This window comes from Carassius gibelio, chromosome A21, assembly GCF_023724105.1.
Source record: "Carassius gibelio isolate Cgi1373 ecotype wild population from Czech Republic chromosome A21, carGib1.2-hapl.c, whole genome shotgun sequence".
NCBI lineage: Eukaryota > Metazoa > Chordata > Actinopteri > Cypriniformes > Cyprinidae > Carassius > Carassius gibelio.
The window spans coordinates 875,675-990,674 of NC_068391.1; the positions used below are offsets into that span (position 1 = coordinate 875,675).

At 39.4% G+C, this 115,000-nt stretch overlaps 4 protein-coding genes across 11 annotated transcripts in view; 1 reads left to right on the top strand and 3 right to left on the bottom strand.

Moving 5' to 3' along the window:
* The first annotated feature begins 28,819 nt into the window (after positions 1 to 28,819).
* Positions 28,820 to 32,032, top strand: klf4 (Kruppel-like factor 4). 2 transcript variants are annotated; one of them, XM_052537752.1, is made up of 5 exons: positions 28,820 to 29,045; positions 29,174 to 29,297; positions 29,683 to 30,451; positions 30,575 to 30,739; positions 31,094 to 32,032. In XM_052537752.1, exons 1-5 carry the CDS (start codon positions 29,041 to 29,043, stop codon positions 31,267 to 31,269), a joined length of 1,239 nt encoding a protein of 412 aa, XP_052393712.1. In that variant the 5' UTR covers positions 28,820 to 29,040; the 3' UTR covers positions 31,270 to 32,032. The 2 variants fall into 2 exon arrangements, with proteins under 2 accessions (XP_052393712.1, XP_052393713.1); XM_052537753.1 differs by having other exon boundaries at positions 28,820 to 29,297; positions 29,661 to 30,451.
* Positions 32,033 to 34,152: 2,120 nt separating this feature from the next.
* On the bottom strand, positions 34,153 to 39,128 carry LOC127942077 (UV excision repair protein RAD23 homolog B). The gene is made up of 10 exons (XM_052537629.1): positions 38,912 to 39,128; positions 38,230 to 38,311; positions 37,935 to 38,014; positions 37,337 to 37,530; positions 37,189 to 37,241; positions 36,970 to 37,097; positions 36,199 to 36,334; positions 35,994 to 36,121; positions 35,708 to 35,863; positions 34,153 to 34,975 (listed from the first exon to the last, which is right to left on the bottom strand). The coding sequence occupies exons 1-10, from the start codon at positions 38,975 to 38,977 to the stop codon at positions 34,862 to 34,864; spliced, it is 1,137 nt and encodes a 378-aa protein (XP_052393589.1). The 5' UTR covers positions 38,978 to 39,128; the 3' UTR covers positions 34,153 to 34,861.
* An 8,088-nt stretch (positions 39,129 to 47,216) lies between these two features.
* Positions 47,217 to 85,505, bottom strand: LOC127941495 (zinc finger protein 462). 7 transcript variants are annotated; one of them, XM_052536578.1, is made up of 13 exons: positions 85,353 to 85,505; positions 68,183 to 68,439; positions 62,715 to 68,080; positions 62,280 to 62,417; positions 60,588 to 60,940; positions 58,975 to 59,093; positions 58,047 to 58,238; positions 56,929 to 57,193; positions 55,753 to 55,889; positions 49,809 to 50,032; positions 49,511 to 49,736; positions 48,558 to 48,669; positions 47,217 to 48,463 (listed from the first exon to the last, which is right to left on the bottom strand). In XM_052536578.1, exons 2-13 carry the CDS (start codon positions 68,406 to 68,408, stop codon positions 48,274 to 48,276), a joined length of 7,548 nt encoding a protein of 2,515 aa, XP_052392538.1. In that variant the 5' UTR covers positions 68,409 to 68,439; positions 85,353 to 85,505; the 3' UTR covers positions 47,217 to 48,273. The 7 variants fall into 7 exon arrangements, with proteins under 7 accessions (XP_052392538.1, XP_052392532.1, XP_052392537.1 ...); XM_052536572.1 differs by having other exon boundaries at positions 60,588 to 60,943; XM_052536577.1 differs by having other exon boundaries at positions 60,588 to 60,943; positions 68,183 to 68,421; positions 85,353 to 85,489.
* A 27,893-nt stretch (positions 85,506 to 113,398) lies between these two features.
* Positions 113,399 to 115,000, bottom strand: part of LOC127942049 (trimeric intracellular cation channel type B) — an 11,692-nt gene continuing 10,090 nt past the window's right edge. Inside the window, exons 5-6 of the mRNA XM_052537580.1 lie at positions 114,818 to 114,935; positions 113,399 to 113,880 (exon numbers count right to left, since the gene is read on the bottom strand). Of these exons, the coding sequence (XP_052393540.1) occupies positions 113,644 to 113,880; positions 114,818 to 114,935 (355 nt within the window). The 3' untranslated portion in view covers positions 113,399 to 113,643. The remainder of the gene's footprint in view (positions 113,881 to 114,817; positions 114,936 to 115,000) is intronic.

Here is a 115,000-nt window from a genome sequence, read left to right on the forward strand (position 1 = left end):
TATACAGTCTGATAGAAAGATCTGAGCGCAGGAACCTGCAGACGCTTCATGTTTAGATGCACCTGATATATAACATCTCCAGGAGGTGCATCTACTGGAAACACGCAACACATATGATCTCAATTAATGTTTTGAGGAGGGATATTATACTTAAAGAACTAAATACAAATAAAAATGTTACTAAAAAATACAAAAAAATAAGTTAACTAAAATAAATATAAAATATAAAAACTACTCAGGGAACCATGGTTGCTTTCGTAATCTGAGACGTTCCCTTTCAAGAGAACTTCAAACTGCATCCTCTAGGGGTCGCTATGGTGAACAGTAAACCCACGCCGCCATGCTGAGGGGAGTGCAGGCCAGAATCATGGTGAACACTAAATACAAACTCTACCATTTCCACAGGAGTTGCCCCGGGGACGTTAGACGTCTGTCTGTGACAGTAGCCCTTACGGACAAAGGCCTAAGCTACATACCCAACTTACTTGTTAGGGCCTCGGCCCGGGGTAGAGCTGAAGGCTTGGCATCAGGAAAGATTCCTTTAAAGGGATACAGCTAAGAACTTAGCATTTTCTACCAAGTCTTGCCTGTCATGCAGGGGCTACCGCTAGCTTAAGCATTAGCTTGCTGAAGGAGCTGTCTCAACAGTTCTCTAGTAGCAACACCCTGTGTAGATGGGTATCAGAGTAGTGCCCTGCACGAGCCTCAAATCTAGGCCCGAGCCCGACCCGTGTCCGACAGCTCATCAGAATTATCAGCCCGAGTCCGACACGAGCCCGTGTTTTTATTTATTTATTTATTTTATTACACAGCAGAAGCCTGCCCTATTGCAGCAATTAAAATAGATCCGTTTTGTGTTAGATGGCTGCCTTTTTTCCTTTTTTTTTTTCTCGGAAAGAGAGATGAATGAGAGCGGAGCTTTTTCATAAAAAAAACGCTCACAATGCTCGCAGATTGCCTCCTCAAAGACATCGCGTGCTCTTCACCCAAACAAATTACGCGAAGATCGTGTGTGTCATCTGCTGTCAAATGACGCCACACGGATGCACACATTGTCTAAACGCTTGCTAGTAGTTGCATGAGAAAGATCGCTCTTACCGGTTCTTTCAGATGCACGCTTCAAACAGAACAGTCAGTGAATACGAAGAAGTGAATGACGTGTTCTCCCGGTGCCTGTTTATAGTCGCGCCGTCAGAGGCTGTAGCCCGCCAACAAGTTGGTGTTTTTTCAATGTACGCTTCAGACACGGGTCGCGAAGAGGTGTTCCCCATAGTTCGGATTTCCCTTGAAAGCAAACTTGCAAATGCAACATTTCTCATTTTTATTTAAATTATACTAAAATTAATACATGTTTAAAAATAATAAAACTAGAAAGACATTTAAAAAATATAGCAAATATAAAAAAATTTATATTAAATATATATATATACATTACTGGTCAAACGTTTGGGATCAAAATGATTTTTTTATGTTTTTACAGGAGTTTCTTCTGCTCATCAGGGCAACATTTGAACAAAAATACAGGAAAAAATTAATATTGTGAAATATGTTTATGATGTAAAATAAAGATTTTTTAAAACAAAATAAACTAATATATTTCTGTGATGCTCCGCTGTATTTTCAGCATCATTCCTCCAGTCTTCAGTGTCACATGATCTTCAGAAATCAGAATAATATGAGGATTTATGATCAGTGCCGAAACTGCTGTACTTTTTCCAGGTTTTTTTTAAGATGAAAAAAAAAAAAAGACAAGCATTTATTTAAAATAGAAATCTTTTCTAACAATATACACTACTGTTTGGGGTCAGTAATTTTTATTCTTTCTTTCTTTTTTCTTTTTATTCAGAAAGGATATGTTAAACTTAAGTGATAGCAAAGATTTATATTGTTAGAAAATATTTTTGTTTTGAAGAAATAATGTTTTTTTTTTTTTTTTTTTTTTTTACATTTTATTCATCAAAGAATTCTGAAAAAAGTTTTGGCAGCAAAAACATTGATGATTCTAATAATAAATCATCATATTAGAATGATTTCTGAAATAAATGATATTTTAAAGGATATTAAAATAAAAAGCCTTATTTTATATTGTAATAAAATTTTGCAAGATTACTGTTTTTTTTTTTTATGCAGCCTTGAGACTTCTTTAAAAAACATTAGAAGTCTCACTGATCCCAAACCTTGGAACAGTAGTTTGAACAATAGTTATCTCAATTATACCGAAATAACACGGTTACGAATAATGTAAAAAGTTGATTATTGAGTGTAAAAAACAAACATCTTAATTTCGTCATGATTTTAAGACACAGTTTTTCTAAATGAAACACAATTCAATCAAAACAGGGCAATTAAGATGATAACAGACAACAGATTACAGGATAATCTAGGTATTTTTACTGAAAAAACCCTGCTGAAGCAAATGATGCAGCACATATAAATATTCTCTGTAAATAAACTGGTTTTAGATGTGGCTCTGGCTCGTGATATTAAAGCAGAGCATTTAAAAACCACCATAAATATCTGAATTCATCATCAGCAAGTTCATATCAAAGTTAATGAAAAGCATATAGAGACAAATCATGGTGAATATTTAGCCCTTCAGTTTTATAATTTATGAAATCACATCTTTCCAAATGATTTCTACTGGATTTAAGGACATTAGAGTGTTTGTTGCTCATAATCATCTCTGTTCTGATCACAATCATGAACACCAAGATTAACCCTAGATTGCATGAAGGGGTCAAATTGACCTGGCATGCAAAACATTTAACAATAAAAGAAGAGAAAATGAGACTAACAGATCTCGTTCTTGTAGAGAATGTCCTGCACAAAAATGCTACTTTGGACCATTGACAACCTGCTGATTTCCAGTTTAACACGAGAGCAAGTAAAAAGCAGCAGATTTCAGCGATCGCAGCTGTGACAGACGCTCCTCGTTGGAATCAGCAAGGAATGACGCTCTCAGAGGAGTTCACCGTCTCTGGGAACGCAGCACGTGTTGGAGATGATGAAGATGTTAAACTGAGATTTACAGGGATTCATTATTTGATTGGATAAATCATCTCCCACTAAATGCTTTCCGCTGCACACGTGGGTTAAAATAAGCCATTAAATGAAAACATTCTCAAAAAATGTGACGATCCAAAAACAATAAACAAGATTCATCACTTGCAGAATTCACTTCATCTGACAAAACCAATGGAATTAAAGCAATAATTCATGCAAAAATGAGAATCCTGTCACCATTTATTCACCCAAATGTTGTTTCGAACGTGTGTTGAACATGAGAGCAGATGTTTAGCAGCTCAAAAACACCATCAATGTTTCATGTGAGGATTATAACAGTATCAGACGAATCCGAACACATCGAACCTGATTTCAGATTCTGCAAGTTATGTTGACATGAACCCAAACTTTTTAGATGTAAATAAAGATGTGCACGCTGGTAGGAAGATAGCTGCATTCAAGCGTGTACATGCTTATAGTTTTTTTCCCGTTGACCGGATTATTTCACATCTACACCATCATATGAAGGCTTTTCAGTCCGATCGAGATTATTTGGATGCATGTAAACATAGCTTCTGTGTTTATATCTGGATGATGAACTAACTCTATAACTTCATGTGTTTTGTGGTGCAACAGTCCAATGTGGAGGTGCATCGTGGTTCATTGTGATCACTTACTAATAAACACAGCCAAAGAAGGCCAGTATTTGGAACAGGACTACAGAATAACCCAGATGAGATTAGGAGGCGGGGCCTCGCATGTGCAGTATAGGGGCGGGGCCTAATAAATAAGTATGTGATTGGGGCGGAGTCTCTGTCATCAGTTTCATGTCCACTGATGCAGTTTCATAGAAGAGAAATGAACAGAGCATATTTTTCCTCATTTCTCAGTCAGCGTTTTGTCAATCTGTTTGCGTTTGAATTCCTCTCTCCGCATTCGCTCACTGTAACATGATGAATTACAGACGGCCTCTTCTAATGGAAAATAAACTTGTCAGCCGTGCGATTCTCATTTATCACACTGGTGTCATGCTTTCTTTCTCTCAGTGTCTCATTTCAGTTTAATGGTCTTTTCTCACTATCCACTCATCATATGCGCTCAGATTCTGTGTTTATAAAAGCAGCGAGCTGTTTGTTGCAAGTCCAAGTACTCTTCATATTTTTTGTATTTTCATCCTCATATTGAGTCATGTAGCTATGCCATCAAAACAAACACAAACAGGCTGTGTGTGTGATCAGAAGTGAGCGGTGACAGCGTCCATATGCACCCAAACGACACTCATAAAGTTTCTGTTTAGCTTTACGTCGTCTTCTATAAATGATAAAAGTTTTATTACAAATAAAGCCACAATTGCAGTCTCTTCCCGGGTAAATGAAAACAGACGAACAGTTTACCAACAGACATCCTTTCCCTGTCAAAGCCAGTGTTACAGTGTTACAATCTACAGTGCATGGAGAACTAATCATCTTGATCAATAATCAGACTTCAGTGGGTTCATCTGACTGAAGATTTATAATAATGCTCAAGAGTGTAGCACACAGTATTCCTGCTCATTCTGACCAGACGTCACCTGACATGTGAAAAGACCAGCCACAGTTCACGTCCTATGGATCAGGATGGACAAAACTCAAATAATCCTCATTAAATAACTGTGAAATAATGACCGCTTTAATCAGTCCACAGTCAAAAATGATCGTTGACAGTGCGGTCAGAATTTCCATCCACCCAAAATGAACTAATTCACTGACATAACTCTGAAAATAAAGTTAAATACACAGTTTGGCTTGTTGATATCGGAGTCAAACAAACGCTGAACATCTTTCATGATCTGATGTGTGAACAAGCTGCCGTTCTCTGGAGCTTCAGAACAGTTTATCTGAAGTTTGTGTTTATTAACGTAATTTTTGTCACAATTAAATCTAAGCAATACAAACTCACATCGTGAATCATGAGAATGCGTCTGCACATGTTAATGTTATATACAGTCTGCTTACCTACTGCTACTGTATGTGAAAACACATCGCTCTCAGCAGAATGAATGCAAACACTGCACATGAGACGCACACACACAGACACACACACACAGAGACACACACACACACACAGAGACACACACACACACACACACACACAGAGACACACACACACACACACACAGAGACACACGCACACACACACACACACACACACACACACACAGACACACACACACAGAGACACACACACACACACACACACACACACACACACGCACACACACACACACACAGACACACACACACAGAGACACACACACACACACACACACAGAGACACACACACACACACAGAGACACACACACACACACACACACAGAGACACACACCCACACACACACACACACACACACACACACGCACACACACACACACAGGTTTCTCTCTCAGGGGGCGCTGCGGCTCGTGTTCAGCAGCTAATCGACTGTGTTCTGTGTTTAGAGCTAAAGGCAAGTCTGAAGAACTGTAATTGTATAGTGTGTTTGCATATGCCCTGGCAACAACCAAAAAAACACTGGAAAGCGCTGAAATAATGTGCATGTCAGTACTGCAGTCATGGCAACAGCATTTGACGTGCACTTTTTTTCATCAGGTCTTTAGAGGATGAAGCGTTTTTCATTCCACCGCTGGAATCAAACCACTTTTGCATCAGTAGATTCTTTTAGAATTGTTTAAAAACTCTAAAAACACCTCTGTCTCTGTGAGGCTTCATCAGTGGATCAGTGTGTCCTCTACGGGTCAAAATGACCCGAACACAAGAAGCAATGCAGCGCTTGAGTTTGAGTTGAATAATCACAGCTCATCATTCAGACGTACCACACCAGCTCATAGAAACATGCTGAGTAGATCTTCACTGACGACACACCACCCCAATGACATCATCCTCATCATCATCATCATCATCATCCCCAATCTGAGCACTGCTTTAGTGTGTTCAGCATGTGCTGATTTCCTGAGGGGACATGGGAGGACAAAAGCGAAACGCACAACTCAGATATTCCATGTGCTTGTGCTTTATGATCCATGCATGCAGCGGCAATCAGAGCAAACGCCTCTCTCAGCATGTTCTTAAAAATCCATCACCCGGCGTCAAGCGCACACGCTGCCTAGAGACGCGACTCATATTTACATTCCAAGCCCAGAAAACGATCGCAAAAGAAAGAGAGTGACAGACGTGAGCGCTCTAGTTTGCTTTGACGTCAGATTGATTCAGGGACGCCATTAGATGTGACCGAGTTCATCTCGCTTGTTGAAAAGCTCATTAATTTAGATGCCAGAAATTCTTGGTTGTTTAAATCTGGTTACAGTGACATCACAGGGACATAATGAAGAACACTGTTAAACCACACGACTGAAATTAACGACTTTTGAATCGTCGACTTTGAGTTGATCCGTTGGGGTTTAAAAGACAATTCGTCCTCTGTAATATTATTGATTTAACTGCACTGACACGATCAGATGAGAACAGATTTGGAAATAACTTTGCAACATTAACACTACAGTGAAGCTGCTTTGAGATTGAGATGGACGCTTAAGTGTGCTGTCCTACATACCTCAACCCTTAGTGATAATTTAATTTAACCAGCACTAAATTAAATATATTTTACATTTTTGACACCATCTTTGATTGCAGTGCACAATGGAGTCATTTTGGGAATCGCTTCGAATATTCGTCCAACTCCGCTCTAGAGCTCAGCTAAAATAAGGCAGAATCTTATTTTAATAACCACAGCACTCTTCATGTGTAGGTAGGAGCTCCCCGAGCGCCAGTCTATTAAAACACTGGTGTCTGTATTTTCCTCTGGACTCACAGCTGGTTTGAATGGAGGCGGACCGCAGGGTCACGACTCTGTCAGAAAGAGAATAAACAATGTGATTCACGGCTGTTCTTCTATCAGCTCCAATTAGACAGCCACACAAACATCACACCTTTAGGTGGTAAAGCCCAGGTGGCGCTCATTGTTTGGACACGTGTCTTATATTTCAGCTGATGATATTTCCCAAGATTCCCCCAAGAGGGGAACAGAGGTATTTCAAGTGCTCAGGACCAAGTAACTGTTATGATTTATAACCCCGACGACCGACAGGTTTCCAATAAATCCAGATTTCACTTTCATTTTAAAATAGCAACTATAGGTCAGAATGAAAGCTTAAAGGGGGGGTGAAATGCTCGTTTTCACTCAATATCCTGTTAATCTTGAGTATCTATAGAGTAGTACTGCATCCTTTATAACTCCAAAAAGTCTTTATTTTTATTATATTTATAAGAGAAAGATAGTCTGTACCGATTTTTCCCGGAAAAACACGAGCGCCTAGAGGCGTGACGTGTGGGCGGAGCTAAAGAATCACGAGCGCCAGTAGGCTTTTGAGTTGAGAGCAAGTGGAAGCTGTGACACAGATCCAGAGGCTGAAATTTAACAAGAGCAGCATCAGCACAGGCGGTATGCTATGTGGTATGTACTGAAACTGTATATATTTGCTAAGTTCCACTTTATGTCGTCTTTTTTTTTTTTTTTTTAAGCTGTACATGTGGAAAGTGCAGTTTGATGACAACATCGCATGTTGTTTACTTGATGTGCTTACGCGCTGATAGCTAAGTTAACAACACAGAGATATTTGAAGCAGTTTTACTCACCGCATGCGGTTCCAACACACGATCGTGACCCTTTTCCGTTGGGACTGCATTATCCTTAAGAAATAAACGATGTGCAATCCGAAATGCAGGGGAACAAACACAAACACTTGCACAACTCCGTTGATGCTCTGTAAAAATAAACTCCATCCACTGGTCCCTTAATGCTGTTTCTCTTTTGGTAATCTGTGCAGGGTTGTCTTGCCCTGGCAACCAAAAACACACTTCTTTTGTGACATTTGAGCCCCTTTCACACTGCCATTCCGGCAAATACAGGGGTAAAGTGTTCCTGTAATTGTTCCCTGGTCGCTAGATTTGGCACTTTCACACTGCCAGTGATGACCCGGTATATGTGCGTGCTTTCATACACAACCCCTGAAGATCCCGTAACGACACGTGACATCAGCGCGTGACGTGTAATGTACGAGTCGACAACGCTTGGCACGTTATACTTTAACTGAAGCAAGCAAACGATCTCTGCGTCAGCGCAGAAAGTGAGGAACTAACTGATCTCTGCTTCATTACAGTTTGCACATATGTTTTCGTCGCGAATGTTGATCTTCCATCAAAACAGCCGGTAAAAGAGTCGCGCGATAACGCGCGTCATCACTTCGATACCGAATTAGATCTGGCTTTTGTTCACACAGCGCTCGTTCCGGATCGATTACCGCAATGTTACTATGTCCCCGACCCGGGTTCGATTCGGTAATCAATTCCGGGACGTGGTTGCTTTCACACAGAAGGCGACCAGGCAATGTTACGGGAATATTGCGGGTCCGACGTGCAGTGTGAAAGGGGCTTATGTGACGCTCTCGCTCTGATCAGTGAAGTCTGTTGTGCTGCTCAGTGCTCTGCTATACGGGAGCGCGCGCTCTTCCGGCAGAAGTGCCTCAGGACCCATATAAGGAAATTCCGCTCCATCTAACGTCACACAGAGCCATACTCGAAAAAAACTTTCCGAAACTTGTGACAAACCGGAAGAGGTTTTTTTGGAACAAAAATACTCCTTCAAACGTACAACTTAATTTTTGAAACTTTGTCCATGTTTAGCATGGGAATCCAACGCTTTAACAGTGTAAAAAACTCAGTATGCATGAAATAGCATTTCACCCCCCCTTTAAACCTAACAGCAAAAATGTTTTGCACATTCAGCCAGGTAGAAAACTAAATTAAAGCAACATATCATCCAATTATCATTTCTCTCACCGCTCACTCAATATCAATATGAGTTTCTTTCTTCTGTAGAAAATAAAAGATGTTTAATAGTGAAAAAAGTTGACCAAATGAAACATTATAAATGCTATATCAGGAACAATATCTAAAATGCTAAGTATATTAGCGTGCACGCCAACGGATAATAATGTTCTGTTGATTATAAACACGTATGCAGTTTTGCCGTTTGTCGCTTTAATGCTCGGTGGATTCTGATTGGCTGTCATTGATTTCTAATCGATTGATAATGATTTAATGATATTGTTTCTCCATTATCATTACATGTGTGATGTAGACGTTGCCATTGTTATAGTTGTGAATGCAAAGGTTATTATCGTAACCCAAGACGCAAAGTTCGAAAAATTGTTATAAAAAGATTTTTATGAATTGATATGAAAATTTAAATTAAATCCAACATTATTTGAAAAACAACACTCTGTCCAAGATTGACTGTCAATGTATTTATTGTGCATCACGTGAAAAAAAGAGTTTCTGTCATTATCGGTATTTGCGCTGATTTCGCTGTTCTCATAGAATTAGAACGACTGTTATTACAGTAATTATTATTTAGTTTCCTCAGTGAAGTAAGCATCAAATAAGTCTTCTGGGGTCAAAACAATTATTGTTATTCAACGAAAATATATCTTCTGCTTTCAAATCTCATCGCAACGCCAAGGTCATGGGTTCGATTCCCAGTGAATGCATGAACGGATGAAAAATCTAAATGTGTATCTCGAATGCAATGTGAGTGTTTTTGGATAGTGACCCTGCGACATTACGAGTGATTCTCCTCTCAGCTTCCACGGCTCCTGACGTCAGCGCTGAGGCCTGGAACTCTGTGATGCATTTGGTAAACATTTCTTTAGAAACCACAGCGATCAGAATGTGGCCACAGAAACTGCCAAAATTAATACAAGGTTAATGACTCGGTTTGGCAGCATCCTGCGAGCGATTGATTGAAAGTGGAGTCCTCTGGTGTGCTTTAACATTTAATGCAAACCATTCCTGTTTACTGAGAGAAACAGAATGAGATCTGAAATCACTCTGGAAATCAGTTTGATGTGAACTGATCTTCTGTCCCGTTTTCACACGTCATCGTTTTGTTCAGCGTGCATCATAAAGCAGGCTGAACCGAGTCAAACATTCTCTCGTATCGGCTTTTAGGAAGGAAAAGTGACGTCTAGAGCGAGAGTTGTTCATCAACATCAGGACGGCCCCACCTCAAACATCTGGAGCTGATCTACAGGGAGCACTTACATTATGTTATAACTTTGCCTGAACAGAGTCAAGAAAGAGATTTCAGCCCCTAAACACACAAAAACAGGATTATTCACAAAGAGTTATCACACAAATCCTTCAAATCACACTCATTAGTGGAGTTCGTCAAACAGCTCCAGTCCAGCTTCACTATCACTGTTACTGATAGTTAGTGTTAGTGATATTAGTGATATATATGGTTGCATTTGACTAAAGCTTAATGAATTTGCACATACAGGGTATAACTTCCCCAAAAAACTTTGATAACTTTTGTAATGTTGGGGGATTGTTTTCCCCATCTTGTAACACTTGTGGTGCTCCCGGTAAAAACTTCTGGCCTGCAACTTGTTTTCTTTTAATTAGCACAGGTTTTGTTTTTGGAACTCGCTGATCAGAAGTGATGTGTTTTTGAGTGAACATTTCACAAATGATGCTTTGTCTCCCAAAAACTGAGATGCACAAGCTCTGATCGGTAAAACTCATGATCAATCATTTCCTAAAGAAACACAAAACCTGTGCTAACTGAATTAAAAAAGACAAAACCAAAAAAGACAATTAAAAATATGGTGATAATATCACATAATGAGAGATCTAAACGATTGGTCGTTTTGATCAGAAAACCCCAAATTCAGCACGGTTAAATCTGGAGAACATAACTGTTTTTCTCTCTAATGCGTCACATATAATTCGATGGTAAACTGGCACAGGGTGATATCAGAGAGCATGATGGGTTATTTGTGTAATGACACATTGCATGTTATTTTGAAGACGAGGTGTCACACAGCGCATATTACGCCTCATTTTTACAGCTCTCATGTTTGTGGTTCTGTCTCAGAGCGGGCAGGACTTTGAGGTTACACATTCTGGCATCTTTCTCTCTCGCTGCACTCAATCTCTCGTGTTTTTCTATTCCTCCACCCCAGTCCCTTTCTCTCTGGGCCCTTTTCCAAATGTTAACACTTTGTAGGTTTCCAGCGCTACAGCTTAAACCCCAAAACTCTCACTCTCTCTTAGCGCCGGTGATATGCAATCTCTTTACAGCAACGCTGCCGGAAAAGTTGGTTTGGATGAAGCCAATTTCGTGTCCTCTTTGAGTCCAGTGAGGGCCACAGACGCCGTGAACGCGGGACCCTGAATACGCTTCTCCAAACCGCATGAGATGAGGAGGGAAAATACCAAACATGTCAATGTATTCATCTGAAGCTTAAGTCTCGCATTAAATTCCCAACTCTCTGAAATCACGAGTTCCTGTAAATCAGTCAGATTACATGGTTCTGCTCTGAAATCTGACATATTTGGGACCTGTCCATTTGTCTTGCCTCATCTGGACAACAGAACGTCTTAGGGAATATTTGGTCCGGTTTGATGCCAGATCTCCACAGTTGCACATTTAACTGCTAACCTAATAATTATTTTCTTTACATCCAATTGATTCATTAAAATTTGGTGGACTAAGCCTCTTTAAGTAAGTTGACTGGTATGAACGCAATGCATTGGATAAAGGTTATGCCCAAAAAATTGGTGTGACAAATTGTAAATAGATATTTTATGATAACCTTGCTTCAGATCTCTTTAGGATCATCCGCTACAGACAAACACAAGTTCTGTGTGTGTACAGTTAAGGCATCAAATCCAAAGGGACAAGCATGAAAACTCGTTCTTTCCAAGTCGTTATCTGGCGAGAGTTGCTGTAGAACTCGTGTTGATGATGCAAACATATCGCGTTTCAGAGCCAAATCATACTATAATAAATAATACAATGTGAAAAGACCTGTGAGGAAAAGCTGAGCCAAAGATTCTTACAGAGGGAGAACAGCTCGTCCTAAACGAACAGCGCGAGCGTGTGTGTGGTTAGTTTCTGGCTGGCTTCAGTGTCGCTGGCGAACGTTAGTGTAATCTCTGCTTCACTCCTGGGAAACTCATCGCTGATGCTGCTGATGGCGAAGAGAAGAGGGAAATTCCATCCCTTTCTCTCTCTCTCTGACCTTTCGCTTGCATTCCTCACAAATATCACTTCAGCCATGTTTCATCACTGACTGCAGGGCCCGAATCCCAGCACATGAATCTGTCCAGGGAGCCCTTTACAAACAGAGCACGGGGCCAAAAACAGCGCCGCTCGTCGTGGCTCAGATTGTTTGAATTAGTGTGTTTGCGTCCGCTTTCGCTCGCCGAGCCCCGAGGATGCAGCTCGGCCGAGACCTGGGCCAAAGTGATGTCACACCAGCATGCCTGCAGTGGTCTCCTGATGACATCACAGGGTGACATCATCAGCGCAGACGGGCGTGGTCTGCTGGAAGAGGTGTGGGCGGCTCGTGACACTTGCAACACTGCAAGCAACTCTTAAAGAGAGGAATTGAGTTAAGAGACATGAAAGGACATGTTTAATAAAGCAAGCCGAGGATTTTATACCAATAACAAAATTTAGTCAAGGTTTCTCAGAATTGTTTTTGACGTCACCGTTCCGGATAGTTGCCACCGAAGAATTTGGCCAATCAGCATTTTTGTGACATCTTCTTCTCATCCTCAGTGATTAGACTTTTACAGAGCGATCGGTCACATATAATCTATCACAGAACATCTGGTTTCCCATGAGATGACATACTTATATATACTGTAAATTTAATGTCAGTTTCACAATATTTATGATACATTAAAGGCCTGTTAACTCCCTGTAAAGTTCCCTTACTCTACACACTGAAAAACTGTAATGATATCTTTACGTACAATTTTGGGATTTTAAAACGCATCTGACCTTCCTTTAGCACAAACAGTAAATCATGGCAAAGGTCATGGGTTCGATTCCTAGGGAAAGCAAGAACTGATCAAATTTAAATGTGTACATTAAAGGCAATGCAAGTCCCTTTGAATAAAAGCGTCTGCCAAATGCATAAATGTAAAATGACATTCCCAGAATTCCCTGTGTGACACTTTGGATGGGTTTTCGCTGGAATAATGGTTTCTTCTTAGATTTTTTTGATCAGTTATGTGCACAAACGTTTTATGCTACATCTTCTGTTGTTAGAATAATGTTTACTGCATTAGGATGGGTTTACTCTCGCAGTTTGCTTTTCTAAATGTAAATGTATGCTACATTCAGTCCTGGTGCACTACATCAGCTTGTGGAAAAGCTATTTGTGATGAACTCTGATTCATCTTGTGTTGATAAGATGGCTGTCAGTATATTACAAAGCCAAAATACAGATTTACAACAAGTATATGAACATTATTTCAGTTTCCTGCACATTTAATTTCAAGCTGTGAAATTACAGTATTTTTAAGGTAAAGACATGCAGTAAAGTCACAGCACACATCATGTTTCCTTCAGTTTTAGGATGTGGGTGTGTGACGGCCGGTTTGGGGATGGACCCCAGAACGCCACACTGGAACACGACAGCAGATCTGATCGAATGCTTCAAACTGCAGGTATGTCAGAGGCCAGGCGACTTCCTGTGCTGAGATTTATTGTTTTTGGACTTTGTTCATGGTGTGGCTCCAGACTCCCACACAACAGATGGACAGGTTTTACACGGGTCATACAGGTGTATTGATGTGTTGCTTTCCCGTCACCACGGCAACCACACGGCACACAATGACGGCACTTCAGTTAATCCACTGCTCAAAGCCCAAATACACAACGATTAACAGTCAAGACTCGCCGTCGGTAGCTGCCATTTAAAAAGTTCCTGTATGTTCCCAGATGAATATGCAGAGCTTAATTAACCATTTGTTAACTCATGTTTTTAAATCATTACTCAATCAAAGCCCAACCTCAGATTTGGAGTCTATTAAACCTGAAGGTGTGCTTCAAACGGACGGCGGAAGTGATTCATGAGTGAACACTGAATGGGGCAGAGAGGCTGATTTCATCACACACTCAACAGAACAATGCCACTGCTGATGGAGCTTCACAAAAACCAAGGCATGAATTCTGATTTGTAATTCTCATTGCATCATTCGATTGCACTCCCACACGGGACGACTGGAAACGAGACGAGAAACACTGATCGAATCAACTCCGTTTAGTTCAGAGACTTAACCATCAGACTGAGGAATGAATTCAAGCACACAGGTGTTATAGAAGTCATACGATGCAGCATTTTCACTGACAAATGACCATTTAAATGTTTAGGTGAACTATCCTTTTAAAACTAATTTGAATCATAATGGAAACTTAAGCAATGAATGACAATAACTGTACGTGTTGACCTCGATTTCCACCTGAATCATCATGTGACCATAAAAACTCTCAGTCAGGACGGAGAAACTGCTGACACACACACACACACACACACACACACACACACACACGCGTGCAGCTGGGAATATTCATGAATGATCTATCTTGTGTAAGGCGTCACACAGACTCTTAACGACTAATTTTTCAGGTACTGCCTACAATAAGAAATAAGTTTAATCTTTTTCTAATCTTGACACATGGAATAGTAAAGAAGACCAGGAACTAATTCCTCTGATGAAGGTTCATTAAAAGACACCGGGGCCCAATGAGAGCCGCTCGGAGCCTGGTGCGTGTGTTAAAATAAGAGCCGAGGCTGTTTTATAAATGCTGGGGGATTCAGATGGAGGCACACAACCCTACAAACCCCTCAGCTTCTTTTATAGGGCTGTAATTTACATTTATGGAGCTGATTTGGTAGTTTTGCAGTCAGAGAAAGAAAGATGAAAAACCAGGATTGAACTGAGAAACACGCTGCTGGAACAAAGCATTGAGAGAAAAACAAAGCGTGTGAGAACCATGATCTACAGAAACATACACTGAAACCGTCCGTTTGGCATCAATATGCAGTAAACTGGTTCCTACATTAACGACTTATTGAGGATGTTGCAACGAGATGTTATTGCACAATTTGTTCGACATACAAAGTACAAGTTGCATCCCAAATAACAGAAACCTGCTTGAAATCAGATTGAGATGTCCTAAAAATTCAAGGTTAAAAATTCTCACGTTCAAACAAACTGCCATAACTAGATCTTTCAGCGAAGATGAGAGTCACTATCACAGTTTAATTGCAACTTCATCCACGACAGATTCTGCTGTCTGATCTTAGATAGATAGATTTTTATTTTATGCCCAAAATCATTAGGATATTAAGTAAAGATCATGTTCACTGAAGATATTTTGTAAATGTCCTACCATAAATAAATCAAAACTTCATTTTGATTAGTAATATGCATTGCTAAGAACTTCATTTGAACAACTTTAAAGATGATTTTCTCAATATTTAGATTTTTTTGCTCCCTCAGATTCAAGATTTTCTAATAGTTGTATCACACACAAATATTGTCCTCCAAACAAACCACACATCAATGAGAGATGATTTATTCAGCTTTCATATTAGCTCCACTTCACAGAAAAAGTCATCTTCATCAGAGATTAAATGCACACGGCCAAGTGATTTCATTTTCACGAGACACAGAAGAAACAGTTTGCAAACTCATGCTTCCCTGTTCCACAAAAAGAAGAACATTTCCTAGAAAACATCAATAAAAACAGCCAAACAATGGCTGAGGAAGGCAGACACACCAGCTGTGTTTCTCTCAGGATGTGAAGAGCATGCAGCATTTATTAAACTGAATTCATAGAAGTGTTTCACACAAAGTGAAAACTGTAAACTTTATTCTCTGTAACATTGAGACTGCATGATTGGAAGAATGACAGAATGACCCATATAACACAAGGTGTATCTGGGGCGTTCAGGAAGATCAGCTGTTACAGGCGTCGTCGACCACACACACACACACACACACACACACACACACTCGCACTGTTCTTCAAGCACAGCTTCCTAAAGAGGGTGGAGGAGAAGTCCTTTACAGGGTTACTGGTTAGGATGCTGTGTTGGTAGGGTTTGGAGCAGACATATCGCTCTCGTGCAGCACAAGGGCAGGTCTGTATGTTGACAGCTCTTTCCTGTCTCGCTCACATGCTGCATTTAGTCCTGGAGAAAAACGTCTTGCACTCACTCTATATCTGACTCAATCTTTGGCTTCTTCTGGAATTCATTTCAGTGATAAAGTAAAAGGAAACCAAATATATGCTGATAACGAGAGTGAAATGTGAGTTACGCAACTTCTTGATTGTTTACACTACATACCAGTCAAGTTTGGAATGATTTAGATCTTTTAATGTTTTCTAAAAAAAGTATCTTCTGCTCATCAAGGCTGCATTTATTTGATAAAAAATTATTTTTAAGTAAAACAGCAGTTTACTGTAATTTATTTCTGTGATGTGCAGATCATAACTCCGGTCTTCAGAAATCATTCTTCATAAACTACCATTCAAAAGTTTGATGCAATATAAAAATAAAAAATAAATAATGCTTTTATTAATCAAGGACGCATTGAATTGATCAAAAGTGACAGGAAAGACATTTATAATTAACAAACAATTCTACTTCTGAACTTTCTATTAATCTGTGAATCCTGGAAAATAAAATGCATCACGGTTTATACAAAAATATTATTGGTTTCAATACTGATAATAATCAGAAATGTTTCTTGAGCAGTAAATCATCATATTATTCTGATTTCTGAAGATCATGTGACACTGAAGACTGGAGGAATGATGCTGAAAATACAGAAATAAATTACACTTTAACACAGATTCACACAGAAAATAGAATAATTTTTTAAAATAAAAATTATGATCATTTCACAATGGAAAACATATTATTCCTGTATTTCCATTATGTTCTATGGCTTAGCATAGAGCTCCACCTCAGCATGTCTTCAGAGTAAAGGCCAGGAGTTCTAGAGAAACTGTGTTCAGGGCTCATATCTACGGTTCGTGTTCGGAGCCAGTTTCCTTCCTCCTGAAATCAGATCAGAGCCGCTGTCTCCACACCCAGCCTCCGGAGACCAGAGCGCTCTGTCCTGTTGGCCTGTGACGGCTCTTACATAAGCGCTGAGAAACGCTCCGGATGGACTCACCCATGCCAGCGCGTCCGGAGAGACATCATCCGTCTGAGCTGTGCTCAATTCAGTCCGCTATAAAACTGTTCTCTCACACAGAGGAATATCTGCAGGAATACGGAGTCTGCTTCTAAACACTTTCTGTTGCCCAGCTCACATACTGCATTTGTAATGTTTTACTGCATTATAAATCTGTTCATTCCTACAGATTGTAATAGAGAACACACACTTTTAAAGTGGCATTTAAAGACTTTAGGTAAAGACCAAGTGAGGAAAAGTTAAGGAATAAATTGCTTAATATAGTATGAACATGTCAAGTCAAGTCACCTTTATTTATATAGCGCTTCAAACAAGATACATTGCGTCAAAGCAACTGAACAACATTCATTAGGAAAACAGTGTGTCAATAATGCAGAATGATAGTTAAAGGCAGTTCATCATTGAATTCAGTCATGTCATCTCTGTTCAGTTTAAATAGTGTCTGTGCATTTATTTACAGAGCAACCATCAAGTCTTAGACAGTGTTCTAGGTTATTACAAGCAGAGTTTTTAGGTCCTATAATTAACACCTCTGTTTTTTCAGAATTTAGCAGTAAGAAATTACTCGTCATCCAATTTTTTATATCGACTATGCATTCTATTAGTTTTTCAAATTGGTGTGTTTCACCGGGCCGCGAAGAAATATAGAGCTGAGTATCATCAGCATAACAGTGAAAGCTAACACCATGTTTCCTGATGATATCTCCCAAGGGTAACATATAAAGCGTGAAGAGTAGCGGCCCTAGAACTGAGCCTTGAGGTACTCCATACTGCACTTGTGATCGATATGATACATCTTCATTCACTGCTACGAACTGATGGCGGTCATATAAGTACGATTTAAACCATGCTAATGCACTTCCACTGATGCCAACAAAGTGTTCAAGTCTATGCAAAAGAATGCTGTGGTCAATTGTGTCAAACGCAGCACTAAGATCCAATAAAACTAATAGAGAGATACACCCACGATCAGATGATAAGAGCAGATCATTTGTAACTCTAAGGAGAGCAGTCTCAGTACTATGATACGGTCTAAATCCTGACTGGAAATCCTCACAGATACCATTTTTCTCTAAGAAGGAATATAATTGTGAGGATACCACCTTTTCTAGCATCTTGGACAGAAAATGGAGATATGAGATTGGTCTATAATTAACAAGTTCTCTGGGGTCAAGTTGTGGTTTTTTGAAGAGAGGCTTAATAACATGTAACTGTCTATGAGTTGTTGAGCAACATCTTGAATATTTTTTATTCAATTTTCAAAAAAACAACAACATATGGCCTGAATCTCTCTAACACTAGGATATGGAAATAACTTTTACAAAAGTGATGTTATTCCTTTTTCTCACTTTAGGGTAGGCTATAAATGTCTAAAGATTCTAAAATCAAGATACATTTACTCGAGAAGCTAAGATAAATAGTCTTGTTTTTGGAGAAATTGATCAAAATGAAGTTCATGATTAAAACTAGAACAAATATCTGCCTAGAATTCAACTTAATTAAAAAATATTTGTTGTTGTTGTTTTAAGCATAAACTCATTTAACTGTGTTCAGTTTCTCAGAAAACAAGACTTGTAAAATATAATATTATCTTGATTTAAGGATATTAATATTGCAAACTATGAATCAAAGTGAAAAAAGCATTTGAAAAATAACAAGTGGTACAATCCTGAAACGGTTCATTCCACGATGGACTGCGATTGATGTCATCACCTACACCACAATATTAGTGTCAATGTTTTTTTAAATTGAGATTTCTTCATCATCTGAAGCTGAATAAATGATCTCTCCGTTGCTGTGTGGACACAACTATTAGAAAATCTGGAATCTGAGGGAGCAAAAAAAATCTAAATATTGAGAAAATCATCTTTAAAGTTGTTCAAATGAATTCTTGGCAATGCATATTACTAATCAAAAATTAAGTTTTGATATAGTTACAGTAGAAAAAAATACAAAATATCTTCATAGTACATGATCTTTACTTAATATCATAATAATTTTGGCATAAAAGAAAGATTGATCATTTTGACCCATACAATATATTGCTGTCTATTTCTACAAATATACATCTGTGCTACTGATGACATCATCACTTACCAAACTCAGAGCTCTTGGTAGATCTGTACTGAATGATTTACACAATATAGAAACATATGGAGCAAATCAACCCTTATGCTGTGCTTGATTATTATATATTTTTAATCAGATGATTTCAAACCAGCACAACTTGACCTTCAGAGTTTGGTTCCACAGAGATGTTTCAGACAAATAACAAAACTCAAAGGATTATTTTTGCTTTTCGTTTAGACTGAGTGCATTTTGTGCCTGAAATATGTGTGGAAATGAGGTTTTAATTGTGATCTAATTAGCTGCCAATAAACACACACGCTCGGCTGTCCTGCGTAAACCGTCCTGAACGACAAACAGCAGTGATGGAGGAAGATTGTGGAGCGGCACAGAGCGAGTCTTTGACTGCGACAGCACAGGTAGACTGTTCCTCTGTCACCCTACTGTGCTCATTAACCCTCGCTTATCTGATCGGGCCTGAACCGCTCTCCATTTCCTATTATGAAGACATTATACACGAGTCCGGCTGGCGGGCAGAGAAATTCAGATAAGAATCAAAATTACATTTGGTGACAAAACGTCTGTGTGCATTCGTGATGGCCTACACGCAGCTACAGGAAAAACCACACGGAGGCCATGAATCAAAGACACGTGAGTACAGAACAAGGTCAACAAGCCTCATTTCTATACCAATGAGGCTTGTTAGAGAACGAGGCACATTTACAAAAGTCATTTGCAAGCGTCAACTGACCGGTGAATCTAAAGTCTCCCAAGGTTTTCCTCTCTATTTCTATCTCCTGATGGAGCCACTGTTAGCTTGAGGTTTGTTTAGCTGGGATCTGAAAGACACCAATCTTTCAAAAAATCTGTCAGAAAAGAACAAAACTTCATAAAGACTCTACTGTCTTCCGTAGCAGTTTCCATAACTGATTCTGCTATTTTCCTCTTTATCTCTGTGAAGCTGTTTTGACTCAATCGCTATCGTATAAAACACTGTAAAAATACAGGTGACATGGACACTGGTTTTACCTGTAGTTCAACAACTTCCAAATATATTTGAAATTACGCAAAGTGAGAAGAGTGCATCACGTTTGAAACAAATCATAAGCAAATCTGGTAAAGGGAGAGATTAATGCTTTCATTTTGAGCCTGCATCCTCTTTAGCTGCTCACTGAGAGACTGAGAGTCAAATCAAGTTCCATTTAATTCAACACAGCTTTATACAAAACAGATCATTTTAAAACAGCTTCACGGGGATAAACAGGAAAATAGCAGAATCAAACTCAAGTATGAAGACAATTGTAAGCAGCTCTAAAATAGTCAACATCATTTAAGTCAGTTTAATAACATTTTAAAGTTAATCTGTTTTATGAGTTCAGTTCATGTCAATTCAATGTTGATTCAGTTTAGTTCAATAACACTGTTGATGTTGCAAGATTACAATAATGTGTTACTCCATGAAAAAGTAACTAATTGAGATACTTTTATGGAATGTAATGCATTATGTTACTTCCGTGTTACTTTATTTCACCCAGGCGGGGCTTGCCTATATTTGTCGTTTAAAAGGGAAAATAAAGTATCGAACATTAGTTATTTAAAAAAGTAACTCAAATGTTTCTTTGCAAATTTTAAAGTAATGTGTTACTTTACTAAATACTTGGAATAAAGAGACTACGTAACTTGTAATGCGTTACTAACCCCAACACTAAGAAAATAAAATAGTGTCATTATTTAGATCAATTCAATCTGATGTTGTCAACTCGGTTAAATCAATATTGCTGAAGTGTTTCGTAGGCCCAAATCGTTCATCAGGTGAACGTAATGCAGAAAGAGAATCCAGTGCAGTGCAACAAAGTTTCTAGAAAAAGTAAAAACTGCTGAATGTGCACAGCGCATTACGTACATAAGGTAAACATTGACCTGCCAACGAGTCGTCCGGTAACAATGATCCTTCATGCATTTGTCTTTGTGCGTCTCTTGTTGTCACTCTGTGCGTACACATGTGTGTTTGGACACATACCTGCGAGTGTTTGCATACCTGCAGCCTTTGAGAGGGAATCCGAGTGTGTACATACCTGTGTGTGTGTGTTTATCCTGTGGGTGTGTCGGTGTGTGTAATGACCTGAGCGCTTTGGTTTAGTGTGTCACTAGCAGAACAGCTGACGCAGTTAAAAGCCACAGACCTGAACTGCTATTTTAAGAATGAATGAATGAATGATGCATTTATATAGAGCAACCCAAAATATCTGCATTCATTCCCATGCACAGAACATTAATGACAAAGACTTATAAGAAATGAGAGATGCTTTTGTGCAACCTTTGATATGTTTAGAGTCACCAGTGCTAGTCATTTTATAGACAGCAATCTTTTTTTAAATGTTAGTTCACAGTGCATTAACATGTAAACATACAACTTTTGGTTTTAAAAATGTTGAACTTAACATGAACTTTGATTTATAAATGCTGTATAAGTATCGTTTAAATAGTAAACCAATGTGAACTTTATTGTAAAGTGTATTAAGATTCATTAAGAGATATTTGGACTTAAAAACTCACTAAATTCTGATCAGGAAACTAGATTTCCCAAGTCATTTTCCATCTCAAGTACATGGAATGTTTAGATATTTGCAATAGAAATCAATACAAAAACTACTAAGAACGTCCTTTTCTGTTACACTAGAGAGAATAAGCCTCCAGGGAAGCTCCTGAAATGGTCATCTCTCGGTTCGGTCATTGGCTGGATTCGCGTCATCTCTGTGACTTTTGGACTGAAGTCATAAAGATACGCTGCTTGAACGAGTCGAGAGTCTCAGGTAAAGGCATTCCGTGATTGTTGCTCAGGTCATTCCCCGCATGACAAAAACAAGGCTATAAAAAGTCTGATATTTTGGAGTCACTTCACTCTGACAGCCATTAAATCACTTGCGATCACTTACAAATACATAGTTTCCTATTTGCCCTGGGCTTCTCTCTCACTTCATATTATTACTAACAATGAAGTCCTGTTCTAGTATGAACACATCTATGGAACACTGACTCCATCGTACCACAACAGACACGGAAAGAGAAGTCAAAACCCAAGATCGCTCATTTAATGAGGATGACATTCAGCAATATCTCCTTACACATGTACAAGTCAAACGTTTGGACACTTGGCTGAATTAATTTCCCATCATCATAAAAATGTTTTGATCTAAAGGCTTCTGCTTAAATGTGTGTTATTAGGTGTTAGGGTTCATTCTCAAGGAGATGATATGGATTCTGATGGAAAGCATCATCACTGTGTAGAGCTGGAATCTAGACAAAGAAGAAGCTCAGACAGTTTATTTTATGCCACTGCACAATTATCCCACACTTCCATTTGTGTTAATTCATAATTTGGATGTTTATGATAAAATCACTCTAAAATGTGGAAAATCGTGATAAAAATGTCATAACCATGAATAAAAGGTTTACGGGCGCTGTATATCCTCCATAAATCTTGTAATGGAATCACTAATACTATAAAAGACTGAAAACAAACAAGTCGCATATTTCTGATTAATACCAAATGCTTAAATATCATCATTGGGTTTTTCAGTGGTGTGTGCTCATTATTGTCCAATTTAGTTCTACAGGAGAACAAACCAATGACCAAAAAACTGATGATGAACTTGGAGACCTCGAACCCAAGACTATAAACTCAATCAGGAGTCTTCTCCAAGGGATCTGTGACCCACAGTAGGTCCGTCTGCTATCTCGAAACATGTTCAATTAAAATTTCTTGGTTAGAGATGAAGCCCAATCCAAAGACAAAAAAAGAAGGATATGACAAATTTGTTCTGTGCGACAGCGCAACATGCTCTTTATTTCTTGAACAGAGCAGTTCTTTCAGAAGTATTTTTCCCACATCTTTTCTCCTGGTTCCTGCCAAACTCTCTTTCCATTCAGAGTTTCGTTTAAACTCTTTGGACTGTAATGCGAATGGTGAAGCCAAACCGTAGTCAAGCCTTGCCTCACATTACTGTCCGGGGTCTAGAGGTGATTCTTCACCGAGATCAGGGCAAATATTCTGTATAAGCATAGAGTTCCCATAGTAGAGTTGGGATACGGACACTTAAAAACCAGTTCCCAAACCTTAAAATGAATGACTAGAAAAAGACAAAGTTTCAACAGTTTTCCCTGAGCGAGTCGGAGGGAACCCACACCTACCAGGCTCCAGAATCTGACAGTAATTATAGCCTGGATTCCAGAGCATTAGAATGACAAACTCCATCTACATAAATGCATTTCTCCAGTTTTGTTCTGGGGTCCATCACTGAAATATGAAGAGAAATGGTAAACGCTTCTTTTGTAGCTTGTGAACACTCAAATGCTAACATCGTTCATAACCCATTGCACATTGGACGAGGATTCAATTCGAACTCCAAGCGTGGAATATGAATATATGGCATTGGTCACAAATGCATATTGTGTAGAACTTTCCTTTATTGTTGCATACTAAATAAAAAGTTTAGTGAACTGATGTGTGAGTATGCACATCGTAAGATGTTTGAGAAACTCTTGAGACTCTTGTGTGAAAACCAAACTTGAACTAAAGTTGAACTAAACTAGTGTATTCATACAGAGGCCCTGAAGTGTGACATAATTTCCTGTTGTCCATATTCATTACGGTGTCAGATTTTGCATGGCTAAAATGTAGTGGAAAATCACGTCTAAAATACACAAGACACTACGTCAAAACACTGACTGATGAAAAGGACAGTATAAAAGCAAGAGCAGTACACAGAAAAGTGTCAGAAACGTCTTAGTCACATCATGAACATCGGAAAGATTGAAACACCCTTAAAAAGACAGCGTCTACGGCTGGCCTAGCCTCATCATCATCAAACATTAGCAGCAGTTTACCATGCATTACATCATTGAAGTGCAAATCACAGACGATGTGTGGACGCAACGCTCTACATCACGTTAAATTCAAGCAGGGTAGAGCTGGGGGAATCCCAGTGAAAGAGCACGTCTGTCTGGAGGACCGGGAGAGGTTTACATTAAGAGCTTACGTCTCAAATTCATTCCAAGAGACCCAGCGGTCCTTCAATTCTCTGAAAGTTGCACTCGTTTGCACATTATTTCATCACTTTGCTTCTCAGCCATCTGGAGTGAATCCAGAATCTGCCTGCGCTCAGCCATTAGACCCTAATCAAGCAGACCCTCGTCACATGTGAAAATATACACGCACAAATCTTTGTGACTTCAATCATTGAGCAATAGTGTCGTTTTATGTTGAGAAATATTTACTAGCAAGTATGCACTTGGATTTTTCAATAAAGTTCCTGTTTTATGCTGATAAGACGACTAATACAGACAAACATAAGGTCTAGTGGTTTGTCAGCTTTACGAGTTAAGCTTCACGGCAGTCTGGGCCCCCAGCGACAGGAAACTAGGTCCCTCTCACCCAAAACCACAGAAATATTACATGCACAAAACAAACTTCTCTCCGTCTGATTCACATTCCCTCCCTCTGCCCTGGTCACTCTGACCAAAGCCATGACGTCTGCTCATGAGTACGTGTAATGTTTGCTAAAAGCAGAGAAGGGGCAATTTGGAGACTCTTGGGACGCGGTGATGTCTCTGTGTGTGTTACATTTTCTTTGTCCATGCAAAAAAAAAGAAAGAAACCAAAATAACCAAAATGTTTTTTCGGCCCACACAAAGGGGGATTTGTTTAACATAAACTAAATTAAATCACCTCTTTGACTGCTCATCAAGAAGAGCTGAAACCTCCAACATCTGTTCTCTACTGTAAACAAAGAGGCCCAAAAACCTCCAAATGCTTTAGAACCATTTTATCTCCGCTGCGTCTCTAACATCACAAGTATCCTTTGAAAATACACTTTTTTTTAGGTCTATAGATACTCAAATAGTTTGGTTATCTAGATAAACCTGCCATTGTATACAGTGCTGGGGGTAAGAGTTATATAATCAGATTACTTTTTCAAGTTACTAGAAAAGTAACACATTACTTTTAAACTTAGAGTTACTTTATCAAATAAGTAACGCAGGTTCGCAATTTTCCTTTTGTAGTGTGAAAGGGTACCACCTTAGTGACAGCTTTGTATCTTTTTCCCTGAGAGTGTGTGAAGTGTATCTAATAGAAATCTATGTCACACACACTCCCAAGTGCTCAGGCTTATGGATCGTATGTGAATGTGTGCTGCAGTTCTGTTTTCCCAGCTTTTTAGAGGTTTCTAATCCTGGAGAAGCCCAGTGACATCACCCCGGTCCAGAGTCTGCCCATATGCCCCGCACACGCACTTCCTCTCTCGCCCTCCAGTTTCTGACTGCGACGCACCCTAACCGTGCTGAAGGGGTTAAATCTACTCACAGAGACCTGGGCTTCGAGCCTGGATCTCCCCCGCTCTCTTTCCCTCTGTCGTATTCCTGTGACTGGGCCACCGCATCATGTGACCAGGAAGTGTGGCTCCTGTCCATTTCCCCTGCTGGCTGAAGGGGGAACATTGTTACAGAGTGGGCGGCGCTGGGTCGCTCTTACACGCTGGGTTAAAAATAACCAGCATATTTAAGGCCGAGGAGGAATCCCTTCAAGCTCAGAGGCGGCGCAGACTGCCTCGCGACAGGAGCTCGCGCCTGCTCCTTCCTACTTCTTTTCCCTTTTATTTGGCAGATCGGACGGGTTGATGCAACGGTCTAAACTCAGTGTAAACACACTGCAAACCCACCCTTCCTTCATGATGAGAACAGGCAGAAATTCTGGACATACAATTATAAAAAATGTCTTTTATCAAGAAAAAGCCGCTTGTTTACTTTCTCAAAAAAAAAAACTAAATAAAACCGCTCTACACACACAGATTCCATTGTGCCCAAGCACTTACGGAAACTTGTCTAATGGCCCTGACGCCTACTTCTGTTTCTCCTTAAACACTGTTTATCTTGGCGGCTTTCTTTTAATCTACCATTAAATTGCACCATTCCCAGCCCTCAAAGTATTCACCCGTTTGAGTCTTTGACTGTACAGTTCAATGGCTTCAATGGAATTACACCTGACCTACGGCTACAAAGATATATATATTCCCAAACCTCAAACTGAATGAAGCGTTAACAATCCCATCAGAAGCAGAGAAACTGCCTAGTTAGCACCGAACAAAACCTACCACAAGCATGAGTGTGTAGAATCAACATTAAAGAATAGGACAGATGACACCACAAAGAACAAATACAGAGCTGATGCATGATGAACGAAGAGTTCAGACGTAATGTTCCTAAAGAGTTTCTAAAATCGACCTCATCTGGAGCAGAGCTGATCCAGAACGAACTTATTTTTGTCTGGTAGCAACTGTTCATTCATTGATGATAATTCAACCTACTCTCTACCAATGGCACTATCGTGGAAATTAATCTTTACACTCCGGCATATGGAAATTTTCTGAGAGCGTCAAAAGAGGGGAGATCACCGGTTTATTTAAATATATATTTGCATTCTGATTCCTGGACATAGAGAGTCTGTCAAGATTTTCCCACAGGTACAGAGCAGTGAGACAATCATTTTTATTTAATCAGAAATCATGAAAGAAAGAGAACACACTACGCCAAGGAATACACCTCTTGGAGCCCTACCAATCAGTTTTGGACCTGAAATGCAAACATATAGTGATGATGTTCCAAACCAATCCTGCTGCTATTTACAGGCCCCGGAAAGTGCACCATTTGCGTTAAAAGCTTTAAAAGTCCTAATACAACCATCAATGCCATCCGCTAATTTCTATTTCCTTCTTTGCAGAGTGCTTCAGGCGCTATTTCATCACCTTCGTATGTCGAAAAATCAACATATTTTCACATACCGAATCCAAGAGCGAAATCATATCATACCTTTGCAAGGAAGGTTAAATAAACAAACAAACAGATGACATCAACACTGCATCTGATGGCACTAGATAAAACACACACCCTTTAAACATCTCACCCGTGCAATCTGAATGCATTTCAAGATCAAGTGCACTAAAACAGTAGGAAATCAACAGATTCATCAATCCGACCTACATTAATTATGAAATGTAATATAGGAACAAGTATCGTGGGACAGTTTGAGCGTGAGAATGTGTGTGTGCGTGCATGTGTGTGTTAAAGGGGCTACATTCAGTGTATTCTGTGGCTAAACGAAGACCTGCTGTTGACAGAGCCAAACGAACAAGATCCTGATGAAACAGGATGGTCTCAGAGCTCGTGTTTGCTCACCATACAAAGATGATTGTAGACACTGCAGAGCCAAATCCTCAGATACAGAAACAAGTTTAGAAGTGTAGAAGCTGCCTCTCGAAACACAGCACTAACCTAATGGCTCATCACAGCACAAACAAATGTTTTTACACTCAAAAGAAATGTTCCTGGGTGTTTCTTGATTCAGAATGAAGGGCCATGAAATACTATCCTACTTTGACTGCTAATATAGCTTAACAGTAAAATCAAAAAACAAACACATTGGGAATACACACACACAGGAGAGTTAGTAGAGCGACAGAAACACAACTGAAAGATCTGAATGGCATTGGGTCAGCTGTTTTACAAAAGAAAGGCCCGTTTCTGCAACGGAATAAAAAACTGTAAATAGGTAATTGTGACAATTCTGGTTTTTTTCCTTGCAATTCTGAGAAGAAGAGAAAAGTCAGAATTGTCATGTTAGAATTTGCAATGAACTTTTTAACTTTTTATTCTGTGGCAGAAACAAATGCAAGATGTTAGCTATGAATTTTGAGAAAAGAATCAGAAAGTCATAATTGAGTCTATATCTAACAATTTTGTGTTTATATCTCACATTTATGACTTTTTTATCAGAACTGCAAGAAACAATGTATGAATTCTGAGATACATATTGACAATTACCTTATTTTACACACACACACACACACACACACACACACACACACACACACACACATCTTCCATAGTTAGAATTTTCTTTGCGATCTGATACAGACTCTTCTCAGAATATATTTTTGCGCATATATACATTTCTATAAATCAAAAATTGCAAACTGAGAATGCAAAGTTCTTAAATTAAGTGAAGTGAGAATGCTGACATCTGAAAAGACTGCAGTGACATGACGGATCAACAGGAGATTCTTCTCATGATCAGGTGATGAACATTTACTGAATGAATGAATGAAAGGCAAGGCTTTTCATCACAAATAAATCCTACACATTTCTGGCTGCCGTTGTCCTGTGCGTAACAGTATAAAAAATGATTAGCGTTAATTACAGACACGCCTCGGGACTGTGGGAGCAGTTTGCGGTGTGTGAACACAGTGTTCAAACTCCTCACGCACACACACACACACACACACACACACACACGCACACACACGCCAGGAACAGGTGTCACGCAATAACTCTAGTGCACCTTGTGTTTGAAAAAAGGAGAAAATCATATAATCGTGACTTTTCAACAATGATTTTCTTACTGGCGTCTGTTGATCCCGGTTGCTAACACGCACATGTTTGTGTGGATACAAAATATCGGCCCGCTGCCAGATTTCTTCCTTTTTTTTTCTTTTCACCCTCCCTCCTTGATGACGTCACGCAGTGTTTTTTTCAGCGGTTGCCGCGCAACGAGAGGCGTGTCCGGGGTTTAAGAACTAGGCGAGGAAAGCCCTGCGCGCATCTGACGAATCACTCGAGTCCAGACACCGGAGAGCTCGCGCGTCCCGAATGGCAGCAGCGGCGGCGGTGAGAGGGAGATAGGGAATCCCGGAGTGAAGCTGGTTTTAATGGCCGGTTCTGTCAGCATGGCACGGGGACGCGTCTAATGCGCTCTTTGGACCGGAGAAAAGCAAGGATTTGGTTTTTTTTTTTTTTTTTTGACTGGACTCATGAGGTGCGTTCTGCACTTGGAGATCTCCATCACTTTTTCTTTTGGCCTTGATCTGTCATGTTTAGGAGCGACAGTTTCCCGAGACACGCGTGACTAGGATTATTTTATGTTCTACGCTTTTTCGGTTTCAGGCAGCCCCCGAGCGAGTTTGACAGCATGGCACTGAGCGGCACGCTTCTGCCCTCTATTTCCACCTTCGCGAGCGACGCAGATGTGAAGCACAAGGCCATGACGGGACCTGGAACAGCCAGTTTAGTGAGTATCAAACAGCTGATGGTCACCGATCCGTTTCCTAGCGAGACTCCGCCGCTCGTGAGATTGTGTCATCGTTATTAGGGGCGTGAACCGCGAGCCGTTCACGATCAAATATCTAACCAGCACTGATCTTAAAATGCATGAAGGAGTGTGAATTCTCTTTCAGACATCATAGTTGGAAACAAAAACAATGCTGCATGAAAGTGTCATTTAATAATTCACAACATCAGAGGCCAAGCTCTATCTAGAGAACATTTTTATAAAATATAGATGATTGTTTTAAGAAATCAGTATGATAGATAAAGATCTTTTGACGAATATGTCTTTGAGAGACTTACCTTGTCTTGTTCCCTCTTTCTGCATGTCTCTGTTTGTTGGGAATAAGAGATGGAAGGAGGAGATGTCTGTGAAACGCCCTTGCATGTCTTCAGGTGGGACCTGCTCTGACCAGGACGTCCCCTCTCTAATGACCAGGAGGGATCAAGAAGAGCTAGACCTGTTGGACTATGATTTTATTCTGTCGAACAGCATGCTGCAACAACAACAGCAGCAACAGCAGCAGGCCTCAATGGCCAGAACTCTTCCACCGTCCCCTACGTCCTACACCTATCCGATGCCCTCTCCTCAGGGACAGGACTCCAGCATGTTGTACAACATCCCAGACATCAGCGACGTACCTCCCTCGGGAGGTTTTGTCGCTGAACTGATGAGGCCGGAGCTGGATCCTGCGTATCTTCAGCCCACGAGCCTCCACGGTAAATTTGTGGTGAAGACCACCATGGACATGACCGATTACAGCCAAGGGCTCAGCGTCAGTAAGGACGGGTCAGTGGCGGACTCTTCCTCCCTGCAGCATCCTAGGATCAAGCAGGAATATCCTAGCACCTGCACCATCAGCCGACCGATGGATCTCCATCTGGGGGTGAACTCACGGCCGGGAGTCGGTCAGAGACCGCTGATGGACCCTCGCGGATTCAGCACGGCCCGAGGGTCCATGGGTCCCAGCCGCTCGTCCACGTCCTCTCTCTCCCCGGATGAACATCCTCAAGCTCAGGTTCTAGGGCCTCCTCCGATCCCTCTGGCCCCGGGATATCACCCCTCGTCGGGTTATTCAGGCTTTCCACAGCCTCCCGCTCAATCAATGCAGTATCAAGGTCAGTCACAACTCAAACTCTTCATTCACCTCACCTAACCTTTAAAAATGATTGTAGCGTTTGTAGCTAACTGTAAAACACTGATTTCCACACTAACACTCTGGGATCCTTTCTCTTCCCCAGAGCTGATCTCTCCAGCCGAGTGTTTGCCGGAAGAGTCCAAGCCCAAGCGTGGCCGGCGCTCCTGGCCGAGGAAGCGGATAGCGACGCACACGTGTGACTACGCCGGCTGTGGCAAAACATACACCAAGAGCTCGCATCTCAAAGCCCACCACAGGACTCACACAGGTCAGTGTTTCAAAACATGCCTACTTCTGTAATGTGCTTTAATCTAACACGCCCTGACGCAGCGCTGCAACTGCCGAGCGCATTGTCTGCGAGGGACTGGAGACGTGTACAGTACAGTTGGCAGGTGGTTTGATCTGCTATTCAAACAGCAGGTTGATACTGATCCCTGTTGGAAATAAAACCACAAGCCTGTCCGACTTCCCCTTCTATTCAATCAACGCTGGGATGAGCAACATTTGAATAGTCGTCTCTAACGGCTGTCTCTAATGTTACCAAAGTGTGCTTGATTGTTCTCGTTAGGACCTCAGGGTGAAACGCTAATCTGTGTGTGTGTGTGTGTGTGTGTGTGTTCAGGAGAGAAGCCGTATCACTGTGACTGGGAGGGATGTGGCTGGAAGTTTGCCCGTTCGGACGAGCTCACCAGACACTACCGGAAGCACACGGGCCATCGGCCGTTTCAGTGCCAGAAGTGTGACCGAGCCTTCTCCCGGTCCGACCACCTCGCGCTGCACATGAAACGACATCTATAACAAGACTGGAAGACCCCGAACAGTGAAGACCCCAGTGGACTAGTGAAGCACGTGTTGCCTTTGAACAAGAGTCCGTGAACTAGAGCTGATATCCTTCGCAGCATCAGGATCGGGACTTTTCCTGTTCTCTAGTTTATTTTATTCCCCTTTTTTGTCGTTGTCTTCCAAACATGCTGGCGATTCCCTGTCCGTTTCCTGCACACTGGGACAATACTGGAACGTGCGTCTACTTACCGACAAAACTTGGAGATGCCAAGATGCCAAACACAAGACTGGAAATATATGAATATCAGGGATAATAAATGGACACATTACAATGTATTAAAGAAGCCTTTAATTGACCTACATTCCATCAATCGATCACTGATCATTTTATTGCTCTCTCTAAAGCCATTAATTTCAGGTACAGAATAATTTATAAGTGTGTTATACGACGGTGCTGAGTATAGCCAGGTGTATTCAGTAAGGTACCAAAGATAAAGTGATTTTAATCGAAGTCTTGGGGTGAACGCATGACCTCTCTTTGGTGATGGCAATCTAAACTGCACTGTGGTTGTGAGGTGCAATAATTTTGATAATAAGACACTTGTATTTTTATATAAGAAACAAAACATTAACTCTGAACAATTTTCCTTTGTTTATAGTCAGATCCGTGTAATATAATCTTAAGTTTTGTACATACTTGTAAATACTTTTTTCATTAAGGTTTTTGTATTTTATGTATGAATGCAATCCAGTAATAAACAGAGAAATATCAAATGAATGTGAATCGACTGATTTCTTTTTTGTATTCGGTGAACAATTCATGAATAATGTGTGATTTCATCAATTGTTCTATTATGGTGTGTGAACATTTGCATGGATTAAGCTGCATTCAGACATGAGCAGGTTTTTCTGCCAGTTTTACGCTCCTAATTGTCATCTGTTTAGCAGCAGGTGTGATTAAAGACTGGACACTCGCTTATTCATTCCTCTATAAATTAGTTTCAGTCTGATTTGTACTTTGCTACATGCATTCAGCGACCTGCCTTAATATTTGTCATTGTGCATCATAAATATACTCAATTAAAAAGTGGGATTCATTGGTATAATCATGGTATGAGACTTAAATGTTCCAACAATTTAATGAAATAATTTGACTTAGCATGTCTAGATCACATTTTTGCATAAATGTCCTACCATTTTTAAAACTAAACTGATTTTTCAAAAATCTCAATGAAATTATAGAATGAACTCATTTTAACTACTTAACATCCATACTGTACATTTACAGCTGCCTCACACCATATCAAAACAAATCAGAAAATATTCTTCCAGAAGTTACTCTTCTTTACCTAAATGAACAGACTGAACCCCTCTGTCTCTCTCTTCACCTGTAACACAGTATTATCAGCTGAGGAACAAAGAGAACTGAAGTGTGTCCAAGCGCAGTGGATATCATTCAAAATGATCTTTAGTGGCATGCTTTCAGATTATTAGACAAGACAAATGTTCTTGTTCACAGTCCCTAACTTGCTGATGTGGTTTTAATGAGTTAATTAAAGCCGCTTTATTGTTCTGTTCTCATTAACATGTTGGAGAAAAGTAAAGTATAGCCTTATGATTTGATTAATCATAGCCAGCTCTAGTTTATGATAATGATCACGTGTGGACAGGTGTCAAAATACTTTTACAAAATAGGTTTACAAATTTTAAACACTTTGTACATTCGTGTGCCAAGCTGTGCATATGTTTGTTGACCTCTGAATGTTATATAAAATGAGCGCGTTGTACAGTGAATAAATTGATAAATGGGTCTCAACATGCGGTCACCAGCGCCCTCTGGAGGACACAACGGGTAAGCTTCACAACACACACCGATGTCAAATCACGACACACACATTTTGTTCAACAAAAGCTTAACCGAGCTACTCCGATGTTTAACCAAAATACAATAACCGAAATGTAAAACCTACCATTCTGTGAAAAAAGGGGCTATCTTTTGTAAAGCCCACTTCGAGAAGAAGCCGAAGACAAAAATCATGGTTTTGAATTTTAAGTAACTTACATAGTATGTTTTCAGTTTCAAGTGAGAAAAAATGTACTGGAGAAATGAATGGAAGGACTAGAGATCTAAACAACCGAATATTTCTGAAGATCGAACTAGCTCGCTAGCTTTTTTCCAGTTAATCAGTAGCTCTCGGCGTATTTTCTTTTTTCAAATAATATTTTTCAATAATACATAGTATTTTGACTTACCTTTATGTAAAGCAAATCTTAATGCTGTTTTCGTTTCACTTTATTCACTGTACTTTTGTAAAAAGTGCTTATATAATTAATTTGACGTGAAAGCTCCGTTCCTGTCAGACAAAAGCGCGCGATTATTTTGTTCATGCGATTTTTGAATTAGACGTTAGCGACGAAATTTACATACGATTAAATTAACTCTCTGATGTATTAATTTTATTATTTAAGAATGGAAAGGAACGAAAATCGACTAATATTAAGGTAGTAGCTACCCAAATAAAATAAAATAAATTATGCGTTGTTCGCGGTCAAAAACCAGTGTCTTTGGAAATAAATGGTAAATACGCAAAAATACAGCTCATTTCTTGTGTACACAATCAACAAATAATTCACTATGCATAAAAACAACTCACAGCAACTAAAGGGTGACGCTTTAAAATATAAAAAAGCCGCCTATATTCTCTCAAAATACTAAATAAAAAAATATATATACATACCTAACAAAAATATATTACACATATATTTACTGGAGGAAAAAATTCAGGTATTCTCTCTTTTGACCACGAACAACACAAGTGACTCCCAAATTAACAATACCAAAGGATTAAATATATATTTTTTACCTGATAGTAAAACAAAAGAACAGGTAACCTGTAATTACGTTGAAAACGTTTATTTCCCTGTAAAAACGACAGTATAGTGATATTAATGTCAAGCTATGGAAGTCACATACATGCTGTAATGGTTCTGTGTGTGTATGAAGGGCTGCACGTGTCAGTAAGAGCCCATCCTTTACAGATACACTCATTATGAGAGAAACTGAGCTAACATCACTCCATTTGCTTCTTTAAAACCTTTACTGTTGTTTAAAACAGCAGTATTTGGGATCTCTATTAATAGTCATCATGAATGAAAGATGAGAAAAGAAACAGAAGAGAAACACTGCCCTGAACAGGGACACGGATCGTGATTAAACCAAACATCCCAATCAATCCAGATTCCCTAATTTCACGAGCCCTTTGGACCTGCTAACATGTCCTAACGATGGAGGAAACAATGCTTTTATTGGTCATAAAAAAAGAACAACTGAAAAACAAACAGGTCTCACACAGACGAGTGTTAGAAGAAGCAGAGGCTTTTACTGATTTCTGCCCCGGAGACGAACAATGATGTGCTCATCTCCAGACGGACGTGCTCATGTCATCCAGTGTGTAGAATTTAGACTATGAAAATGACAGCCTGTGTGTGTGTGAGAGATAGTGTGTATGTGTGTGTGTGTGTGTGTATTTGTATAGATTTTCTTCAAAATTATCATTCAAAAAAAAAAAAAAACCATAAGAGGGGGAAATGATGGGGGGCCACTCCTCTAATCATCATCAAAGTTCTGTTGTAAAAGGAAGTTTGCAGCCAAATTTTCATTCTTCTCACAAGCAAAGTAGGCCTGTATAACGAGTCCTTCTGGGAATCCAAGGGCTTTTAGCTGAGGAGGAAACACAGAGAGGTTAGATGAGACACAGAAACACTCCTGCTGTCCGTTTGGGGAATAGACGCGCACACCTTTGATCGTTCGCCAGACAGATCCTCCATCTGTAGCTCTCTCTAATTAAAGAGGCCTCAGTGTAATTAGCCGAACTTGAAATTCAGACTTTTCGGCTTTAAAAAGTGTATCTTAAGCCTCAGAGTAAGAACAAAGAAAAACTCCAGACGAGGATGCGCTGATACAGACTTACAGGACTCATAACAGCGTGTTGTGGACAATAATCCAAACTCCTGTGAACATATGCACGTGTATATTGGAGTCCGACAGACGAGTTTTCATGCATATCTTGTGAACCCATTACAGTTTCCCAGTGAGTACTTAGTTTGATCAAATTTATACAGTCATACAAACTACTAAATATCTTAAAAATATACAACATCATAAGTTCTCATGACCATTTTAAGAGGTCTTAAACGCAATAGAGCATGCAATGTTAGTATTTAAATAAAAGTAAACATTCTACAGGCTCATGGTTCAGAGAAGCTTGTAATAAATGCCTGACAAATGCTTGCTTTCGATCTACCACTGATGACAGTGTTTACGGTTTATATGTGTATCTAGATGGTTGCGTGCACACAATGTTTTTCAGTTGCATGTGTGTGTTAGTCCACGTAAGTCTAATATTTGAGTTGGCACTTCTAAGCAGTGTGTCTAAACGTTTAAGTGTTTTACCCTCTCAATAGCTTCTTTCTCTTGGGGTGTGACCTGGATGTAGTTCATGGCCCCGCCTCCTGCCTCGGCCACGCCCCCACCGCTGCCTCCTTGCCCCGCCTCCTGCACCGGCTCATTAAGCATCTGGATGAACTGCTCCTGATGACTGCTGATTTGCTGAGAAACAGGAAATGTAGTGTAGTACAGTAGCACGCTATTGCAAACATACTCCATATATCAGCAGTTACTCATGCAGGTCCGTTCTGGTACTAAATACATAAGATAGAAGCAGCGTAATCATGCATACCTGCAGGAGCTGAGGGTTCTCTCTGCCGATCTGCTGTAGGAGAGCTGGAAGGAGAGATGGGTTCTGCTGGATGATCTGTCTCATCTGCAGGAACTGGGGCTGGTTCCTCAGGAACTCCAGAGGATTCGCTGCACACACACAGGACAGAGTCAGAGAAACCTGCTGGTAGATGCACACAGTAAAGCATGTGTTACGTGTCTCTCACCTCCCGAAGCTGTGCTGGGCTGCGACGGGGCGGTGCTGGACGGTGAAGAGAGGCCTGTGGACACAACAGGAGCGCCTCCTGCAGGAACCACGGGGTCAGCACCTCCTACACTGCCCTCGCTCTCCGCAGGAATACCCTACAACACACACACACACACCCTTATACACATCTGCAGCAAAATAAGATGTAAATATAATAAAGCTAGTAGGAGTGGTCACTTTCTGTTGTTGTTATGCAAAGACACTACATGCAAACCCCTTGTTCTCTAATGCACTGCTCAGTTTTGGGTCTATTGTGCTTGCATAACGTGTCTTCTTTAAGACTAGTGGAAAGGAAGCATGCAAAATAGACATTTATTATATTACGCTTTATCTACTTGAGTCTGTAGATGTCAATCTCAATCCATATCTTTAGTTTTTAAGGTTTGTTTATATTTCAGTTACACGGATTTATGCAAAATAAAACAAGGTGGAAACTTCTGACTTATAGAGTGATGAACAATATAATTACTTTTGAACCTGGTTTTATCATCTAATGTTTAGATTTGTGGGGATGCATGCAAATAAGTGCATGTTTAGTTAGACAATGCCTCATTTGCATGCTTAAACAGCATGTTTTCAGAAAACTTGTAATACAAAACAATTGTTTGTGATTAATCAAATGGTGACTCCTAAAAGTTAACCCTGTACCCTACTAACCTGCGGGGTGTTTTTGGGTTAAATCACTGTAATCCGCTGATTTGTGGTGTTATATTCAGACTATGGGTCTCACCGTGAGCAGGTACTCGACGGCGCGGTCAGGATTGTTGAAACTGGCTCTCAGTGCGGCCACCACTCGGTCTCGCTCGTATCCCATCAGCATGATCTCCGTCACCAGGTTCTCGTAGGACTGACCCGTCACTGCACACGCAAAACACACGCAGACATTATTCAGAGTTAACCACCTGACATGAACGAGAATGTGTGACTATGCCCATGCGTGTGGATTTACCCAGCGCGGATGTCGCCTCTTCAAATATGTTTGCATTTGGTGAAGAACCAGAACTGCAGAACAGGAGGAAAACAAACAAAACAAATAACTTTAATATGAAATGCTGTTCAAATATGCATGGTATATAGCCCAGGTCACTCGTGTTTACCTGACGGGTGTAGAGGAGGGCGCAGCACCGCCGGAGGGTTTCTCCTCGCTGGGTTTGTCCTCTTTGGCCGCGCTCTCGGACGGGGTTTCTGTGGCCGGGTCAGCGGACGAGGCGGAGCTTGCTGTAGTGCTGGAGGCGGAGCTTGTCGCCGTGGCAGCAGATGATGAGGAAGCTGATGCTGGAGCAGATTTAGGCTGCAGGAGAAACATCGCATTACTCACAACTTTTACATCAACTACATGTACATCATATCTTTCGGTGTTCAGCACCTACACCAGGAGGCTGAGGTTAGCCAATCATAACAGAGCTCATTTAAATAAAGACAAAGGGCCCTAAAACTATACTTGAACTTTAAAGAAACTAATATTAAAATGCACAAGTTTCATGATTTCACTTGATAAAATTTAAGAACCATAAAAAAACTGGGAGGAAAATTAATTTCATAGGGCCCTAAATCAGCAACAGCCCATGATGTTTGGTTTAAATAAATAAAAAAAGCCTAAATCTCAAATCTCTTGTCTGTTTTCAGAATAATTCTTTATAATGCCAGAATGCGTTCAGATGTGAAGCAGTAATGATAAACCTGATAATGCCTCACCTTTGCTACCATCACCACCACAAAGTTCTTCTCATCGATCTTGTACTCCTTGAGAGCCGTGTCATCGCTCAGGATTTTACCTGCAGGGGACAAAATAATTAAATCAAACAAGCCGTTATTCATCAGTCTGAATCTGACAGGCGTCAGTCATTCATCAAAACTGACATGATGCTCTGGATAAACCAACATCATCACTGCATTTCACACAACAGCACAGAATAACCCGAGAAGACTGGACACACACACTCCTTATCAGCTGGACACACACACTCCTTATCAAACACTGAGGACGTACCTGCATATATCAACTTCTGTCCCGCCACAGGGAAGTTATCTTTTCCCTTTTCATTCTCTATTTTTTCCTTTAAGGCTTTTACCTGTGAAAGACAGTTAAAGAAATAGTTCACCCAAAAACCACAACCGCTTTATCTTCTACTCTCCTAGGAGTTACAAAACAACATCACTCATTTATAAAAGTCTATAGAGACTCTGATCACCAGCATTCTTCAAAATACCTTCTTTTGTATTCAACAGAAACGATGGAACAACTTCTAATGAGTAGATTATGAAAACACACACGACACAAGCTGTATAAGGCCATAGCATGACTCGCTAAAACACACAAATTACCCTTTAACTCTCTATCTGACACGACTAAATAGTCACAACGAGGGTTAAAGGATGATTACATTGATTTTGGAGGGATTACGTCACTTTTCTGCCTTATTTAGAGAACTTTTATGCTGTTCTGGTTAAAGTAAAAACTCATTTTATGAGCAGCTAACGTGCTAATGCTAAACCGTTCACAGAACACCGTTAACAACGTCAGGCCCAAACCGTAACGAGTCTAAAAAGTTCGTTTTAAGCTACATAGTAATCACAATGTGTTTGTGAGGAGTTTTCGTGGGTTTTATTGACGTTGCTGACAGGAATCTGTTAGCTGTTAGCCGCTAGCGGCGCGCGCTCGATCCTCTCACCGTCTCCTCTGCGTCGATGTCGATTTTAAACGTCTGCTGCTGGAGGGTTTTCAGCGTGATCTGCATTTTTTCGCGTTCTTCCGTGTCGCCGGTGTGAAAACTGACCGAGGGCTGGATCGCTGGCTGTGCTTTTTTCGCCGTGGCTCATCACAACCTGTCCGCCGCCATTACGCGCATAAACACTCGACGTGCCGTGCCCCCCTTACGCCACACTGCGCATGTGCCGCGATCCGACGCGTTTGCGTCACTGCAAGCGTGAGCGAGAGTGCTGATGGGAAATAGTGTTTTTGTTGCGTTTCCTTGAAAACGAAATCTGCAGACGCTTTTATGCTAACATATTCACACACACACAAATGAAAATTATAAAAGGTCTAAGGTGGGAAAATGATATGATGAAATAATTTGAAATAAATTAAATGTTACCGAATCCCAGAAATTACACAAAAGTTACGCTCTGAAAGGTTACTTTTTTCCATTAATGGTTCTATAAAGAACTTTTAACATCCATGGAATCTTTCCTTTGGCAAAAAGATTTTTTTTGTAGTGGAAAAAGGTTCTACTTAAAATGTTCTTGTAATAATAATAATAATAAAATAATAATAAAAATAAAATGTATTTTTAGAAACTGATCATTGAAAGGTTCTTTTGGGAACCAAAAACGGGGGCCTCACTGCGATGAAACATCATTTGGAAGCTTTATTTTTAAAAGTAGTTGGTATCATTGGCATGAACTGGTTAGTTGGAACAAACATTAACCTGACATCCCAACTCTTCTGTGTTTTGGCTTCAAGCGCTGGTCTAATATTAACCTTAAACAAACCAGGAATGATCTGTGGGTTTGTCACGGATTGGCTTTAGCTTGTTCTCTTGCTCTGAGTGGAAACACAACAGATGCTCAAACACTGGGAGCCGCGTCATCAGAACCCAACCTGAGACACCAGCTGCCAGCAGAACACACAAACCATCACGCCTTATAAAGCTTCAGTATATACGCTGATCTCAGATATACATACAAATGATGCTAAACTTACAATTCACAGTGTCACCAATACAAAATACATGTTATGTGTAAACAGTGAAGCTCAAGGAAATAAGGTTTTGAAATAAAAAATATATTTAGTTTTAACCTACATAAATATATACAGTGGCGGCTCTAGACACATTTTACTAGGGGGGCCAAGGAGGGGCCAGTGTTTAACCAGAGGGGCACATTAAAAATGGCAACATATTTTATTTTAATGTAATGCAAATAAATAGAAAAAGTAATTCTTGTAAAAATCTAAACAGTAATTTTACACAATCTAAACATGTTAATAAAAAAAAAATTACTATTAGTACTCTTATAAAATTCAGTCAGGCAATCATACATTTCACAGTTTAATATTTATAAGTGTATATATTTATAATGCTTACACTACACAGAAATAATATACAATTAAATTATACTTATTTTAAATGTATTGGGCAGGCTAAAAATTTAATAAGCTTTTAATAATCTTTCAGTGCGCAAAACCATGATAATATGAAATGCTTCAAAACTGAGCTCACAAAGTGATTTTAAGCATTCATAGTCAAATCCATGTTGAAGTGTTCAATGGATTTTTGTTGCAGTGTGTCTTTTACCAGTAAAGCAAAAAAGATGCAAAAACAAAGTCAAAAGAGAATATAATTTTACATAATTAATTTATGTTTCCTTTTAGCAAATTTTCACATTTATAAACAAAAGTTTACTGGCTATAAACCTCTTTTTTCTTTATTCAAATTGGACTTAGACAAGTATGTGGAAACTATAACACATCCCAACTTAAGAGTTGGTTCGCGATTCATTTGAGTCAGATCGCGACTTCAGAGCGGGTTCGCGATTCATTTGAGTCAGATCGCGACTTCAGAGCGGGTTCGCGAATCATTTGAGTCGTCTGAATCATTTGCGTCATTTGAGTCAGATCGCGACTTCAGAGCGGGTTCGCGAATCAATTGAGTCAGATCGCGACTTCATAGCGGGTTCGCGAATCATTTGCGTCATTTGAGTCAGATCGCGACTTCAGAGCGGGTTCACGAATCATTTGAATCATTTGAGTCATATCGCGACTTCAGAGCGGGTTCGCGATTCATGTGAGTCATTTGAGTCAGATCGCGACTTCAGAGCGGGTTCGCGAATCATTTGAGTCATCTGAATCATTTGCGTCATTTGAGTCAGATCGCGACTTCAGAGCGGGTTCGCGAATCATTTGAGTCGGATCGCGACTTCAGAGCGGGTTCACGAATCATTTGAGTCGGATCGCGACTTCAGAGCGGGTTCGCGAATCATTTGAGTCGGATCGCAACTTAAGAGCGGGTTCGCGAATCATTTGAGTCATTTGAGTCGGATCGCGATTTAAGAGCGGGTTCAGAGTCATATACCTCATATATTTCAGGGGCAATGCAATGCATTTCCATTCTTACAGAAGCCTATATATGTATAAATGCAAAAGTGGATTGAATAGCCTTGTAGACATCAAAACAAGATTATAACGATTTAATGCTTAATTTATTTTATGTATATTGTAACGTTTTTGTAAGACTGTAAAGAATATTGTTTGCTGATTTTTATTCTAATGCGTTATATGTTCAAATATGAATGCATTTTCTTGGAAAATTTTAATTGCTATATTTACAAAAATATACAGAAAAAATCTATAGGAAAATATCTATTTTTATTGTATAGGTTGTAGTTTAGATTAATAATCTCTCTGCGTTGCATAAATCAGAACTGGCTTGACAATGTCACTACTGTTTTTTAGAGCAGCAGAATTTGCATTTGTCCCATATCTGATGACTTGTTGTATTTGCTGTGAAGCTGCTCTGAAACCATCTATATGTGCTATTTTAAAAATAGCTGCTTTAAATATTTTCCCCGTATCACTTTCAGCAGACAGTGGACTGATAAAAATGCACAGGATGCACATTTCCAGAAACTCCACAGAGTCTGAGAACGATTAATTATACAACAGGGAGATCGGTCACACGGTTTAATTAAATATGAAAGGTTTTGGCCCGGAGGACGTTACCCTGACGGTCCAGGTCACACCAGACGGGACGGTCCTTGACCTTCAGGAGACCCAGAGGAACAGAGATTCTGCTCTTCTCATGGCTTCACTGTGAGCTTCATTCGCTTGATTTCATCTGTGAAACACAACAGATGTTCACTTTCCTTCACGTTCTGTGAAGATCATAGTCCATGTGCATGTGAAGCATCTACCTTTGTGTTTGACAGAAGAAAGAAAGAAATAAAGAAGGTCCTGGAGGTTTGAAAGGAGGTGAAGGAGAGTAAATGAAGTCACAATGGTCTGTATGTTGTTGGTGATTATTAATCAGGTTTCTGTCGATTCCTCTGCTCTTTACATGACAGTCCTGCGGTGAGGAGATGTGATCGGATCATCAGAAGTGTCTCCATCTCTCATCCTCGACTGAAAGATTAAACATACTCATGTAGAATGGCATCTACGCTAATATTAGTCTGTTTCTTTCTTATTCTGTCTGTCTGTCTGTCTCTCATCAGACGTTTCTTTGCTGTTTAAAGCTGAACTCTTTTAGTCTCTTGTGGGTTTCTCCTCCTGAAGAAACACTCGTGTGAAGTCCTGATCCGCTGATCCCTCATGTCTCACAGATATTTTTAAAAGATGATGTTATAGCTGTGAAATCAAGCACTTATAAAAGCAGCTCCGAAACACATCAACTCTTCTGTTGGGTTTCAGACGTGACCTCTTTACACACACACACACACACACACACACACACACACACACACATATAATCCACTAATTAAATGTAACACTGCCAATGATGTAAGAAAATGAAATGTTCTATGTGCTCTGACAGAAGTTTGATTTGATTACATAAATAAGTCAAAACACACAGTTATTATTATAAGTAAATTATAATATCAATAATAACATTCTTTAATCGATGCAGTTTTACCTTCACAATCTTCATGACTCATGAAGGGTCTGAGAAATGCTAAGAAATACTGAAGCATTTCATGACGTTTTCATGCGTCCATGAGATGGAAGATCCATTAACCACAGCTCCTGACACGCTGAAGGTCAGACGCATTTCTGAGTGATGTGTGGGACTTTATCATCTGAAAGCTTGTCATCCTCTTCAGACTGATGGACTGCAGGGAAATGAAGTCTCTGTCCACAGCAGCTGCTAGATTTGTCCTCCACGACCCTGAAGTGCATCTCTGAAGAAACATTGATTCAGAACCACATCAAGAACCAGCGGCCTGAGATTTCTGTGGTTTCTGGCGGTCTGGTCTCTGAAGAGCTCGTCCTCTCCAGGATTATCAGGGTTTATTCCTCTGACCTCATCCAGACGCTGCTCGTGGAAATGCATTTGTTCAAACTCTCTGGTATTTCCACACTATTTTCAGCTCATCACACTCTGTCCTGGAACACAAGCGTTTATTTTCTCCCTGGAGCTTCACTCACCCAACAGCTCATGGCTTTACTGTCGTGAAACGCATTATAAAAACAGTAAGAAAACCCCTCAGGGCTTTCGAGATAAACCTCCATAAAATGAATGTCAAGAACAAAATGAAAATATGACTTAAATCTTTGGGTTTTGAACTGTGGAAAAATGTTTTCAAAAATCTAGTTTAAAAAGGTATGCACCAAGATCTAGGCCATGCAAATCTAATCTAATCTATCGCTCCTGAATTTCCTTGAGTTGTACAAAATCTGTCTGACTGTGGATTTGTGGAGTCCCAACTCTATAGAGATAGGTTTGAAACCTTTTATAGTCCAATTAGTATGTTACTAGCATATCGTTAACATGATTAACAAGTGACTAGCATGTTGCTAGCATGATAAGCAAGTTGCTACTATGTCGATAACATCTTTCTAGCATGATTAAAATGCTACTAGCATGTTGTTAGCATGGTTAGCAAGTGACTAGCATGTTGTTTGCATGATTATCAAGTTGCTAATGACTAGCCTGTTTGAAGCATCATTAGCATGTTACTAGCACATTGCTAGGATTTTGTAAGCATTATAAGATGGCGCACATGTTTCTAGCATGATAAACATGTAACTAGCACATTCCTAGCATAAGCAAGTTACAAGCATGTCGCTAGCAAGTTTCTAACATGAGCAAGTAACTAACATGTTGTTGACATGATTATCAAGTAACTAGCATGTTGCTAGCAAGATTATCTATGTACAAACATGTCTCTAGCATGTTTCTAACATCATAAGCATGTTACTAGAACATTGTTAACATTGGTAGAATGATTAACAATAACTATCATGTTGTTATCAAGATTAGCAAATTACTAGCATGTCGCTAACATGTTTCTAGCATGAATAACAAGTTACTAGCATGATAAGCAAGCAACTAGCATGTTGCTAGCAAGATTAACAAGTTACTAGGACATTGGTAATGTTGGTAGCATGATTAACAAGTTACTAGCATGTTGCTTACAAGATTAGCAAGTTACTAGCATGTTTTTAGCATGATTAACAAGTTACTAGGACATTGGTAACATTGGTAGCATGATTAACAAGTAACTACCATGTTGCTAGCAAAATATTAGCAAGTTATTAGCATGTCGCTAGCATCTTTCTAGCATGAATAACAAGTTACTAGCATGATAAGCAAGCAACTAGCATGTTGCTAGCAAGATTATCAAGTTAATAGCATGTTTCTAGCATGAATAACAGGTTACTAGCATGATAAGCAAGCAACTAGCATGTTGCTAGCAGAATTATCAAGGTACTAGCATGTTTCTAGCATGATTAGCCAGTTAATAGGACATTGGTAATGTTGGTAGCATGATTAACAAGTTACTAGCTTGTTGCTTACAAGATTATCAAGTGACTAGCATGTTGCTAACATGTCACTAGCATAATAAGCAAGTAACAACTGTTTCTGAGTTCCTCAAATATCTCCTTTGATTCACTTTCACAAATACAATCAAACTATGATAGATCCCTGATCTCCAGATAAAACGGGGTGGACTCTGAGACCATTTCCCAAAATAACTAAATGACATAGTAAACATTTGTCTCCTTTGTTTCATTACATTTCTACTTCCAGGACTTGTGTTGTCATATTTACACAGAAATATTAAGCATTCTGAAGGGTTCACAAACTTTCAAGCATCACGTTATGTATGCACACAGCTTCAAATGCATAAATGTACAGGTGAAATGCAAAAAAAAAGTTGTTGTTTTTTCCTCAAGAACTGGAATTATTGGAATTTTATATTTACATTTTTATTTTAAATTAAATGGTTCTATGGTTTTCTTGTCATATGGCACACAGACTTTGATTAGATGAACATTTCCCCAAATAATAGTATTTAACAAACCTGCTTCACTACTATAATTGTTAAATAAATACTTAAAATTATTATTATTATTTTTAAAATAAGGATTTCAGGACAGTGACACAATCTTAATATTCTTGATAACAAAGCAATGTTATCAATTCAGAAATGTGAAATATTTATGTGAATTCGACCCCTGAACAGAAAACCACGGAAGCACACACGCTTAGGTTATCTGATAACTTTATTACCAAGTTAAAAAAAGACAATGAATTACAATATTTACAGAATACAGAGAAATCAAAGGAATAAAACTGTAAACAACCATCACAAGCCACCGTCAGAAATCATCAGGAGTTTCACAGAAGAAAGGCCAAACGCAGGAGATCTAGTCAAGCTCTTCAACAGGAGGAGAGAATTAAAGGGCAACGATAGAAACTAAAGCGCATCTATGTACAGATATCCAGTGTGTTACGATACGGACGCCGTCGACTCTTCAAGACGCATTTCTGATGCTTCTCTGCTCGCTTCTTCAGAAAGGCTGCCCTACTCCTTATGAAGGACATGGAGGGGTACAAAAGAGCTTTTTATTGTGTTTTTATTCTTAACCAGACAATTTACAACAGCTTTGAACAGTGGAGAGCTAAAAAACAAAAAAAACATCTTCTATTGATTTGTATTTTTCTGTCTTTCTATTCTCTTTTTTTTTTTAGTTAAATATCAGAACAACACTTAAAGGAACACCCCTTTCTGAAAGAGAAACCACAGTTTCAAACACTCAAGCTTCGAGTTTATACATGGCTGCAAATGGCATGCAGGTTTCCCAGAATGCATCTGGGTCGGCCCTCAGCAACGTCCAGTCATTGCTCGGGAAAGACAATCATATCTCAGGAAAACTTTGGGATGCTACACAGAGGTTTGTTTTCTGTTTTCGTGTGTTAATTAAAATGATGTTTTTTACTTGAGAGCTTCTGCTCGGTGGATCCAGAAGGGAGGCGTAAAACATCCACGTCTATAAGGCTTTGGGGTTTTCGAGCAGCAGCTTCCATCACGTACAATCTCAGTCTTACGCTACGATGGCGTTTCTCCAGAAACACGGCGGTCGAACGAGCGTCCAGAAACGACAGAAGCCTCGGAGTCTCGTTCTGCTGAAACTTCCCGTTTAAAGGAACAGTCAGAGTTCAAGAACCAGAATCGCTGATATTTTCGCTCATCTTGCAGCGAAATCATATTTAGAGTAAAACACTTCTTAGAATCGAGTATCTAAGTTCCAGTGCAAAATAGACGCTGTGTTTTAGCTTTTTATTTTTAAGAACTCTGGGGAACGTCGCAGCTGCGTGCACTCAAAAAATATTAAGGGCTAAATGTAATATTTAAGCATTTGAATTAAATATACATTTTGCACAGTTTTAATATAAACTAATAAATTTAATGTGATGCATATTTGTCAGTCATACGCCATGAAACGGGCCAGAATTCTGTAATTGTAATAATAAACGAATAAATTAATAATAATGAATAATCAACCCGTTTTAAATACTCAACCACGTTTATATATTCTTATATATTCATCAAAATATTGCTTGTTCAACCACTAGTCATATTTAACCACGTTCATACTTTTTAACATTGTAAATTTAATATTTATTCTGCTGCCAACAACAGATTTACGCCGTTTCTAAAGGATTTGAATGTACGAGTTTTGAAAATATGATTATTTAAATGAAATCAAATAGTTGCAAATAGTTATTAATTAACAATGCGGCATTTCTGTTTCATATATACATATGATTTTTTTTTCATATTAATTTAGTTTAACCTGACTAAAACAAAAAATATATAGCATATATAGACAAACAATAACTAATAAAAATGACAAAACAGAAAATCACAATGTTAAAATTAAATTTAAAATGAAATAAACATACAAAAAATTATATATATATATAATATATATATATATATATATATATATATATATATATATATATATATATATATATATATATATGTGTGTATATATATATATTAATGAACTATAAATTATACTAAAAGAGCAGTGATGCAGAATTCTGGTCACTGATGTATGAGAGACAAACATGCATCACATTAAGTTTATTAGTTTATGTTAAAACTGCAATTCAAAAACATCAATCTTAAATGTAGGCCTAAATATTATGGTGAGTGTGTTCTGAACCCAGAATATTCCTTTAAACAGACTGTCAGAATCGTCCAATCAGCAGCAGATCTACCCGAGACCGGCAGAAACACGTGATTGCGATCCAGCGATGTCCAACACGTCTCTGGACCAACAGACGGCCATCGTTATTAAAGTGAAGCGGAAGTGCAAGACGAGCCGGAAGTGGCCGAAATCTTCAAAAGTAGCAATTTGCTACTAGTTTTTGGGGCAAGTGTTGATACTCTAAAATCATGTCTAAAAGAATCAAACGATCTAGATAAATAAGATGACAACTATTCCTCAAGGAATTCAGCTACAGGAAGATTAACACAAGGCTAAAATGTAAAAAACAGAAACCGTCAGGCGACGTTCCGAGCGACTCCGAGTCCCTCCTGCCGGCCGAGAAGCTTCCGGATGGATCGTCTCTCGTTTGAAACGGACGTGAATCACGACACGCCGTCTTCAAGACTATCAGCGTGTACGACGGAAGACATTCGATTCTCACGTATCCTTATTTTTAATACATGAATGTAACGAAAAGTGCAGAGGAAGTTAAAATCTCTGAATGGAGGGACTCGCGATTCGACCGGAATATCGACTCACGGTTTCATTCACTATTGGTTACCAATATATCAACATCTGTCCTGAGGGACCAAGTCACACTTTGTAAAATTCAGTATAAGATTCAGCAACTGAACAAACGTGACACATCAACATCTAGCGATACTCCAAACCGGGATCATCACATTCCACAAATCTAGCTTTTTAAACCAAATACTCAAGAAGCAGCCGATGTTGTTCTGCAACAAAAGAAACGATGAACAGACAGACGAAACAACGGAACGCATTACATTCTCTACAGCTTTCGTTTTGCTCCTAAGGGTCGTTTTTGGTCTCCAGCGTCTTTTCGTCTTCCTCGGTCTGAATCGGACACTTGGATTGGTCAGACTGATCCACAGTGTTACTGGATAGGTCCAGCCCTCTGTCAATCACAGCCGCTGGACCAATCAGAGGCAGCGCTGACGAGGGCACAGGACTGCTGTCTTTCTTGTTGCCGTTAACAGTCCTGAAATCATGAAACATGCCTCAGATTTAACTCATACACTACTATGGTCAGATTCTGTAAGGGTTAAGTTATTCTCAGTGATCTGGAGACTCACATGCCGTGTCGAAGGACGTGTCGCTCCCATTCGGAGCGGAGCGTGAAGGTGCGGCCGCAGAACTCACACGGAAAGCGTTTGACGCCGCTGCCACTGGGAGACTCCACGACACCTGCATCACCAGGAAATACAACAAAACAGCTTTGACTTTCTGAAAGTTCAACAAGCAAATGTGCAAAAGATTGATAAAAAAAACCATTATTATACTGAAAAATATAGATATATAGATAAATGGAAAACTATTGTGAATTTAAATTCTGTTCAGTCTATAACACTTTTGTTGCAATATACTAATATTTATGCATATTTAATAAGAAACTGTTAAATTTTGTGATTTTGGTGTCTTCTTTCAGACTAGTGAAAAGAAAACTTCCAAAATCCACATTTAAGTGTTTATTTGTCTGTAGATTTCAATTCCAATCCATGTGTTTAAAATGTTTATTTCCCCTCTTAGATACACCAAACTTAGCAGTGTTATTCCCATCAATATTCTAAAGGATTTTGCTGAGCCGTTTGTTCATATTTCATTCACACTGATTTACACTACATTGTATTCCATAAAAACGTGAAAACGTGTTTGTTGACTATTTTCTGATTTATGGAGTGACAAAAAGAGAAATCTAAAACCCCTTTGGAATAACATTTAATATATCAAGAAAAACAGGTTATCCAATGTTCAGATTTATTTTCTGGAAATTTATGCAAAACTGCATTTGCATTTCGGAAAACTTGTAATACAAATCAGCTTAATGTACTCTGACTGATCAATTGATGAAAGTATTGTGATATCACCTGTGGCGTCTTGCCTTAATATAAAAAAACTACAAAAAAAAGGTAGTATAACCTACTGAAATTAAAAGCGTTGAAGAGACATTCCTGCTATTTATAAAAATGTTATGTAGAAAGCTTATAATAAAGGCTTGTGTTTTGCGTCTGTACATGAAGACTGTTACCTGTCACCTCCGTCTGATCGCTCGTCTCCTCCTGTCTGTACTCCAGAAGCTTCTCCTCCTCATCTTCCTCCTCCATCAGCTCTTCCTCCACCTCCTCCTCCTCTACAGTCTGGTCTTCTCCTCTCTCCTCCTCCTCCTCGCTGCTGCTCGTGTCCGTCATCTTGTCCTTCATCAGCTCCAGCTGGTCCAGGTTCACCCGTCCCACCAGCTCAAAGTTTCGGATCACCTGCAGACGACGGGTTAGACTGAGTAACAGCTCATTAAGTGAAATCATGATGATCCAGGGCTGAGGACAGACCTTGTGCTCCTGCTGCAGGTGCATCTCCAGCTCGTTCAGGAGTCTGCTGTCGTAGTAGCAGAGCTGACACTGGTAGGGCTTCAGCTCCTGGTGTTTCTGGATGTGCTGCTCGAGGTTCTGCTCGCTGGCGCAGGTGAAGGTGCATTTGTGACAGCGGAACACCAGACCCTCCAGATGACGGGACAGCTTCGATCGAGACACCTCCAGCGGGACCACACGCTCCTCTGAGAACCATCAGACAACACAATCACACTCTGATGCATGTCACGTTAATGCGCTTTTGAAGTGAAGTGTGGTCTTAAATGTCCAACTGAACTTTATATATTTATGCATATTTAACAATATGTTGCTAATTTGTATATTTGGAGAAAGGTGAGACCCTACAGGAAACACCATTGTTTTTTCAAGAACTGGTCCATATTGAGATATCTCTACTTTGAGATGGAGCATTGTCTTCTTTCAGACTACTGGAAAGAAAACATCTAAAATACACATTTAAGTCTTTGTTTTTGGCACTTTATCTATTTGCATTTGTCAATTTTTCCATTTACATTTTCCATTTTATTCCCGTCTATAATCTGAAGGTTTATAATCTGAAGGGGTTTGTTCATATATCATTCACACTGATTTTTACAACAGTTTATTCTCAAAAACATGACGAAATTGCATATTTTTAAACGCCCTGAGTTTTTTTTTCTATTTCAGAAGCATTTACGTAAACAACACTTTACAGTTTTATTTCTATCTATATTCTATGGATTTTTACTCAGGGGTTTGTTCTAGGGATGCACCGAATCCAGATTTTTGGGGTTCGGCCGAATAACGAATCCACTGTTTAAGATTCCGAATCGGAAACCGAATACTGAATCCTACTCGCATCCTTATTCCATTAACACAGTAAAACACATTAATGAAGTAAACAACGTCCACAGCAATGTATTTTTCATTTTATTTTATTTTAACTGTAAAAAAAAAAGAAAAAGAAAAAAAAGAATAGGCATTATTCCAAGATGACGAGTGAGAAAAACTTTTTTGACAATTACCAAGCTTATGCTTACCCAAGTAAACAACCAAAACCTTTCAATAAAAGTTAAGCAATGCAAAGAAAAGTGCTTTTTCTTTTCTTTTTAAAAATCAGAATATGTTTGGTGACTAAACTGAAATGAATGTAATTGAACATTAACTCAATAAACATGGATAGTAGGCTGTTTAGTTTTCGTTTATAACAGTAGGATAGGCTACGATTAGAACAGTAGCCAAATATTACGAAAAATATTACGGAAGATCACACACATCTCCTGCATACAGGGGCGGATCTACTGGGGTGGAAAGAAGAAGGCTAAAAGAAAGCCTTGCCACCCCTGCTGCCACCCCAGTTGGCAGCAACAAATTAAAGGTTATGGCCAATTTGAAAATTTACTAGCGCGAATCTTTCGTGATTCGTGATCCCACTCCGAACTCCCGAACTGATTCAAATTATTTGCGATCCCCAAACTGACTCAAATGATTCGCGAACCCACTTTGAACTCTCGAACTGATACAAATGATTCGCGATCCCCCTCCGAACTCCCAAACTGACTCAAATGATTCGCGATCCCGCTACGAACTCCCGAACTGATTCAAATGATTCGCGATCCCGCTACGAACTCCCGAACTGACTCAAATGATTCGCGATCCCCATAACTGACTCAAATGATTCGCGATCCCCATAACTGACTCAAATGATTCGCGATCCCGCTACGAACTCCCGAACTGATTCAAATGATTCGCGATCCTCAAACTGACTCAAATGATTCGCGAACCCGCTTTGAACTCCCAAACTGACTCAAATGATTCGCGATCCCCATAATTGACTCAAATGATTCGCGATCCCGCTACGAACTCCCGAACTGACTCAAATGATTCGCGATCCCCATAACTGACTCAAATGATTCGCGATCCCCATAATTGACTCAAATGATTCGCGATCCCGCTACGAACTCCCGAACTGATTCAAATGATTCGCGATCCCCAAACTGACTCAAATGATTCGCGAACCCGCTTTGAACTCCCAAACTGACTCAAATGATTCGCAATCCACAAACTGACTCAAATGATTCGCGATTCCGCTTTGAACTCCCGAACTGATTCAAATGATTTGCGATCCCCAAACTCTAATAATTTACAAAGTATTAATATACTGTAATATTTTTGTTGTTGTTGCTATAAAAACAGACTTAAGCGATCAATAGCCTTTAAAATGGCTTAAAATGCATTATATAAAAAAATAATGAGGCAATAATGATTGGTTAATAATAACACTGTTAAAATACATAATGTAGGCAAATACAAAATAAACAATTTATGTACATGTTATTACAAATGTCATGTGATTGCTGCTGTTACACTTACAGGACGATCAAATCCTTGTTTAGGATACTGACCAAACATTTCATTCAAATATTCACTTAATCTTTCATTTTTGGACACCTTTTTGCTATAGATGACTGAATGCTTGAGACTATAAAATAAATTAGAGTCATAATAAAGTTATAGCCACAGGTAAATGTCGAGAGCTACAATTGTGATTCGTAAATAATACAATTTATTCATTTAGTTTTTTATTTGATTAAAGTTATTTTTTCACCCCTATAGTATTTTTTTTTCCATCATCATATTTGAGGAAGGGGAGTACAACAATAAATCCTGCTTAGGGCACACATTTGGCCAGCAGTGGCCCTGAAGGTGTTGTTATACACATCTCTGGGAATGTGTGCTCTACCACACACACACACACACACACACACACACACACACTGTAGCATGCGTGGTGTTTTCAGCTCTTCACTATATTGATGTGCACTCCAGCGCGCTATGAGAGGATTTCACCATTTCATTTGATAAAACTATCATCATTCATTCGTATCGTATATACAGACTGACAGAAACGGCAATGTCTTTATGACAACCTGTCAAAATGAAATTTCTGTATAACTTGAAGAATTCAAACAGAAATATAGTACTATTGCACAGTAGAGTATGTTATACTTCAAGTACGCCTATAGCTAATAATAATAGTTCATTAAAAAAAACACAGAAACTCTGTCTACAACTCACCAAAGTAAAAGTTTGGTCTAACTCAAAGAAATTATGTAAGAAATTGCACAGTAAAATATACTTAAAAAAAGATATACTATAACATTATTTTAAAGGAATATCACACAAGTTTTTATAGAAGTTTTAATTTAAGCTTGCCAAAACAATAACACCATATTTTTCAGAAACAATTTCTAAAAGTACATTTGTATTTGTGCCTATAGTGTTTATTTATTAATTATTATTGTCAGCTAATAAAAGCTATGCTTCAGGGTCTAAATCTATCTCTTGACTGGTTGAGTTAGATAATGATTAACACTAAACAGAGTCTCTCCAGCTGGAAATGTCATTGGCTGTTAAAATCTTGTGTTTCTTATAATAAATTGACATATTGATAACACTGAATCTTTTATAATGCTCTTAATGACATGTCGATGCATACTGTATGCATTAGTGAGTGTGTGGTGCTTATGGGGTATGATCACTTATTCCTTACATGAACTGTTTCAAATGCAATACATTGATTGCATGAGATTAAGTTTGTAAATGATAGCCTGTGTCTTTTTGTAGTGTGCACATATATTTATCATCAAACTGTGATAACTGTGACTAAATTCAGTATATATACGTCTGCCATATGTTGCCATCCCTCAAAAATTCCTGCCCCCTTCTCACCACCCCATCAATATTTTTCTAGATCTGCTCCTGCCTGCATTATAATTAAATTAACGTAAAACCTGTAATATTTCACATGAAATGAGTTTAATTAAAAAACAAAACAAAAACTAAGACGCTCTGCATTAACAGGTGACAGCCGGTTGCGAGTGTGGGAACTAATGTCCCCAGCAGTACTGAAAAGTCTTTCACTGGGCACAGAGGTAGATTTTTGCCAGCATTGGAAATCACCACCACTGAAGAGGATCCTCTCTAAGAGGAATCAAAGGCTCACACGTCAGCACCGAAGTTTTTTTTTCTACTTCAGAAGCATTTACGTAAACCACACTTTACAGTTTTATTTCTATCTATATTCTATGGATTTTTACTGAGGGGTTTGTTCATATATCATTCACACTGATTTTACAACATTTTATTCTTAAAAACATGACGAAAATGCTTTTTTTTTTTAACGCCCTGAGTTTTTTTTCTACTTCAGAAGCATTTACGTAAACCACGCTTTACAGTTTTGTTTCTATCAATATTCTATTGATTTTTATTGAGGTATTTGTTCATACATCATTCACGCTGATTTATAGGACATTTTGTTTCTAAAAACATGGGGAAAATGCTATTTTTCATGGCCTTGAGTTTGTTTCTCCACTTCAGCAGCACTTTCTATACACCGAACTTTACAGTTTTATTTCTATCTATATTCTGAAGGTTTTTAACTGAGGGGTTTGTTCATATATCATTCACACTGATTTTACAACATTTTATTCTCAAAAACATGATGAAAATGCATATTTTTAAACGCCCTGAGTTTTTTTTTCTACTTCAGAAGCATTTACACAAACCACATTTTACAGATTTATTTCTATCTATATTCTATGGATTTTTACTGAGGGGTTTGTTCATATATCATTCACACTGATTTTTACAACATTTTATTCATAAAAACATGACGAAAATGCATATTTTTAAACGCCCTGAGGTTTTTTTTTTCTACTTCAGAAGCATTTACGTAAACCAAACTTTACAGTTTTATTTCTATCTATATTCTGAAGTTTTTTACTGAGGGCTTTGTTCATATATTATTCACACTGATTTTTACAACATTTTATTCATAAAAACATGACGAAAATGCATATTTTTAAACGCCCTGAGGTTTTTTTTTCTACTTCAGAAGCATTTACACAAACCACATTTTACAGATTTATTTCTATCTATATTCTATGGATTTTTACTGAGGGGTTTGTTCATATATCATTCACACTGATTTTTTCAACATTTTATTCATAAAAACATGACGAAAATGCATATTTTTAAACGCCCTGAGGTTTTTTTTTCTACTTCAGAAGCATTTACGTAAACCAAACTTTACAGTTTTATTTCTATCTATATTCTGAAGTTTTTTACTGAGGGGTTTGTTCATATATCATTCACACTGATTTTTACAACATTTTATTCATAAAAACATGACGAAAATGCATATTTTTAAACGCCCTGAGGTTTTTTTTTCTACTTCAGAAGCATTTACGTAAACCACGCTTTACAGTTTTATTTCTATCTATATTCTGAAGTTTTTTACTGAGGGCTTTGTTCATATATTATTCACACTGATTTTTACAACATTTTATTCTTAAAAACATGCCGAAAATGCATATTTTTAAACGCCCTGAGGTTTTTTTTTCTACTTCAGAAACATTTACGTAAACCACGCTTTACAGTTTTATTTCTATCTATATTCTGAAGTTTTTTACTGAGGGCTTTGTTCATATATTATTCACACTGATTTTACAACATTTTATTCTCAAAAACATGATGAAAATGCATATTTTTAAACGCCCTGAGTTTTTTTTTCTACTTCAGAAGCATTTACACAAACCAAGCTTTACAGATTTATTTCTACTATATTCTATGGATTTTCATTGAGGGATTTGTTCATACATCATTCACGCTGATTCATAGGACATTTTCTTTCTAAAAACATGGCGAAAATTGATATTTTTAATGGCCTTGAGTTTGTTTCTCCACTTCAGCAGCACTTAAATACACCGAACATTACAGACTTATTTCTTTCTATATTCTGAAGTTTTTTACTGATTCTTTTACTTATTATCAGACCAATTCTCATTAATGAGTTATGGAGTATAGCCTCCAACTGACCGAACATCTTCTGAAGTCTAAAAGTCAGTTTTTCTCAGTAACTGACCTCTGTGCAGGACGATGTGGTCGATCATGCTGCTCTTGTGTTTGGTGTGGTACAGACAGAAAGGACAGCGCAGATCTTTGGGTGTCTCCTCCGAGCCGCTGGTGTGACCGGCCTCCACATGCAGCGTGAACGTGGACCTGACAACACACAACAAACACATTATTCACTTTTTCTTTTGCTGAGGCTGATAGCAGATATAATTTCTAATATAACAAATCTTTTTTGTTTTGCTGGTTAAGTGTCCAATCTAGAACTACCAAACTCTAGCCTAATGTTTCCGAAACTGGGGTTCATGGGTTGACGAAAAGCTAATATTTAATTAAATTTTTAAATTTAAAAAATGTAAATAATTTCAAAAATATAAAAAAGAGCAGATGAAAGCTAACAATTATATATAAAAAAGGTAAATTAAAATTAATGTGAAAATTAAAAATTAAAATGAGTTAAGATAAATTATAGATGTCAAATTCAACAGATTTTCTAATTTAATCAAAATGAGTTGATTAAAAGCGAATAATCAAATCATAACGTAAATAAATATTTTAGCAGAATAAAACACAATTAAAATTATTTAAAAACTTTTTTTCAAAATGAGCTGATGAAAATCTAATCAAATAATAAATACAAATATTTTATAGTGTTAAATACATAATACATAATACACAAAAAAAAAACACTTGATGAAACTGATGAAATATTTGATTAGTTTTTCTGTGTCATGTGACTATTAAACAACATCAGAGAACCGTGAAAATGTGTTGTTAAAGTAATATGATCTTAACACGTAAACATCTCAGTTCAAAGGGGTTTGCCTGATGAAAAACTTTGGCAATCATTGATCTAGATCTCTAGAATTTGACATACTGTATTTAAAACATGATAAGTTGCAGCAGAAAGTGTATGACTCCTTAGTATTTATTAAACCGGTCGCTGGAGTAAATACACCTTGATATGACTCTTTTAACAGCCCAAACAGTAGTGCACCAGAGCTCACACCGATGGGGTCATAGGTTCAACTCCCAGGAACAGCATGAACTAATCATATGTATAGCTTAAATGCAATGCAAGTCGCTCTGAATAAAAGTGTCTGCCAAATGCCTGAATGTAAATAAATAAAGATGATCCTGGCTGATATAGTCTGGTAAGTGATTCTCCGGAGGCTCACGCTGTTCTTACTTGTAGCAGGTGAAGAAGGAGCAGTCCTTGCACTTGAAGAGCTTCTTTCCTCCGTGCCGGTCTCGGTAATGTCTGCGCAGACTCTGCATGTAGCCGGAGCTGAACTCGCAGAACTCACAGGTGAGGATGGAGTCGGGCCGGGCCGGAGGAACAGGACTCTCGAGCGGCGGAGGACTGGAGGAAACATCGGCCTGGACGCGAGACGCCAGCTGGAAGTGACTCAACTGCTGCTGAACATCTGCTGGCTCCAGATACCCCACAGACTCTGAGACGACACGGAGACAGAGACATCAGCGCCGCTACAGCATCTGGACACCGCTTTCACCTGCTGTTCACATCTGTCTCGGCTCACACCGGCACATGTGCATGTGACAAAAACATAAAAAGCCTTTTTGGCTACAGTTACAGTTATGTTTATTAATGTGCATCGTCCCTGTTAACAAATAAACTAAACTAAAAAATATATTTTTTTAAAGCTTAATGTTTTTTCACAAACATATTCATACATTTTATCATATATATTTTTATATGAATACAGAAAAACTGTAAAACTGTGTAATATTATTCTAATGTAAATCAGCTGTTTTCTGTGTGAATCTGTGTTAAAGTGTAATGTATTTCTGTATTTTCAGCATCATTCCTCCAGTCTTCAGTGTCACATGATCTTCAGAAATCAGAATAATATGATGATTTACTGCTCAAGTTGAAAACATTAATATTCTTGTGGAAACTGTGATGCACTTCATCTTTCAGGATTCACAGAAGAATAGAAAGTTCAAAAGAACAGAGTTTATTTGAAATAGAACTCATCTCAGACTTTTGATCAATATAATTTCTTTGTTAAATAAAAACACTAATTAATAATAATTACAAAAAAACCTTACTGTCTTTAAAGGTTCAAACAATAGTTTATATAAACTAAATGTTTCATCCTCATTCCTATATAGGGAATATTTCTCTAAATACATGTATAATTGTTCCCAGTTATTTTCTAAATGTTTACTGCAAGAAGTCAAACACTAAAGAACCATGTGTTTCCACTACATGAAGAATCATTTCACATGCATCTCATTTTTCAGCATCAGGAAGTTTCTGCATTGACAGTGTTGGGGTCTCACCGGTGCATTGTGGGTCGAGGGCCGTGTTCTGCTGGTCGTGTTCGGCGCTGGGTCGTGTGGAGCGCAGCGCGGCTCCAGCTTTGAGTTTGGGCAGCGTGAGCGTCTCTCCGTGCTCCTTCAGCGAGTGCTCCTTCAGCTGGATGATGGTCATGGTGGAGAACGCACACGAGGTGCACTTATACGCGTGTTCACCTGCAACACACACACACACCAGCTCTGTGCAGACATTACAACAGCATTCTGGGATGTTTTACAGTTTTCCTCAATCGATTTGGCTCCATTCTCGAATAAGAGGTTTTTTTTTTCTTCTTAAATACACATTAATATCTCTGACAAGAAATGTTTGTGAAGCTCTGCGTGTCCTTCTGAATGATGTCACTCTCTCAGCCCTCGCCCTTCTCTTACGTCTCATCTCAGAGAGAGAGAGAGGGAGAGAGAGAGAGAGAGAGAGAGACAGAGAGAGAGACACAGAGAGCGAGAGAGAGAGAGAGAGAGAGAGAGAGAGAGAGAGAGAGGGGGCTGATGGGTAACGGAGAGTAGAAGGACGACACTCGATTTCTGTCACTCTGCCCTTCAGTGACTTTCACAGTCCAGCGAAAGAAACATGATTACCATCAGTATTCCTGCAGCACAACACACACACATGCTTACACACGCTTACACACACACACACACACACACACACACACACACACACACACACATATGCTAACACACACACACACACACATATGCTCACACACTCTCCAGCAATGAAAGCGTCACTCATCTCATCCTGTCAGTAATATTGTGTGAGTTTCTCAAGCTATAAATCCAGACTGAGGCACATTTAATATGGAGATTCAAGTGTGTGTGTGTGTGTGTGTGTGTGTGTGTGTGTGTGTGTGTGTGTGTGTGTGTGTGTGTGTGTGTGTGTGTAGCGTCTCACCTGCGTGTGCTTTGTGCAGGTGGCTCTTGAGGCGGCTCAGGTAGGAGGATTTAAAGGGACAGAGCTTACAGCGGAAGGGCTTCTGATGTCCGTGGTGTGACTGGACGTGACGGTCCAGACTGGAGACAAAACACAGCGGTCAGACACACACACACACACACACACACACACACACAGAGGACAAACAAGCATCTGATTAAAACCAAAAGTATTTTGTTTTTATAAAATAAAATCCCTATTTTACTCTTGCAAAAACAAAACGTTCAATTACATACAACAAAGAAAGCAAAGAATATCCTGACAGTAAAGAAAATAACAGCACTGTAGCGCACACGATCTGATCTGGAGCTCTGAAGCTCATGTGGGCGATACATGTTGATTTCCCAGTCTCTATCACGTCCTGTCCTCTATTCTCATATAAAGCCCAAATGAAGCATGCACTGACGCCCAGCAGGTGTCACAGGTGTGCTGTCAGCGGACGCTGGTGTTTGCAGTCACCGTCAACACAACGCTGAATGATTCCACACGGACAGGAAGAAAGAGCAAATCTGCAGAGACGTGTCTAATGATAACCCTAAAGATCTGTGAAGAAGGATTCCTGCTTTAGCGCTGAGACTCTGACAAAACAGCCGTCTCCGACAGGGATCTGGGGAATCAGTGTGTTTTATCCGCGGTTCCTGTGTGGCACATGAATGCAGCAGCTTTCTGGGTCACAGAACATCCAGTGAAGCAGGATTTACTCCAGGGAACCAAACAAAGGTCCTGCGCTTCAGACGAGACTAACAGCTCTGCCGAAATATCTGCCATTCTCACAGGAAGTAGACGAGGAGACGTGACACTCCAGAGCGTGCACAATCTCTCTAGTTATTTATCTATCTGCTCCTCTCTTTATTTGATGTAAGAGACAAAGAATCCACAAACTTTAAGCATAGACACTACAAGACAAAAACATGCATTGGTCAAATTAGAAATTTGGGGGGTTTTGCCTTTTGATAACATCTAGAGGAAATGTAAGTGTTTATTGCATTGCTCTTTATCTATTTGCACAAGTAGATTTGAATTCCAACGTGTAAAACAGATTTATTCCGATCTATATTCCTATCTTTTTACTGAGGGATTTGTTCATATATCATTCTGATTTAAAATACATTTTAACCCGAAAATGAGCTTTTTTTTTAGCTTTTCCTCCATTTCAGCTTACATACACAGATTTGATGCCGTTTTCTCAAATTACGATTATTATTATTATTTTTTTCAGCAGCACTTTCGAACACCAAACTTTACAGTGGTATTCCTAATACTATTCCTAACAGTTTTACTGAGGGGTTTGTACATACGTCATTAGCCTGTTTTTTAACACTTTATCTATTTAAGTCTCTAGTTTTTAGGGCAATTTCTCAAAATGTGTTTCTTTCTAATGGAACCATACCAGAACAATGATACTAGGCTGTTAAACAGCTTTTCCCAACAGATTTCTTAATCTGCATTTACGAGACTGAAAAAAAATCTTTTTTAGTTTATTTTTTGGTTTTCTTATTAGCCATTTTATACTTTGCACTGAATTACTGACACGTGTGCTTGTGCTTTGAGTGAAGCATGGCAGTCTCACTCACTTGTGTCTGAAGGGCGAGCTGAACTGACAGTACTGGCAGCTGTATCTGTGGTTTCTGTTTACGAGAGCTCCAGCGGAGTGGCTCCTCTCGTGTGAGCGCAGGCCCTGCATGGACATGAACATGCGGCTGCACATGCTGCACGGATGCCCAGGAACCACTCGCTCCTGCTCCTGCTCCAGCGGCCCGACCATCATCTCCGTTTCCACAGCCACCGGCTCCTCCGTCTCCATGGTGACGTCAGGCGGTGATGCACCAGTAGTCTCCAGTGGATCGGTGTCCATGGCAACCACATCCTCCTCGTCACCATCGGTGATTCCGTCTATGGGAACAGCAACAGGCATCTCTGCTGCTTCCTGCTGTCAGAGGAAACCACTGATATTACGTATACAGGATATATATATTACAGCCAATCAGAGACACCAAAAACAACCAGTGAAATAGATTTGGACAATTTCTGAAAGTTTTTGTTTAATTGCACAAATGTTACCTGTTTTGGTCATTGGGTGCATTTTTTCTTCTTTATGGAAAAATAAATAAATCACACTGAACACTTAATGACGACATGTATATTAACCAGCGTGCATGCAAATAGGTTTTTACATTTTAAATAGATTATTGTAGTAATAAAGGACTTTGGGAATCCCTGCCTATGTGTCTCTGTGAGTGCTGCCCCCTAGTGTCCATTGTGACCTGTCCTGTCTGCTGATCCTCACTGGGCTTCTGTTCAAATCCTCGGGCCTGGGCTTCCCTGCCAGCACTGGCGCTCTCAGAGGAATACTAACACTAAGGCGCTTACACGCCTCTCTACACGCCACACCGTCAAGATGATGCTACTAGCTTTCTCTTCAGAGAGACGGAAGCGCTGCAAGGAGACTCTCAGGATTCTGCTGTGATGAACAAACTGGACTCTCCATGACTAAATGCAGCTCTGTGCAGAAGCAGACCACCTTAAACAATACTGTCAATCATCATGAAAACCATCCCACGGTACAAAATGGCACACATTACTTCTATAACACAGATATTGCAACCATGCATTAACTAACTGAAACCATAGACGTCCATAGTCCATAAACACATTTTTTTTCAACTACCACAGACGCACTCCAAATTTAGTCCACATTCTAAGGCAGCATTACATTTAAAAAATAGCTTTAGAAATAAGAGGAAAATCTTTCATTCTCTGTATGCAAAACATGTAGCCTAGCACAAGGCCACTAGATTTAATTACATGACCAACTTTGACATGCTCAAGGCTTTCTTCATGAATGCCCACAAGGAAATAAAATGCTTGACTTTAGGTAAATGTCACAACACTCGTCCATTTACCTTGTTTCTTCTGCAACACTCAAGGATTTGCTCTATTTGTCCATTTCATTGAATGTGCAGCTGAATTATAGTGGTTTAACAATCCAAACAAGTGAACAAGACACAGAGGAAAGAAAAACGTGTCCAAACGGCCTGTGAATGCAGTTGCTATTAGAATAGCGCAAAAGAAGAGAGGCCACCTCAGGAAAATAAAGGTCTGAATATAATGTGCACAAATCTGAAAAGATGCCTAAAACTGAAAATGTTAATAGATGAGAAAACAAAAGCAACTGTATAAATTTGATCAAAGGCGAAGACTTATCAAGCACTCACGCTTTTTAAAAGCCCTTGATGAAGCATTAAGTAACGTTTGGATGTTCGTACCTTCACGTGTCCCTCCCTGGCCTCCCCGTACTGCACATGCTTTCTCAGGTGATTGCAGATGGCCCTGAGGGTGGAGTGGACCTCAACGCAGAAATTGCACCTGTAGCCAATGGGAGTCTTATCGGATGTGCCGTCCACCTATAGGAAGAGACAATGACAACAGAAGATCATCGTCGTTTCGCTCGCAACTAGAATCAATGATGCTGAAGCTTATGTCACTATGGTGTTTAAACCCAAACGAAAATTCACACAAACATCTTCCGCTATTATTCTACTTCCTATATTATTAAAGCAATCAGATCATTGCTAGAGAATAGCACATAAAACACAGTTTTGGAAGTTAGTTAAGGTTACCAGCCCAAACTTTAAATCATTTTGACAATCAAATCAACTAATATTACCACTTTTAACCCATTAAATGGCGTTTAAGCTCACCTTATTTTCTGGTTTGGCTTCTGGTGGCTCCGTCGTCCTCTGCTTGTTTTGAAGCTGTTTTCGTCTTTCTAGCCTCATGGCTCTTTTCTGGAAATCCTCATTGTGGTTTATCAGATGGACGCTGAGTTCTGGAAAAGTCAAGAACTTGATTTCACAGTGGGTGCACTGGTAGAGCTCTGTCCCATCTTCTGCGGGGCTCGGAATGTTGACGAAATCCCGCTTGAGTTCCTTGTCGTGGCAGTCGTTGTAATGCATCACCAGCAGCTCCGCCGCGCTGAACGACAGCTTGAAGCATTTCAGGCATTTAAAGGGGAGCCAGTCCACCTCACCTTCAGGTTCCACCTCATCCTTAACTTCAACGACTTCCACCTCTTCCGTAGATGGAGGTTTCTCTGCCTCCTTGGAATAGATCACAGTGAAGTAACGGCCCAGTTTGCTGGAGGGCTGCTTCTTGGGAAAGACTCCTGGGTGGCGCTTTATGTAATGGGAAACGATACTCTTCCTGCTGAACGCCTGGAAGGAGCAGAGTGAACATTTCCTTCGGTCCACTGCAAGCCTTAGCTCTTCGCTCATCGCTGGAGACTCTGCCTCTGATGCCAAGGGCAGCGTCACCTTGTTCGGTTTCTCCGCCACAGTCTTGGATGCTGCCAAGCAATGGGTGTAGTAGGCATCAATGTCATGCCGTTTCTGGTAGTGTGCTGCGAGGCCTTTGCGGATGGGGTTGGTGTAGGAGCAGAGGGCACATTTAAAGACATTGTTCTTCCCTTCGGGCTGTGCTCTGACATTGTTATGCTTGATACGGTAGTGACGAGCGATACCTTTCCGGGTGGAGCAGAAGTATTTGCACAGCTGGCATTTAAACACCGCATTCTTGTCACTTTTTGCGACTTCGGGAAGCGTGAGGTCAAAGTCACAGGCCTCTGAGACTTCGGTCACACTGCTGCTGCTGCATTCAGCAACCGAATCCTCTCTTCTGGTCGGTGAATGCGTGGCAGTTGTTCTGAACATGTCTGTGGCCGACTGGTTATGATATTTCTCATAGTGTATCTTGAGTTTCTCTAAAGTGCCATGTGTGTAAGTGCACATCTTGCAGCGGTAAGCACCGTAGCCCTGTCTCTGGGTTTTGGATCGCTCATCCCCCTCATTAACCAGCTCGTTTACATGCTCAACATCATCGGCAAAGTCTTCAGCCGTGACTTTGATGGAAGGATGCCGTTTCTGGTAGTGTGTGAGAACTCCATGGATGCGAGAGTTCACGTACGGACATTGTCTGCACTTGTAAACAGAGCTAGGGTTGATATCTGCCTCCTGAGCAAAGTCAGCAGCTTTCACTTTCATGCCCGGGTGTTTCTTGCCATAGTGGGTCAGAAGCCCATGAAGACTGTTGTACTCAGACAAGCATACGGTGCACTGGTAAGGGCTGTTTGAGATAGACGTCGTGGCAGACAGAGAGAGATTAGCCTGACGCTCATGTGTTGGGTGGCTGACTTCAACTGCAGCCTCTTCCTGCTGGTTGCTGTTGAACGGACTGTACATCGAAACGTGTACTTTGGGCGGTTGTGGGAGCAGCTTATCAGGTGTTTGGTTCCCCTTGATAATGTCGAGCAGGACAGACTCGTCACCTTTGACGGCCCAAGGGTGCACCGCTTGGTAATGGTTGGTAATGTCCCAGATGGAGCACGCCTCAAAGGCACAATCTCTGCATTGGTAATGCTTCGTTTCAGAGTTCCCAGCTTGTCTGCTGGTGGAAGTATCAGGACCAGCCCACAGTTTGCTAGCCATGTAGGTGTAGTCGACATTGTGCTCAGGGTGGCGTCTTTGGTAATGCATGAGCAGCCCGCTTGGTTCAACATGGGAGTATATGCACCACTCACAGTGATAACCAGCCTCCAACACGCCGTCCTGATAAGCCCAGTGTAAGATCGTCATGGCCGTGGCCTTCACAGTAGGATGATCCTTCTTCAAATGCTTCTTCAAGGCATACACATAAGGAGATGTGTACACACAGTGTCTACACTTCAAAGATCGCAACGACCTGGATTTCTCTGCTTCAGTAACTACAGTTGCAGTGGACGTAGAACTTCCTGCTTGGATCATCTGCGCTCGTTCTCTCTGACTCCTGACCACAGCTGTGTGTCTACGGACGAGGTCGGCATTGGCTTTCACATCCCTGTGCTTCTTCTGGTAGTGAATCAAGACCCCCTTCACAGTCCGGTTCCCGTAGTCGCAGTGCTGGCAGAAGAACAACATTTCAGGTTCCCCTTTGTCGGATGCTCCTTTAGTATTGGAATTACTTGACCCTTCAATCCCATTGTTGTTGAATTGCTTCAGAAATTGTTTAGGAAGTGCAATCTGTAACTCATCCATGAGTTTCAGCAGTCCCGGAGTTGGGGGTGCCTGCTTTATGTACTTTGCCGTCACCTTAATCTCCGGATGTCGCTTTTGATAGTGGACCAGAACACCCACTACAGAGCGGTTGTTGTAGACACAGTGTTTGCAGTAATAAACATCTTCATCCAGAGCTGCAGGTGAGATGACGTTTGAAGACTTGGGGGTGCTCGTCAGGCTGTATGTTGAATTATTTGACAACTGTGCTCGGTCAACAGATATGACCCGCATGGTCTTCTGTATGCGGAAGTATGAGGCCTTTTGCTCCGGGTGCTTTTTCTGATAATGGACCAATACTGAGTGCATGTTGGGACTTGAGAAAGAACAGACGTCACAGTCGTAAACCACCACATTACCACCCAGACTTTCTCGAAGACCTTCAGTCTCAGCGTTTGCTTCTGGCGTTTTGCAGATGCTTTTGAGAGCAGGACTGGATGATGACCTGGACCCAGATGAGGTGGGGCTGAAACTCTTGGGCCCAGAATTCAAGATTTCTCTCAGTGTTTGGGATTCAGCAGCACCTTTATGAGGCTGATCGACCATGTAGCTGGAGAAGATCATGGCATTGTTGATCTTCACTGAAGGGTGCATTCTTTGATAATGGGGCATCAGGCTCCGCACATTTGGACTTGTGTAGGAACAGAAACGGCACATATACACCAGATCTGGCTGGTTAAAGTTCAAAACGTTACTTGCTTCTGGATGGTGTGTCATATAGTGCTGGTGCAGATCATTAAAGTTGTTATATTCGATGAAGCACTCGAGACAACGGAAGACTGCGCTCTGATCCTCTGGGTCCAGGATGTATCTGAAGCTAAACTTGATATAAGGGTGCATCCTCTGGTAGTGTGTGCTGACACTGCGAGCGGACTTGTTTTGGTACTCACAATGTTTACAGTAGAACAGGTTTCCAGGTTCTTCAGTATTGAATTCAGTGTTGTCTTGATATGTCTCTCTGCTATCTTGGCTGCTTTGATCTGGGACATCTTTAGATTCTAAAGAGGCACTGTAATTGTCTTCATCATCAGAAATGGTGACTTGAACAGGAATGTTTCTTGAGCCTAGTTTGGACTGCAGATTGCGTTTTCTTTTCCCAACACCACGCTCTGTCTGAATAGAATTTCTAACAGGAAGGTGCTGAGTGTTGAAGGTGTAGTGCTGACTTCGAGCATCAGAGGATTCTCTCTCTTTGCTTGTTTCCAAATCGATGTGATTCCCATTCTCCTCCACGTCATCATCCATCTCCTCAAGGTTAATCACATCTTCGTGCTGCTGGCTTTGACTAATCTTGCTCTGGAGATTGTTTGCAATTTCATCAATCCTTGTCCGTTTTTTGACAGGAGAGAGATCCAAGGGCAAATCGTTGATGGATTTTCGTGCCGTCTTCCCAATAAGATGCTTCTTGGTTGAAAATCCAAGGATTGAGGTCTGAGTTTTCTGAACGAAGCTCAAGGAGCTGTAGGACTCAGACTCAGAATCTTGCTGCTCATTGGACGAGCCCTCTTGACCAGTGACTTGCGTTCCATCACAATATGAGTGTTTGTGTTGCTGGTGGACACGTAGACCTTTTAGTGTGATGGTGGAAAAGTTACACAGTGAGCACCGATGAGGACCCTGCTGTTCATCGACTGCACTAGACTTTTTCCCGTTGATTTTAGAGCTGCCATTTCCTCCATTTACTGGCACAGAGTGGTCAGACGGACCATCTACACTTTCACTGGTTAAGTCCATAGTGTCCCATTCAGAAGACCCACTGTGACATTGTTTGTGCGCGTCAAGTTTTATTGGGTTGGTGCAAAGAAAGGGGCACTCGTCACATTTATACACCGTAGCTTTGCCAGATAAGTGAATGTTCTCTATGTGACGAGAAATACTACGTCGGTGCATGGTCAAGAAGGAGCAGAAAGGGCACTGGAACCTGTTCATGTGTCTTTTGAATGGAACTCCTTTAGTTTCCAGAAGGTCATTATCCTCTTCTGACAGAAGCAGCTTAGTAGAATCCTCAGCTGACTCTGTGTAATTGGGATCATCCAAGTCACAGAGTTCATCATCTGAACTGCTTTTGGAATCATTAAGCATGCTGGCATCTAGATCCATGCCAGACCTAGACATATCTGCCATGGTGAAAGTCGATCTCTCTGACAGTATGGAAGATCCTGTGCTGTTGGGTATTTTTGCTGTGAGCTGTGAGTACTGAAAACTTGATATCCCTGAAGTGGCCTTGAGTGATGCATTGCAAGAGGATCCTTTGATTGACGAGGGATTTGCGGAGGAACCTTCATTGCTCGCTAAATCATTCAGGTTTAAATTAGAGGTTGGAGTGCTTCTCCTGGATGAAGCAGAATCAGACTTGCTGGACCCTGCACTTCCATCCTGCGTTTTGGGCTGTTGCAAGGATACCATGATCTTCACCATGTTACGGTGTTTCTTCATCATGTGATCGGTTAACTGCTGCCTTTGCGAAGTCTGAAACCCACACCACTCACAGTTAAAGCTTCCTCTTGACTGGGGCTTGATCATAGATTCCAGGACATTACGTTCTACTTCCCCTGGCGACTCACAATGTTCTTCAACGGAGGAGGCATCAGAGTCCAAATCTGGAACCTCTGCTTCGACAGCATGAGCCGAGTGGCTCGATAGACCTTCCTTGTGATGCATTTTTTGGTGTTTCAGAATCTGTGCTCTCTGTGGGGATTTATAAGTGCAATACTGGCAGGAAAAGACCATTCCTACACCATCGTAAGTCGTAGCGCTACAGCTGGCCTTCTTGGAAGTTTTGAGGGATCGCTCATCGCTTGCTTCTCCATGGACCTTCCTGGTGTGTTCACTGAGAAGAGAGCTGGATCTGAAGTACCGCACACAGAACTTGCACTGGAAAAATGGAGTTGACGTTTTGTTCGAAGGTTTTACTGACTGGTTGCGTTTCGCTTGCTTTGAACCAGAGAAGTGCCCAATGTCTTTGTTAAAGGATTTAATACCTGAAACATGAACAGGGAAAGAAAAACATTTTGAATGGCAAAACAACTCTAATGGTGTAGTTTCTTTCACTCTAGAGGTCTAAGACTAATGTGTCATTATACCTGCTCCCTTTTTTAATGAGTCGTAATTGTGGTTGCTCAAGTCTTCCTCGTCCTCTGTTTGACTGAGGGAGTGTAACGAGTTTGACCTGGACCGTCTGGGTGTCTCGTCACCTTCTCCCACTTCCGTGGGCTGCAGGAAGGCTGTGTGGACGTCTTGTATGTGCGCCTTGAGCTCATCGTTCGACTCTGCACGGAAATCACAGCCATCACACTGCAGCACTTCCATCTCTTAGGACTCCCTGGAAAATCAGGGAAACCTGGTTAGGGACAGAAAGAAAGAAAGGGGTAAGAGAATAGAAACTCTTGGAACACTTGGAAAGGAAATTTTACAGCATTGTATTTCACAGCAAGACGAAAGCATTCTGAAATTCTGACACGGCAGAATGCAACAGAAGAATCATTCTTTTTTTGGCGAGGGGTCAGTCTGCTCCAAGAACAATAGCTGAGGAGGGATTATGGGCTGATTTGTTCCATTTTTTTATTACCCAGGGATAAGCCTCAGCTGGAGCACACCAGTGGGCCTTGGTATTTATTTACATCAGCATGTTCCATCAGATTGCATCAAGCCTTTCTGAAATAAGATGAGTGAATCCGCAGAGGGATGAGGAACGCTCAGAGTTTCAGAGATGCAGTACAACACAAAGGATTATTGGGCGGGCCGTCAATTGGAGGTGGCAATATTATGTCCCGTGACCTAAGAGCACCCGGCGACCGTGCCAATCAATGAGCTGAAACAAAGTATGATTCCGTCCCCGATCAATACTTTTTCATTAATACTCACACAGCTGCCAAATTCAGCACATACACATGCTCAAATCCCTGCTGTATTTGGAAGTATTGCAATATTTCATTAGACTGCACATAAACCCAAAAAATTTTAAATCTACAAAGCGGGCCAGAAATTACAGAGAGTATGTTAGGAACATGTGATTTGAATAAAACTAATTCAGTACTAACCTCATGTAAACCTTATATCCAAAAATACATATAAAACCACAACTGCCGCTTTTCTCTATAATACCAAACAGTTTCTCCGGTAAAAGACCATGCACAGAGACAGCAAACATGTTTTTCTTTCATCATGGGTCATACTCAATGTGATATGTGTGGCAAGGACATGAATATTAGCATGACCTCAACAACAGAAATGCATTTAGCAGTCGTACAGCACGGTCCCAGCACTGCAGATCTGAAAGCCATCAATACAAACCAGAGTAAATCTTCAGCCTTGGCTGGCTCACGCACCAGGACACATTCTGAGGCTGATTTCTGCAAGAAAAGACCTCAATGTCAAGGCTAGTGTTAGACGCGTTTAGTGCAATGCTACACATTAGCGGAGGCCTTGAATGCTGTAAACACTAAAAAATTAATTCCACTTGGATCTTCGTCAGTCATTCTAAAGGCACAATAAACCATGTGTACCAGTTGTGAGGACAAACTGAGAACAACGTGAAAAGTGAAAAGACACCAACAACAGGTACCAAAATTCTATCAAGGTCATGCAATTGTTATTAAAACAAGAGACACAAATGCATGAGCTACAGTTATCATGTGCAATCAGATGATGTGCAATCAAAATACACACGTTCCTTTTCATTGCATTGCATGCAATTCTAAAGCAACAAAAACAGTTAATTTTCATCAAAAGCTAATAAAAACCTTTCTGCTGATGTAACTAAGACAATGCGGTGGGGAAATAATAATAATGATTGATATCATCTTTACATGGTGCAATCAAATCCTATTAGATAAAATTAAGAGTTACACTTTATTTTGATAGTCCACTTAAGTAACTTACTGTAGTGATTACAGTATTAGCAGACTGTTAGCTTAGGGTCAGTAGCAGACAGTCTACTTATATTCTAATGACTGTTAGTTGACAAGTAGTTGCACAGTTACTCATAGTCAACCAAAACAATGTTAAAAAAATTACTGACATTACTGTTGCTTCACCCACCTGAAGAAAATACTAAAATGACAGCAATATCAAGTATGCATCAATGCTTAAGGGTTTAATACCTAATGGATAAAACCCATCAAATTAGTACACGCAGTAGTTATACAGACACTAGACTGAAAACTGGTTTCATGGCTGAATGGTTGGAATTCCTGCTAGATGAGAAGATCTCTGTTTTCGAGAATAAAGATATTTGAGCTCTCCCACCTGTGACTGATCACCTGTGGCCTCAAACCGTAAAAGCAGACGCTGGTTTCAACCTTCATTCTCAGTGTGTCCCAGGGCAGGTTCGCCCATTGTCTCTCGAGGTTGGGTTTCAGCTCCGCCCTGATGTGTTCCAGCACTCGAGAGGAACTCGAAACAAACTTACACTCATATCTGGACAAACCATAAAGTCTGGTAGAGGAGGAAAACACAAAGGAAAGAGCAGGAGACATTAAACAACACAAAATTGCACCGAGCCTGTCCGGCGGAGCGTCAGATACCTCCAGGATAATGGGGTGAAATCTGTAAAGCTTTCATGTGCTTGGTGCGTCTCTGACAGCCACTGAGCACCAGATCCTTTGAGCTTCAAGGGCAGCCATTTTAAGAGCAGCAATGTGTGCTGAGGTGTTGAGACAGAGCGTAACATGGACTCCCAGATCTGATCCTCTCGCTGCCACTGGAGAGCAGCTGACAGAGATCTATCTAGCAGATGTAACGCACCCAAAACCTTCCGCCTGCACAGCTCAGCAGAAGCACAGGGAAAAAACCTTCTGGCGTGCCAGCCTGAGCTCAGCCTGTCATAGTTTCAACATCTTGGGATTTAAAAAAACATATCACATTTTACATTCTGCAGAAGCTTTCGCTCAAAGCGAATCACAGAGCAAGGTGTGCAAGAGAATGTACAGTGCTGTGCTAAAGACTTAGACGCTTCAGAAAATCAGTCGTTTTGGAATCTTCTCCAAGACGTTAAAGCAAAACACCTGCAAACTCTCTTGTAAATGGTGCACAGGAGTACATGGAACAAAGCAACGTGTGGACGCACCAAATATCACCGTGACAGATAATAAACATCACAAGCAGTGGATAAATATTCTCACAGTAGTGCACCTCGAAGGTTGGCTGTTCCAAACATCCTGGAGAAGATTCCTACAGCCGTTTTAAACGAAAGACATAAAGAACTGTCTTAAAACCAATGTTTTTGACCAGCATCCAATGTGTGCCAATTAGACCAATTCTAACTTAATTTTCTAAGTTATACAAGATTCAACTAGACAAGATGAGCTGAAATGACTCATACAGCCAAATAAAAACTTGAGTTCAGTTGCTGCTTTAAACATTTAAGTTAAATTTTCTTTAGTATTCCACTTCCCTCATCTAAGGCCGTTACAATAATGTCTTCATTACATTAACCCTAATTCAAAGACTTGACCTTAAACCAGCCTAACATGACTAAGCTTAGCTGGTTGTCCGCTGACTAGTTGATTTTGAACATGCACTTTGATAGAACAGAGTCAAGAAAACAAGCTTAGAGGAACTAAAGCTTCACGAGGGGGTCTAAAATGCAAAGCATGCCTGAACTTCCCTGTTTCAGAGCTCACAAAACATCTGCAGCCCTGGGATAAGAATGAGGAAGACAAGCGAGCGATGGGAAAAGACTGGAAGCAGCGAACTTCGGTTCGACCCGGACACCAGCGAGAGAGCTTTCTATCCCAACGCAAAGAGTCCAAAGTCTACTGATGTTTGTTAATCACCAACCGGCAACAACAGCCTCCTCTAGACCGTCTCAAAGACACTCTCTGAATATGCCGACATTAAGCTGATTAGAAGAACAGGGGTTTTGTCCTGAACCGCTGGTCCACCGTCTCACACAACAGAGAGAGAGAGAGATGTGATTGAAGATTACTCTCTCCGGCTAAACCTCCACATCCAGAAACATCTCATCAGCTCTCATGAACAAATAATGACGCACTGATTAATTACATTTTCACCCAATTATCTGAGAGCTGACAGCTGAAGAACAATTGCACACGGTAAAACCAAACTGCTAGAAACTAGTATTAATATTTATAATTTGTGATCATTACAAACAGAGTCTGTGTTCGGAGATTTTAATGATGAGTTTTTAATCGCTCAGAGCTCATGCGAATCTCAGTTTCCTCTGGATAAATAAAAACATCCAGTCGATCACATGATCATTTAGAAATCATTCTAATATTCTGATTTATTATGAGTGTTGGAAACAGTTCTGCTGTCTAAAATATATGATGAATAAAAGGTTAAAAAGAACTGCATTTATTAAAAAAAAAAAAATTATAATAATATATATTCTAATAATAGATTTTCTTTATTATCAGTTTATCAATTCAACACATCCTTGCTGAATAAAAGTATTGATTTTATTAAAAATAATAATAATAATAATTACTGACCCTAAATTACTGACCAGTAGTGTATATTTTTATTACAAAATATTTATATTTTAAAAACATAGCTTCTTTTTTTCTTTTTTTTTTTTCTTTTTATTCATCAAAGCATCCTAAAAAAGTATCACATGTTCTGAAAAATATGAAGCAGCAGAACTGTTTCCAACTTTGATAATGAATCATCATATTAGAATGATTTCTAAAGGATCGTGTGATAATGATCCTAAAAATTCAGCTTTGCATCACAGAAATAAACGATCATTTAAAGTATAATACATTTAAAAACAATTATTTTAAATTGTAATAATATATCACAATATTACAGTTTTTTCTGTATTTTTGATCAAATAAATGCAGGCTTGATGAGCAGAAGAAACTTTTTTCAAAAACATAAAAAATAGTAATGTTTCCAAACTTTTGGTCTGTACTGTATATATATATATATATATATGCAAAAAGGGAACAAAACTTTGCAAATGCTTGAAGACCCTCAACATACATCTAATTTTTTTTACTATTATTTTTTAAGAGATATAACCATATATATATAAAAATAAGTTATATTGTTCCAGAAACTTTTGTTAAAAAAGAATTTCTCTTTAAAATGCAGTAATAACAACTTTTTTTCACATTCACTCATTAATCAGAAGTTGCTGATCTGATACACCAAGGTTTCAACAGGTTTCTGTCTGGAGATACAGGAACTGAAGATCAGCTTCTTTCACTTCAGCCTGCGGTTTGAGCATGTGTGCGATCTCACCAGACGACTGTCTGTTATATAAGATCATGAAACACATTATGTAAAACACACGACAGGGTCGATCTACCGATCTGGAGCAGGACCAGAGCTGCTTCAATACCAATACACTGAAGAAGAGCACAAAGGCAGCAATTTGATTTAATTTGGCTTTATTTTTATTAATACAATACGTGTTAATTTGGTATCATTGAGGTGCCATCCATTTCAATTCATATTTTGGATGTTTTCTATTTTCTATAGCAGTTTACACAATACAGAAGTTTGTTTTTGGGTCACATTATTATTAATACACTTAGATTATCCTGGAGTGTGATTTACACTTGATCTTCTGTGGAACATTAAAGATGGTATTTCGAAGAACCAAAGAAAACCTTTGACTTTCATTTTTTTGGATGATTTATTTTATTTTTTTGTCCATAAAATGAAAGTCAAAGGTGTTCTTTGGTTCTTCGAAATACCATCTTTAATGTTCCACAGAAGATAAAAAGATGTTCGGGTAAATAAATGACAGAATGGTGATTTTTGGATGAACTGTTCCTTTAAATTCAACTTGTGTGAAATATAATCTAAAGGCCATTTCCTGAAGAACACTTCCTGAAGTGTGCTCAGAGAGTTATTTTGGGTTGAACTGGCAATGGTGCCCTGGAGACCTTCAGTTTCAGAGTCACGCTGAGCAGAGCTAGCCAAAACTTCTCCTGTTCTCCGTTACAGCAGGAGAAACTGCTCTGCAAACCTCCAGTTCCTCAAAGCCCTCGGTCATGTGAGGTCCCTCGAATGAGGAAGTCTCAGATGATTGTCATGATAAAGCTCGGCCTGCGCCAAAGATCTGCCAGATGAGATCAGACACAGTTCCTGTTCTCACTGGACTTTCCTGATAAACAGGATTGAAAACATGCTACGAGTAACACAGACGACGACGAGTCCAACCGTGTGCAACATCACGTCTGGAAAAGAGCCTCGCAGAGACTGTAGGAATCTGTGAATTAAAAGAGTTTGGATTCAGAGGCTCTTAAAGTAACCTTGCTCAGATCTAAAATACATTTATAATGCACGCACGACTAATCGAAAATACAGTAAAATCTGTCAAATTAGTAAAATGTCTGTTTTAGAAAAAAACCTGTGTCCAAACATGAATCAACTCATCGACGTTCACATCAACAGATGTGAGATCTTCTCTGATGTGCTCATAATCTTCTTCCTTCGTCCAAATCATTGGCTTTTATGTTTCAAAGCAAATCCCTTCCAGGAAGCATATGGCAGCAGAAATAGGTCAGCCATGAACAAACCAACATGAAGCTTCTGAGACGCATCCGACACAAGCCCTTCCCAAGGGTCCAGTCAAGACCCGCTAACCCCTTCTGCAAAAACACTATCCTTTATAAAACACTGATATATCAGCAATATCACACAAGAAACAGAAAACAGCACAATTATGATTCTGCTTTTATACAACAACTCTGGAGTAACTTACACTTTAGACACATCACTATGAATCATCGTTGCTGAATCATATGAATGATTCACTCACTAGTAACTCATTTTATTTTCTGAATGAACCAGTGTTTTGGAATAAATTGATTAAATAAATGATTCAGCAACTCAAAGAATGACACTTGTTTCCTCTTTGAAAGAATTTCAACAATTCATTATACTTTTCTATGAATGAATCTGTGTTTTGAATAAATCGATTTATTGGATGATTCAATGACTAATTTATAAAACTAAACAAACTTCTTTTCTGAAAGAATCCCAGTGAATGTATTGTTTGAATAAATTTATTCAATGACTCACTCATAAAAAAGCCACTTGTTTAGTTTCAGAATTAAAGTGTTTATGAGTAAATTGTTTGAACGATTCAATGACTCACTCGTAAAGAGTGAACGAATTTTTGAAAGAATCAGTGAAGTTGAGCAAATCATTTGAATGAATGACTCAATGACTCACTCAGAAGAGTCTAACTTGTTTATGGCTGAATGACTCAGTGTTTTGAAATAATCGATTCATTGGATGATTCAATGACTCATTTATAAAACTAGCCAATTTTTTATTTTCTGAAAGAATCCCAGTGAACAAATCATTTGAATAAATGATTCAAATGACTCACTCGTAAAAAAAGCTACTTGTTTCTTTTTTTGAAAGAATCAGTGAAGTTGAACAAATCATTTTAATGAATGATTCAATGACTCACTCAGAAGAGTCTCCCTTGTTTATTGCTGAATGAATCAGTGTTTTGAACAAATCGATTAATTGGATGATTCAATGACTCACTCAGCAGAGTCTCCCTTGTTTATTGCTGAATGAATCAGTGTTTTGAACAAATCGATTCATTGGATGATTCAATGACTCACTCAGAAGAGTCTCCCTTGTTTATGGCTGAATGAATCAGTGTTTTAAACAAATCGATTCATTGGATGATTCAATGACTCACTCAGAAGAGTCTCCCTTGTTCATTGCTGAATGAATCAGTGTTTTGAATGACTGAAACATTTAAAGAGTCACTGACATCATGTGACCTGAACAAAGACTTCATGAACCATTTTTTGGACATTTCTGTATATGATATAATTTCACAAAACAACCAGTTGTTTCATAAACTTGACTAACATAAAAGTATTGTTTTTTTGGAAATGATCTGAGCAGAATAAGTTTGATTTATGAGAACTATTGTGACATTTTATCATCCAGGGCTGCGTTTCCCAAATCCACTGCCATCAATGGTCTCTACGATCATCTTCGCTGATGATGATTTTGAGAAATGCAGCACAGAATTTGCTAAACGTGAACTAACACAACAACATGAAGTGTTAACTTTTGATCTTAAAAAGGTTCTAGTTCTAAGAAGCAACTCTACCACTGAATATGTCTTGAGAGCTGCTAAACTTCGGTTCATCTTTCACACCATTACTGAGTTCTTCTGCGTGAGATCCGCTGCAATCTGGTGAAGATCACTCACGTCTGTACGGTAGGTGCAACAAAAACCACCTGACAACTCTTAACTCTTGCTCAACTCATAAGAAGAGCAAACATCATCAAATCCACATGCTATTCTTTTCACAATACAGACTATAAATCTTAGGAAACATCTCTACAGAACAGCATTACAAGGAGTCTAAAAAAGCACCTCAAGAACTTGTGAATTTTAAAAGTTTGGTAGGAAAATACTGATTTTATTTCTTATAAAACATCCAGCATAAGGTTCAAATGTTATTTTTTATGAATAATAATAAAAAAGAGATAATATATATTTTTTATGTTTTTGTCTTTTTAGTTGTTGTGTTCCACATATTACTATAATTCATAATTATGATGTTTGCAGGTAAAACGGACTGGTTTTAATGCAATAATAAAAAATAAAAATCTCACAATTAAAAATAGTAAATGGTAACCAAACAGCAAACAGATCAAAACAATATAATAAAATGTCTTTACAATTTCTTTTTAAAGATTTAAACAATTTACACTGAGAAACTGCTAGTAAATTTCACAAAGAAAATCCGTTCAGTCAGATTTGCACACTTGACCGACACGCTTCACGTAAAACCACACGGTGTGTCTGATATCTACGCAATAAATGTCTTGCAATTAAAAATGCTACTTTACACTCATAACCAAAGTCTAGCACACAATCTCAGCTCTGCATTATTGAAGAAGACATATTTCATCCTCACTGAGCTTCAGTAATTGCCGGCCTCAGGCGAGGGAATGTTTTATCTAATGATGATGGATGAAACTCTCGGACTCAAAAAGGTCACGCTTTCCACAAGCACTTTCTTTAAAACCCATCGTCAAAAACGTAAAGATGTCCCATTTGTGCAACGTATATTCTGCACCCAAAACACTGTCATCATTTACTCAGCTCCATGTCAAAGCAGAGGACTCCAATCTTAAATCTCGTGATCGGTTACGAGAAACACGTCCTCCAGTGGCACACTGCATCATTAGACATCGAGCACAATGTGTCTTTCTCATCAAAAATACATGAAAACACACGAGACTGGAGAGCCGTCATGGAGGAGACTTTCAGACCTTTATGAGTTTCTTTCTTCAGTGGAGCACAAAAGAAGATATTTTAAAGAATATTTCAATTGTTTCTGATCATGCAATCAAAGTCAATGGGGTCCAAAACAACTCCAACTTTGAAAAAAAAGAAGAAAAAGAAAGAAAAACACTTTTGAAAATATCTTCTGTTCCACTGGAGAAAAACTACAACTAAATGGAAAATAAATGAAGACAGAATGATCTTATTTGGATGAACGAGCACCAGGGTTAAAATATACTGTTCTGTATTGTACTATACTATATTACAAAATACTGTACTATTCTATACTATACTAAAATATACTGTACTGCACTATACTAAAATATACTGTTCTGTATTGTACTATACACTTTATTACAAAATACTGTACTATTCTATACTATACTAAAATATACTGTATTACAATATACTGTACTATACTATACTACAATATACTGTACTATACTATAATATACTGTATTTTATTGTACTATACTACAATATACTGTACTGTACTATACTACAATATAATATACTTTATAACAATATACTGTACTGTACTATACTACAATACACTGTATTACAATATACTGTACTATTCTACAATTTACTGTATTACAATATAGTGTACTGTACTATACTATACTAAAATATACTGTACTGTACTATACTATACTAAAATATACTGTACTGTACAATATACTGTTTTACAATATAGTGTACTGTACTGTACTATACTACAATATACTGTATTACAATATATTGTACAGTACTATACTACAATATACTGTATTACAATAAAGTGTACTGTACTATACTACAATATACTGTACTGTACTATACTATACTACAATATAGTGTACTGTACTATACTACAATATACTGTACTACAATATAGTGTACTGTACTATACTACAATATACTGTACTGTACTACAATATACTGTATTACAATATAGTGTACTGTACTATACTACAATATAGTGTACTGTACTATACTACAATATACTGTATTACAATAAAGTGTACTGTACTATACTACAATATACTGTACTATAATATAGTGTACTGTACTATACCACAATATACTGTATTACAATATAGTGTACTGTACTGTACTATACTACAATATAGTGTACTGTACTATACTACAATATACTGTATTGCAATATAGTGTACTGTACTATACTACAATATAGTGTACTGTACTATACTACAATATACTGTATTACAATAAAGTGTACTGTACTATACTACAATATACTGTACTATAATATAGTGTACTGTACTATACCACAATATACTGTATTACAATATAGTGTACTGTACTGTACTATACTACAATATAGTGTACTGTACTATACTACAATATACTGTATTACAATATAGTGTACTGTACTATACTACAATATACTGTACTGTACTATACTACAATATACTGTATTACAGTATAGTTTACTGTACTATACTACAATATACTGTACTGTACTATACTACAATATACTGTATTACAATATACTGTACTATTCTATACTATAATATATTGTATTGCAATATACTTTACTGTACTATACTACAATATACTGTGCTCTACTATACTATACTATAACATACTGTATTATAGTACACTAAACTATACTACACTATACTGCACTACTCTGCATTGTACTAAACTTCACTGAACAACACTACACTACTGTATACTACTGTGCTACACAAACTCAGATGATCAAGTGAGCAAGAGAATACAAATAGTGTCGTTAAACAAAGTTAATGTAGAAATGTTCACGCTTCAGCATCCAATGAGGCCATCAGAGCTTTGGGAGCGACTGTAAGAGGAAAAGAATGAAACGCTCAGGACCAAAACACTGGAAAATAACCAGGAAGTATTCTCCCTCAGGAAACCTTCAGTTCCAATTCTGCTGCTCTCTTTCTGTCTTTGGCCTGATTCGAGCCGTTTTCTCAAGCCAATGAGAGTTACCATCAAACCGCATAGAACATCAAAGTGTGAAGACATGCTTGACCAAAGACAAGAGCTGTTCCTCTGTTAGGATCTCCTAATGAAGGACTATTCCCCGCTGGAGAACGACAAGGGCTGGGGAGGTTTCAGAGCAAATACTGCTTTGACTGAAAATCATGCGTTTACTGAAGAAACAGGCTTGTCTGAAATGTTCACTTCCATCTGTTCTTGAGCTTTGAGTCATCTTCAGCACAGCATCATCTGAACCAGACGTACTGCATGATGGCAGAAGACCTGAATGTGTCACCACTATCATCTCCACAAAGACAAGAACACTTCTTGAAACTCATGTTTAAAGCAAATAAACATCATTCATATATCATGACACGTTAACAGCCATAATTATGTGCTACAAGACTTTGACACAAATCTTGGTGTAAATTTGCACCAGTTTGTTTACATCATGTGTCAGTGTGCTGCTCCGATCTAAAGTCCTTCGTTATCAATATTTTTTGCTGGAAAAAAAAAACACTTTAACAGAGATTCACACAGAAAAACAGCTGTTTACATCAGAATAATATTTCAAAAGTTTTCTGTATTTTTTAAAAATAAATGTGTTACATGTCTAATGCTGGGATCGGCCACCACAGGCTTTCAAGCAGATCATCTTGTCTTCTGTTTGTGTTGGAAATGCAGTTCAGAAAGTACAGGAAGAACCAGTTACTAACCTGAAGGCGTACCGATGACATTAACAATATCCAAAGAGCAAATTAAACCGGTACTGAGATGTAGAAGACATTTCTGAGGCTGCACTAAAAATACTTGATCAGATGAAGCCAATCATTGGTCAATATCTCTAGTTTCTTAGGAACAAGGATCATGATCTGCACAGAATTCTCTAAAACATGGAGAAAGAGAAGGCTTCATAACACTGTGAACGTTCGTGCAAAGAGAAACAGAATCAGAACTTGAACCATGACCGGTGGATCTCAAACAGACACACATCTATAAATAGCAACACAACATGCCAATGTCCTGCGTCCACATTCACTCCGTCTCAGTTTGAGACCAAACCAAGCTCTCTCAGAAAGACGAGCGATCCATTAATATTAACTCACCGACCAGAGCTTTCTTCCTTCCAACGTCTTTCAATATTTAATCAGACTTGGACACCGGCAGCTTCCAGTGACAACACCGCCGCTGTTCGCTCTCAAAGGACGCCTTGTCCTGCCTCTGCGCTCGGCCTGGACAGGAACACAGCCTTCTACAGATCGCTGAACGTTTGCAGACACATCTGCAGAAGCACAGAGCCACAGACACTGCAGGATCACCAGACACACACAGAGAACACAACTCACTGCAAACACATACATCATGATCCCAAACACAGACTCTCAACCTTTTTAACTTCAAGACATATTATACTTTAACGTCATCTGAACAGAAATCATTCTAATATGCAGATCTGAAACATTTCTGAGTATTATCAATGTTGAAAACTGCTTAATTTCTCTGAGGAAACGGTGATACATTTTATAGACAGTTCAAAAGAATCTTTATTTGAACTTTTGTAACATTAGAAATGTCTTTATTGTTACTTTTGATCAATTTAATGCATCCTACATGAATAAAATAATAATTTCACCAAAACATTTGTATCATAGTTTCCAACCATCCTTCTCAAGGATCAAGACTTCCACACAAACACACATCGAGGATGAAAACACTCGTGCGATGAAATACTGGACCTACAGTGAGATCAGATCTCAACCACAAAAAGAGGATCCAATTAAAAACATGACGAGTATTTTACAGACTTTGGGGACAAAAAATAAAATATCATTAATCATTATAAATAATTTTACACTTAACCCTAATCCAAAATAAAACAATTATTAATATTGTACGATTTTGTTTAAATACATATTTTTTTAAATATGTTTTATTTGGTAATAACCACTTAAATGGTTTAACATTTGAAAAAAAAAAAATCATAAAAATGATTAGAATTGTAATTTTACACTTCACAATTTACTATTATTAATATTGTTTTCTTTTATAAAATACTTGAATTATTAATTTTTTTTCTTGGTATAACCAGTAATAATAATAATAATATTAATAATAATAATGTTATAAATTGCATTGACAATTTTATCTGAAAAAATATAAATAAATCACAAATAAAACCCAAAGAGTGACTGTATCATTTAATTAACATAGAATTCAGTGAATTCATAATGAAGATTAGTGCAGTTGGACCAAGAATCTGTATTAACGTTTATTTGTAAAGTTTCCAAGGTTTTTCATGTTTTTTCCCATGATTGCGCCTCTATATGAATCAGAATGCATGAAAGTTCTGCAAAACCACTGCATTTTAATCACGATGACTCTAATAAACCTCCTGCATGCAGCGTGAGCAGCTCTTGATGTGAACTGGATCGTATAAATTCAACATTTCAAGCAAAAACAGAATGGTCTGAACATAGCGTTGTGAAATTATGCCACACGAAACTTTCTCTCTGACAGCAGGTGGCGCTCATGGAACGGCAGATTTCCTCGGTTCCCTTAAAATACTATTAATATGCATTACTTTCTTTTCATCTTCCATCTAAACTTTTCTGAAGATGCATTCATATAAACTCCACCAATGAAGCGTTCGACACGGTCTACATTTATAAAAGATTAATACAGTGTGTGTAACTCATACATTATATCACACAGCACTAATGAACACAAAGATAATCAGACAAGTGTTTGTTTGAAATACTGTGCTTTACACTGTCCGAACGGATCATGAGCCAAACCATATTCCACAAACAAACGCAGCACACAAGCGTCGTCTCTACTGTCCACCAGAAGGTTATATAACTTATGACTTCTTTAGATACGAGTGAAAGAGAGAGACTCCAGAAACCAATGCATCACGTCAAGAAAGCGTCCACTGGACCATTTCAATTGGCTTTTGTGTGTCTCACAGAGGAACGGCTCTGAACGCCAGCGCTTCTGTGCGTTTCTGCCTCCTTCACTGGCCTCATCCGACTGAAAGGTCCATTTTGTATCTGGGATCACTCCACCATCAAAATGGAAGCCCTTCGTCTGCCTGGAGGAGCGCTGGCATCACGTGCATCTCAGTCAAAGACCTCATCTTCTCCTGAGCTCTGAGATCAAGTCCGTGTGGACCGGGAGAGTCATTAATGTGACCTGAAGAAAGCTTCTCCACATCGCACCCACCTTATTAATAACACAAGCAGCCTTTCACATTCAAAATTATTCAAATCAAATCACCACATTACTCCGTGCACACAAACATCCGTGGATCAGAGTTCATTCTTCTGCTTTATCTGCGTTTCATCAATCCAGATACATGATTAGAGACTGCTGTCAACATCAAAACTCAACGAAAAGAAGAAATTAAGACCACCACTATTAATATAAAATACAGTGGTATTGTAGTTTTATAGCTGTAATGTAATAAAGTATTACTAAACTCCAGTTACGGTTTAATAATTTATTAATTTAAAATAATATTACCACTAATAAGAACAACAACAGTGATCATTATCACAATTATAAGCAACATGATTATAAAAATCACACACACACACACACACACACAAATAATGCAATAATTGTTGCAGAAAAAGAAATCAAACCGCTATTTATTTTGGAGCAGCCCTAAAATCAATACAAAGGGGCGGAAAATTACTGCAAATTTCCAGAAACTTTTACAAAATCCTTGGAACATTCCAAAATAAATCCTGGAAAGTTTCCATAATTTTCATGAATGTTTCCGAAATGTTCCACCTTTCTGCAACCCTATCAACAACCAACATGATCAAACCCTTTTATACACCAGTGAAACTTCACAAATCTACCAACATCACAACACAAACTCGACTTTTTTAAAACTATACTCCGTTTAAATAAGTGTGCACTACAAAGATTCATCTGAAGTTATTTGTGATTGAAGTAAATGCTAAGATTTAAATAAATATGTGCTCATCATGTCCAGCATAGCTTCACTACAGCCTTCAATTTTTGCAATGTTTGGATGAGAAAACTTGTGGAACTTTTTCCCATTAGAAGAAAAAGAAAATGTTCCACCGGTCAGTTGCAGCTGTTCAGATGAACGTCTAATCAGCTTCTGCAAACCAGTTTGTCTAAATGACTTAATAAACATTAATAAAGCATGCACAGTCAAGATCAACACTTCAGAACAAAACACTCACTAACAGCAGCTCGATCCTGCTTTAAAGGTGAAATAAAGTCGACCGGTTCTGTTCTGGATCCTAGCGCACACCAGGTTTACTCCGTTAACTTCACCCTCATTGCATTATTATTAAAAATAGATGATGCATGTGTGTCCATTCATTGGTTTTCTGTTCTACGTGACAAAGAGACAATAAAGGAGGTGCAATAAGAGTCATAAACAGATCCACCAGCCAGAAATACTACAACAGTAGCAGTCTGTGAGACAGTACATGGACTCTCACTGAACGTCAGCTTCTCCAGCGAGAGGAACAGACTGGATCTTCATGGAAAGTGGGTCAGCGTGAGCTTGAACCATGAGCCATCGCTGCGTGCTCAACAGTTGCATAAGACGGCTTTTAGCTTTTCCAGGTCAGACGCTCGACCAGATCAAAGTCATTACTGTGAAACTACACACACACACACACACACACACACACACACACACACACACACACATCGAAGAACCATTCAGAGGAGGAAGAACTTACATGAAGACACTAAACATCACACACTCATAAAACACTACATGCTTTTTCTTTTATTCTATCGATGCAAAGAATGATCTCACAGCTTCAGTAAACCTCAAAGAAGCTGCTCAGAAACAGCAGACCCTTAAAAACAGCCGTAACCTTCATGAGAGAGAACCTGTTTGTCCTGACATGGGAGACGTGCCACCATTTTGAGTTCCTCTGGCCTGCGTCTGTCGCATTGAGTGTGTGTGTGTGTGTGTGTGTGTGGTGCGCTGTCTTTGTCAGCAGGATTTCACAGTGGCCAGAGCGATTGCAGAAGGACACACACACACACACACACACACACACACACACACACACACACACACACAGAGCCAATGGAGAAACAACCGCCTTTCACCAAAAAGCTCTGCTGGTGTGCAACACTAGACATGTCACAATCACACACACACACATGTCATCTCAGTGAACTACAGCCCGAGCAGACACACACATATTCACTTTCACTTCCCAGCAGAAGCTTCACATTTGCTCCCAAACGACACACAGGTGCAGAACAGTTGAGCGTTAGGAGTTCAGAGAAGCACATCAGCAGTATTCCACCTGCACTAACATGAAATAAACTTCATCTGTGAAGCTCTGAGATCTTCTGCAGAGCAGCGCGGGCACGAGCACGAGCTCAACTCATCAGTGTAGTCCAGAATCAGCACTAAACCCCGAAGCACGCGACTTATTAAAAACACCTTCGCGTGGATCAACTTAACATGGTGAGGGGGAGAAAAGTGCAAACGAGCTGGAAATGTGTGCGTGACGCGCGTCCAGCTCCGAGCAGAGGCCAGAGGCAGCAGGAGAAACCAACCTTTGTTCTCCAGACTCCAGCGAGACTCCATTTTTGTCTGGAGGAGCCCTCGGTGTCATTCTACACCTGCGGAGACAAACACCTGGAGCCCGTCGCGCGAAACAACAACAGGGCTGTTTTCACGTCGCCACACTGAAAGCGCCGGACGCGTCGCGTCGCGTCGCGACTAATGGACGCGGAGCTCCGAATCCGCGCAATGGCTTCCAGCGCGGCGCAACATTTCGCATTCCGTCCCTCGAACGCGCTCGCCCCGCGACGCTCCTTCCAGGAGGAAAACACGCAGCGGACGCGATGAGACGCTCCAGCAACGCGTCACTTGACGAGCTCCGAGGTGCCCGGTTTTTTGGAGGCTCCGCTCGGTTCGGGCTCCTCTCGGGTCACCGCGACCGCTCCTGGGACGCACGCGCCCTCTCCACGGCTCCCGAGCTCCAGCGCGTTATCACGGAGCGTCAAGAGCGAGGCGAGCTGAGAAACCGAATACTCACGGCTGGATCCTGGATCTTCTGCGAGCTTGTTCCCGGTCTAGAGCTGCAGGATGTTCGCCATCTTCCCTCTCGCGTCTCCTTCTCCTCCTCCTCCTCCTTCTTCTTCTTCTTCTTCTTCTTCTTCTTCTTCAGTGCAGCAGCTGCAGATGACCTGAGCTCCGGCTGTCTCTGAATAATGAGCAGCCTCAGAGACAAGGAAGACAATCTGCTAAGCAGGCAACACAAAGAAGTTCTGGAGTCTAGCAAGCACCAGAGGGTGCACAAGAGTTTGCGATGAGACAGTGAGACAGGAGGAAGGTCCACAGAGCCTCTCATGACTCCAGCAGCAGTGGAGCTCAAACATGGAGCCGCTTACGACGCGTTATGATGAGCCATACCACGAGGACGCGTCATTACAGCCCTCGCGCGCGTCAGCCGCCACAGAGACGCGCGTTCCTAATGTTCTCCAGCACCGCGTCAGGAACCTTTTTATTGGGTTTCAAGTGTGTGAAGCTCATTATCCAGCACAGTGTAAACACCAGTCACGTGATGTCCTTTCAGCGTCACTCACTCCAAATAAATTGCGTTGTTTGTTTAGATCTTGTTGATTCATCACCTATTACCTTATATGGAGCGATATTGTAACGTTCATTGTAACATAACATTGTAACAATGTTCTCAGAACATCCTCGTGATGTAACTTGTTCTTGAACGTCCTCATAAAGAGAAAGAAAGTGATAAACATTTTGGGAACCTTTAAAAAACGTTAATGTTCCTAGGATATTAAATGTTCAAACGATGCTTTATTCTGGGGAGGGGGGGGGGGGGGGGGGGGGTCAACAACGTTTTAACAACTTCCTAGAACATTAATTCGATTTTTAGCTGCTGTTAACCACTAATAGTGAGCCTGACTGAGACAGAACACCAATAAATAATGACCTTCCTTCTGGTGTTTTCCATTTTTGCTTTAAATGACATTCAGCTTTAAAATGGTCATGGGTTAATTCTATTCCCAAGGAATGCATGAACTGATTTTTGCTGATGAAAAGCATCTGTCTAAATGTAAATGTAATGCCATAAATGCATCAAGATATAAAGAGGAATATGTCAGTTAATCCAAGCTTTAAAGATAAAAACCTCCTGTCCTGCTGGTAAAGAGCACTTTAACTCAACATGAGCACTTAAATGACTCTCTTAATTCATGTTCCTCCTCTTATTGTGGATGATTCATTGATGCACTCATTTCTGAAAGAAAAAAGAAGTCTTGATAACCGACTTCACCTTTATTCAACATTCAACACATGTTGCAGAGAAGATCACATAATCTGGGAGAGAACATAACATTTCACTATTAATGTGGACTTTTGAACATTCACTCAAATAAAATCAAGCCTTCAGAAAATCTGAGCGGAGTTCATCATTAACCCTTTGTTAGAGCAGAGAAAAGCAGCAGGAGTCTGTTTAGCAGACATAAGTATTTCTGGGAAAATAAATTCATATAAAGGCCACACTTAAAAATAATTTTCTCATATCGTCAGACAGTTAATAATGTTCCCTGCTCATTATATAGAAACCAGACGCTCCAGAAGGGAAAGATTTAATTAAGTCCTGAATAGCACACTTATATTTTTAAAGTATATAGCATTTATTTGCATCTGTTGCCAAAATGAAACAGAACACACTGCACCGAATATCCCACAATGCAATTATTTTAAAAAGCTAAAACATTTGCATACAAAATTAGATTAAAAAAATGCAAAATGACTATATTTAATGCATAGCACTCATGCATCACGATGAGGTCAGTAAGTGGCAAAAATGCCTCAAACCACTGTCTGAAACATCAGTTATTGCAAAATACTATTCAGATTCACAGCAGAGCGTGTCCGGTGAACACTGTGCCGTATGAAGTGAGCTGGTGTCAGAAACATCCAAATAAAACCAACGGACGAGAACAGACGATGTTTCTGTTTAGTCTCGTGTGAGCTCTACATCTTTATTACCTGCTCGACTTCACCGCATCATGTTTCAGGTAAACATTAGGACACAAAGACATGTGTAATAGACAGCGGCCTTGTGAGGTGATGACTTACTGAAGGACTCACGGTTGCAGCTCATTAAATGTGTTTCACACGTCTAGAGACGTCTTCGAAGAGCAGCGCAGTCATTACTGACCAAAACACCTGAGCAGGGTCAAATAAACTCAGATGTGACTGCATTCAGAGTCAAAGATGATCATTTACAACAGGATGTTCTCTGCAGTGAATGGGTGCCGTCAGAATAAAATACTGAGATGCACTTTTTCACTGGAGGAAGTGTTATTCTGGATTATAGACTCTGTGTGTTTGAGTTAAAATCATCTTAATGCTGGATGTGTTTCAGGTTTTGTCTTCTCCAGATGTTCACTGATGGACTGGAGTGCTGTGGATTATTGTGATGTTTTTATCAGACTCTCATTCTGACGGCACCCATTCACTGCAGAGCATCCATTGATGAGACACTGATGCAGTGCTACATTTCTACAAACCTGATGAAGACACAAACTCCTCCTGATCTCAGAAAGAGCACACTTGGATTGGAGAGTTTCATTGAGCTGGTTCCTGGTGTTCAGCGGAGGCTGATCTGGGATCAGGGTGTGCGGGGTCACGCTGTCTGAACATATGGCCGGCGCAGTAAATCTGATTAATTTGGGAGGACCAGGACAGACTGCACCGGGAAAACCCAGCCAGGATCTCCTCCAGAGCGGCTAAAAACAGACGAACAGACGTCAAAGCCTCAGATGGTCCTGCTGAGGACGGGTCTGCGGCTCTCAAGACAAAACACAGCACGAGGATCCAAATATATGACCAGCTCCGTCACGCTCGAGGCCTGCAGAGGAAACCTACAGCATCCCGGATCAAATAAACAACACAGCTCAGCTTGTGTGATTAAAATACCGTCAAAGAGAAATAGAAAATAATACACCACAAACAGATTATTATGATACAGTTATTTGACTACAACAATAACGTGCTAATGCTAAACCGTTCACAGAACAGCGGCATGTTTTGTGAGAGAGCGACACATGAACACACGCAGATATCTAGTGATGGATGAGCATCACAGACACACCGTATCCCAGCATCCTCTGCAGCAGGATCAGCACGTATATGAAGTCTCACTTCTTGTGTGAACTCTGACACGTTCAAACCACACGGATGTGATTTCCGATTGCATATTAAAACATCTTTTAATAACAGATGGATGTTCCTGCTGAAGAGCCGCTGGTGTAGCCGAGCTTCATCCGTTCTGAAGAGGAGGGGATTTTCTTGAAAGTGCTGAATCCAGCTGCTGAATCGACAGAGAGAGAGGAGAGTCCATCCATCAGCATCCGCTGGAGATCACACACACACACACACACACACACACACACACACTGAAACGCAGGAGAGAAGCAGCTTTAAACACGAAGAACACGTGTGACACAAAACCAGACCAAATACGATGCATCTTGTAGCATTTTAGCTTTTGACAGCCATTAGAAGATATTGAGCTGTTGGCTGTGCTTCTGCAGATTGAGCAGTATTTTAGTTTGGTGTTATCTTGAGACTTTATTAATGATGATGACGTGAACACTTTCTGTAGACGTCTGGATGATTCTGGAGCTCCTGGAGGATCACGATGGGCTCTTAAAACATCATTTATGATGAAGAATCTACAGGAGGATTAGACGAGTTTTGGTCTTTTGATGGAAGGTGATTTCGGAGAGCGGCTGGCGCTTTGACAACCTGTGAGACACAAATCAGAAAGAAATGACAAAGAACTCAACAAGAGGCTCCCGCTGTGCAATCTGAATGCAATTTCAAATCTTTTCAATGAAAACCACGACTTTGTGCCAAAGGCGTTTTGATGTATTTTGACAGAAAGTGGAAGCAAACAAATAAAATAATAATTCACAGTGTAGTTATAGTGTGTGTTGAATGCAGACGTTTTGATTTATTTGTTGTTAAACCAAAGGGAAAAAAACAAATCGAATGAATAAACAAACAAACTGGTTCCAATCTCTTTTTTAAATCCAAAATTTTCCTTGAATTATTATTATATATATTATATTTGATTATTATTATATACATTTTTGATTTAATCAGCATCAACAAAACTGAAAATGATATAAACTATATATATATAGGTTAGTAATTTTAGCAATTCACATTAGAGAAAATAAAAATTTAATTGAACAAAAAATATAAATATTAAAATATATGCTTATGTAATGTTGTTAAAATGCATTAAAATGTTTAACAATATAAAATGTAAAAAAAAAAATTACAAATGTTTTAAAAAATTATAATAATACATAAATAGTGCAATAAACCGCTGTTATTATGCTGATGGGATTTTTCTCTAAAGCTGCTGATGATCTTCTCTGAAGTTTTTCTTTTGTGCTGGAATGTTCTCAGATTAGGGTTAGGCACCGCGGCATCATGGGATTGATCCTCTCCCCGGCCTGAAGCGTCTGAGAGTCGAGAGAGCAATGAAACGCACTCTGGATGACAGAATCCTTTAAAAACAGTCCCACATTCATCACAGGAGAGAGAGAACGGAGTCACGACACGACGTCAGTAACACTCCAGCCGTCTGACATCCACAGCACTCCAGTGAACATCTGGAGAAGACAAAAGATGAAACACATCCAGCGTTTTTAACTAAAATGTTAACACTTTCTCCAGTGAAAAAGTGTTTTTTTGGAAAAAGTGGATTATTGTGATGTTTTTATCAGCTGTTTGGATTCTCATTCTGACGGCACCCATTCACTGCGGAAGAAATATGAATAAAAATATTTATTCATATTTATGTCCCATAGGGATGTTCTGTGTTATTTGTCATTGTGCAATCTGAATATTAAGTACTATGAGTTTCCCCTTTTGCTTTGGATGAATATTAATGTAAATATTGTCTTATTTCAGAGGACAATTTCACCCAAACCCTCACTGATAAACACACACACACACACACACACACACACACACACACACACAGAGAAATATATGCGTGTGATTGTGGATTCCGGTCGCAGGTTCCAGAAGCTGGCAGCTATGCAAATGCAGCCGTGTAGCCGTCAGGAAGCAGATTACTTTCCCTGCATTTACTATTCATATATTTGCAAGGTGACTCACTTCAGACAAAGCAGGTGATCAAGAGAGAGAGAGAGAGAGAGAGAGAGAGAGAGAGACACACACACACAGAGAGAGAGAGAGAGAGAGAGAGAGAGAGAGAGAGAGAGAGACACACAGAGAGAGAGAGAGAGAGAGAGAGAGAGAGAGAGGCGGCACATTTGATTCACTGTCAGCAAACCTGCTTTAATCCATTTCTCTGTCAGGAGTCTGAAAAAGCAGCAGCAGAAGAGAAACACAGTAATGAGTGAAGTACACACTGTATCTGGTGTAAATACTGTGGAAATGCTGGTGTGAATCTGAAGAGCGGAGATGAATGATGGGAAATCAGGGTCGTTCATGAACATGCAGTGAATGATTGCAGATCCGGATCAAGGGCAGATTCAGAGAGCGTTTAATTCACTGTTTCTCCACTGACCTCCACGATGATGAAGACTGATGCAGTGAAGGAGTCCTGATCATCACCAGAAGATGCTGAGCTTTTCTCTGCTTCACCTGATCACGAGAGAACACCGCAGTTACTACACTAACTAATCTCTTCATCTGCTTTCACTCACTCACTCTTTAAAGAAACAGGTCTCAAACCTGAGAGTCTTCAAAAAATAAATAAAAGTTTCATACAGGTTTATAAAATATAAAAAAGTAAATCAGCTGTATAAAAATCACTATCATGTCGACAGCAGTTTCTATTAAAAATTTTTTTTTTTCAAGTTTTAGTAATTCTAATTATATTCACGTTTTTACTTATTTGACATTTTTTGTCTTTTTTTTTTATTTTTTTAAAGGTCTATATATTTTGTAATAATTTTTATTTAAGTTTTAGTTTTAGTAATCTTAGTTAAAATCAAGATAAACGTACGAAAGAAAATTGGAAATATTTCTTTGGCAACTCGCTGAAATAAAATTCAATAAAATTAAACAAAATAAATACTGTTTGAAATCTTAATTTATTTTATAAAATACATTTATTTACATTTAATTAACATTTATTTTATTTCAAGTAAATAGTAAATGTTATTTTATATTATATTTATTTGAAGTAACAAGATTTATGGTTTTAGTTTTAGCTGATGATAGTAACCCTGGTCTGCAGTTCATCTGAGAGTCAAACATCAGGCAAGAGCTGGGAAAATATTAAACTGACCTGAAAAATGAAGACAAGGAGAAGTTTGTTGTCTAATATGAGGTTTTGTGTGTCAGCAGAATGTGTCTGTCCCAGAGTGCACTGCAGGAACGCTGATGTCAGCACTTCTGCTCAGGACACAGACACCAATCAACTCTCAGAGAAACAACTCAACCTGATGAAGACCAACACTAGAGCTCAGCATGTGTGTGAGTGTGAGTGAGTGTGCGTGTGTGTGTGTGTGTGTGTGTGTGTGAGTGTGTGTGTGTTTGTGTGTGTTTGTGTGTGTGAGTGTGTGTGTGTGAGTGTGTATGTGAGTGTGTGTGTGTGTGTGCGTGTGTGTGTGTGTGTGTGTGTGAGTGTGCGTGCGTGAGTGTGCGTGTGTATGTGAGTGTGTGTGTGTGTTTGTGTGTGTGTGAGTGTGCGTGTGTGTGTGTGTGTGTGTGTGTGTGTGTGTGTGCGTGTGTGTGTGTGTGTGTGTGTGCTGGACCGCTAGTAGAGTCAGCTAAATCAACCATCTAATACTCTAAACACAGTTCTAAAAGAAACACGTCTGTTTAATCATAAACGTTTCCAATGACGTTCCCAATGGGATGCTATCCATTATTCTGCTTCTGCAAAAAAAAAAAAAAAGGTTCAAGATACTCCTGGAGAAAGATACTGAATGATCTTGTCGTGCCATTGATTTTCATTCCTGTATGTTACACTCGCAACACAGAGTCAGGGTTTAATTCCCAGGAATGCATCAGTGCAATGTAAGAAAAACTATTCTGCCAAAGAACTGCAAATGCTTTGTTTACCATGCTATGATTCTGAAAGTTTGGGCTCCATATGATTTATTCTGAAAGCAGTTAATACTTTAATTCATCTGAGATGCATTGAATCACTGAAAAGTGGCAGTAAAAACATTGATAACAGTAGAAAAGATTTCTATTTCAAATAAATGTCTCTCTTTTGAACTTTCGATTTATTGTAAATTATGAAAAATAAAATGCAGCACGACTGTGTTAAACACTGATGATAATCAGAAATGTTTCTTGAGCAGTAAATCATCATGTTATTCTGATTTCTGAAGATCATGTGACACTGAAGACTGGAGGAATGATGCTGAAAATACAGAAATAGATTACACTTTAACACAGATTCACACAGAAAACAGCTGATTTACATTAGAATAATATTTCACAATTTGTACTGTATTTTTGATCAATAAACGTAGCCTCGCGCTGGTTTGAAGGTTAGCGTATGACATGCAGCATCTTCTCTACCAATATTACTAAACAAGTCACAGAGGAATTGGTTTCTTTTTGTAAATGTAATGAGGATTCATTTGTATTTCTTTCTGAATTCGCCCTGAAGTGCCAAAACCACATGTCCTGATGCAATCTGTACAAACTCTAATCAACATCACGGAGTAAATAATCTCAAAAGAGACACTCTGGAGATTTCTGATTCAGTTTATGATTCAGTTTGAATTAGTCAGAGGAATGTGCAGGACTGTTGACTGCTCATGTTTCACGATCTCTTTTAAACGACATTAAACAGTATTTGAAGAGTATGGGAAAGCTCAGCCGTGAACTCAGGGTTAATGGAGAGTCTGAAAAACAGATCTGAAGGTCTGACTCCAACACGTGGATGATCATGATGTCGGTTGCAAATGATTTCCTTCTTGACTGTGGCTTGATGAACATGATTGCCTCATATTTCCTGCATTCAGCCACACATCAGATGAATCCTGTCAAACGTCAGCGTGATGAAACGAGTTGAGAAAGCAGCGGCTGGTTCTCTGTTTCTGAGAGCGTATCACAGGTGAGATGTGACGAGCCTCTCGATTCAGGACTCATTTCGGTTCCCTTCACAGGTGACGACATTCGGCCAATTAGAGACACTAATTACAGCCGGCGTGTCATCTGAGATTAACATCAGAGCATCAGACGGCAGCGACTCCTCTGAAGTGATGGAGAGGATCGAGAAGTCAAAGAAAAGGTTTACACAGACTGACATCCAAATGCTGTAATTGTTCCAGAGGAGTTGTGCTGGATGGACACTGAATGATAAAAACAGACCTCATCACTGGAATATTCACTGCTTCGTTTAAAGAAAGTTTAGAGAAAGTTTAAAGAGTCAAAAAGGCCTAGACGTCTGAGTTGAACAGATGCAGGCATTGCTAGCTGGTTGCTAGGGTGTTACTAGGCAGTTGCTGTGGCATTCTAGAATAGGGAGGTGGTTGCTAGGGTGTTGGTAGGCAGATGCTCTAATCTACTAACATTGGTAGATGTTGCTAGGCAGTTGCTCTGGTGTTACAACATTGCCAGGTGGTTGCTAGGGTGTTGCTAGGCTGTTGCTGTGGTGTTCTAACATTGTTGGATGTTGGCTAGGTGGTTGCTGTGGCATGCTAACATTGGTAGGCGGTTGCTTGGGTGTTGCTAGGCAGTTGCTCTGGTGTTACAACATTGCCAGGTGGTTGCTAGGGTGTTGCTAGGCTGTTGCTGTGGTGTTACAACATTGCCAGGTGGTTGCTAGGGTGTTGCTAGGCAGTTGCTCTAGTCTACTAACTTTGGTAGATGTTGCTAGGCAGTTGCTCTGGTGTTACAACATTGCCAGGTGGTTGCTAGGGTGTTGCTAGGCTGTTGCTGTGGTGTTCTAACATTGTTGAATGTTGGGTAGGTGGTTGCTGTGGCATGCTAACATTGGTAGGTGGTTACTTGGGTGTTGCTAGGCAGTTGCTCTGGTGTTACAACATTGCCAGGTGGTTGCTAGGATGTTGCTAGGCAGTTGCTCTAGTCTACTAACTTTGGTAGATGTTGCTAAGGTGTTGCTAGGCAGTTTCTCTGGTGTTACAACATTGCCAGGTGGTTGCTATTGTGTTGCTAGGCTGTTGCTGTAATTGTTCCAGAGGAGTTGTGCTGGATGGACACTGAATGATAAAAAGAGACATCATCACTGGAATATTCACTTCTTCATTTAAAGAAAGTTTGGAGAAAGTTTAAAGAGTCAAAAAGGCCTAGACGTCTGAGTTGAACAGATGCAGGCATTGCTAGCTGGTTGTTAGGGTGTTACTAGGCGGATGCTGTGGCATTCTAGCATAGGGAGGTGGTTGCTAGGGTGTTGCTAGGCAGATGCTCTAATCTACTAACATTGGTAGATGTTGCTAGAACATTCCTGGATGGTTGCTAGGTGGTTGCTGTGGCATGCTAACATTGGTAGGCGGTTGCTAGGGTGTTGCTAGGCAGTTGCTCTTGTGTTACAACATTGCCAGGTGGTTGCTGGGGTGTTGCTAGGCTGTTGCTGTGGTGTTACATCATTTCCAGGTGGTTGGTAGGTAGATGATGTGGTGTTCAAAGTTATCTTCATCTAATTCAAAATAGAACTTGAGCACAACAAATTTTTTACATTGTGACTTTAAAGATGCTGGGTTAGAAACCAACAGCTGACCAAGCCTCCACACAGCCTCTTGTGTTGCCTGTCCATCAAACCAATTCACCAAAACATCATATCCTTGGAGGAAGGAACTATGAAGGAACACAGGTAGCAATAGACCACCCAACTTAGCATCTAGCCTTTCACCCAACGGCATGAATACACTTTTCTCCCAATTGGAAGAATACCCAGAGAAAGAACCAAAAACCTCAAGCGATTACATTAAAAATGGCAAGAAAGTAGAAGGATGACTCAAATATAAAAGCAGATCGTTCCTATATAGAAACTGAGAAAACATTTAGCTCCATTCAGTTTGGTCCTTTTCAGCCTCTAAGTAAAGAACTGCATGAATTAACAAACAAGATTCTTCCTGGGACAAAGCCAGTTTGGTCTGAGTGAGTTATCGAGGCCACATGTTTATTCAAAAGAGTAGCCAAAATCCTAGCAATCACTTTTTGATCACAACTGAGAAGACTTCTAGGTCTACAACTGGAGGGCTCCATTACATCTCTACTTTTCTTCTTCTTCAGAACACATATATGTGCTTCATACAAAGAGTGGGGAAATATTTTCTTCTCCATCAAATGATTATCATTCTGAGCAACAAGCGAGCGATTGCATTTTCATCAGCCTTATAAAATTCCACACTGAACCCATCAGGGCCTGTGGTTTTCCCATTAGAGATTAATTGCCTCCGACATTTCACTGAGAGAGAACGGTTCCTCTAATTCCTCTCTGGCGCATTCATTAAGTTTTGGAAAGTCCACTGTGTCAAGACATTGGTGCCCTGTATCATTCAGCACTCAACAGCTGGAAGAATAAAGATGCTTATAAAACTCAGCAACATTGCTAGCTGCTGGGTGGTTTCTAGAGTTGTCTTTAGACAGTCGTTGTGTTCTTCTAACATTGCATCTGACATTCTAGGAAGTGCATGAAGTCAAACAGGATTCACCCTTATTGATGATGTCCAGCTCAATATCTCCAGATAGGGCCATCTCTGCTGTACTGAACGAATAAAGAGGAAATAATCAACTCACTGTCTCTTTGTCTGAATGCAGAACATTAGTCGTCCTGAATGTTAATCTCAACACTGAATGCACAGAAGCGACGTTAACATTCAACACCTGATCTCACGGAAAGACCTGCAGACTTTACCAACAAAACACAGGATTGAAGTTAACGTCAGGTCAAAAATGTATGTCACCAAACTCTCAGCTTCACATTAAAACAGACTATAATATCCTGTTATAATGCAAGAATAAGTTAGTGTTTGCTGGTCTGTTGAACCCTGAAGACACGCTTCACATTTCCTCAGAATCCAGTGAAATGTTTTTGACATCAATCACCTTCAGAAGAACGTAAAATATGCTGCTTTAACCACGTTAAACTCTGTACAGCCAGTCATTTATGTGACTCGTGCAATAGCTATGTTTCCCTTTAGATCGGGTCAAAGGACATCCATTGATTCCTGCACTGTGTATGTGACCTTTGCCCTCTAAACATACAGGAAAGACACATACAGAAGCATCTGTGATTCATGCTTCAGTGAATGATGGTGATGTTCCAGTATTTCTGTAGAGCTGCCAGATCATGTGAAACCCTGAAGAAAGTCAGATCCATACTCATTTCATCAGCCGTCATCCCTCGTCTGGTGATTTCTGATCCGTCTATGAATATGATGTGTGTGGAGGAGCTACGAGTCTGTCTCGGAGACAATCAAGAGCTTCTTTCAGTCAATATTCTGGTAAAGCCGCTCTGAGACCCGACTGATTCATTCTCAGCGCTGAATACAAAAATCACTGCCTTACTGCAAACAAGACACAACAGAACAACATGAATAAACTGATCACGACTCGAGGAATCAAATCCGTCTCTCCATCATTTAAACACAGACTGATGTTACAAAGTAACGGACTAGAAATCATCAGAAACTTCACAGCTGCTTGATAATGTTACACTTTCTTCATCAGGTTTGGAGAAATGTAGCACTGCATCAGTGTCTCATCAATGGATGTTCTGCAGTGAATGGGTGCCGTCAGAATGAGAGTCTGATAAAAACATCACAATAATCCACAGCACTCCAGTCCATCAGTGAACATCTGGAGAAGACTAAACCTGAAACACATCCAGCATTAAGATGATTTTAACTCAAATGCGAGTCCGTAATAACACGTATGCAATATTGATTGCATTTTTTCTTTAAGAAAGCAGCTCTGCAGAAGACGACAGAGTCATTCAGATCAATGCTGATTCAATTCAGTTCAGTGACATCATTAATGTGGTTTTGCTGAAGTTCATCAGTATGCTTCGAGATCTAAACGTGATTCGAAGAATCTTTCAAACGCTTCAGATGACTGACTTGTGAACAGCATTAATTAATTCCCCTAAACATTGACTGTATCTGGACGTCTGCATTTCATCACATCTCACATCCGTCTCGTCTCTTTCAGGAGCATCTCATCCTAAAAACACGGAGAACGAGGAAGAAGCTGCGTTTCACTGGGGAGAAGCACGCTTGCCTTCTTACAATGGAAATATGGAGAGCCGTTTGCATTGTCTGCTGTGTTCTGCGGCCTAAAGCTGCTCTGAATGATGGCCGTGTCTGTTTTTGACAGGTTGGAGATAAGAAAGTGCCCTCAGGTATTAGATGTCATTCCTCCTCGGCGCTGCCTGTGAATAGAGGATCTCAGCACAACAAAGCTTTCTGTTCTCATTAAGAGTGAGGAAAGAGCAGAATAACGGAGACACGTGCGTAATCCCGGCTCAATCGCACACCGCTGCCGAATTTCAATCGTGTTTAATAACTCAAGTTCACTATGAAGGGCACACAGTGCATTTCAACAGAACACAATGCTAATTGACAATTCTCTCATCCACGGCTGCATCTGGATGCAATTAATCTTGGCATTATTATTATTTTTATTTTTTTGTAATGTTTATATTTCTTTTAATTAATATTTTGCATTACATATTTTCATTATCTTTCTATTTTCAGTTTTTATTATAATTTTAGTTAAGGTTTAAGTAATTTAGTTTGTTTAAATTTGTAATTTTTAAAAAATGTTTAAATCGTTTTCTTTAACATTGAATTACTTTTTAAATATTTTACACTTTTGTTTTAAGTTTACTTAATTTTTTTGTATTTTGCTGCGTCTTTGTCATTTTATCCATTTTATAAAAAATGTGTCAAAGATTTTACATTTTCATTTTTATTATTATTATTTTTAATGTCGTAATATTTTTTTTTAGAAATTGATTTCTTATTTTTCAATTTTTTTCTCTGTTCTATTTTTTTTCTTATTTTGTTGAATTTTTGTCATTTTATTTATTTATTATTTATATATGTCCAGGAGCAGATCTAGAAAAATATTGATGGGGTGGTGAGAAGGGGGCAGGAATTTTTGAGGGGTGGCAACATATGGCAGACGTATATATACTGAATTTAGTCACAGTTATCACAGTTTGATGATAAATATATGTGCACACTACAAAAAGACACAGGCTATCATTTACAAACTTAATCTCATGCAATCAATGTCTTGCATTTGAAACAGTTCATATAAGGAATAAGTGACCATACTCCATAAGCACCACACACTCACTAATGCATACAGTATGCATCCACATGTCATTAAGAGCATTATAAAAGACTCAGTGTTATCAATATGTCAATTTATTATAAGAAACACAAGATTTTAACAGCTTTTTCTACAGTTTAGTGTTAATCATCATCTAACTCAACCAGTCAAAAGCTACATTTAGCCTTAGATGTTATATGAATATGGTCCCTGAAGCAAAGGTTTTATTAGCTGACAATAATAATTAATAAATAAATATTATAGGCACAAATAGTTTTATCAAATGAAATGGTGAAATCCTCGCATAGTGCGCTGACGTGCACATGTGTAGCATACATCATGCATCAATATAGTGAAGAGCTGAAAACACCACACGTGCTTCAGTGTGTGTGTGTGTGTGTGTGTGTGTGGTAGAGCACACATTCCCAGAGATGTGTATAACAACACCTTAAAGGTTCCCATAAGCAGGAATTATTGTTGTGTCCCCCTTCCTCAAATATGATGATGGAAAAAACACCTACTATAGGGGTGAAAAAAGAACTTTAATCAAATAAAAACTAAATGAATAAATTTTATTATTTACGAATCACAATTGTAGCTCTCGACATTTACCTGTGGCTTTAACTTTATTATGACTCTAATTTATTTTATAGTCTCAAGCAAAAGGAAATTAAGCAGATTTACTATGATAAAACCATGGTTTATTTTTGTAAGGGTTGTGATATGCACGTTTTTTGTTGAAGAAATTATAGACCTGTGTCAGGTCAAAAGGTCAAAAAGGTGTCCAAAAATGAAAGATTAAGTGAATATTTGAATGAAATGTTTGGTCAGTAGCCTAAACAAGGATTTGATCGTCCTGTAAGTGTAACAGCAGCAATCACATGACATTTGTAATGACATGTACTCATTATTTTTTTTTTATATAATGCATTAAGTCGTTTAAGTCATTTTAAAGGCTATTGATGGCTTAAGTCTGTTTTTATAGCAACAATATTACGGTATACTTTGTAAATTATTAGAGTTTGGGGATCGCAAATCATTTGAATCAGTTCGGGAGTTCAAAGCGGATTCGCGAATCATTTGAGTCAGTTTGGGTATTGCGAATCATTTGAATCAGTTTGGGAGTTCGTAGCGGGATCGCGAATCATTTGAGTCAGTTTGGGAGTTCGAAGCGGGATCACGAATCATTTGAGTCAGTTTGGGAGTTCGAAGCGGGATCACGAATCATTTGAGTCAGTTATGGGGATCGCGAATCATTTGAGTCAGTTCGGGAATTCGTAGCGGGATCGCGAATCATTTGAATCAGTTTGGGAGTTCGTAGCGGGGTCGCGAATCATTTGAGTCAGTTACGGAGATCGCGAATCATTTGAGTCAGTTTGGGAGTTCGGAGCGGGATCACGAATCATTTGAGTCAGTTATGGGGATCGCGAATCATGTGAGTCAGTTTGGGAGTTCGGAGCGGGATCGCGAATCATTTGAGTCAGTTATGGGGATCGCGAATCATTTGAGTCAGTTTGGGAGTTCGGAGTGGGTTCGCGAATCATTTGAATCAGTTCGAGAGTTCAAAGCGGGTTCGTGAATCATTTGAGTCAGTTTGGGGATCGCAAATAATTTGAATCAGTTTGAGAGTTCGGAGCGGATTTGCGGATCATTTGAATCAATTCGAGAGTTCGGAGCGGGTTCGCGAATCATTTGAGTCAGTTCGGGAGTTCGGAGCGGGATCACGGATCACGGAAGATTTGCCCTCTTAAATTTTCAAATTGGCCATAACCTTTAATTCGTTGCTGCCAACTGGGGTGGCAGCAGGGGTGGCAAGGCTTTCTTTTAGGGTTGCATTTGCCACCCTATGCCACCCCGGTAGATCCGTCCATGTATATGTCTATATAGTTTTTAATTTAACATTTTAGATTTAGTTATTTTATTGAAAATGTTGCCTAGGGAACTATAGCTGAAATGAAATATGTCTGTGTTTGTTAGGGTTACTTCAAGTATCACAAATGTTTTAGTTTTTTTCCAATGCTCTTAATTTTAACTCATGACATCAATAACAAAATATCTGAGAAACATTTTCTCTTCCCTTTCAAAAGTCTGTTTATTTTGCTGTCCTCACTTATCAGGTTTTTCCTCAGATCAGAGCTGTGCCATCCATCAGTGTTTGAAGGCTTTGGTTTGGAGAACCTGATGCTTTGAATGCTGTCTGTGTAGGGAAGGTTACTGGAGTCATATCAGAGTCTTTCTTAGAAGAGAAGCCTGTGTGTGTGTGTTTCCCTGAAGAGCAGGAGACGTCCTCTTCATGTTCTGGTCCAGATATTGAAGACTGCACTGGTGAAATCCATTTAGCTTCTGCTTTGAGATGCTGTGGTGAGTCAGCGCTTTCTTTCCCCCAGGATGAATCATTCATCATGGCCTTCTCACACTGAACCGCTCGATCAGATTCTAATGGCAAACCGACTGCTGACAGAGTCAGTGTGTGTGTGTGTGTGTGTGTGTGTGTGAGGGACAGGAGCTGGAGGAACAGGAAGTGTGTGTGAAGCCTGAAAGGTGGATGGAAGATAAGAACGCTGAAGGAAGAGGATGTCCTTGAGCTGAAGGTCCTCTGGAGCCGTTTGTCAGGATACAGGCTTCAGGAAGAGCATGAGTCTGTTTATAGAGTCCTCATGGAGTTTATAAAGCGCAATGCTTAACATAGATCAGCTGAAGCACGAAACTTCACCTGGAAACCACCCACAACACCCTAGCAACACATAACAACAACCTAAGCACTCTGAACACCCTAGTAACTTCATAGCAACAACCCAAAATACACACAACACCCTAGCACCTGCATAGCAACAGCCTAAAAACACTCAGAACACACTAGAAACCCTAGCAACTGTGTCACAACAGCCTAAATTACTCAGAACATGTTAGCAACTACATAGTAACAGCCAAACAACACCCTTCGAAAGCCTAAATCATGCAGAACACCATAGCAACTGCATAGTAACAACCTAAAATACTCACAAAACCCTAGTGACTGCATAGTAACAGCCTAAAATACTCACAACACCCTAGCAACTGCATAGTAACAGCCTAAAATACCCACAAAACCCTAGCAACTGCATATTTACAGCCTAAATTACTCACAAAACCCTATCAACTGCATAGTAACAGCCTAAAATACTCACAAAACCCTAGCGACTGCATAGTAACAGCCTAAAATACTCACAACATCCTAGCGACTGCATAGTAACAGCCTTCAATTCTCACAACACCCTAGCAACTGCATAGCAAACGCTTAAAATACTCACAACACCCTAGCAACTGCACAGCAACCGCCTAAAATACTCACAAAACCTTAGCAACTGCATAGCAACCGCCTAAAATACTCACAACACCCTAGCAACTGCATAGCAACCACGTAAAATACTCACAACACCCTATCAACTGCTTAGCAACTGCATAGCAACAGACTATAACACTCAGAACACCCTAGCAACTGCATAGTGACAGCCTATAACCCTCAGAACACCCTAGCAACTGCATAGCAACAGACTATAACACTCAGAACACCCTAGCAACTGCATAGTGACAGCCTAAAATACTCAGAACACCCTAGCAACTGCATAATAACAGACTAAAAACACTCAGAACACAACAGCAACAAAAACACTCCAGATTAGCAGAAGTGACTTTTTCAAGCGTAATTGATAATTTCTATGAGTGTAAAAATTGAGTGAGCATATCAGAGTGTGTCAGAGGTTCCTCAGTAAGACAGGAAGGAACATTAGCTGTAGTTATAGAGCTGAAGACACAGAAGGACAGCGTGTCTGGGTCTGGATCAGCTGAACGCTCCACACACTTCAGGATGACAGCTGAAGAATAGCAGGAAGGAAACGGGCTCTTGTTTGAAGGGCATGTGATTTCACCTCACATGGTTCCTGTCTGAAATGGGAGCATTGTATATATTTAATGGCGATCTTGAAAGTGCTCTTTTGCAGCTATTTACAATAACGCACGTCTAACTTTATCTGTTCTACTGTGGAAACTGTTTGCCAAGCTTGTGTTTCAATGTCAAATCACTAAAAACATGACTTCTTTTGTTTCCCAGGATGGTCCAGCTAATATACATCTTGAATCACCATTACTGTGAATTGTGCTCCTTTTGGTTAGATTTGTGTTCAATTATTTCAAAGTCTTCAAGTACCATCTAATAATCAGCTGTCAGTCATTAAGTAATATTTTAAAACTGGTTGCTTTTTTTATTAACCAGTTTTTTTAGTTATTATAGTGCGACAGAATGAAGATTAGATGATGAGCATGAGGTGACATGATGCTTTATATTTCAATCTGCCAGAGAGGATGATGGGAAACGGAGTGTAGTGACCTCATAAAGGGCCCAAATGCAAGCTTTATCACTTTTCTCCATTAACAGTCAACACTCACATTTATTAAAACTCGTTCACACATCAAAACTTACCTTACGTTTCTTTTATTATCAAAAAGTCTTCCTCAGCTGGTAAATACGACACATTGAGTGATTGCTCTCTTATTGGTTCAGCAAGTCCTGTATGCAAATTCTGCAGCTTTTACATCAGTGTGAAGCAGATTGAATCGGCTCTGATGGATGAAGAAGGGTGTGTGTTTGGATCTGAAGGATTAAGGAGTGAAGTAACCACCTCGAGCTGTTTGTATACAGGTGTCCATGATTATGATGCTGCGCTCGGACACATTCAAGGCAACCGTCACTTAAGACGGTATTATGAAAAGCGAGGGAAGCAGTCAGCCATGCTTATTTTCCTCAGAGGCGCTAACGCTCAGGTTCAGGATATTAGCGCACTTCATTACGTACTGAAGGTCAGGGCCGGCCGCTCCGAGAGAGACGATTAACAGCCAAAAACATCTTCAGAGATGTGTCTCAGCTTCATCTCAAAAACACACAGAGCTGCTGTTGTGGAAACATGTTCTGGTCTGACTGTAGCTTCCAGAGAACTGCTGATAGCATCGACACTGATCCAATGCCAACTCAACGCTTCGCTCTTCCTTATTATTATTATTCCTTGTTTTTCAGACCTGACTGAGATGTTTAGCAACAAAGATAAAAGCAACACATGTTTGCATGTTTGCTCATCTCATAAAAGTGTTAAAGTATTACAGAATTTGGTTTTAAAACTCAAGCAGCTCAACAATGGCCTTCCTTGTGTTGTTTTATTTTGCTTTCAGATGAATCCAATCAATGGTGATTAACTATTATGCATTATAGACACGTATTTGAGTTAAAATCATCTTAATGCTGGATGTGTTTCATCTTTTGTCTTCTCCAGATGTTCACTGATGGACTGGAGTGCTGTGGATTATTGTGATGTTTTTATCAGACTCTCATTCTGACGGCACCCATTCACTGCAGAGCATCCATTGATGAGACACTGATGCAGTGCTACATTTCTACAAACCTGATGAAGAAACAAACTCATCCTGATCTCAGATGAACTGAGGGTGAGCACATATTAATTTTAGGGTGAACTTTTCCTGAAATTAGCATTTAGTCATAATTTAAATCCCTTTACAGAACATACTGTGGTGTAGTGATGGTTTCATTTGTACTGCATCAGTTGATTCTCTGCAGCTGAATGTGATGTGTGTGTGTGTGTGTGTGTGTGTGTGTGTGTGTGTGTGTGTGTGTGTGTGTGTGTGTGTGAACACCTGTCCTCTGTGTCTTACCTGTCCAGCTCTCTGTCAGGTAAACAACAGGTGGAGAGCGTTCACCTTGAGTCCTGCAGCCAGACTGTTTGTCACCCATCTGCCTCATTTCAGATCACTTCTGTGTGTGTGTGTGTGTGTGTGTGTGTGGTCCAGCTGCACACTCTCAGCAGTGTGATGGAGGTGTTTTTCTGCTGGTCTTGCTGTGGTTCTCCTCCTGTGATGGACCGTCTGGAGCAGATGGTGGTTTCCTCTGGTCTCATGAAAACAACCTGCCAACAGACACATTTCATCGAGCAAAACAGGGTCCAAAAATAACTAGTGCATTTGCCTAATGTGAGTGAATTGAGAAATGAATTGAACATTTCATTCTACTCATGAAACTCTATTGTGCATTACATCTTTTTAAATTCCTATATGAGAAAGTTCACTTCAGCACAAGAAAAGTATGTATAAACCAGGCCCGATGTTCTGTTACTGTGGGATTTTTCACCCATATTTTTAATGAAGCTTTATTTTTAGATGTGTTTTAGGATTCTTTTTTTAGAATTTAATTTATAAATAATATTCTGCCAGGACATTATTCTATTCTTTTAAATTGTTATTCTTACATTGTATTTATATTATACTATTCTGGTAATTAATCATATTTTGAATTAGCTTGTATTCTTATATTTTCATTTTCTTTTAGTTTAACCAATTTATAAATAACTTTTAAGTTTTAGTCATTTAATTCTTTATTAGTTTCTATTTAACTCTAATCTTTTTATGTTTTATTTTTAGTAAAGAGTCACAGAGTACATTAACACTTTATTAAACAATTATAAATCAGATGGTTTTATATATATATATATATATATATATATATATATCAGTTTTTCAAAGAAGTATCTTATGTTAATGAAGGCTGCATTTATTTGATCAAATACTGTGAAATATTAATCGATTGCAGTATATTTTAAAATGTGATTAATTTATATTCTAATATGATGATTTACTGCTCAAGAAACGATTCTGATTATTATCAATGTTGAACACAGTTGTGCTACACAATATTTTTTTGAAATCTGTGACAGGGGCGGATATACCGGGGTGGCATAGGGTGGCAAATGCAACCCTAAAAGAAAGCCTTGCCACCCCTGCTGCCACCCTAGTTGGCAGCAACGAATTAAAGGTTATGGCCAATTTGAAATTTTACTAGCGCGAATCTTTCGTGATTCCGCTCCAAACTCCCAAACTGACTCAAATGATTCGCGAATCCGCTTTGAACTCCCGAACTGACTCAATTGATTCGCGAACCCGCTACGAACTCCCGAACTGATTCAAATGATTAACGATGCCTCAACCGACTCAAATGATTCGCGAACCCGCTTTGAACTCCCGAACTGACTCAAATGATTCGCGAACCCGCTACGAACTCTTGAATTCATTCAAATGATCCGCGAAGCCGCTCCGAACTCCCGATCTGACTCAAATGATTCGCGATCCCCAAACTGACTCAAATGATTCGCGAACCCGCTCCGAACTCCCGATCTGACTCAAGTGATTCGCGATCCCCAAACTGATTCAAATGATTCGTGAAGCCGCTCCGAACTCCCGATCTGACTCAAATGATTCGCGATCCCCAAACTGATTCAAATGATTCGCGAACCCGCTCCGAACTCCCGATCTGACTCAAATGATTCGCGATCCCCAAACTGACTCAAATGATTCGCGAACCCGCTCCGAACTCCCGATCTGACTGAAATGATTCGCGATCCCCAAACTGACTCAAATGATTCGCGAACCCGCTTTGAACTCCCGATCTGACTCAAATGATTCGCGATCCCGCTCCGAACTCCCAAACTGACTCAAATGATTTGCGATCCCCATAACCGACTCAAATGATTCGCGATCCTACGAACTCCCGAACTGACTCAAATAATTCGCGATCCAGCTCCGAACTCTGACATATATTCAGATATAAATGTAATTAAAAAAATAAATTAATAATTTCAGATTTTCAAATATTGCACCTGTCAAACATAGTTTATTTTGCAGTCAATACTGTAAACAGTGTCCTTTATCAGTAGGCTTTATATTTATGCTCAACATGAAGTATGGATATTGTTGTCGTGAAGACAAGAGCCTGGTCTGTTGGCGGCCTCCCTCTATGTCACCTACAGCAGCAGCGCGCCAGCGCCGCATCAGGCACGATTCTGGTGTGTAAAGACACAGAAAACTCGAAGCAGCCGCCACGCAGCAGAGCCGCCACGCTCACGACACGCAGCCAGTGTGTCACCGGCCTCAGACTCAGGAGGAAAAGTTAGGTAAAAATGTATTATCTATCAATAAATATAGCTTTAATGAAAGCACAGACTTTCAGATGATATATAACTAACGTTACAGTGGCGTAGTCTACTACATGATACTTCCATTCATAAATTCACCCCATTTGTGTTTAAAATGCGACAGGGATTGAATCGCGGAAATGGAACTTGCTGTATAAGGGGCCGTTCACATATCGTGCCTAAAAACGCGCGGAAATGCTAGGCGCACCGCTTTCTCCTTCTTTCCAAAGTGCTCGGACTGTTGCACCCCTGATGCGTCTGCCTTTGCTAAGCAACCATGACCTGCTCTCTCTATGAAGACGCGGAAATTTCAGCAAAGGAAAAATGGATTTGCAGCTCTAAAAATAGCTTGCAGTAGCTCTACTACTAAATTTATTTCAAAATGCCAATACATATACAACTATGATCAGCTATATATATCAGTATATATATACGTCTGCCATATGTTGCCACCCCTCAAAAATTCCTGCCCCCTTTTTTCCACCCCATCAGTATTTTTCTAGATCCGCCCCTGGTGATACATTAAATTTTTCAGGATTCACAGATGAACAGAGAGTTCAGAAGAACAGATTTTATTTTAAATAAAAAACTTTTGTAACATTTTAAATATTTTTACCGGCACATTTTATTGATTAAATGTGTCTAAATGCAGTAATTTACATTTTTAAACCATGATCTCAAACTTTTAAGTGTATCACAGTCTCCACTGTTTTCAACATTGATAATTCTGATAATAAATCATCATATTATTCTGATTTCTGAAGATCATGTGACACTGAAGACTGGAGGAATGATGCTGAAAATACAGAAATAAATTACACTTTAACACAGATTCACACAGAAAACAGCTGTTTTACATTAGAATAATATTTAACTTTTTTACTGTATTATTATTATTATTATTATTTGTATAAATTTTGATTGAGAGTGTTTAATAAACACTTTTTCTCAGGAGAAACACATGCAGATGACTTGATTTAATCTCAGTGGTTTCTTAAGAGAAACAACTGAGATAGTATGGTGTGTGTGTGTGTGTGTGTGTGTGTGTGTGGGTGAGTGTGTGTGTGTGTGTGTGTGTGTGTTTCTCCTGCTCAGATTCTAAACACATTCAAATTTACAGTGTGCTGTTTTAAAGAGGGGCAGCTGACAGCTGGTGTGTGTGTGTGAGCGGGGGTTGGGGGGGGGGGGTTATTTTTTGCTGATTTGGTCGTACAGAATCGCTGGACATCTGTCTCTTCTCAACCGGAGATCAGTGTGCCGCCTGAATTCAAATCATCCAAACACACAGCGACCTGTGAAGGATCCAGCAATCATGTGTTCAGTACGTCTGCATTTAAACACTGTAATAAACGAACAGACTGTGAGCTGTGCTGGTGCTGGTCTTCTGTATCTGTGTCGGCTGCAGGGCTCTGATGATGTCTCGTCTGGGCGGCACACGCCTGACTGAATACTAATGACGTCCTCAGAGAGCCTCCTGAACTGATCCTAGACCTGCCTCAAACACTGATCTCAGATCTGCCTCAAACACTGATCTCAGATCTGCCTCAAACAATGATCTTAGATCAGCCTCAAACACTGATCTTAGATCTGCCTCAAACACTGATCTTAGATCAGCCTCAAACACTGATCTCAGATCTGCCTCAAACAATGATCTTAGATCAGCCTCAAACACTGATCTCAGATCTGCCTCAAACAATGATCTTAGATCAGCCTCAAACACTGATCCCAGATCAGCCTCAAACACTGATCTCAGATCTGCCTCAAACACTGATCTCAGATCTGCCTCAAACACTGATCTCAGATCTGCCTCAAACACTGATCCCAGATCTGCCTCAAACACTGATCTCAGATCAGCCTCAAACACTGATCTCAGATCTGCCTCAAACACTGATCCCAGATCTGCCTCAAACACTGATCTCAGATCTGCCTCAAACACTGATCCCAGATCTGCCTCAAACACTGATCTTAAATCAGCCTCAAACACTGATCTCAGATCTGCCTCAAACAATGATCTCAGATCAGCCTCAAACACTGATCTTAAATCAGCCTCAAACACTGATCTCAGATCTGCCTCAAACACTGATCCCAGATCTGCCTCAAACACTGATCTCAGATCTGCCTCAAACACTGATCTCAGATCTGCCTCAAACACTGATCTCAGATCTGCCTCAAACACTGATCTCAGATCTGCCTCAAACACTGATCCCAGATCTGCCTCAAACACTGATCCCAAATCAGCCTCAAACACTGATCTCAGATCTGCCTCAAACACTGATCTCAGATCTGCCTCAAACAATGATCTTAGATCTGCCTCAAACACTGATCTTAAATCAGCCTCAAACACTGATCTCAGATCTGCCTCAAACACTGATCTCAGATCAGCCTCAAACACTGATCTTAAATCAGCCTCAAACACTGATCTCAGATCTGCCTCAAACACTGATCTCAGATCTGCCTCAAACAATGATCTCAGATCTGCCTCAAACACTGATCTCAGATCTGCCTCAAACACTGATCTCAGATCTGCCTCAAACAATGATCTCAGATCTTCCTCAAACACTGATCTCAGATCTGCCTCAAACACTGATCCCAGATCTGCCTCAAACACTGATCTCAGATCTGCCTCAAACACTGATCTCAGATCTGCCTCAAACAATGATCTCAGATCAGCCTCAAACACTGATCTCAGATCTGCCTCAAACAATGATCTCAGATCAGCCTCAAACACTGATCTCAGATCTGCCTCAAACACGGATCTGCTCCAGCTGAGGACGCTCCGGGGTTAACCTCGGAAGAACTTTGGATTTGGGTGATCTTTTTTATATGATAGGCATTTTGTATTAGAGAACATATTATACTTATATGAGATTTAATAATGTTTTTGTGTCTTCTGCTCACCAGGGATGCACTTATTTGATCAAAAATACAGTAAAAATTGCGACAAAATATTCTTTTTTAAAAAAGCTCTGTTCTGTGTGAATCTGTGTTAAAGTGTAATGTATGTCTGTGATGCTCCGCTGTATTTTCAGCATCATTCCTCCAGTCTTCAGCGTCACATGATCTTCATCAAATATGATGGTTTCATCAACAACAGAAATGTTCACACAACCGGTAACTGCTTCAATAGAACGTTCTAGATTATGAGCTCTATATTCACTTCACTCATCGTTGTTTAATCCCACTACACCGTGTTCAGGACATCCAAGACCTAGAAGCACAATGCGTCCTTCACATCAGTATCTTCATTTATTATGACGTCCAGCGCAGAGCGAGAGAAGCATTAGACACGTGTTAATATCACAGCAGCCAGCACACAGTGTCTGAAGGAGAATCGGAGAGACACACATGTGTCCTCCAGAGGAAGAGAGCGATTGAGGTCCCTGATGTTAAATCACCTCTGCTGATTCTGTCCCTGTGATGTAACACACACTCATCCGACGCTGATATCTGTCTGTCATCAGCACTAATGCCATCTGAGAATGAACTCACAGCCTGACAGATATCAAAGCAAAAAAATGACATTTGCTCATGTTGCTGCAAACTCATATTTCTGAGGAACATCCAGAGGAGGAAAGTGGCACAAACATTATCATGAAGCATCAGAATTACCACATATTCAAGTCACAGGATGCTTTGAGAGAAACAAACTGAAATTATTTTACTGCATTTCGGCATTCAAATCAACAATTGGTAAAAGTAAAAGCTCTTTATTGGCATTCATGGTTTCATCAAGACCTTTTAACATTCATTAACACACAGGGATTCTACACGTATTATGACCATTTTTACAAAAAACAGTAAAATCTGTGTGAATCTGTGTTAAAGTGTAATGTATTTCTGTATTTTCAGCATCATTCCTCCAGTCTTCAGTGTCACATGATGCTTTGTTTGAGAAACGAATCTAAATGTAAATGATTGTCATGCACTGCAGTGTCCACATCAAACACAGAGATACATATTCTTAAAAATAAAGGTTATTTCTTGGAATTGAACCTTTTTGTGCTTTTCAGTGCACATTATAATAAAAAAGGGTTCTCTAAAAAGAAATAATATGATTCTTTGAAGAATGAAAAGTTTCTTCACGAAGCCAAAAACAGTTCTTTTTGAAGCTTTATTTATAAGAGAATATCTGACAGCTTCATAACTGATTTGAAAGATGATTTTCAGTCTGTTCCTCACATTTGACTTCTGAAGACGTGGAATAACAGTCGACTTGTGCGTAAGATCTTCCAAAGAACGTTCTTCAAAACATCTTCATGTTTCACTGAAGAAAGAAAGAAAGGGTTTGAAGGACATGAGGGCGAGTGAATGTTTGGGTGGAAGTATTCAGCAGTAAGCAGTGATCTGTGGATTCAGGGGCTGTACAGATGGAGCTGCTCTGATTTGTTCTGCTTCTCGTGGCTTCTGTGTCGTCTTTGTCTCCAACGCAGAGGAACACAAAGAAGGAGGGTCCGGGTGGCCGTTTGGAGCAGCTGTGTGTGTGTGTGTGTGTGTGAGTGAGCTCCCTTTGTGTGCGTCTGCCTTTGTTTGGGACGTACCACTCGGAGTCACCAATCCACTGGCGTTCCTCTGAGAGCGAGGCGGTCCCTCCCACCGGCCCCAAACACACAGCAGGACCCCTAGTGGACAACACATGATGCTGTAGCTCGACTTCATTCAAAACACACACACACACACACACACACACACACATGCTTCACTGAAACGCACAGCCAATGGCATGACATCACGAAGAGAACAGGACGGATTCCTAGTTCACTGCACAATATGCTGCAGACTCATTTTTTAAGGTGAGACACTCCAGGCAAAACATGCTTTCATGCACTGGTCACTTTTCAGATTTTGTTTAAGACTAGTTTTTTTTTTTTTAAGACTAAATGCATTTGAGTAATATATTTTTATTACTACTAACATGTTTTGTGTGTGTGTTTGCACTATCTTCTGATCTATGGATTGTTCAAGAGAAATCCAAAATCCTTTCTGGAAAAACCAAAACACTAATATGACAATACAATTATAGAGAATTTATGTTCTGGAAATGCATGCTAATGAGTGCATAATTAAATAAATAAAGCATAATTTGCGTATTTACACAACATTTTAGAAGACTTACTACTAATTATTATTATAATTTATTTATTTTTTGCATTTCTTAATGTAATTAATCAACTGTGGAGGCTTGTACTATTGGGCCTAATCTACTGAGATTTGCGAAATATCAACCCAGAATTGCAAGGTTAGAATTTAAATAAATAAATAAATAAATAAATAAATATATATATATATATATATATATATATATATATATATATATATATATATATATATATATATATATATATATATTTATTTATTTAAAGTCTAACCTTGCAATTCTTCCTTTTCTATAAACTCAGAATTAAAAAAGAAACCAATTTGTATTTCTTTACTAAGACTATTTCACATAAAGGAAATAATCTTCCATAATGAATTGGTAATTTACGGTGATTTAGTTTAAACGTTTAGTAACGTTAAAAAGGATGTAAAACTGTGCAATGATAAGTTGTTAACATCTCAGAAATGATTAAGGTTATTTAGCCCTTTTAATCTATTTTTGCGTTTAAAAACAGCCTAATCTATGTCAAACAGACATGACGTTATTAGCGTACGTGATGACATCACAGAGGACGGCGGAGGCACGCGCATTCTTGGCAGAGAGAGATTTCCCGCCGCGGGGCGTTTGGAAACCGTTGTTGATATTAGGCGGGAATAATTGAGGCGCTGATTGCTCCTTCACACCAGTAAATGAGATTATGGTCTGTTGAGCGCTCATTAACAAACCTAAAGCATGATTATGATAATCACTTCATTCTGCCCGGAATGCATATTCCAGAGAGTTATATTCATATTCATACAATAAAACACCAATCCAATTTCTGCAGAAGGCGTCATTTTATATAATGAGCGATTTAACAGGCACCTTAAAATTGTAATAATCTGTTTTGATTTCAATTTGAATGCCATCTGTCACGTGCTGTCAATGCTGATTATTAACTCTAAAGTGATGGAAAGTTAATAATGTAATTTCTGCAGCACTGGTCAGGGTGGTTTTCTACAGAAGCCTGTTTCCACCATTGAATAATAAAAAAATAAAAAAGGTTATAGCGCCTTTTATTCTGACAATTTATCTCCGAATTGCTTTTTAAAATCGTAGAATTGCGAGATAAAAATTCAGATTTTTAGTATCACACAATTCTGACTTTTCTCTAGGAGTTCAGGCTTTTTTTCTCACTAAATACACATTTAAGTGTTTATCTGATTGATTTAGATTAGATTTCAGGTGTTTGTTCATGTATAACTCACACTGCTTTCTATTATATCTTTATTCCTAAAAACATGGCATTTTTATTTCACAATTCTGACTTTTTTGTCTCAATTGCTTGTTATAAAGTCAGAATTGTGAGATATAAACTCCCAATTCGGATCAAAGATGTCATAATGTCAAGATTTAAACTCACAATACTGTAAAAGACATCAGAATTGCGAGTTTATATCACAGAAGTGACAAAAGTCACAATTACCTTTAAAAAGCAAGAGAAAAATATATAACAGCTGCCAGTTAAAAACAGGGTTGCCAGGTTTTCAAAACAAAACCCACTCATTTACTACTCAAACCCCAGGGGTAAAATACACGCAAAATACACATTTTTGACGAGGTTCCTTTGGTAAAATTTGCATCCCAGGGACCTAATATCATATGTGGGACACTTAAATCTTCACAGACTACAAACTGAAGACAGACGAGTCCGAGCGAGTGAATTATATTCAATCATTTCAGCATCAAAACATCTTAAACAGGTTTCAGCACTCCACTTTCAGTGATTGCATTCACAAGTGCATTATAAATTATAGTAAAATATATTATCCTCACCATTACAGGATAGAAAAGAGTAGCTCAGAACAGCAAATATGTACATATCAAGATATTCAGATAAAAAGCATGTGTGTGTTTAAAAGCATCATCAGTGTGTGGCTCGTCCTCGTGAGGACTCAGTCCATCTTTTTGCTGGTTTCTGTGTCTTTGGGCTTGGTTTGGTCCGGTTCGTTGGTGTCGCTGGGTTTCTGGTCTTTTGCTTTCGGTTTGTTGTGGTTCGGGGAAGAACAGCGGCTCGGGGTCGGGTCGGTCAGAGGTGAAAAGGTCAAAGGTCGAACAAACAGAGTCTTGTAGAGCAGAGTCTCCACGGCTGAAAACGGATACGATGAGGAACCCAACAACATCATCTGCGTCTGAAACAAATGAGAGACTTCTCTTTAAACTTTTAAAAGAATAAATAAATTCAAGGGGAAACAATGCATTGAAACATAAATGTCCAGAGAGCAGAAAATGATGTTTTGTGTCAGAAAACTTACAACATCCCTCCATATGGTAATACCTTTTACTGAATATTCTGATCAGAAGGCACAAAAAAGATGTTTTTACTCAGTATTTCTGTCTTGTTTTTTAGTGCAAATGCTTAACATTATTTCTTTTAAATCAAAATGCAAAAATGTGTTTGTCCTTTTTTATTTTTTGCAGTGCATGCAACATGCCATGAATATTAATTTGTGGAAGGGTAATTAAGACTTAAGATCCGAAGATGCATGTTTAATCTGAAAGCACAGTTATTTCCTGTAGTCAAATCTGAGAAGTGCACCAGAAAGTTAACGGTTTGTCTTGAGATCTGACCGGTGAACTCCAGATTTACCGTCAGTCTCGCTCAAGAACTCACTCTTTTTGAAGCAGAATGATGCAATTATATGAAAATGATGCAAAGAGCGCGAGAAGCGTGTAAGAGTGTGGAGCGGCACGGCTCATTCTGAAGGGCAAAAGAGACTCACTTTGATGAGCTTTAGCAGGTCGCTCGTTAACTTCAGTCTAACGAATGTGAACAGACGTCCGTCCAATTAAAACACGACACGCCGATCAATCAAACGCTCTCGTTGCCTTGTTTTTAATTGTGAAATCACAGCTAATATTCATTTATCAGGAAATAAATGGCATTCAGTATCTCTGCACACATACTTTTGTTAAGGATTAAAGCATAACAACTTTAAAATGCACAGAAATGCTAAATAAAATAGATTTTTTCTGTTTTGACAAATATAGATCTAGATGTTCATGTGTTTCCATATAAACGAGTGTTTGGTTTGAGTCTGAACGCTGCAGAAAGATACACACACAGACCTTGTTGGTGACGATGAAGAGTGTGTAGATGAAGATCAGATGATGCGTCTGGATCGGGAGGAAGTGACACTGCTGGAGAGAGAACACCACCGACCCCAGCAGAGTCACCTTGGTCGGGCTGCACACACACACACACACACACACAGAGAGAGACACACACACACACAGAGAGAGACACACACA

What these genes read in the sequence shown, in the direction of transcription:
- klf4 (XM_052537752.1), top strand. An exon ending in TCAATCAATGCAGTATCAAG is followed by an intron (nt 30,452 to 30,574) that starts GTCAGTCACAAC and finishes TCTCTTCCCCAG; the next exon opens with AGCTGATCTCTCCAGCCGAG. An exon ending in CCACCACAGGACTCACACAG is followed by an intron (nt 30,740 to 31,093) that starts GTCAGTGTTTCA and finishes GTGTGTGTTCAG; the next exon opens with GAGAGAAGCCGTATCACTGT.
- LOC127942077 (XM_052537629.1), bottom strand. Translation starts at nt 38,977, where the DNA reads ATGCAGATCACGCTGAAAACCCTCCAGCAGCAGACGTTTAAAATCGAC. An exon ending in ACAGAAGTTGATATATGCAG is followed by an intron (nt 38,015 to 38,229) that starts GTACGTCCTCAG and finishes TGTCCCCTGCAG; the next exon opens with GTAAAATCCTGAGCGATGAC. An exon ending in GCCCAGCACAGCTTCGGGAG is followed by an intron (nt 36,122 to 36,198) that starts GTGAGAGACACG and finishes GTGTGTGTGCAG; the next exon opens with CGAATCCTCTGGAGTTCCTG.
- LOC127941495 (XM_052536572.1), bottom strand. Translation starts at nt 68,408, where the DNA reads ATGGAAGTGCTGCAGTGTGATGGCTGTGATTTCCGTGCAGAGTCGAAC. An exon ending in CCTCGACCCACAATGCACCG is followed by an intron (nt 57,194 to 58,046) that starts GTGAGACCCCAA and finishes GTGTCGTCTCAG; the next exon opens with AGTCTGTGGGGTATCTGGAG. An exon ending in CGATCAGACGGAGGTGACAG is followed by an intron (nt 48,670 to 49,510) that starts GTAACAGTCTTC and finishes CTGGTGATGCAG; the next exon opens with GTGTCGTGGAGTCTCCCAGT.